Source organism: Silene latifolia, chromosome 10 (assembly GCF_048544455.1).
Source record: "Silene latifolia isolate original U9 population chromosome 10, ASM4854445v1, whole genome shotgun sequence".
Taxonomy (NCBI): Eukaryota; Viridiplantae; Streptophyta; class Magnoliopsida; order Caryophyllales; family Caryophyllaceae; genus Silene; species Silene latifolia.
In genome coordinates this window covers 11873286-12017464 of record NC_133535.1, presented here as the reverse complement: position 1 = coordinate 12017464, position 144179 = coordinate 11873286, and the positions used below count along the sequence as shown (strand labels likewise).

At 41.6% G+C, this 144179-nt stretch overlaps 6 protein-coding genes across 10 annotated transcripts; all 6 read left to right on the top strand.

Annotated features, from left to right (window-relative positions):
• Positions 1–28570: 28570 nt before the first annotated feature.
• On the top strand, positions 28571–31037 carry LOC141605128 (LIM domain-containing protein PLIM2b-like). Of its 2 annotated transcripts, XM_074423787.1 has the most exons (5): positions 28586–28954; positions 29761–29860; positions 29969–29985; positions 30114–30203; positions 30534–31037. In XM_074423787.1, the coding sequence occupies exons 1-5, from the start codon at positions 28820–28822 to the stop codon at positions 30801–30803; spliced, it is 612 nt and encodes a 203-aa protein (XP_074279888.1). In that variant the 5' UTR covers positions 28586–28819; the 3' UTR covers positions 30804–31037. The 2 variants fall into 2 exon arrangements, with proteins under 2 accessions (XP_074279889.1, XP_074279888.1); XM_074423788.1 differs by lacking the exon at positions 29969–29985 and having other exon boundaries at positions 28571–28954; positions 29761–29865.
• A 14708-nt stretch (positions 31038–45745) lies between these two features.
• Positions 45746–49530, top strand: LOC141605127 (uncharacterized). Of its 3 annotated transcripts, none has more exons than XR_012526298.1 (2): positions 45746–46073; positions 48014–48202. XR_012526298.1 is itself a non-coding variant. In XM_074423785.1 (2 exons), exon 2 carries the CDS (start codon positions 48248–48250, stop codon positions 49280–49282), a length of 1035 nt encoding a protein of 344 aa, XP_074279886.1. In that variant the 5' UTR covers positions 45865–46073; positions 48212–48247; the 3' UTR covers positions 49283–49530. The 3 variants fall into 3 exon arrangements, 2 of the variants coding, with proteins under 2 accessions (XP_074279886.1, XP_074279887.1); XM_074423785.1 differs by lacking the exon at positions 48014–48202 and adding an exon at positions 48212–49530 and having other exon boundaries at positions 45865–46073; XM_074423786.1 differs by lacking the exons at positions 45746–46073; positions 48014–48202 and adding exons at positions 46993–47492; positions 48212–49530.
• A 32506-nt stretch (positions 49531–82036) lies between these two features.
• On the top strand, positions 82037–99838 carry LOC141607108 (uncharacterized). Its single transcript, XM_074426465.1, has 11 exons — positions 82037–82262; positions 82998–83219; positions 94806–94907; positions 95004–95081; positions 95314–95511; positions 95619–96066; positions 96195–96324; positions 96655–97122; positions 97250–98453; positions 98559–99347; positions 99453–99838. Exons 1-11 carry the CDS (start codon positions 82037–82039, stop codon positions 99836–99838), a joined length of 4251 nt encoding a protein of 1416 aa, XP_074282566.1.
• Positions 99839–102616: 2778 nt separating this feature from the next.
• On the top strand, positions 102617–110447 carry LOC141607154 (transcription factor MYB17-like). Of its 2 annotated transcripts, none has more exons than XM_074426512.1 (5): positions 102617–102883; positions 103922–104113; positions 104247–104438; positions 109279–109408; positions 109494–110447. In XM_074426512.1, the coding sequence occupies exons 1-5, from the start codon at positions 102751–102753 to the stop codon at positions 110068–110070; spliced, it is 1224 nt and encodes a 407-aa protein (XP_074282613.1). In that variant the 5' UTR covers positions 102617–102750; the 3' UTR covers positions 110071–110447. The 2 variants fall into 2 exon arrangements, with proteins under 2 accessions (XP_074282613.1, XP_074282615.1); XM_074426514.1 differs by lacking the exon at positions 102617–102883 and adding an exon at positions 103414–103746.
• A 6274-nt stretch (positions 110448–116721) lies between these two features.
• LOC141607148 (transcription factor MYB17-like) lies at positions 116722–119428 on the top strand. The gene is made up of 3 exons (XM_074426506.1): positions 116722–116886; positions 117963–118092; positions 118257–119428. The coding sequence occupies exons 1-3, from the start codon at positions 116754–116756 to the stop codon at positions 119230–119232; spliced, it is 1239 nt and encodes a 412-aa protein (XP_074282607.1). The 5' UTR covers positions 116722–116753; the 3' UTR covers positions 119233–119428.
• Positions 119429–123440: 4012 nt separating this feature from the next.
• LOC141607144 (transcription factor MYB17-like) lies at positions 123441–129076 on the top strand. The gene is made up of 4 exons (XM_074426503.1): positions 123441–123694; positions 127413–127604; positions 127825–127954; positions 128039–129076. Exons 1-4 carry the CDS (start codon positions 123568–123570, stop codon positions 128595–128597), a joined length of 1008 nt encoding a protein of 335 aa, XP_074282604.1. The 5' UTR covers positions 123441–123567; the 3' UTR covers positions 128598–129076.
• The last annotated feature ends 15103 nt before the right edge of the window (positions 129077–144179 follow it).

The window sequence follows — 144179 nt, the reverse complement described above, 5'->3', positions numbered from 1 at the left end:
GGCTAGCTTCCTCTCGAGATAATGCCAAGGTTCGGGAAATCCGTGAAAGAGTTCTAGACTTCCTTCTTGAACAAAGTACCCATTTAAAGTAGGGAGATAGGGTCGCATTTGGACTCCTACGTGCTTGCGGTTTTGGACTTGGGCAAGCATTTAGAGAACCTCCTCTTTTGTGGGTTTGTACCCTAGTCCAAGTGGTATCCTCGTTGAGTTGCCTTCCTTGTATGGTGCGAAGGTATTCTTCCGAATAGGGTTCAAAGGCATTCCAGGGAAGTATCCCTGGGATTTGAGTATGTGGTTGACCACCAAGTTAGAGTAGGGATTATAGTATAATGGTGCCAACTCACTTTCTATGACACTTACACTTTGGAAGCCCCCAAGTTCGTATACGGGATCCGCAAGGACTTGATTGTTCGATTGCTTTTCGATTATCGCCTTGATGGGTGACGAAGCGATCGTCACTACTTTGCCGTTTAGTGGGATCTTGATCTTTTTATGAAGGGTAGATGTTACCGCTTTGGAAGCGTGAATCCAAGGCCTTCCCAGAAGTATATTGAATGAAGCTTCAATGTCCACTATTTGGAAGTTAACCTTTCGTTCGATTGGTCTCGTGGCTATGGTTAGGTTGACAAGTCCTACCACCTTTCGTCGTGTACCGTCATATGCACGCACACCTTGATTGGTAGGGGTCCAATCCGACTCTTTCATGCCTAGCTTGTATGCCGTTTTGAGGGGTATGACATTGACCGCGGAGCCATCATCCACCAAGGTCATTGGCACATTCTTCTTTAGACAAATAACAGTGATGTATAGAGAAAGGTTGTGACTGGCGCCGAAAGGTGGCAAATCTTCGTCCGAGAAAGTAATAGGATTACTTAGCTTTGGTGATTCTTGGAAGACCAAGTTGACTACGTCTTCAGGAGTGGAGTTATGCGCTACATTTAGCTTGGCCAAAGCTTGCAGTAAAACTTGGCGATGTGGGAATGAGCTTGCTACAAATTGCCAGACTGAAAGATCAGCCTTTGTCTTCTGTAATTGCTTGAGCAAATGATCAGTGGAGTCATCTTCGTTGTCATTTGGTGTGATGACGTTGGTTGGACCATTTTGAGTAGTGCTTTGATATGGACGACCCGAACGAGTTAGGTGGTCCACATCTTGGTCTTCGCCATTTTGGACTATCTCTTTGACTAGGGAGTTTTCAATGAGATACTCGTCCTCATCATCGTCGGCCCAAACTCCATTGATTGTAGCTAATTCCCTCATTCTCATGATATCATCTTCTAGTCGTATGATTTGATCAACTAGTTTATCAACCACGGTGATTATTTCTTGCATAGTAGCGTTCTGAGAGAAGATTAGTGGCACATGTTCTTCGGGTGTTGCGTTGGGATTGCGTAAAGTTGTTACCACGTTTTCTAATTCCCAAACTTGCCTATCTACACTCCTTGCCCATGTGATGAAGTCGGAAATGGTAGGGGAGATAGTAGAGTAGAACCCTTCATTCTCGATTGCATGAATTTCATTTTCGATTGGAGAAATGAGGTGTGAGCAATCTAAGGTAGATTCATCACTTGTGATCACTAGAACTCCAAGAGGATTCTGAGTGTTGTTGGGTTTACCTCCCAGTGGTATTGGTAGTCGACCATCTTCAATCATGTCTTGAAGCACGTTTTTTCAACTTGTTGCATTTTTCTGTGTCGTGCCCCTTACCCCTATGGTATTCACAGTACGAATTCTCGTCCCAGAACTTGGACTTCCTTTCGGGTTCGGGAGTAGGTCCAATGGGTTGGAGTTTACCTTGCTTCATTAGCCTTTTTAGAGCGTTGGAGTAAGTGTCCCCAAGGTTTGTGAATTTTCTTGGTGGGGTAGTTTTCTTGGATGGCTCGAGAAGGTTAACTCCATCGGTCTTGCTAGTGGGGCCGTATGAACGACTTGTGGAACCTTGGTATCCTCGACCTACCGTTTTGGACAAGAGTCCTTTACGGATGTCATCTTCAATCCTTGTCCCTAGTACGGTCAAGTCCTTGAAAGTTTTGATGTTTTGGTATCTCAAATGATTGGCATAGATGGGTTTGAGATTATCCACAAACTTCTCCACAAGAGTAGCCTCATCCGGGCGTTCAACTAGTTGAGTGCTAGTCTTCCTCCACCTACTTAGGAAGTCGGTGAATCCTTCTTTGTCGTTTTGGGTAAGAACCTCTAGAGTACACATGTTGACTTGGATTTCGGCATTATCCGCATATTGTTTAGAGAACTCGATTGCGGCATCTTCCCAAGTAGCGACCTTTTTGTGGTCTAAAGAGTAGAACCATTGCCTCGGGATGGTATCAAGAGATGAAGGAAAGATCCTTAAGAACATCTCGGGTTTGATGCCATTGATAGACATGTAATCCTTGAAGGCACGGATGTGGTTCAAAGGGTTCTCGTGTCCCTTGAACTTAGGGATATCCGTCATACTAAAGTTAGTTGGAAATTTTGAATTGACGGCCTCATACTTGCGATTATTCTCCCTATAAATGTCATCCCCTTTAAGGTACATCAATTGCTCCTCTAGGTATTGGAGTATTTTCTCAGCTACAGTCATCCCCATGAGAGGATTTTCATCCTTGGATTCGTTGTCAGAGTCACGTAGTACTTCACTTTCATGAGGAGGCAACCTTCCCTCTACGGCATAGATACGGCCCTCGATGAGCTCAAGGCGGTCATAGGTTTGTTCTTGAGTAGCTTGCATTTGGGCTATCGCGGCTAGGATTCGATCATTACCATCTTGAAGTTGGTGGAGATTTGTTTCATCACTTGATCCGGGCATCTTGGAAACTGGATAAGAGATCGGCGGCGAATCAAAACACGATCGACCATTCTAACACACTTGCTAAAAGAAGAAATGTTTTGACTCGTGAAGTGGGTGTGTGCCACTTGTGTTGAGTGAACTTTGAAGAAAGACAAGGTTTTTTTGAAAATGTGTGTCCTAGCCAACTATAGTGTAGTTGTAGGAGTGGACTGGAAGTGAGGTTTTGAAATGGGCTTGTGGCCCGAATTTTGACACGACAAACGGACAGAGTTTTGACCGGATTTTGCGCTAATTAGAAGCCTATTTCGAAATTTTTGTCTGAAAATGGGTTCTGATTTTTTTTTTTTGAAAAATTGTCATGGTTTTGTTTAGAAGTGGTGATCACGTAAGGTGTACACATTTATACAAGCATTATAACGAGATGCTGAGTGCATTTAAAAGGGTTTTGGTTTAAAGGGTGGGTTGCCATACCGAACCATCAAACCCGAAGTCTGTGGAGAGGCTCGTACCAAACAAGAGTAAGGCCGATTCCTAGTCCATTTCCTCAAGTAGTGAAGGCCCTTGATACAAACAAGAGTAAGCATCATGGTATGGATGGCGTCAATCGCTATCCATCCTTAGGCCCAAATAAGAATTAGGACCGTTTAGACGGGACGATTGGTCGAATGGGTTGGGTTGGGCCTAGGAAGGCCGAATAAAACGGTCTAGGAAGACCGAGTTATGAAAACCGACAATTGTCTTGTACAAACTATTCCCTAACCTTGTTCAAGTTTCACCCTTTTGGCTACACGTAAGTGTATTATCCCCAGCGGAGTCGCCAAATTGTGGACAATGGGCCACGGGGGCGCTTGGTGAACAAGCGTTTGCATTTTTGTATGGAGTCGCCACCAATTTTTATGGGAAATTGGAACCGTTCGAATACCTCGTGTCATGTCAAGACACAAAGTAGAGACATGAACACTAAGCAGTCGTTACCCTTAGCATTCTATGTCTAGAATGACTCTCGTGGATGCCAATGAACACGGGTGTTCACAGATATCTGGAGTAAGGGGTGAGGGTACGTATTAGGAAGCTCTTTTGATCGAACACCTAATCCCGCCCGCCTCGATAGCGGCCTCTACTAATGATTAGGGAAGTTTATTCGTACTTGATATATCGTCGGCTATATGCATGCAATGCAACATCCAAGTTTCAATCCTAGCATGTGAAAATTAAGCTAAGTCGGTTGACACGTAATTAGCAAACAATTGGGTCGAAGTAGGATTTAATGTTCAATTACATGTGAAAACATACAATTGATACAAGAAATATGATAAACATAACAAAAGAAAATTACAATAATTACAACGGATTAGGCGATTTATGTCGAAAATACCTTTAAAACGGATAATTTGAGAAAAAGAATAAAGAAATAAATAAACGAACAAGAATTTAGCGTGATATTACGGATAATAATCAATTAATACGTAGTCTAAACAAACTAAGTTAAGGCAAAAACGGAGTTCAGGGACAGAACTCAGCCAGGAGCAGGCGCAGCAGAGCTGCGTCCTTTGGAATAGGCGCAGCAGACGCTGCGTCTGTTCCTTGGCTCAGTTCTGGCTGTGAAGCCGTGATTGCAAGCCGTTAATGTTAATTGGTGATTTTAATGATCAATTGATGATATTTACTCGGATGAAAGTGATTAACATGTTATTTAACATATGAATGGGTCATGAAAACAGTAAAATATGAATGAGACGGATGCAAACGAATTAATTACAAGATGGAATAATGACAGAAGTGAAAAATATATAAATGAGTCAAACAAATTAGGTTAGATATGATGGATTAATGACGAATACACGACGAATACGACAAAAGACAGATGAAAACTATATCAAAGACGAATCCCAGAAACCCAATATTGATGAATTGAATCTCTACAACCCGGAATTGAATTTAATGACGAAAACCCGCAAACATTGGATTATAAGGGATTTAAGTCGGATTTATGATGATTAAAACATATTAATGATGATGATTAATGATATACATATGAGATTATCATGCTATGATGAAGAATTGACACACAAACAAAACAAAAGAAAGGGTTGACGAATAACAGAGGACGAACGAAGAAGAAAGGAAGCAGGAACTGCGGCAGCCTCACGAAGAGGCGCAGCAGGAACTGCGCTCCTTCGAAGAGGCGCAGCAGTTGCTGCGTCCTTTCTCGATGGTTATCTACTGGAAATCCGTAAAAAAGAGGTTTTAAAGCATGGTTTTAGAAATCGGTTTTAATGGTATTTTCGACGTAAACCTTACAATTGATTATACAATAAATAAAAGGAGAGATTACACCCTCAGACTTACATGTTGACGAAACGAGAAGGACTATGATATCGATTAGTGATGCTCGACGCGAATGCAAAGAAAGTGCCCTCGTAAGAGGAAAACGATTAAGTTAATTAAGTTGATTATTGGTGTAGTTGGTCAAATTGGTCGGTCATGCAAACGGGGAGGCTGGTACTCAGAAGGATCCGAGCTTACGTGGTCGAAAGTTCAAGCACGTAGACGCCAAAAAGTAAGAACAAAGTCTAGAATGCAAAGGGAGAAGAGAAGGGCGGACACTCGCATGAGAAATATGAGGAGCGGAGGCTCCTATTTATACTAATCACGTGAAGGAGTTAGGGTTTCGGAGACTCTTTGGAAGTGAATCTCGGAAAGATATGAAAAAGATACGAGAAATACGCAGAAAAGGGCCTGGGAAGAGGCGCGCGAGCCCACTGCGTCTCTTGGAAGAGGCGCAGACACTTTGCGTCTGTTCTCAAGGGGTTTCCTCCTGCAGAAGAAAGATTTCCGTGTTTGAGTTATGGTAGGACGGAAATAATTCGGTTTTCCTTAATATCTTATGTGAATATTACGGGAAATTGTTTACTAAAAGATAAAATTTATGAAATATGGAATAGAAATATCAGGAACATTCCGAACATTCGACTCGGGATTTAACGGTTGACAGAAAATGGAGACGGTTTTAGGCCCGGACTCCGAATGTACTCTAATTACTGTCAAAACGACCGTATCGGCACGTAGATGACAATTAAGAGGTAGACATTAATATTTGAGCAATCACTTGACGATAATCTTACGAATTGTCACAAATCGTTCCGCGTACCAAACATGCGGCCCAATCATCACCGGGTGGTTTGCGAGAGGTGCAGAAATGAGCTATCTACACACATAGCAAGCATAAGTAAGGAAATAGTAAACACAAGATAAGTGTCTCAAGTTTTTATACCCAAGGAACGGTTTCTTGTCACGATAAGGCTCTTTGTATGATGGAATGGACTTGGTGAAGACCAAGTAAGAATAAGGGGACTCATGAGTTTCTTTGGGTGATAAGCTTGATGGCTTTTCAAAACAAATTTGAGGTGGTTCCTCCTTGAAGGGGTAAACCTCTACAAACTCATTTTCCATTCCCTCTTTTGCATATTCCTTGACCCCCACACTTGTAAGTTTCATAATTTTTGAAGGGTCACAAACATCTTCAAGAGCTACTACCTTCTCTTTTTCTATCACAGCCACCTCACAAATCATTGGTCCTTCCTCATTCCTCTCAAACACCTCACTCCTTGATTCTTTAAAGGTCAATTTCGGACAAGAGTTACTACGAACCAAGGAGTTGTTACCAAGATGTGAGGCATCAACTTCGGTACAAGGAATGTGAATAGGGATCTCAATGGTTGGTAAGGCCAAAGAAGGTTTCAAGTCACACATATCATCTCCCTCATCAAATAGACCCTCAAAATAAGAGTTGTCAAAGGTGCAAACAACCTCTTCCTCAACCTTACTTCCCTCATGTTCATCTTTTTCAACAATTTGACCCAATGACTCTTCACAAGACAACTCCTCACCAAGGCCACTAAGGACCGAGGAGTTGTTCTCATCAACATGACTATTACTCGAGGAACCATCATCACTAGTGCACAAGGTGTCGGTAGATAACACAATGGGGGAGTGGCATGGAAGTGTGGTGAAAACATAAGCATCCTTCTCATCATCCCAAAAACAATACTCTTTATAAGAGTAGCTCATATCAAGATTGAGGGGAGGAGGGTTTTCAAACTCAAGATCATTCTCTTTATCATAGGAACCATCATCAAAACACTCATTGTCTAAAGTGTGAATAACCTCTTCATGTTCTACTTCCTCAACTAATTCACTCAACGATCCCTCAATTTGAGGCTCCTCACCATGAATAGCCTCACATGCTACACTATGGAGTGAATTTCTCAACTCCAATTATTTACTCGCAATAGCCAACATAAGGAAAAATTTCCACTTCTCTTCATAGTTATAGACATTGCCAATAAATTCTTGATTAGTCAATTTATCGGTAAGGAACAAGGTTTCTTCATTCAACCCATTATATACCACATTACAAAGCTTTCTCATCTTATAAGGGTATTCACGTAGAGAGTTAAACTCTTTCGTTCTATTAAAAAACTTGTAAAATGGTTCATCATGAGTTTGGCGACAATAACGAGTAGCCATCAAATCAAAGAAGTAAACAAACTAAGGCAAGTAAAGGAGTCCTATATTTACAAAGACTAACTACACTAATTAAAGACCAATAGTTCAAAAACAAGCTTTAGCTATGTTGCCCTTCCCTGGCAACGGCGCCAAAATTTGGTAGGGAGAAAACTAGGTGTCGTAATATACTAGAATTAGCCTATCAAATTAACAATTTATAAGCCAAACTATACTCTAAACTACTCTAAATGATAAAGTAATATAGTGCAAGTAAGGGTCGGTCCCAAGAGAAGGTCTTTTAAGCTAAATACTTGAATTGTAAACTATTGACTACTAATGACAAAGCTATAGACAAACAATGGTTATTCACAATGGCAAACAATAGAGAGACGTGAAAAGGGGGGTTTTTGAGTTGATTGGTGACATGAAACAAAGTAAAATTTGCAATCTTAGTCTAACAAGCAATATAACAAACACTTGGTGAGTAAGATGATTCAATAATTAAGAGAACTTGGTGCAATTCTTCATTTGTAACCAACAATGGTAAAGTTTAACTCTTTAACAACTCTCCTCTTAATTTCTACCCAATACTTTCAAGTCAAGATGATAACATACACAAATTAAACCATCTATGTATATTCTTCAAGTTTAACCAACAATTCATTAAACCATGAGTGCAAGTTAAGCATGAGCATTAAAGATACGCCAAGACAAGAAGCTAGGATCAATTCTCACAAGATTAAACCATACAAATGAGAAAAGACATGAAATTTCCTACTTATTGCATGAATCCTTTAAACCAAATCAACATACAACAAGCTTGCTCCAATTAATTCTAGATAGATTAAACCATTTCTCTAGAATTTGCAATAGTTGGGTAAACAAGATGCAAGAGTGATCAATTCTAACATTCATCTACTCAACATAAGAATTAGGCATAAAGAAAGATCAATAGATAAATAGAAGAGATTAAAAGAGTCTTACAATACCAAAGTTGGAGACTTTGGATGAATTACACCAAGAAGGGAAGGATTTAGCCTTCCATAGTCTTCAAAACCCAAAGAAATAAGGAAAGATTACAACTTGAAATGAAAATAGTCTTCTAAATTATTACAAGATTAAACCCTAAGAATGAGATTAGATGAGATGAAAGGATGGTAGGTGAATGTGAGTAGGAGTCCTCACTTTTAGATCTCAAAATTCTAGATATATATAGGGAGGCACGAGAATCTAGGTTAAGTCCCTTAAGAAAGCCCAAAACACGGAACTAGAATTGCGAAATCCAGAGCAGCGCGTAGAAGCGCAGGCTGCGCACAATTATGCGCAGGCTGCGCACTCAGAGTGACAGCAGCATCTTGCGAAGGCCATATCTCTCTTGTTTCTTGGACAAACGAGGTGTGTGACCTACCGTTGGAAAGCTAAGATCACAAGCTTTGACCTCCAATTGGCCTTGCGTCGATACGAGCTCTAGAACTCGAGATATATCCATTTGAAGTTGACCCTTGTGAAACCGAGTTTTCAATTCTTCATTTTGGCTTTTGTTTGTCTATGCCAAGGCATCAAATCTTCCATTAGCTTACTTTTCTTGACTTTGCACTTATTCTATTGGCTTACCTTTGCGTCTCCTCCTTCACCTTGGTAAGTTATAAGCTAAGGCTCTAAAATTACAACCAAAAGTGCAAACCGGTATATTACAACAAGTCCAACTAAAACACGGTATCAAGCATGTTTATTGTGATAACATTAACCTATTGATTCGTCACAATTTGACACTATCAACAACAAATGACCAAGATGGAGGGAGTTCTTTGTTACAATGACACCTTCTTCAAATTTAAGTTATTCAATGAATATATTAGTTGATGGCATTGATTCTTACCTTGTTATCCACGAGAATGAAGCAAATTTATTTTCTAGTTGTTTATTAATGGTAAAATGAATGCTTGCTTTTGTAAGAGACAAGAGACTTTGAATATTTGCCTATATATTTCAAAGTAAATTAAAATTAACTTCCTTTTAAAATTCTATTTTTTAAAATTACTCTCTTACATAATTTTTTCTCAAAAATTACTCACTTAAAATGCATTTTTATCAAATATTATTGCTTCAAAACTCCAATTTAGGTGTCTTATTACGTATGTTTATGAACTTATTCTGTTTGTGTCTTAGCCAATTTACACTTTGAAAGGTATAACAATGGAGAATAAGACCAAAAACATAGGTAATAAAGCACCTAAATTGGAATTTTGAAGCAATTTTTGATAAAAGTGCATCTTAAGGGAGTAATTTTAGTAAAAAATTATATAAGGGAGTAATTTGTTGACACAAATTCTCATTTGTGACGGACAAAATCCGTCATTTTGAAGAGACGTGAGATAAAGGAGCAAGTGGGGGAGGGGCTGTGAGAGGTCTCTTTGAAGAGACCATCACAAGTAAGACCCTTTAATATGTTAAACATGAAAAAAAAATCTACTACTCCCACCATTCATAAATCATAACCAAACACACCATTTCATTTTTTGACACTATACATAAATGAATGGAATTTTCAAAATTCCGAGGAATATATAAGAGAAATTATTGTAATGTGAACTCTTGTTTAATTCGTCTTTATGAATACAATGAAAATATCAAACTTTTATATTTTTTTATAATGTAAAATTTAAGATATTTACGTTGGCAGACGACGTGTAAAGGAGAAATGGTGTGTCTAGCTGAAATTGAATGGAGGGAGTATTTTCTTAATCTACATACAATATTCTATATTCTAATTCACTTTTTAAACTACCAAATAAGAAGGGAAAAATTCAAAAATGATCGATCCCTAAAGGAGATAAGGCTAGATGCTTTTAATGTAATATAAATTGCTTTATAGTGAATTTTGATGTGTTCAATTTTTTATAAAGTGAGAAGAATGACAGATTCCATGAATTTGGGAGAGAAATTCTCTCGAATGAGGCAAATGCCACACTCTATTTTATAATGAGACCTCTCAATGTTTTAATGGAGTCCTTCATAAGGATCAATAATGGAATATAAGAATCTGGGAAATGGTATTGTGTACTCAAAAGTGGCTACAAAATTAACATGACTACAATTTTGATTAAACTGTTATTTTTTTAACAAAATGAAAAAAAATAACATTTATTTATTGTAAATTATTGTTAATTACAATATCATAAGTACTAAATTACCTTTTATTATTATTAATTTGTTTGATTTGAAATGTAAAAATTAGTAGAGGAAAGTAAAAACACTTAATTTATTCATAGTAATATCATGAACGATACTCAAATTAAATACTACAAGTACTAGTGAGTGTAGCGCCATCTCAAATAGTTGAGATCACTTGTGCCACTTTTATGTTCCAATCTTATGTCCCATCACACTAAGATCTTGACACATCGCACATAAGATAATAGAAATAATCGATAATAATATATATCAAAGTGCTTATGTGTCAATATGAAAAGTGATGGGATACAAGACGTGACACGAAATGTGATAGATAATCTGCACTGCATCGATCTTAAGTTGTATTTCGCATATATTTCTATTTAGAATATGTTAAATAATTGAATGGAAGGGCCAAAACCATGAAAGTGAAGACATATCAACCAAAATTATGAACGCAAATACATGGAAAGATCTTGTTCTCATTGCAATATCCGATGGCCACATCACAAATTTGTTACAAGATGTATAACATCCACCACCGGCCAAATTGACAAATTGGTAAAAAAAAGTAAGGGGTAGTGGTCAAATTGGTAAAAAAAGTTTCATTTTGGACAAATTGGTAAAAAAAAATGGAGGGATGGACAAATACACCAAAAAAGAAATGATTATCCAAATAATTAGCACAAATGATCATTTAAGATGGGTATATCTATATTAAGTTTAATACGGGTCAAGTAGTCGGAATAAAACAAAAACAAAATGCATGAGAAAAATGCAATAAGTTATACTCGGCCCGTTTTAACATTAAGACGAATATAGTTGTTTAAGGGTTCAGATCGAGTCACTTTCGGGTTTACTAGTTTCGGATTGGGTCGGATTATCTCGGGTTAAGGTCCTTTTCGAGCTACCTAATATCAAGTTAATCATGGATTATAACCGGGTTGCAACAATAAATATTCGGGTCGGGTTACGGTGGGTTGAGTTAATTCGGGTTTCGGGGCTTGAGTTCGGGTGTCGGGTCGAGTTCGAGTTGGGTTTATTCGGTACATCTGACAAACGGGTCAGGCCAGCGCAGGTCGAGTTAGTTCGGTTTCACATTTTTTTCGGGTTAATTCGGGTCGAGTCATTTTCGGTTTCGGGTATGTGCGATATATTTTTCGGCCCGTTTTCGGGTCAATGATTAAATAAGAAAAAGTCATTTCAAGTTTTTTTTGGTTAAATTAAAGTTAGATTTTGTCGGCTCATTTTTTGGGTTGGGTGATCGGATCGGATCATTTCGGGTCGGGTCATTTACGTGTCAAGAAAATTCGGGTCATTTTCACGCCGAGTCGAGTCAAACAGGTTATTATCCACGAATAACTTGATAATAGTTGGCCCGATAATGACCTGAACTGAAATAACCGATCTGAAACCAACAAGTCCGAAATTTACTCGACCCTAACTGACTCGGCCCGAACCAATGAACAACTATATCCGTCTTAAGATTAAAACGGGTCGAGTATATCTCACGTGTGCATATAAGACAAATTCGTTGGATTTTTCTCATGCATTTTGCTTTTGTTTTGTTCGGACTATTTGACCCGTATTAAACCTAATATGACATACCCGTCTTAAATGATAATTTGTGCTAATTAATTGGATTACAATTCTTTTTTGGTGTATTTGTCCAATCCTCCATTTTTTTTTTACCAATTTGTCCAAAAAGAAACCTTTTTTACCAATTTGTCCACTACCCCTTACTTTTTTTACCAATTTGTCAATTTGGCCCCACTTTTGGCCAACATCCACCCACATATATATGGAAATGGATCCTCTCCATTTCTTTCTCTCCATTTTCTCTCCATTTCCTCTCTTAAACTCATTTAATAATATTTTTCTCACCAAACCTCATTATCCCTTTATTTTTATCCATAAATTTTGAGCCATTCGATGATGCCAGAATACGATCTAGACCACCGAAAGGAAATGACCTCTCCATTTCTTTTTAGGAAATGGAGAGAAACTCTCCTCCATATATATGAGGAAAGAATGATGACTTGGTTTCCATTAACCAGTCAACTAACTTGAGCCAGAAATTTGAGCATTCAATATAATCACAACAACCCCCCAACTATCCTCCCCTCTTTGTCCCATCTCAAATTAATTGAGCCACTACCTATATCACCTCAAATTTCAAAAAACCCTAAAATCATAAATCATAAATTCCCCCTATAAATACACCCATAAACCCAACCTCTAAAACACATCCAACACATACAACATCCTCAAACACATCCTCAAACTCAACCCTAATGATGAAGTTTGGTTGTGCACTAGTTTTGTGCATGCTTATGGGTGCACAATATGGTGAGGCACTAACCTGTGGTCAAGTCACCGGTAGTGTAAGCCCATGCATTAGCTACTTACAGAATAAAGGTGGCCCATCCCAGGGTTGTTGCAACGGGGTAAGATCCCTCAGCAACCAGGCCAGGACAACACCTGACCGACAAACCGCTTGCAATTGCCTCAAAAAAGTTGCTGCCTCCATTACTGGTATTAACTATGGTCTTGCTTCCGGTCTCCCTGCCAAATGTGGTGTCAGCATTCCTTACACTATTAGCCCTAGTACCGACTGCACCAAGTATATTTCCTTCTCTTTTCGAATTTTTTGGCAAATTGGTGTTTATTAGCAAAATAATTAGGGAGTTGGGGTTGGTTTGAAACTATTTAGATTTATGGTGTCCACGTCATCAGTTTTTATTTTTTTTCCAGTTTTTAGGGTAAGCCGCTAAGTTTCTCAGCGGCTTACAATTTTTTTTTTTTTTAATTTTTTTTTTTTTTTGAAAAAAAAAAAAAAAAGTGAATAGTAAAGCCTCTAAGAATCTTAGCGGCTTTACTATTCATTTTTTTTTTTCAAAAACCGTCACCTTCTAACACTGATGACAGCCTATTCTAGAAATGAATAATCACCAAAGCCGCTAAGAAAGTTAGCGGCTTTCTTATTTCTCTATTTTTCATAAACTTATGACATTTATTATCAAAAAAATGACAAAGAGACAAAGCCGCTAAGAACTTAGCGGCTTTGCCTAAAAATTGGAAAAAAAATGAAACTGATGACGTGGACACCATAACTCTAAATAGTTTCAAACCAACCCCGACTCCCTAATTATTTTGCTAATAAACACCAATTTGCCAAAAAAATTCTCTCTTTTCTCCATTCTTCCCCACTATTTTAACTATAACTATCCAAAACCTAACTAAACACGTCCACTAAACTTTTAAAAAAATCTGTTAATAAAATGAATTATTTATATATAGTAAAGAAGACTATTATACATATACACCGTAAAAGACATGTTTAGATCCTTATTTATTATTGTGGGTCGTTCTTACCGACAAAATTTTCTGAGTAAAAAAATAATAAATCGCACTTTTATTCAAGATTACACCAATAAATAGTCTTACGGGTAAAATTATTGTTATAATGAATTTGAATATAAAAATATAAGAGGTGATAATATTGGTTTATTGTGCAGGATACACTAAGTGATTATACAGCAGGAAGCAAGACAAGAGCATGTAGCTATCTTAGATGATAGCAAGAAAAGTTTTTATGTATTTTGTGTTTCGGATGAAAACTTTGGAGATTAGCTCCTCAGTTTACTAATGAGAATAATAATTTACTGCAATTACTGCAGTTACTAGTTGTTGTTACTACTACTATATGTATGTTCCGTCATACGGAGTAATATATAAATCTATAAACAGGAATAGTCTTGTATTATTCTGTATTCTATTTATATCGATCTCCCCCTTAGTACTGAACATTGTTGTCAGAATCACGATTGGATCCAACGATTTTACGATCCAAAAATGCTTGACCGATCCTGGATCCTACGATTCTATCATAGTTGTAGAATCTTACGATCCTATTAATTTAAAAATTTCTAGAGATGGGATCATAATACGATCCTACGATTTTACGATCCTACGATCCGATTTCATAACAAAAAAATTAGTATATATTTTTATACATGACACCGTAAAATCCAAATTTCGTGAAAGTTGTTCATACAATGATACTAGAATAATTAATTTCCAATATTTTATAAATAAATATTAATAAATAAGTGTTTTGATTTTCAATTATATGTTTTTACCAGTAAAAAAATTATATTTAGTGAGTTTGTAGAATCTTGCGATTCTACAATCCAATTCTACCGATTCAATCCTACCTTCCCCATCGATTCAAAGTAGAATCCCGATCCTGACAACATTGGTACTGAAAGATTGTTGAATACTTCAATGAAAAGGCTTGCTTTTTAAAAATGGCTGCTTTAATTTTATCTATTTGACTAGCTGGGATCTTTTACCAAAATGATCATTCTAGTAAAACTAATTACCGGCCAAAGTAACCATTTTTTAAAACTATTTTCCAAATTAACCAAACTAACTTGGATTCTTACAAAAACTTTAAATCATTAATTTTCTCTCGAGGTTAGCAATATCTGAATCTTGCGGGAACACTATACAAACACAAATTTTGTTGCAAATTCAAGAAATTTGCAATTCTTTTTCATGGAGAAGATATTAGGGTAAGATTATTGGTAGTCTTGAGATAAGACTTTAGTAAGTCTTGAGATAAGACTCACTCAAGACTATCAACAATCTATCATAGTCTTGATAAAGTCTTGACAAAGTCTTAAGTCGAGTCTTGGAAATCCAAGACTCAACTTAAGACTCTATATGAGTCTTGACCCCACTATCAAAAGAAAACATTCAATGAAAGAAAGCCACGTGTTATATTATTTTTGTTCTTTTTTTTCTTAAACCACACATTTTCTCAAATAAGGTGAAAAAGTAGAATCTGAGGTGAGTCTGACTAATAATGTATAAAGTCTGAGGTAAATCTGAGGTGAGTCTGAACAATAAATAAATAATAAAAGTTAGTGAAAAACTGTTGTGACAGAGTTTTAAAGATTTTGGAGAGTCTTACCAATAATCATACCCTTAAAACGTAGGAAAATTTTTTGCAACCTGTAATAACGACTTTGCATGTTGGGATTTATATATTAGTCGAAAGTCAATACCAGAAGGTTCAAACTTTAAAGTACTCAATTGGAATCATAAATTCAGATTATCTCTTATAACTGATTTACGAATGAATGTTAGATATCGAAACAAATCTATAGATAGTCCTTGATTGAAATTCCTACACTATTGAAATTTATCTTATTGGAAAAAAACATCCGTACTCTTCTTTTCACTAATAGGAAATCAAAAACCATGTGTACAGAATTCAATGTGCAACAATCACGATGCTTAGATCACATCCAAAAAAAATACTACTAAAGATGAATTTAAATCAACTATTATGAAAAACATAACATATTTAAATTGGGGAATTTCAATCAACTACTACGATAAATGGAGGATCGTATAAAATTATTAACTTGCAGATTTTAAACAGATTCTCAAACGGATTATACCAAACAATGTGCATTAAAAGTATAGGATAACAACACCTCAAGACAAAGACGATGCATTGTTCATGATCTGAAAGGGAGAAGCATAAAATGTAGTTAGATTTAGGTTGATGAAATAAAATCGAGTCAGAGTAATTGGTATGAGAATTAATAATTATGGAACAATAAGGAATTGAAACATATTAATTCTAAAAAATAACAGGAAATTATTTACCTCTTTGATTCCGTGATCGTAAATATGATTCATCAACCAATAACTTGTGGCTTATTGTGATAAGATTTAATGGATTTCAATTTTGAAGGATTATGGAGGCTGATACGATGAGAAGGATAGAAAAAAGGTATCAGGCAGATCGTGTCAATTAGGGTTATGCACCTATTAAGGAACAAATAATTTTTTTGGGATGTGGTAGGTAGGTGAGGAAGTGGGCGGGAAAAGAAGCATGTCAAAGGTTATTGTTTTATTATTTTATATAGAATATAGATATGCAAACTAGATATGAAAATAAGCCAAGATAAAGAGTAATTGATCAAAGATGGGAAAAACTAGAACCTTTAGATTCACTTGGGTAATAGAGCATGAAACAAGGTTAAAACAAAATATGGGCGATAACTATAGCCAAGGGTTTATGCCCAATTTCTAGGTCACCTTAAGTTCATCAACAAATTTTCATTTGGTTAAGATAAACTCATCACGCACATAACACATTGACTTTCTAATAGCCTAAGCACCAATATTTTTTTTTTTTTGACAGCGGAAGGAGAATAACTTACAATGTTCTACAAGCAACTATGTAAACTACTCGACTAGGTAGCACCAGAAGATCGACTGCTAAATCTAGCACTACTAAGCCATACCTAAGACATACAAGGACATTATTTAAAAATAAAGCTACAACATAAAGATAAACTAGATCCGCTATGAAATGATGGAAATGGGCGGAGGAATGGCCACGAACAACCGATCCAGCTTCACAAGCACACTTGACTTCCAGGATACATCGATGTGAGCAAGTCTTAGAGCGACAATGACAAGGTTTACTTCCACTCTTGCGAAAAGAGCGAAGAAAGACAAAGAGATGAGCGTGACGACGAAGTCTGCCATCGGCGGAGATAGAACTCCTATACCTTAGAAATCGAACCCTTTGGCACATCGACCAACACACCAAGGAAATCAGCATACGAAAAAAGGAGGACAATGGTAGTCCATTAGCCCAAATCCAGTCAAAAGAGGCCAAAAGACGACGTCTTCTGTCAAACCCAATCCTCTTCTTTCTACTAAAGACCTCGACGATGATTACAGGACATGACACCCATAAACAAAGGGAGGTTATTATTGAAACAAACAGGAAAAAACAGCAAGTAAAGTGAACCATTAACTGGAAGCGGAAACCACCACATCCGAACCAACCGGAGCACTTCCAAAACCCCGACTCCACCCAACCCAACCCGCCTCAAAACCAACATAAGAAAAGCTCAGGCAGCCACGATCTCACTCCGGCAACTGAGAGACGGCCACACCAAAAAAACTACATGTGGCACACACGGCCCAGCAAAGATCAAACCATCAGAGAGACCAACAATGGCTGAAAAACAAACGCACCCCCCCCCCCCGGACCATCGGCATGCAAACAACCCTAGTCGAGAGGAAACAAATTCGACACAAAACACCAGAAAAGACACAAAAACAAAACCCGTTTCACTAAACGACACCTCCCAGGACCGCCACACACAAGCAATAAGACTAGACCATAAAAAACAGACAGGCACAAGTGGAAAAGGACAAGGGATCAAAATGGTGGGAGGGATGATGTAATACTCCGTATTTATGAGTCTTGGGGTACTCTATCGAGTAGGCCTTACTCTGTCGAGTAAGGGAGTTTTGCGAAATAAAATAGTTTCTGACCTGTTGGGTACTCGATCGAGTAACTAGGGTACCTCGATCGAGTACCTTAGCTACTCGATCGAGTAGCCTAGGTTTCGGGAAATTTGTTTTGTCGGGTTTTGTTAATAATGCGATTAAAGTATAAAACACTTCCGTCATTGTTTCTAAATCACTTTTCAAAACCTAATAACTGTGAGAAGAGAAAGCAAACTATGTTCATCACCTTAATCGCATTGTTAGCAAATCCCGGAGCTTGAAAGGTCGGATTTCACCTTTCTTTACATCGTTGTGATCCTTGCGTCGAGGGTAAGACCTTTGTACCATTTTTATTATATTTCTCCAAAGTTAGTTAAACCCTAATATTGGGAATTGGGGATTTTGTTGTGTCATGTGCATAGTAGTGATTATGTGTTTGTATAATTAGGAGGAGGATTCGTAGAGGAAGCTTTCTGATATCAGCTGTGAGATCGTCTAATTATTGTGCTTTCCAGGTAGGGTTTCCCTACTCGGTATTACTTACATAATGTGTGGTGATTGTGCTGTAGTTAGTGTAATTGGTTGATTCAGACGGTTGTGGATATTGTGATTGTGATTGTTTGTCTGTGGTTCTCGAGATGCGTTCTCGGCTGAGTGGAGTCACTTGCGGGAGTGGCTTCACGCCCTAGTTTCGCCCTTCGTGGAACCCGCCACGGAAGGGGATGTGCACATTAATGGGACAGGGTTATCGCTCGGTATGATGAGCGGGGCTTAGGTGGGAACGGCTGCGGTCCCCCACTGGCAGGGCTGGTCCAGTGGACAGTCGGTGACGGAGATGGAGTGGATTGCTTGATTGTGTATGATTGCTTGAGCTGCGTTTGTTGCTTTACGGTTGATTATATCACTTGTGTAAATAGTACTGACCCCGGTTTAATGTTTTTAAAACCTGCGGTGATCCATTCGGGGATGGTGAGCAGATATTGAGCATGTATGAGATGAGTACTGGGATAGCTGGGATGGCCACGATATGATGATAGAAGTCTTCCGCTGTAGCTTAGTATTTCCATAACATTTCAGTTAGATCAGTAAACAGTCAGTTTGAGAACATGTATTTGTACTTTTGGTTTTGGTTTCGAGATTGTAACCTTTCACTAAGTAATTCTATTTAAATGTTGTTTCTTCATTGTTTATTTGATTATCATTGCCTCGGGTAACCGAGATGGTAACGTCCTTATACCTGGGTGGTCCTGGTAAGGCACTTGGAGTATGGGGGTGTTACAAAATGGTATCAGAGCGACGATCCTGAAACCTGTAACCAATGAACCCAAAGAATATAGGGAGTCAATTAAAATGAACCCGGGGTAATGGTTGTAGGAGCTAATGCAAAGGCTTGGGAGACGTCCTAAAGTCGCGAACTCGCCCTACAATCTTGAACCGGTCACATGGGGGGGATATCTGTTAAGTCGTATGTGTTGTTTGTTTGCTTGTGTGTGGATGTGATGAGGTGTGCTGTAAATGTTGGATGTTTGAAGTAGAAGTTGAGGATATGAATGAAAGATTGATGAGATATATGTATATATAGAACTGTGTGGGAATGAGAAGTATGTTCAGTGATTACTATGTGGCATTGATAACATGATATAATTGTTTGTTAATCGCATGAGCAGTTGAGTAGCATAGTATGCTTAGCTATGAAATGATATCGTGTTTATAAGTTGTTTTACATGTTAGAATATGTTATAGCATGCGGGTAGCATATTCGAGTTAGCATGGCTCGATCGAGTGGGACTGGCTCGATCGGGTGGGTTTTTGACGATTTTGAGTCCAGAATCGTGTTTTTGGGTACTCGATAGAGTAACTAGGGGTACTCGATCGAGTAGGGGGTCACTCGATCGAGTAGCCTGGCTACTCGATCGAGTATGTTAGAGGTCAGAAGGTCTGTTTGTGTTCTGAAGTCGAGGTACTCGATCGAGTATGTTGGGCACTCGATCGAGTAGCCTCTTACTCGATCGAGTAGATTGGGGCACTCGATCGAGTGTCACCTGGGCAACCTGTTTTCGTGTTTTGAGGTTTAGTGCACGTGTTTATGTCTACCCTTTTCTTATATATAGCTTCAAGATGCCGCCTAAGAGAAACGCTTACTATGCGAGAGCTGAGACCATGAATACGGATGATATTGTTAAGATGTTGGAGCACCAGGATGCTCTTACTGAGGCCTTAAAGAAAGTGAATAAGGATAAGGAGGTTGATCACTCTAAGATCAGCCTTTACATAGCTAGGTTCAACCCAAAGGAGTACAAAGGGACCGGGGAACCAAACCTTCTTGACAACTGGCATCGTGAGATGGAGAATATACTGGACCTGGTTCATTGTCCTGATGAGATGAGAGTAGAGCAAGCTGCGTTCTACCCGAGGGAGGCGGTGGTGAGTGGTGGGATAAGGTGAAGGTGAGTGCCGGAGAGATGTATGCCAACCAAGGCTTACCGCTATACCTTGGGATGAGTTCCGTAGGGCCATGAGGAAAGAGTTTGTGCCGGAGCATGTGAGAAGTAAGCTGAGAGAGGAGTTCGATGGGTTTAAGATGACATCCGACATGTCCGTGGTGAGTACTATAAACAGTTCAATGAGAAGTCTAGGTATCCGAGGATATGGATTTGAGTGAGGAGAACCCGGCACCGAGGTTTGAGAGGGGTTGACCCCTAAGATCATGGATAAGCTACCCGTAGGAGTCCTTGCGATGTTAAGGAAGCTTATGAGAGAGCGGGAGAGCTGAGAGGTTAGTAGAGATGGCTCAGGAGAGGGCAGGCGGTGAGAAAAGAAAGGCTGAGAGTGAGGGTGGTGGCCAATCTAGTCACAAGAAAGGCAACCACAATCAAGCTAAAGGGTTTTCTGCTGGGTCAGGGTTTAGTGTTGGGGCTTCCTTCGGGCGTGGCCGTGTGGGTAGCAGTGGTAGTTGGGGTATGACTTGTTTTGGCTGTGGCGGTGTGGGCCACAAGAGACATGAGTGTACGAGTATGCCTAGAGCTTTTCAGGGAACAGCTCGGGGAAGCTATTCTCAGGGACCTACACAGAGTTATGCGAGCAACAGACCAAGTGGGTCATGGTCTAACCGGAGAAGTCAGAGCTATCACGGTGGAGGTAACCGCAATGGCGGTAATTCTTATCAGAAACCAGCTACGAACAACAACAACAATCAGGGGTCGGGTGCTAAGCCGGCCACATCAGCCAGTACTGTTCAGGGAGGTGGACAGAAGACCAGTGGAAAGCTGTTCATGATGGACAAGAAAGAAGCTGAGGAGGATGCACATGTTATCACCGGTACCTTTCTTGTTAACGATATTCATACCTTTGTTTTGTTTGATTCGGGGGCTTCCCAGTCGTTTGTATCGTCGAGTCATGTTAAAAGGTTGGGTTTGAGAGTATATGAGTCTGTGAGTGAGAAAGTTTTTATACCTTCGGGAGAGTCTGTATCTTGTGGGAGGTTGTTTAGAGATGTGTCTATGATAGTTGGGCAAGTTGATCTACCTGTAGACTTGCTAGAGTTTCTTCTTAACGGTTTTGAGATGATAGTCGGGATGGATTGGCTGGGAAAGTATAAAGCTAAGATAGACTGTCATCAAAAGAAAGTGTCTTTGAGAGGGCCTAAGGGTGTTAGTGTGTCTTATCGTGGGTTTTTAGTCAAACCCAAAGTTAAGTTGATTGCAGCTATCACTTTGAAGTCTTATCTGCGGAAGGGATGCCCTTTGATCTTGTGCCATGTGAGAGATGACCGGATAGAGAGTCCGACAGTTGATGAGATACCAGTGGTAGGAGAGTTTGCCGATGTTTTTTCTGACGAGATTCCGGGGTTGCCACCGAAGAGGGAGATAGATTTCACCGTTGAGTTGAAACCGGGGACGGGGCCAATCTCTAAGGCACCGTACCGGATGGGTCCTAAAGAGATGGAGGAACTCAGGAAGCAGTTAGATTATCTGATAGAGAAGGGATACATTAGACCTAGTGTATCGCCTTGGGGAGCACCGGTTCTTTTCGTGAAGAAGAAGGATGGGAGTTTGAGGTTATGCATAGATTACAGAGAGCTGAACCGAGTAACGGTGAAGAATAAGTATCCTTTGCCAAGGATAGATGACCTATTTGATCAGTTGAGTGGTGCATCAGTCTTTTCTAAGATTGATTTGAGGTCGGGGTACCATCAGGTGAAGATTAGAGAGGTGGACATACCAAAGACAGCTTTCACGTCGCGGTACGGTCACTATGAGTATGTGGTAATGCCGTTTGGGTTATCTAACGCACCGGCAGTGTTTATGGATTTGATGAACAGAATCTTCAGACAGTTTTTGTACAAGTTCGTGGTGGTGTTTATCGATGACATCTTAGTCTACTCTAAAACTAAGGAGGAGCATGAGGAGCATCTGAGGATCGTGTTGCATACTTTGAGAGAGCATGAGTTGTATGCTAAGCTGTCCAAGTGTGAGTTCTGGTTGGAGAAAGTTGCTTTTCTGGGGCATGTGATCTCTAAAGAGGGAGTAGCTGTGGATCCGGCGAAGATTGAGGCAGTGACAAGGTGGGAAGCACCAAAGAATGTCGCTGAGATTAGGAGTTTATTGGGTTTAACTGGATACTACAGACGGTTCGTGAAAGATTTCTCCAAGATAGCTAGACCTATGACAGCGTTGATGAGGAAAAAGAACAGGTTCCGTTGGGATGAGAGTTGTGAGAGAGCGTTCCAGACATTAAAGGAGTGTTTGACCACAGATCCTATCTTAGCATTGCCTGAAGGGATTGAGAACTTTGAGGTTTATACAGATGCCTCAAAGAATGGGTTGGGATGTGTGTTGATGCAGAACGGTAAGGTGATTGCCTATGCTTCTAGGCAATTGAAGCCGTATGAGGAGAACTACCCTACACATGATTTAGAGTTGGGTGCGGTGGTGTTTGCTCTCAAGATTTGGAGACATTACCTTTATGGGGCGACCTTTAAGGTATTTTCTGATCACAAGAGTCTCAAGTACATCTTCACTCAAAATGAGTTGAACATGAGACAGAGGAGGTGGATGGAGCTGATTGGCGATTATGACATGGATATTATCTACCATGAAGGGGGAAAGCCAATGTCGTTGCGAGATGCTTTGAGTAGGAAGAGTGTACACTCCTGTGTACACTCTATCTTTGATGAGGTTGAGAGACGAGGTGGGGAAGTTTGGGATACATATGATTCGAGAGAGGAGATCTTTGTGTTAGATTTGACAAGATGCGCCTGATCTTTATGATGATATTCGAGGTAAACAGGCTTTAGATCCTAAGATGGTTGAGTGGAGAGCTGGAGTAGAGAAAGGGACAGTGTCCCGATTTTCTATTCACACAGATGGTAGTTTGAGGTTTGATGGTAGGTGGTGTGTCCCTAATGATGAGGAGCTGAAAAAGACAATCATGACAGAGGCACATTGTACACCATATTCAGTACATCCAGGCGGAGACAAGCTATACAAGGACTTGAAGAACACGTTTTGGTGGCCTGGGATGAAGAAAGAAACAAATTTGAGTTCGTGGCCCGTTGTTTGACATGCCAGAGAGTTAAAGGGGAACAGCGACGACCACAAGGTAAGATTCAGTCGTTAGAGGTACCTGAGTGGAAGTGGGAATCCATTTCTATGGATTTTATCGTGGGTTTACCAAAGAGTCAACAGGGTAATAACATGATATGGGTGATAGTGGATCGACTGACCAAGTCAGCTCACTTTGTTCCAATGAAAGATACATGGACTAAAGCACAATTGGCTATGGCTTATCGAAAGAATGTGCTAAAGTTACATGGAGTCCCTAAGGACATAGTGTCTGACAGAGATGCGAGGTTTATATCACGATTTTGGAAAGAGTTGCAGGAGTCTTTGGGAACAACTTTGAAGATGAGTACAACTTTTCATCCTGCGACAGACGGTCAGACTGAGAGAACAATCAAAACTCTTGAATATATGTTACGAGCTTGTGTGATGGACTTTGGTGGTAGCTGGGAACAGAGATTGGATTTGATAGAGTTTTCTTACAACAACAGCTATCACACTAGTATTGGCATGGCACCGTTTGAGGCTCTATATGGGAGGAGATGCAGGAGTCCGATTTGTTGGGACGACAGTGCTGAGGCAGTGGTTCTAGGACCAGAGATGGTACATGAGATGGTTGAACAGATTAAGATGATCAGGGAACGGATGAGAGCAGCTCAGGATAGACAAAAGAGTTATGCAGATCTACATCGCCGGGACATAGAGTTTCAGGTTGGGGATAAGGTTCTTCTGAAAGTGTCTCCTATGCGTGGGGTTATGAGATTTGGGAAGAAAGGCAAGTTGAGTCAGAAGTTCATCGGTCCTTATGAGATCTTAGAGCGAGTTGGGGAGGTTGCTTATCGTCTGGCGTTACCTGCTGCGTTAGAGAGAGTGCATAATGTGTTTCATGTATCGCAGCTGCGGAAGTATGTGAGTGACCCATTACATGTGTTAGAGGCAGAGAGCTTAGAGCTAGATGAGTCTTTATCATATCTTGAGGTACCTAAGCAGATTCTTGACCGGAAGGTTAGGAAAACTAGGAGTGGTGAGACAATTTTGCTTAAGATCCTTTGGTCTAACCACGAGACTGAGGAAGCTACATGGGAGGTAGAGGATATCATGAGAGAGCGCTACCCTTTCCTTTTCTATCAGGTATGTTTGGTTACGAGGACGTAACTTTGTTTCTTTTAGGGAGGTAGGAGATGATCGCAAAGAGTTTTTAAGAAGTTTTATACCCTTTTTATGTTGTGTCGGTATGGTTGTTGTCGTTTGAGTCGGGTTGAGTTCGAGTTAGTAACATGTTTTATGTTGAGTTTTGTTTTGGTTGTTGAGTCGGGAGTGCGTAGTGAGAGTCTTTGTCTTGTTGTGGTTTGAACTTCGGGGACGAAGTTCTTTTTAAGGAGGGAAGACTGTAATACTCCGTATTTATGAGTCTTGGGGTAATCTATCGAGTAGGCCTTACTCTGTCGAGTAAGGGAGTTTTGCGAAATAAAATAGTTTTTGACCTGTTGGGTACTCGATCGAGTAACTAGGGTACTCGATCGAGTAAGGGGGGCACTCGATCGAGTACCTTAGCTACTCGATCGAGTAGCCGGTTTACGGGGGCTGTTTTGTCGGGTTTTGTTAATAATGCGATTAAAGTATAAAACACTTCCTTCATTGTTTCTAAATCACTTTTCAAAACCTAATCACTGTGAGAAGAGAAAGAAAACTACGTTCATCACCTTAATCGCATTGTTAGCAAATCCCGGAGCTTGGAAGGTCGGATTTCACCTTTCTTTACATCGTTGTGATCCTTGCGTCGAGGGTAAGACCTTTGTACCATTTTTATTATATTTCTCCAAAGTTAGTTAAACCCTAATATTGGGAATTGGGGATTTTGTTGTGTCATGTGCATAGTAGTGATTATGTGTTTGTATAATTAGGAGGAGGATTCGTAGAGGAAGCTTTCTGATATCAGCTGTGAGATCGTCTAATTATTGTGCTTTCCAGGTAGGGTTTCCCTACTCGGTATTACTTACATAATGTGTGGTGATTGTGCTGTAGTTAGTGTAATTGGTTGATTCAGACGGTTGTGGATATTGTGATTGTGATTGTTTGTCTGTGGTTCTCGAGATGCGTTCTCGGCTGAGTGGAGTCACTTGCGGGAGTGGCTTCACGCCCTAGTTTCGCCCTTCGTGGAACCCGCCACGGAAGGGGATGTGCACATTAATGGGACAGGGTTATCGCTCGGTATGATGAGCGGGGCTTAGGTGGGAACGGCTGCGGTCCCCCACTGGCAGGGCTGGTCCAGTGGACAGTCGGTGACGGAGATGGAGTGGATTGCTTGATTGTGTATGATTGCTTGAGCTGCGTTTGTTGCTTTACGGTTGATTATATCACTTGTGTAAATAGTACTGACCCCGGTTTAATGTTTTTAAAACCTGCGGTGATCCATTCGGGGATGGTGAGCAGATATTGAGCATGTATGAGATGAGTACTGGGATAGCTGGGATGGCCACGATATGATGATAGAAGTCTTCCGCTGTAGCTTAGTATTTCCATAACATTTCAGTTAGATCAGTAAACAGTCAGTTTGAGAACATGTATTTGTACTTTTGGTTTTGGTTTCGAGATTGTAACCTTTCACTAAGTAATTCTATTTAAATGTTGTTTCTTCATTGTTTATTTGATTATCATTGCCTCGGGTAACCGAGATGGTAACGTCCTTATACCTGGGTGGTCCTGGTAAGGCACTTAGAGTATGGGGGTGTTACAGATGAGGGGATCACCAACTGACCTAAAGACACAACCACAAAGAAGACTGTGCAAACAGATGAGCTAAGCTCATTGACAAAGATGGACAAACAAGAGAAACAGACAACCCATCCCAGAGGTGGGGGGAATGGGGGGATCACCTCTGGGAAGGAACCCAGGTGTGACGGTGACAGGACAAAGGGACGGAGGGACGGGACCAACCTACCGGAAAAAACCAGGGGAAGGGGCAAAGAGGTTGCATGCAAGACTTCGACGACAGGACATGAGAGCAGAAGATCAGCCAAGATCAAAACATCGGGGAGGAAGACCGTCGCCCGCCGACCAACCACCGACATAGAGGCAACGGCCGTCAAAGAAGAGGAAAGAGATCGCAGCTATCAGCAACAACACAAAGAGAGAGGCAAGGGCGGTCGCCGGAGTTAGGCCAAGGGAAGGGCCTAACTCCGGCGAAGGGAAGGGAGAGATCAAGGGGGAAGTGTGTAGCCGGGGGAGGCGGCGGCTCAAATAATTAGGTTTTTGTTTTCTTTTTTAGAGAGAGGGTGGATTATTTGGCTCCACAAAAGAGTGCCTAAGCACCAATATAGGTCATCCAATAGTAAAGGGCACCAAGATAAGCCCAAAATGTGAGGAAAAAGTTCAAAATTTCATTCAAACGTTCCTACAAACATTTCATGTGGATGAAAGTGAAGACCAACAAATCACCCAAATTTAAATGTTAATAACCTAAATTAACACCTATTGACAACCCAAGATCCCCTTAAGCCCTAGATAAAACTACTCACAGATTTTCATGGGTGAGAAATCAACAACAAAGTGCAACAATACACAAGCAAACATGGTAAACATGATAAAGATTACTACTTTGAATGAATAACAAACAAGTAAGACAATTAATGTAAACTAATGGAGTAAATGTAAACAAAAGATGAGAATTATACCAACTAAGAGGAAAGCAATAAACTTGGATTGATAAAGGAGATGAATTTCTTCTTGTCTTACAAATACAACCCAAAACTAAATGTAAACTAGTGAAAAGAGAAGAACTTGGATAAATTAGAGAGTAATTAAATTAGAATTAAAGAAAGATTACAAATTTAATTAAAGGAATATTAAGAGAGGAAAATATTTTAGGGTTCTACAATGTGTGAATAATAGACTAATTATCTAATTCAGAGTGTCTAGAATAATGAGAACCTACCCCCTTTTTTATTTGCCCCCCTCATAATAATAATATAATAATAATAATAATAATAATAATAATAATAATAATAATAATAATAATAATAATAATAATAATAATAATAATAATAATAATAATAATAATAATAATAAATAATAATAATAATAATAATAATAATAATAATAATAATAATAATAATAATTTCTAACTAAAAGAAACGACATACAAATGACACGATACACTATCAAAAAAGGGAAAAGCATTATTTTTATAAAACAAAACAAAGAGGAGAGGGGAAAACGACGGATTAAAAGCAGCACAAGAAGACCCTTGCCGGCCCACCGGCCACCGGTGGGGCGACCGGCTAGGAACCTTCTGGAAACAAAGGAGTGAAATTGGTGTTGTGTAGCAGCGAGCCAGTGAGGAGGCAGCCGGTGGACCGTCATGGAAAGACAATTGATTTTGTTGCGTTACGCTAGCCGGCTAGTCAACCGTCGGTGGCCTTACCGGCAGAGAGGTTCCTGGAAATTGATATCAAAATAAATGTAGCTCTGGGCTGGTAGTGGTGTCGGCGGCCAGTTGGGACAACTGGGAAACAAAATAACATTTATTTCGAGCCGGTACCTACATGATTAAACGACAATTAGCAATACCAAAATTTTAACAAAATTACATTTATTTACAATTTTTATAATAAAACTAATAATTAGTAAATAATTAGTCAAATGAGCTATAAGACAATAAAAACGCACAAAATCGAGTTGAAATAAGGTGTAAATAAGGGATAAAATGTCACTAAAATGTTACTCATCAGTACTGAAGAGCCAAAAAATAAAGAAAAGGTGGCGAAATAAAAAAATGGTGTATGACAAAAAAAAAGTCTTAAAATCATTGTGACAAAGCTGCTTAGTGATCACTTAGCGACTTTAAAACGGAAGAAAGAAACGAGCTTATGTTTACTCATTTTTATTTTTTTTTCATCAATTTGTTGTCAAAAAACCTTTTTTTTACCAATCTGACATTCACCATTCGTTTTTTTACCAAGTTATTGCCAAAGTAATTTTATTGTATTCGTTATTGTAATAGTAATTTCTATTCTAGACTAGAATATAAATGTAAAGTTAATTCATTCATTTTGCTATCTAAAAAAAGACGTATTGAAACTAAATCAACAAACAATTGCAATATTGGTTTTTGTATCATATGGAAGAAGTCCTACAACCTTTCATTTTTGTCTCTTCCACAATTAAAGCTTTACCCTTAAATTCTCAGCTCATATATATAAAATGTTCAATACAAAATTGTAACTTTAGATAAACTGTAAACATGAAAAAATGTATCCATTAAATTAGTTTAGATTTAATAAATTAGACTTTTTTCAAGATAATCATCAATATTTTGAGAAAATAAAATAATTGCATCCTTAGTAAAAAAAAATATCTAATATTCTTTGTCAATGTTGGAAAGTAAATGATGATTTATTGATGATATTATTCCCCATATTTTATAATCGAAATAAAGTATAGAAATAGAGTGGCAACAATGTCGTTCACCGGAACTCTTGATAAATGCAAAGCTTGTGACAAAACTGTGTACTTTGTTGATCTTCTTTCAGCTGATGGAATAACTTATCATAAGTCTTGTTTCAGATGTAGCCATTGCAATGGAACTCTTGTGGTATGTTTCCTAATTCCCACGGTTTTCATTTAGTGTGATCTTATTACCTTTTTTTGTTTCATAGTATTTTGAGTGACGGGAAATCTAGACGAGAAAAAAAAAACAATAATATTGTGTAAGCATTAGTTGTTCTTATAAAGGTAAAATTTATTAGATTTAAAGTGATTTGGGATCTAGTAACATAAATTGTTGACTTCGCAAGCCATATATATAAGATGAGAATACATACAAAAGTGGAGGTTGTGTAAAACATCGAAAATAAAATGAAGAACATAAGCAAATAAAAATATATGAAGATTTGATTTATTGGAAGACCAGTTACAAATTGATGTAAAAGTGGTATCAAAAGTAATGAAATATGTACATATAATATAAAAGGCCATACTAATAAAAATGATCACAATCTATAGTAAAAGGGATACGCTTATTATAAAAGCAAGTACAAAATGAAAGAGTCATTTGGAAGGACATCCAATAATAAAAAGGGTACGAACAACACATAAAGGTATACGGAAAAAGTGGTCTCTCAATTATTTAATGAGAGACCGTCTCTCCAAAGTCTTTGTGTTTGTGTAGAAGTCTTTAACATGTTACGAGGATGTACATTACCACATTTCCACAAGACAACAAAATGTTTGGCTAGAGTACATCAAAAGCCACAAATTCAACTATTCTACGCGAAACCATTTGTGATAAATATTTTTAACCGAGTTCCATTTTAATAATTAGATTGTTTTGAGCATTAAAAGTTCATACTTCATTGCGTGTCTTATTTAATTTTAACTTAATTTAACTTGGTATAATAGATGAGCAACTATTCTTCAATGGATGGAGTTTTATACTGCAAAACTCATTTTGAACAACTTTTCAAAGAGTCTGGAGATTTTCGAAAGAACTTTCACTCAGGTAAAGTGATAAAAAGTTGTTCATTACAAACTAATTATGTTTAACCACTTTATTTTTATTATTATGTTATTAACAATTCTCGTTTTTTGTGTTGATGAACAAATATAGACAAGCAAAGTGAATATGTAAGTTTTCGACTCTTTTAAAAGCATATTTATTTTCTCACCAATCACTCTTACAATTATAGTTCAACATCTTTTGTTAGTTTTCTAAAAAAAAAATTAAGACGTTTTTTTATGTGTTTTGTAATCAGAGTAAGGCACCAAACAAACTATCTTCTTTATTTTGTGGAACTCAAGAGAAATGTCCCGCTTGTCACAAGACTGTGTATCCACTTGAAAAGGTTTGTCAGTTTTCACATCGCCACATTGTAACAAATTTAGTTCGATATTTAAAAATAGGGTTTTTCTAACGTGTGTCCTTAGGATACACATTAATAACCTAAATGTGGTAAGATTTGCAAGAGATTCTCATCAAATATTCAAGTATAAACTTATTTTTACCATAATTAGTGAGAATCTCTTGCAAATCTTACCAGGTTATTAATGTGTGCTCTAAGGGCACACGTTAGAAAAACCCTTAAAACAAATCAACTTTTAGTAGAGTAGTTTGTAGATCTATTTTCGATATCTTAACCATTTTATTTTAGCAATCTGATTTCCGTTTTTTTTAGATAACTATGGAAGGAGAATCATACCACAAGTCCTGCTTTAAGTGTGCAGTAGGAGGATGCGCTCTTACACATTCATCGTATGCTGCCCTTAATGGTGTACTCTATTGCAAGCACCATTTTCAGCAACTTTTCATGGAAAAGGGAAATTATAATCATGTTCTTAATGCTGCTAAAAAGAATTCATCAACCACCCCAACTGATGAGGAATCGGCCCCGGAAGAGGCCGAAGAGGACAACAAACCACCTGAAGATGGCGAAGAGGAAGCGTAATAAGTTTCACCATCTTCTGAAACTCATCTCTTGAAGAAAATTTCTTGAACATTGTTCATTCTTTAATGTCAAATATTATTAATTTTATACATGTTGGAGTATGTATTTCAATTAGTGTTAAATATTTATTATTAGGACTTTGGTACCTGTTATAAGAAAGTCAAAATCTAGTTTGTAATTTTTTTTAACATGTTTTGATTGACCGCTACAATGAATTTAAAATTTTACTCTTCACTTTTTGATGCCCTAGACATATAACTGGTGGTTGTGTAATAATAAAAATATATATGACTTTAGTTCGTAATTTGCAATTCCCATTTTTAGTATTTATTTTTGTTAAAAACCTAAAAAATAGACGACATAAATAATATTGTCAAAGGGTGATAATTGTACCCACAACAATTACCGGATCATGGTAATTATTTTTGAACTTTGACTAAGGTCTTAAAGAGTTGTCTTTATGTAAAATCTTGTTCTAAATTGGGAAAATGACCATTTTATGGTAAATAATGTAGGGCATGTTTAGCCTCGCTTTAGAAAAACTGTTTTTACTTTTAGAAATGAGTTTTTTAATAAGCTACTTCTTGATAAAACTGTTGGTATTTGACCTAACATTTTACAAAAAAAATAACTTCTCAACAAGACTTTTTACATAAGCGGATGAAAAATGAAAATTTTTGTTGGAAGTATATCAAGATGGGTCTTGATTTGTAGAGAATGAAAAAATATGAATTAATAAGTTTTAGTTTTATTTTATTTTGACATGTTTACAGCATACAATTTTTCATTTATGCATTAAAAATCTTTAAGATAAAAGTAAAAGTTAGAAGCGCCAATTTGGTACTTCTACTTCTGGCTCTCAAAATTGGCTTTTGAGCTTAAAAGAAGTTGTTTTAACTTCTTCAAAATTGATTGTTTGGCTTAGCTTGTGCGTATTCAGTGAAAAAAAACTTCTAAAAGCCGGGTCAAACAGCACCGTAGTTGTACTTGGCCACATTATCTTTGCTTCAAAGGGGATTCAAGCATATAAAGCAAACATGCAACTGATAGAGTACTTACCCCCCAAGCCTCCGATAAATACCAAGGGTGAGAAGTTTTTTTGGCCACATTGACTTTATTGTCTTATTATCAATGACTTTCTCCAAGATTGCTAAATTATTAACGCATTTGATTATGAAAGTTTCCTTAATTATCACCTCCTTAGTCATACGAAAAGACTATTATACACTTATTACTCATTTGTATACTCAAAAGGGGTCCTTGTGAGGAGCAATTGTATTCCTGGACAGTAACCTGACCAGAAACACACGACCCATTACTCGTCCGAGTAACAGGACTTTGAAAAACGTGATATTACATCGTCTCTTTGATCTTATAGGATATTCTGACGCGGGCTATGCGGGTTGTAGTGTTGATCGAAAGAGTACCTCCGGGATTGCAACATTCTTGCGCGCACATTAGTCGTATTCGATGCCCATATTTTCCCAACAATAATAAGCTCCGTCTTAACCTCTTGCTTCTCCTCCCCACCAACATCCTAATCGAACACCATCCACCATCGCCCTCACTCTCCCCATTATCCCTTATTCCCCTTACTACAACTTTCTCTTTCCATACATAATCCAGAAGATACACAACTAACAACAATCGCAATTCGAACATACAAAAAACAATAACCCTACAAATAAAGAAACCTTAGCACATACAAAAACCCTAACACAAATAAAAATTCGAAACACATGAGCACAACGACACAAAACCTACGTACCAAGATCGTAGAAATCAGCCATGAACAAGGAGGAAGAATCGAAGATTAAACTTTGATAAAACTCCCATAAAAACATTAAAAAGACTATGACTTTGCATTTTTTTTTTTACTTTACCACAATTTCTCATTTAACACAAATATCTGTTTGTAAAGATAAGACAAATATCTATTTTTCAAGCATTTATCTTTTGACTTATTTTAAATATTTAAACTCTTTTGACCTTAACGGATATATCCGAGCACAAAATCTCATTATAGACGGCACATACCCGTCTATAACCACTTTCAAGCTATTTGACCCGTCTTTAGCTATAGACGAATATATCCGTTTATAACAAGACTAGCTGATATCCGAGAGGCTACTAGACTAGCTGACTAGTTGTTAAAAACCTTAAAAAGAATTTGACTTTGCGTTTTTCTTTTTCACTCCACACCCTTGGAACACAAGACAGAAGAGTGAAGACAACGAGTTCCACCTTTCGAACGCCGGCGACTACATTTTGAAAGCCGACTACAAGCTACGCCTTTATTTTCGACCATCAACAATCTCAATAGCAGGTAAGAACCCTAATTTTCGATTTATGTTTTTTGTTTATAATTAATTGGGGGTTGAATTTGATTTTTTTTTTGTTGTAATTAATTGGAAATTGAATTAGAGTTTTGTTATGTAATTATTGGGGATTGAATTAGGTAAAAACCCTAATTTTGAATTTGAAATTGTTCATAGTTGGCATTGGCTTGTGACTAACATTGCTGTTTAGAAGAAGTAGGAGCCGATCTTAGCAACTAAACAAAGCTAATACTCGCGACTTAGTTGAAAAATAGGATGGTTAATTTACTGCTTAACAAGGGAAGAAGGTTAAAGAAGGTAAATTAGAATTGTTATCAAGGATGTATTTTTATGGTTAATTTCGCCAAATTATGTAATTCACCACCCACATCCAGGACCGAGGTTTGGGGGGCCTAGTTAAAAGTGTAGATTATGGCCCCTTTTAAAAAATACAATGTATGATCATTTTCTTTAAAGTACTAGTACTATTACTCGTGAAATTCACGGGACTATCTATGTTTTTACGTTGTTGGTGTTTTGTAAACCCGGATTTGCGATCGCATTGGGCCTTGAGGAAAAAAAAAAGACTCATAAAAAAACTTTTATTAATCAATAGGTATATTGCCATAATATATCGCCAAACATATGTTGTGTTTATGACCACAATTTATTAACGATATTGCTTTTTCACATACGGACTTTACTCTTTCACATACATTTTTTCACTAACTTTCCATATCATGCCATTTTCTTAAATCTGGACAAATTAGGTTTTTTTATACTTTTTTCCCTAAAATTGAATACAATTGTTGTAAAACTTTAACAATAGATTATAATACTTCAGTTTCTTCAAGTAGTGAAGTAATATCTCCGTATTTTGTTTAGCAATTATTAGTAATTTGTTTATCAATTATTTTGTTTTAAAATTAGGGTTTGTCAATTAGTAACTTGGTAATCAATTATTATCAATTAGTATCAATCATTAACTTTCCGTATGACTTGGCTTAACCATTGAAAAAGTCATATTCTGTCAGAAATTGTATCAGAAATGTTAAAGCATGCTTAATGCAAAGAAAAGACGTTTGTGTTATTGTATCACCCTTCTCCAAAACCTGGAACTGATTGACAATCACCTTAAACAACACCAGTTGACCAAACGAACTCAACATTTGATTGATTGAACAAAAGTGTAAATCCTTTATCTGGGTTGCAAAAACTATATAGTATAAAACGAAATGCATACTCTGGAAGATAGATGAAGGGAGACGAGGGAAGGGATGAAAAAAAAAAATTGGGTGAGGGGATGAAATAATAATGAGGGTAAAATTGTAATATTTGTATGTGAAAGAGTAATATCCGTATGTGAAAAAGCAACACCCTTTACTAAACTTTATCACAAATTATTCATATTTTTCTATGAATATTGTTACGTTTATTAGTCTTTTGCCACAATTTTTGTTATTATTGTTGTTTGTCTTCAATATTTTGTCTTTATTTATTATATTTCCTCCATTCCGGTCATTTGTTACCTTTTACTAACTTTAAACCCATGCAAAAATTACACGGATCTACTCATTCATTTTATTTCTAAAATCTAAATAATGAATGAAGATTTTTACAAAAAATGAACAAAGTTCTGACTGAATAATGTTTTATCAAGATTTATTGATAAAAAAAGTATACAATTTGTATACGAAAGTTTTGTCTATATTTATATTATATTCTAAAATTTAGGAAAAAAATATTCACAGATTACTCGTTTATTCTATCTTATCTTCGATACAATCATATAAACATAAAAGCTTAATATCCTCTCTCTTAATAAAATTAACTGTCCGACAATTAATACCAACAAATAATATATAATAATCAATATTTTTACTTTTTGTTAATTATCTCATTTTAAAGTTGATTATTAAATAAAATTAACGCCCCGACAACTAATATCGACAAGTAATATATAATAGTTAATTATCTTCTTTTAAAGTTAATTATCTTAAAAAGAAATTTTTAAAATAAAGTAATAAATGTTTTAATTTTTGTTCAACAATTTTAAATTACACTTGTAATATTTGAGTTCTAAAGTCATATTAATTTTTTTTTTTTAGTTACAATTTACATTTGCAATTAAAGTAAATAATGCATTAGGGTCAATTGGCTAGGTAATTATTACAGTATGATATATTTTCTTGGTAGTTAAATTTGAGTCAATACTTTGTCTTTTTAGGAAGGGACTTTAAAAAACTCAACTTACATATCAAATAAAAGTATTCAGGTGAATAAAACAAAATCAGTAAAAGTGAATCTCCCTAAATAGTTGTATACCCGTGCAACTTGTTAAACCTATTTTGTATTTAGTCAAACTCATTTACGTTTGTAGAACTCATTCAAGTTTAAAATGATTTTGCTCCGTTCACGTTTAAATTTAAAAAATTAACCCTTTTTTTGTTTAATTTCGATTGTTAATTAGTGAAAATTGCACGAATATGCATATTAAACATCATTATTTTAAAAAAATCATAACACTTAACTTTTGTATAAAGTCATATTTAAGAATTTGGAGTTGAAGTATAAATTATATGTGCATTTAGAAAGCAACAAAATTAGGATATAAGAAGCATTTGGTTTAATTGTCCAATGATTTGTCCTCATGAAATCTAAGTTTGAGTTCCTACTTGACATGGTGATTGAGAGGCTAAATAAAAACCGAGAAAATATGAATTACATGAATTGGTTAATTTTAAAAAAAAATTTATAAATTCTAAGGTCAAACATTAAAGCATCTATGATATACCTGTTAAAATTTGACTTAACCCCGGCTAGTGTTTTCCGAGGTTAAGTCCAGCGAATTTTGGTATAAACCAGTCGGGTCGAAGTAACCCGTTAACTTAGTTCCTCTTAGATTCAACCTGTCTTTTTCGATGTTAAGTCCAGCGAATATTAACATGAGACCACGAAGTAACTCTGTGGACATGGGGCCACGGGGGCGCTTGGGAAACAAGTGTTTGCATTTGTGGAGTCGCCACCAATTTATTGTGGAAAATTGGAAACCGTTCGAATACCTCGTGCCATGTCAAGACACAAAGTAGTGACATGAACACCAAGAACTCGTTACCCTTAGCATTCTATGTTTAGAATGACTCTCGTGGATGCCAATGAACACGGATGTTCACAGAGATCTGGAGTAAGGGGTGAGGGTACGTATTAGGAAGCTCTTTTGATCGAACACCTAATCCCGCCCGCCTCGATAGCGGCCTCTACTAATGATTAGGGAAATTGTCTATACTCGATATATTGTCGATTATATGCATGCAATGCAACATCCATAGAATTAATCCTAGCATTTGAAGATTAATACTAAGTCGGTGAAACAATTAATTTAGCATACAATTGGGTCGAATCGGGGTTTAAGTTCAATTACATGTGAAAGCATACAAGCAATAAAAAGGTACAATGATAAATACAATAAAGGAAAATACAATAATTACATTGGATTTGATGATTTATGTCGAAAATACATCTAAAACGGATAATTTGTGAAAGAATATTAAGAAGATAAGATCGAAAGATATGATGTATATTATGTCTTTGTATTTAGGTAAAATAGATATATTAGTTACCTAATGTGTAGGATGATATCTTGGAGAAGTAGGTAATGTATCTTGTAGGAGTAGTATATATAACCATGTACATCGTTGGTTTTAGTTAAGTAGAATAACATTCACATCATATTAAGAAATTTCACATGGTATCGTGAGCACCTTGCGATCCTTTTTTTAAAAAAAAAAAAAATTTTTTTCAGAATTTCGAAAATCACCATGACCGGTGAAATCAGTAACAAAAACAAGGGTATTATCGGTCCAAAGACCATACCCATGACGAGTAGCAGTCGAGGGCGAGGCCGTGGTTCGAACAACCATCAGGCCAATGCTGTTAGTGGTGCGAAAGATGGCGAGTCGACAAGGCAGAACATTCTCTTCACTGATGATGAGATCGAAAAGCTTCGGACTTTATTAAGAGCAAGTCCTGATGGTAATAACAAATTACAAGGTATGAAATTAACTTTACATATTGATTGGCTAATAGACAGTGGGGCGTCACACCATATGACGGGACGGAGAGAATTGTTGCAAAATACTTGGACCGAGGCAAAGCCTTCACTCGTAAGTTTGCCAGATGGGCGGCAGGTAGAGGCAAGCATACATGGCGAAGTTCGACTCGATGCAAAATTTATTTTGAAAGACGTTTTATTTGTGCCGTCCCTTACTTGCGATCTCATTTCTGTCAAACAGTTAATACATGAAAGCAATTGTTTAATAACATTTTATCCTGATTATTGTGTAATGCAGGACCTGACTACGAGGACGGAGATTGGACGAGGTGAGCATCAAAAAGGGGTATATTACTTTCAGTCGAAGAAGGCCGAAGTAGTGGATCATGTGATAGTGTCTAAGGAGAATTGGCTATGGCACAAAAGGCTGGGACATCCATCAAAGAGTATTTTTTCTCGTTTTACTAATTTAGTTGGTTGCAATTTAAGTTGGAATTCAGACAATGCTTGCGATTCTTGTTGTAGAGCGAAACAAACTCGTAGTCCTTTTAGGATCAATAATAAAAGATGTGATGTCCTGTTTGGCCTTATTCATTGTGATATATGGGGAAAGTATCGTATAGCAAGTTTGAGTCGTGCTCATTATTTTTTGACCATAGTTGATGACCACAGTCGGGGAGTATGGGTATACTTAATGAAAGATAAGAGCGAGGCAGGTGAATACTTAAAAAAATTTTGCCAAATGGTCAAGACACAATTTGAGAAAAATGTCAAAATAATTCAAAGTGACAACGGTACGGAATTGTTATCTGGGCCCATGCAACGTTATTAATAAGAAAATGGCATTTTATTTCAGACTAGTAATGTAGACACACCCCAACAAAACGGTAGGGTAGAAAGAAAGCATCGTCATATTCTAGAAAAAGCAAGGGCGTTGCGTTTTGAGGGAGGATTACCTCTGTTTTTTTGGGGAGAATGCATACTTACGGCGGCTTACTTGATAAATCGCACACCCACACCTTTACTGGACGGAAAAACCCCCTATGAAATTTTATATCAAAAGAAGCCTAATTATGATAATGTTAAAGTTTTCGGGTGCTTATGCTATGTTCACAACAAAGATAAGCCACATGATAAATTTGGAGAACGAGGGAAACGATGTATTTTTATAGGGTACCCGCATAGTAAAAAGGGGTGGAAAGTGTACGACTTGAAAGAAAAGCGAGTTTTCGTATCACGTGATGTCAATTTCTTTGAAAATATATATCCATATGCTGTGACAACAAATGAAAAAGACACACAACTTGCGGTCAATGCTGAGGCTCAACATTTCATTGATTATGAAGACTCACCCCAAGACGTGAGGGGGAGTGTTGGGTCAGAGGAAGAAGAAATTATGCAGGCCGAAGGTGGTGAAATTGTTACAGGTCAGAATGGGTCACGAGGAGCTGCTACAGGTGATCCGAATGCCACTGATTCGAACGATTCGAATGGTAATGGCGAGATAGAGATAGGAGTGCAGATGAGTGATGGTTCGAATGAAGAAAATATGGGTCGAGGAGCATGACAGAAATTCGAACCAAGTTGGAAAAAAGACTACTATTGCAAGTCGACGAGAGTAATTACCCACAGTCCAAATGCTCATCATCTCCAATCGAAATCCTCAAGGTCAGGTACGCGTTATCCTTTGTCGGATTATGTTGTTACTAATTGTTTTTCTGACCCCCATAAAGCTTTTTTAGCTAAAATTGATGAGAATACCGAGCCTAATTATTATCATGAAGCGGCAAAGGACAAGAGATGGTGCGAAGCCATGAGGAAGGAGATAGATGCTTTGGAAAGAAATGGGACATGGAAACTAGTGACATTGCCAGAAGGTAAGAAACCCATTGGATGTAAATGGGTGTATAAGGTAAAATACAAAGCAGACGGAACAGTGGAGCGGTACAAAGCACGGCTTGTGGCTCAAGGTTTCACACAAGTGGAAGGGATAGACTTTCATGAAACTTATGCGCCCGTAGCAAAAATGACTAGTGTGAGATGTATGCTAGCCGTTGCAGTTATGAAGGGTTGGATCATTGAGCAGCTGGATGTGAACAACGCCTTCTTACATGGAGATTTAGAAGAAGAAGTTTATATGAAAATTCCACAAGGTTTCGAAAGGAATGCAAAAAATAAGGTATGTAAACTGCTAAAATCGATTTATGGTTTAAAACAAGCATCTCGGAATTGGTTTGCGAAATTGGCCGCTTCAATGAAGAATTATGGTTTTGTACAATCATTGGCCGATTACTCGTTATTTACCTATAATCGGAATGGTGTTTTTATTGGAGTGCTTGTGTATGTGGATGACATGATCGTAGTTAGTAGTGACAATAAGGCATGCGTGAATTTTAAGGCCTTCTTGGATAAGAGTTTTGGTATAAAGGATTTGGGGAAGCTCAAATACTTCCTAGGCATAGAAGTAGCACATGGAACGAATGGGTTATTCTTAAACCAGCGAAAATATGCAAAGAGCGTGATTGAGGAGTCGGGGATGGCAGGAGCCAAGACAGCCTCGACACCAATACAGCCGAGACACAATTTGGCTATGGCTAAGGGATATGTCTTGAAAGATATAATGAAGTATCGTCGTCTGGTGGGTCGGTTAGTATATTTGACAATTACAAGGCCGGACCTAGTCTATGCAGTTCATATATTATCGCAATTCGTGAATGAACCAAAGAAAGAGCACTGGGAAGCCGCATTAAGAGTTGTTCGATACATTAAAAGAAACCCGAGCAAAGGAATTCTATTTAAGAAGGGAGCGGATTTACAAGTTAGAGGATATTGCGATTCCGATTATGCGAGTTGTCCTTTAACCAGGAGATCGTTGAGTGGCTACTTCGTGTCCATAGGAGAGTCACCGGTGTCATGGAGGGCCAAGAAGCAATTGTGATTGCAAAATCCACACCGAAAGTGAATATCGAGCTATGGGAGCAGCGACTAGTGAGTTGATTTGGATAAAAGCTTTCTTGGCATCATTAGGAATATTTCATACGAAGCCCATAAGTTTGTACTGCGATAATCAGGCCGCGATTCACATAGCAAAAAATCCGGTATTTCATGATAGAACGAAGCACATTGAAGTTGATTGTCATTTCGTACGGCAACATCTGGTTTCGAATGACATCAAAACTTTTCACATACGGAGTAAAGAGCAGATAGCGGACTTGTTTACCAAGGCCTTAGGAGGGGAGTCTTTTGATCATCTACAATACAAGCTGGGTCTCGGTTTGCCACGAGCTCCATCTTGAGGGGGAGTGAAAGAATATTAAGAAGATAAGATCGAAAGATATGATGTATATTATGTCTTTGTATTTAGGTAAAATAGATATATTAGTTACCTAATGTGTAGGATGATATCTTGGAGAAGTAGGTAATGTATCTTGTAGGAGTAGTATATATAACCATGTACATCGTTGGTTTTAGTTAAGTAGAATAACATTCACATCATATTAAGAAATTTCACAATTTGAGAAAAGAAATAAATAAACAAATTAACGAACATGAATTAAGGGTGATAATACGAATAGTAGTTAATTAATACGTAAACTAAAACTAGGTCAAGGCAACAACGGAGTTCAGAGGCAGAAATCAACCAGGAACAGGCGCAGCAGAGCTGCGTCCCTTGGAAGAGGCGCAGCAGTCGCTGCGTCTGTTCCTTGGCTCAGTTCTGGCTGTGAAGCCGGAATTGCAAGTCGTTAATATTCTTGGGTGAATTTAATGATTGATTATATGAAAGTGATTTAATACATTAATTACATGCGAATGAGTCATAAAAGCGATAAGACATGGATGAGACGAATGTAAACGAATTAATTACATGAATGAAAGATTGATTAGTGACATGGGTGAACTAAATAGGTTAAATATGACGAATTAATGATGAACTAATGACGAACATGATAATAAACAGATGGAAATATACCAAAGGTCGAATTCCAGAAACTCGATATGAAAGAATCGAATTTCTACAACCCGGATTGATTTTAATGACGAAAACCCGCAAATATTGGATTATTAGGGATTTAAGTCAAATTTAACGATGAATTATATACTAATGAACGATAAATGATATACATGTGAAATTATTGTGATTGTATGTCAAAGAATTAGCAAAAACAAACGAAACAAATAAAACGGACGAATTACAGAGGACGAAGGAAGAAGAAAGGAAGCAGGAACTGCGGCAGCCTCACGAAGAGGCGCAGCAGGCACTGCGCTCCTTCGAAGAGGCGCAGCAGTTGCCGCGTCCTTTCTCGACGGTTATCTTCTGGTAATCCGAAAAAAGGGTTTTAAACGAGGTTTTATAAATCGGTTTTAAGAGATGTTTTCGACATAAACCTTACATTAATGATACAAAAAGTAAATAACAATAAATAAAAGAGAGATTTACACCCTCAGACTTACATGTTTGACGAAACGAGATGAACTAAGTTTACGATTAGTGATGCTCGACTCGAATGTAACGAAAGTACCCTCGTAAGAGGAAAACGATTAAGATTAGTTAAGTTGATTATTGTGGAGTTGGTCAAATTGGTCGGTCATGCAAACGAGGCTGGTACTCAGAAGGATCCGAGCTTACGTGGTCGAATGTTCAAGCACGTAGACGCCAAAAAGTAAGAACGTGGTCTAGAATGCAAAGGGAGAAGAGAAGGGCGGACACTCGCGTGAGAAATATGAGGAGCGAAGGCTCCTATTTATACTAATCACGGAATTAGGGTTTAGGAAAGAAGAGAAAGATCCGGAAACAACCGACTTAGGTTAAACGCGGAAACTTGGACAAAAAGAAAGCCTTAAGGAAGAGGCGCAGCAAGTGCCGCGTCCCTTGGAAGAGGCGCAGCACTTGCTGCGTCCTTTCCTCAGCGGGTTCCTCCTGCGCAAGAAAGCGCGTTTGACAGCCTGTCGTATTTTAGGCATAACTTTCTCTACAAGACTCGGATTAAGGTGATTTCGGTGGCGTTGGAAAGCTAAGAGAAAGATCTAGAACTTTTTGTGAAATAGTCCTGACCCAACAAAGTTGTTATAACCTCGAAAAGTGGGCCTAAAGGTCGGGTTATCATTTTAACTAAATGAAATGCACATTTTGTAATGTAAACTTTTAGTTTAGCCTAATGAAGTGACATGAGACTCAAAATGAGATATAATCTCAACATTTTATGACATCCTAACCTTAGGTAGACAAGCCCATTGCTTTGACTCGGGATTTGACGGTTTAGGAAATGAAGACGGTTTTTGACCCAGACTCCAAATGTACTCTAATTACTGCCAAAACGACCGTAATGACACCTAGATGACGACCATGAGGTAGACACAAGTGTTTGAGCGATCACTTGACGATAAACCTACGAACTGTCACAAATCGTTCCGCGTACCAAAGATACGGCTCAATCATCACCGGGTGGTTTGCGGGAGGTGCAGAAATGAGGTGTCTACAAACTCGTTAATGTAAGTTGTCTTAAATGTAATTATAGAACATATAAGTCACTAATATTAAGAAAATACATTAATATTTATATAAGCTAACTGAAAGAATAATTAATTGTAGTACTTATAAATTACAAATACACTTGAAACTTTAGTTTTATCTAACATTTATAACCTTACTTGTAATTATGGCTTATCCCGTATAACCCGATCTAAGGCGATAGTCTTATGCTCATAGGATACGCATATACATTCTAATAAATTTTGGGTGCAAATAAATACATTCACAAAATCTTCTAGGACACTCCAATTATAAATAATGGACGAAAATACCCCTAATTTTATTATAATAACTGCATTCGAGAGGTTGGAAGTTAAAGGGCAAATCAGTCATATGAAACATAAAGAGAGTGTCCCAAGACATTTTGATAGTGTATTTAGGCCGACTCTAATTTTTTTAATAAAAAAAAGAGTAAGTTTCTTATAAAATGTCTTAAAAAAAGTAATTGTAAAACCATCCACAAACAAAACTAATGCCCTTATCACTCAACCATGTTAAGTAATGAAAGTTTTATGAGGTTAATAATGTAAAGTCATACATAGTTTTTTATTAATGCACGTGTAAAAACGTTTTATAAAAGAATTAATATTTTTTTAAAAAAAATGGGCTCTTTAAGTGAAAATTAATGGGCGTAAGCCGTAAGCAATCAGAGTTCGAGCAAAATGCGCATGACCTAATATACTAGCCCTTTACCAACTAAAATCTACAAAACCTATTTAATTTGACATGCCTAATAAAAAATCTAAAAATACACACAATTACTCTCCGCTTAGCCATTCACTGTCTTAACCTCACACTCTGTAAAACCTTTTATAAAAGAATTAATATTTAAAAAAAATGGGCTCCTTAAGCAAAAATTAATGGGCATAAGCCGTAAGCAATCAGAGTTCGGGGAAATTAAGCCAAAGTGTACGGGCTGGGATACAAGTGCGGGCCTATTTCATCGACCCAAACCTGGCCCGTCCGGGGTTAAAGCGGGCTTTCGAGCCAATTCGGGCTAAATTTTATTTTTTCTCTTGAAATAAGTTTAGAAATCTCCATTATGAAGTTAGATACTGTGTATTTATTGTCAAAATTTTCGTATAGAATTATGTGATTTTTTCGAGTATCGTCAATTAAGTAGTAACCTAATGTACCTTTTATGAACCTACTGATAGAGGTGACTTATACAAGCTAAATGCAGAATTTTAGTAGTGTAATAATACTCCCTCCTATTCTAGATAAGTGTCCCATTGTGAGAATGACATAGGAAATAAGGAAATGAGTTAAATAATGCAAAGGATTGTGGTGGGTGAGGTAATTGGAGAGAGGTAATGTATTGAGGGGTATTATTGTGAGTGAAGTGATTAAAATAAGTATTATTTTGGGTTGAGGTGAGGTATTGTTGTGGGGTTGAAGTGATTAAAATAAATATAAAAGTTTACCAAAAATAGACAATGGGACATTATTGTGAATAGACGAAAATGGATAAGGGGACACTTATGTAGAATATGAGGGAGTATATTTTAGTGTGGTGCTTACTGTATGTTGTTGTAGTGTTGTAATTGATTTGATATTTGTTGTTCTCTATGCTGAAAAACATTGACTTAACATGCCGATAATGATAAAAAATTTATCGGCACTAGTGTGACACAAAATCACTAGCTCATTTTTTATCCTTTAAATAACAGTAAAAGAAAATACTAAGCCTTATCAAACTAATACATGTAAACAAGTGACTACGACTTATTTATAATACAACAATTGATTGGTTAATTATTTTACTAAATGCTTATTAACATTTTTAAATTTTACATATTTGTAAATTTTGCAATGTTCGGCCCGGGCCGGGCCATAATTCGGGCATAACGATGGCCCAAACCCGGCCCTATTATATTGAATCAGGCCATGGGCTTCGAGCCGTTGCCTTTTCGAGCTTAAAATCGAGGCCCAAGCATGGGGGAAAATCGGGCTGGACCGGGTGGGGCTAGCGGGCTTCGGCCATATGATCAGCTCTAAGTAGGGGTGTTAACGAGCCGACCCGAGCCCGAGCTTGGCCTTGCTCGGCTTGTGCTCAAGAACCAAAACTCGAGCTCGAGCTGATCTCGAGCTTGACAAAAATGTGCTCGTTATAAAGCTTGCGAGTTTTAACACGAGCTCGAGCCCAAATCGAGCCTATAAAAAATGTTTATTTTTTTTTTCTTCCGATATTTTCAATAAGAAGGCTCGAAGGTTATATATAAAAACATTTGGCAAATCATCGAGACATTTGATATGTGTGATACAAAGATATAATCATGATAATTTTTTTTATAAAATATGAACATGTTTTTAAAAAATATGAGCAATATCTTAGGTAATCACACAAGTTCGAGCCGCTCACGAGCTTTTCGATTCGAGCTATCCTTTGCTCGGTTTGACTCGTTTAAGCTCTCGAGCCGATCCCGAGCCGAGTCGAGCTCGCACTAGCCGATCTTTGACCGAGCCGATCTCGAGTTGCTCGCGAGCTGTCTCGTCTCATTAACAGCTCTAGCTCTAAGTAACACACATGTTTCTATTTTCTAGATTAGGATACTATTCATTTCCTTCTCTCAACCCCATTTAATAATAATTTCCCTTTTAACTTTCATTTTTTTGCCTTTACTTTTATTAATATTTATGAATAAATTTAGGACCGTTAGATGTTTGGAGAAAACAATCTCAACCAAATGATCAATGTACTAACTAGTAACTTTGGATGGACTCGAATATGGACTCCTATTTAGGGAATGGGTCGGATTGGATCGGGTTTTGCAAGATCCAAACCCGATCCACTTAGTTATTGGATTACAGATCTATATCCATACCCGATCCATATCCAAAATTTTAAAATCCATACCTGATTCATTATACTTTTTTCAAATCCATACCCGCTCCAAATCCATACTCGATCCACCATATAATCCAAAACCCAATTCGAAACTTGATTTGACTACTTACAAAATTAATTTTATATAAGAAAATTGAAATTTCAAGGTTAAAAGCCTAAATTTTCAAAAATATCCTATTGGATCGGGTTCGGGTATGAATGGATAGAGTTTGGATTTGGTTCGGGTTTTCAATAGTGGATATGAATATGGGTTTTTAAGTAGTGGATAGGGGATTGGTTTTTAAAGGGTGGACTGGATCGAATTTTTTCATTCGATTCGATTCGATTCGGGTTCGGTTCGGTTTGGTCTTTGTTTACCAAAATCCCAATTCTTTCCTTAAACCCAAAAGGCCGAAACCCCCCTCTTAACCATAAACTGAGATTATACGGCAGCCGACGACGATAGTGACCGGCGAAAACGACGACCAGCAAGAAGGATAAATCCCTCTTTTTGTATTCCTATTTCGAATCCATCAATTATTTAGTAAGTATAATTTTAATCTTTTTATTGTTTTTAATTTCACATGCTTATTTGAATTGAATTGAATCTCATACGAATTTGCTATGAATTTGCCCTTAAATTAGTACTGTATTAATTTGCTATGCAATTGATATTAATTTGTTCTTAATTTCATGTGTTTCGTCTGATTTTACTGATGATGATTTGTTGAAGAGTGTGCTAGTTAATGAATGAATGCTTTAAACTTTGAGCTTTGCTTATTTGATTTTCAGGGATAATGTACATGTCCTAGTTAATGCAAGTGAAATCAGTGGTGTTTGAATTTTATTTTTGCTTATACCTTTCCAATTACAAAAAAATGCATCAATTACTCTACATAATTGTCCTCTTATTCTTTTGGGGTAAATCCAGTAGAAGAATAAGAAGATTAAATTACCCATTAAGTTCACTGCAGCTAAGTTCCGGTCATGTGGAAGATTAAATTACCCTTTAAAAACATTCTTAATATCGAAAGGTAAACAAATGAATGATACACCAAAATTGTAATAGGTAAACAAATGACCGGGACGGAGGAGTATTTATTTTTATGTTTAATTTATTTTTTGGATTATTTCATGCGAATAATCCATCCTATGGGTGCCCTGCAAATAACACTCCATCCTATTAGTAATTCCAATTAAATCCATCATATCCACCATTCTTCCCATAACAAACTCACTTAAAATTATGACCGGTTACACCAGGTTACATTCTCTTCGACTGACTTCCTTCATATTTGTACATCTCCTCTACATTTCTTCAACATTTCCTTCATATTACCTTCTAAGTAAGTCAATATTTCTTTTATAGAACAATAATTACTCTAATTATCACCTTAGTCTATTGATGATTTGATTCCATTTAACTGATTCGGGTGTCATATGTTCCCCTTTTTTTTGGTCAATTTCCCAGTTGATTTCCAGGTTTCTCACCACCAACCAATGCTCTCCAACACCATTTCTGGCCAATTTCCTTCTTCAACCGCCGCCATTTTCGTCCTCCTTTTTTTCCCCTCGTTTCAATCATCTCACCACCACCATCACCATCCCTTACGTTCATCATCATCGTCACTTAGCAGACCAAACATCATCACTTACCCTCATCATCGTCATAAATCGCCAACCAAACAAATACCACCATCGGAGGTTACATTCATCAAAATCCTGCAATAAACACACAACACAAGTGTACGCAACGCCACCACTATCGCAGTCCCCTTTCTCAGATCTATATTTTAACTCTCTCCCTCACCGTCATCAATCCCGCAACGGAAACTCCATTATTAAAGAAGCCCCTGATAAACAAAGGACTAATTTCATAAAAAATGAAATCGAGTAGAGAAATGGCTGGCGAGAGGTTTGAGATTAAGAGAAAATAGGGGATGAAGCAGGAATGTGGATAAAGGTAAGCACCAGAAAATGAAATGGTGGATACTCCGTGTTTTTAATCTAAAAATAACAAGGTGACCTGTTGTTCAGGTTGCCCGTCTCTTGAGATTGTTATGGGAAGAATGGTGGATAGGATGGATTTAATTAGAATAAATTATAGGATGGGGTGTTATTTGCAGGGCATCCATAGGATGGATTATTCTCATAAAATAATCCTTATTTTTTTATATTTAGTTTTCGGTAATTCATTGAATTTCTGGTATAACTATTTTTGCGTATTCAATCTTAATTTGATCGTTTAGTTATTCTGATACCCTTGCCTCTGATTTTACCCTATAAAGTCTCCATTCTCCTACTTTTCGTATTTCAACAATGATGTTTATTCAATTGGGTATTTGCTGAATTAGGCATTAGTAGTTGATTTAATTGCAATAGATATGTGTTCTGGGGTTTTAGCTTTCTGCATCTTAAATTGTTAATTATTGCCAAATTTAATCTTTAGTGATAGCAATTTATTATTATGTTCTGGGTTTTTAGGTTTCTCACAACTCTTATCCCGCCATTTACAAGGAGCCCCTGAGTTAATAGGGTAATGTCGTCATCGTTGTATGTGTTTCGTGTGCGCTCTTGTTTATTAAAGGGGGGAGCGAGGGGATATGCTTTTCAAAACTTTTGTTTTGTACGAGTGCTCTACGTAGTTTGTTTATTGTGTCAAGTTCTATTCTGTTTTTGTAGGCTTAAACCGAGACTGACAACACAACAAGGCAGAAAATGTTGGCAGCAAAAAGTCTTGGCATCAGTAATCTCTCTGTCTCGAACAAGTCATTAAAGTGCCCAAGCTACGATCCTAGTCGCTGTTCACCTTTCATCAATGCACGTCCGCCTATTAACAAAACATGTGCACCTCGGCTCGTGTCAACTATAACTTCATCCCTTTCAGTCGACAATCTTAGCCCCGCTCAGAGTCGTGTTGATATTCTTTCAGAGTCTCTCCCATACCTGCAAAAGTTCAGAGGGAAAACTATAGTTGTCAAGTACGGTGGAGCTGCCATGAAATCTGAGTCTCTTCAAGCGTCAGTTATTAATGATCTTGTACTTCTTTCTTGTGTGGGTATTCGGCCTGTTTTTGTCCATGGAGGTGGTCCCGAAATCAACTTCTGGCTTGATAAGATTGGCCTTAAACCCAATTTCCTCAACGGCCTTCGGGTCACCGATGCATCCACCATGGAGATAGTCACCATGGTTCTTGTAGGCAAGGTTAACAAACATCTAGTCTCTCTTATAAACAAGGCAGGGGCCACTGCAGTTGGCATGTGTGGCATGGACGGCCGTCTATTCACGGCTCGCCCGTCCCCTAGAGCTGCAGAACTCGGGTTCGTTGGCGAGGTCGCTAATGTGGACCCCTCTATTCTCCGTCCCTTGGTGGAGAATAATAACATCCCCGTCATCGCCTCCGTGGCAGCTGACGACAAGGGGCAATCCTACAACATCAATGCAGACACCGTGGCAGGTGAGCTGGCAGCTGCATTGGGTGCTGAAAAGCTAATATTGTTGACAGATGTTTCTGGAATTTTAGAAGATAAGAATGATACAGGTAGTTTAGTTAAAGAAATCAACATTGCTGGGGTAAAGAAGATGGTAGAAGAGGGAAAAATTGCGGGTGGGATGATTCCGAAGGTGAATTGCTGTATAAGGTCATTGGCTCAGGGAGTCCGAACTGCAAGCATAATCGATGGTAGGCTTCAACACTCACTATTGCTCGAGATCTTGACCGATGAAGGGGCTGGAACCATGATTACTGGTTAGTTGCCACTTGCCATCTTTGTTCGAGTCTATTGTTGGTCAATTTTACTCGGCCCGTTTCGAAGAATGTGAAATGAATGTGTCCCAGACTTCCAGTGTTCGACTCGAGTATTTTACAAATAATCATGTCTTTTTTTTTCCTTCTGGATCTCCTATGATTGGGATATGATGTCTTTGATATGCTGTAAGGTGTCCTCCGTACAACATTTTTCCTCTACTTCATTCTCGCTTATTTTGAGTACTTTTTTAAATGCGTCAACTAGCCTAAAAACCCCTGAAATTTATTAGGTTAGTTCGCCGCAGAACAGAAGTATAGTTTTATCTATTACTGCGTATAGTTTTCAACTCTTCCTGTACTTTTGTTGTGCGGTAAAGAATGGAGAATCAGCTGAAGCCGGGCTATGTAGTGATCCGTGAATCCGTGATGTAGGCTAAAACGACGTCTTACACGAGTCCAGCGGGTGGTTTTACGACTAATGAGCCGATGTGCCTATCACCTAAAATCCACCTGGGTTTCCAACACATCTACACATCTACCCATCTTAATTAGGCTTCCCCAGAATCTTTTATGGCACCAGTTCCTGTGACTACTGGTCCTATGTCATGGGGAGGTCGTGGAATTAAATGGGGCCTGAGCTTGTTAACTGCCAATCTTTCATGACAGGTTAGATTTCCTTCTACTCTTGATATTTGGAAGGATAAGTGGATTCATGGGGCATCCTTAGGCCTATTATCTTCACTCGATGCTGATGCACTGTTGTATAAACCAAATATGGAAGTGTCTATGTTACAAACTGTTCATGGGGAGTGGGATTATGATAAGGTCCTTCAATTGTGTGGCTCCGACATTCTGCCTCTTGTTCTTTCCACTGATTATGAACCTGATTGTTTATTTTGGAATCTCACAACTAATGGTGAGTATTCTATTAAGAGTGGCTATGCCCTTGCTTTTGCTAATTTGTGGAATTCAAAGGCCTCTTTAAAAGATAGGACTCGGATGGAACCGTCTTTCTATGGCGGATTTTCTCACTCATTGCCATGTGGTGAGGAATTTAGGCGTAGGGACTTTCCCTGGGATCACTGCTGTGGGATCACTGCTGTGTCTCCAGTCAGGCTCAAACACCGGTTATGGAGGACTTTAAGCCACTTATTTCGTGATTGTTCCTCTGCTTCTCGAATCGCTCTCCTTTAGGCATCCGCAATTTTGTTGGGAATAATGTATCTATTCAACAATGGATCATCAACCGGATACAATTGCTGATGAAGTCGTCTAATTCTCCGTCTTCTGTTTCTCTTTTCCTTAGCACACTATGGCACATATCCGTCTAGTTATAGACGGATAGTGTCCGTCTATAATGAGACGGACTGCTGAGGAATAGATTGCTTTTTCAGAATGATTCCTTTGACTATCATGCTCTTTTTCAGCTAATAACGATGGATGCCACTAATAATGATCAAGTTGAAATTCAGAAAAGGAAAGACAAGGGTGGTGACTCCAGTTTACATCCGGATGATATGGATGGATCTCTTCTTTTACGCCATCACTTTCCGCATTCCTTGATTGGTCCAGCTATTTGTTCCGATCATGTTCGTATAAAGTGTGATGCCTCGTGGAAGACAAACTTCAAAGCTACTGCGGGCTGGATAAAAACGGAGTAATCTTTCGCAAAGGGTGTAAGACTTTAGCAATGGCTTTGAAATTTGCATGCTCGGAAGCTATTTCTCTTGGTTTCTGCCACATTGACGCTACATCAGACTGTCTAAACAGTTAAACTTGGTCCTTCAAATCAATGGCTATGGATCTGCTAATCAAGACACACTACCTATTCTACGTTGTATTTCTTCAATGGCTTCTTCCTGCCATTGTTTTTCTCTTAGTCACTGTCAAAGGAATCTCACTCGGATTGCTCATGCTTTAGCAAAAGCTATAGCCTAGTGCAGCAATCTTTTCACTAACAAAAAAAAAAAAAAAAATTAGGCTTCCTTTCTACATTTAAGGTAAATCAACTAACTTTTGAATATGCAATTATACTCGTGTAAAGCCGCTTTGTACACGTAATTGTATTACCTGCAAACAAGTTTCACAACAATCGTATGGAATCCTCAATCGGCATTTAACCTTAAGTTTTCTGGTGAAACCATATTTTGCTAACAGTGTTACAAATATATGTAGGACTCGTTCTTTATATCGATAAAAAAAAACACATTGTTTGATGATAGTAGAACGATAATGTGCCAATTTCGCAATCAAAACCAAAAATCTAATGTTAAATTCATTCAATTAGATTACACAACTAAAATATTTAGTTCAGTTCCATCAATAAGACGACAGACAGTTATGGAACTCTACGATTTCTTTAAATCTTGAAGGCCCGATGTGGTCATGGAGGATGAAGAAGTGTCCGGCTTTAGGATAACGAAACAAAGTCGACTGTTAACCCGAAATGTAACAACTTGAATGAAGTCGTTTAATTTCAGGTTGTTCTCATTCAAGAAACTAGTCCAACCACTTGTGATCACGAATTTATACCCACGGCCTTTGTAGTTCCATCGACTGAGCGACATTTTGTGAATGTTGTTTGAGCACGGTCCCATAACCTTAACCACAACCACAGGCTTCCTTTTTCCATTTCCCGGCCTTTGAATTTCAAGCCAGTTAAATTCGGAATCAGTCAGAAAATTGGTCATTATTTTCTTATAAGGGATTGACAACCGATCTTGGCGTCTAAGAATATCAGCCCTTTTAAGCGTCTTCTGAATCACTAACTTCACTTCCGTCATTCCTTGGAATTCCGGGTTATTCTTTACATAGTCGGGAAGTAATTTTGAGGCGTCAAAAGATCGACAACTGTTTTTAATTTCAGTTTTCGCTTTTTGACGCTTCCCGTTAAGAGCATCATTACAAACGTCAACACGGTCTCTCTTTATTCCACAGAAACGCTTCTTGGGTCGAAGACTCAGAAGAAGCTTGGTTTCTGGTTCTTGTTTTTCCTTCCAAAGCATCAAAATCCGTTTCTTAATCGGAAAAACCTTATAATCAATTTCAGTTTTCGGCTTCTCTGAATTAAGCCCTTCTACGAAAGCAACTTCTTCTTCTTCTTCTTCATCTACCGGAGGTAAATTTAGATCCAACATCACCATTTATTAAATTTATTGTAGTAAATAATAGAGAAGAGGTTAAATTAAAGATGTATAATAGTTGAGATTGTATTGTATTTGGAATTATTGTGGACGACGGTGATTAACTGATTTTCTTATATAATGCTATATGAGGTAAATTCCTAATTAAACTCGGAATTGGAAATTGTAAAACTTGGGGATCAAGGATATTTGAATTACAGAGTAGTAATAGTAGAAGTAGAATTATTTGCATTGTTCATCTATTTTCTCCCGCCAACAAGCATTACCGTTATGAATATTTGCCACTCGTTTAATAGGGTTTGTCTAGTGTAGACCGGCCCAACTAACATGACCCGGATAATCGGATCCGATAAAGGTGATTTGAGATTTGAAAGTGACCTGAAAAATGTCTAAACTGAGTATGACTTGAAACCCAAATTGACATGACACGACCTATATTGGACCCGAAACTTGATTGGCCCAATATTAACCTCACCCGGCCCAAAATCACCCGTTTCGTAATTGACTCAAACCAATTTGATTTGAAGTGACCCGAATAACCCGAAATTACAATTGTTGGCGTTAGAAAACTCCTTTTTAATAATACACTAAAGATATGAATAAAAACAAGTATTAATATAGGTATATAAAGTAAATGTGATGAAGTAACTCTCATTTGATATATCACTAAAACTTGAGAGAGACGGTCTCTCACTAAGTTATTGAGAGACCAATTATTCGTACCCTTTTATTTGTATTTCGTACCATTTTTATTGTTGATCGTGATATAGTAGTTTTGTACCTATATACATAATAAATGTACCCATTTTATTATTAATCATGATTTGTACCTATTTTATTACCTTTAGTACCACTTTTTCTTAAAATTGTACAATGGTCTCTCAATAAAGCTTATTAAGAGACCGTCTTTCAGGAGACTTACTCTTGATATATAGTAGTGTAGTCCTAGACTCCATTTCCCATGTAAAGAGTATATAAACGATCACAAATTCTCATTTGTGACGGTTGATATCAGTTATAAATTTTTGACGGGTTAAATAAAATCCAAATCTAACTAGTATAAAAGCTGGGTTCTTTCCTGGATTTCTATTGGCTGCTTAAAATCAGCATTGGTGGGCCCCTACTAAAGTTTTGGGATTTAATTACTCTCTCTCCATATTTGCTAATCTTTTGCTGTTTATTTCCGTCTTGAAAAAATTTGTTTAGTTGTCATTTATTCCGTGTAAATAATTCTGACGAAAAAATTTCAATATCCAAAATCGATTAAAAAGTTGTTTAGCTGTTATTTATTCATATATTTGGTGCTGATCGGTAGAAATCACGTCTCTGCTAATACAAAAACAATAGACTCTAAAATCAAAAAATTAAACAAAATTACATAAAATTAAATAAAATTACATTACTACAAAATAAAATATTACAAATTAAATAAATAAAATCGAAAAATCATAATCGAAAAATCATAAAGTATTAGAGGCAGATATACAAATTACGATCCGCTACATTCATCAAATGTGGACGACCTCAATTTGCTTTGCTTTACATCAAAACGAGAAACAAAAAACATTAATGTAAAAAATAATAAAAAGAAAACAAATAATTTAAACAAAAATGAAAAATTATGAAAGATCTCTCAGATCGGTATCATACCACTCATCATCGAGATTTAATGAAAACTCGGTAACAATAACTAAATGCCGCCATACCACTTTTTGTGGGGTGGCATTTTAGTTAGCTGCCAATAGTAATCATACCTACCTCCAAGCTTCCATCTTTTATAAAATCTCAGAATGTCCCCCATTCGTCATCGATATGAACGTTTATAAAATCTCAGAATGTCCACAACTGCAACACAATAAAAATCGTACTATATTATATTAATACTGTAATTCTGTGAAAATACATACACAATAATGATATTAATAATAAACATTAATTATTAATTAAATTTAAGTAAACTAAGTAATTAAATTAAAATTACAAATTTAATTAAAATTATTCAGAATATTCATATTAATACTATAGTTCATTGAAAAAACATACACAATAATGATATTGATGATTAACAATAATTATTAATGAAATTAAAGTAATTAAAATAAAATTAAAATTACAGATTATGAGTTGAGTAATTAAGTTAAAATTCAGATTATCAAATAATCTTCCACTCTTCCTACCAAATTACCACTACTGCCTCCACAATCCACAATCTACAATCCACAATCTCCCATTACCAATTAACTACCCCACACTACCTAAAACCCAGATTAAACTCCCTCCATATAATCTTTAGAATTTTCCAGCAACTTATTTCAAAACAAACACATTAACAAAATATATTCAACAATGGAACAACCGACACAAAAAACAATTGCTGAAATTCAAGAAGGAGACTTTAATATATACATGAAAGTCAGGGTGATAAGGAAATGGAAAAAACAGGAATGGAACAATCATGGAAAAGGGATTTTTCATAAAGTTGAGTTCCTAATGGTTGATGAAGAAAACAATGTTGTTCAAGGATTAATCACAAAATCATTGATCAAGAAATACGATGGCAGAATTGAAGAAAGAAAGATGTACAAAAAAGGGAGATTTCAAACAGTCCGTAACCACGGATTCCACCTTGCAACAACACACAAGTATCGGATCAGATTTGGTACGCGGACAACCATTGATGAAATAGAGTGTGGGTCAATTCCAAAGCATGGTTTTAAGTTCGTCTCATTTGAAGATATCATTAGTAACAAACTAGAAGGAAGACAACTAATAGGTATTATCATTAACAACTTAATTCTTTAAATGTTGTTCAATCTCATATTGAATGTTTATTGCAATGAATTTAATATTTCATGTACAATTTACTAAATAAATTTTATATTATTATAGATGTCATAGGAGGAGTAGAGGACTACAATGCTGTCTTTGTACACAACAACACCAAAAGAATGGCACTGGATTTGGCAAACCAAGAGTAAGACTTAGTTATTTTTGATGGTCAAAGTTGATTATTATAGATGTCAAAGTTGATTTCAAAAAATTTCACATTACTTATTGTTCCGGGTGTAATTCCAGAGCAGTTATATGTCACCACCCATGCTTGTAGAATGACGTCTTTTGTTAGCTCCTCCTTGCGGTCTCCTGAAACAATGAGCAAACTGAGGGCTCGGCTTTGGGCCGAGCGAACTCACTCCGACGCTCAAGTCAGTAAACTTAGAAAGATAAGTTGTTGTTACTTGGTGAAGTATATATTGTAGAGAGATAAGGAAGATATTACCAGATGAATAGTGATTCTTAGGTTAAATTGTGGATCCTCTACTCAATGAGAATTGAGGAGTATTTATAGACTTTCACCTTTTGTCACGTAGTGGCCAAGTGGCTAGCAGGTGGAAAGACTGATCTACCCTAGGCCGAGGGACCCACGGCAGGCCGACGGGCCCTGTTGGCTCACCGCCGAGGGGTCTTGGATATGAGTTCGCGGATGTGTGCCCCTTTGGCTGGTTGCCCGGCCGGGACCCATCTGACAGGCCGACAGGCCGAGTCGGTTAGGCTGTCTAAGCTGTTGACTTGCTGTGGATATCTTTGACCTTGCTCAATGTGTTGATTTGGTCAGCGGGTGCAGAATATGCCCCATCAATTTGCCCCCAGCGTAGTCTATGCCGTGGTATGGGCTCCGATGTATGCTGAGCGTATATTCTGCGCAAGACAAAATTTTCTGCCCCGGCTTCTTCTACCTCGGCGTGGCTCTGCTTAGGCCGTACCATATCCCTCCTCCACATGGTTGTGTAATGGACATCCGATGTGGAAAAGGCAATGACGCTCGGGCCGAGACCAAGGTGGAGAGTGCGGTTGTTTCGATTGCCCCCCCGGCGGTGCTTTCGGCTTGGTTGATCATGTGGCCGGCGGAGAGACAGATACTTAGGAATTTGTTGAGGAAGATGAACAGGCAGAGAGATATGAAGGGGCGTGTTGAAGACGCTTGGTCACTGTTGCATTGATTGACATTCAACTGTTGCAACGATTGACTTCCGTGGCTGCATGTCTGACACGTGTCTGATTGCTGATTGGCTGACGTTTCATGGGCTGTGCCCTGATTGGTCCTTCTTCATGGGCTTTCCTCTATAAATAGGGTACTTAGTCCCTGAAATTGGCCACCAATTTCATTTTCTCAAAAATTTTCTTCTTTCTAGCCCTTGTGACGAAACCACTCTCTAGCTTTCGGAATCATTACTCCGGCGTGGCATTTTTCTTCAAGGTAAACAAATAAATTCTCTTTTTAACTCGTAAGTTTTGTTGTAACATGTCTTCTGCTAGTGCTGGACCTAGTGAGCCTGCGCCGGGGGGTTCCCCGTCGCGTCTTGATGAGGAGGAGATACTAAACGCCATCCCGATAAGGTTTGGGGGCCCTAGGTCTCCGTCTCCTGAAGTCGATCCAAAAGCTCCGGAGGGTGGGGAGGATGATGATGTTGATGATGGCTGTGAGGAAGGGATTCCTTCTGGTGAGGAGAGGCCGCATATCCTGGACCACGGCGAGGCGTGCGCGACTGGTCCTGACCGTGCCTGGACCAATAAATTCGCCAGTTGTTCCGGTGGAACTCTATTCGAGGGTCATTTCTACTTCGGTGAGGGGTACAAAATTGTTATCCCTGGGAAGGGTCAGGCGGTCTGTTGCCCTCCTCCGGGGCATATCGGCGTATATATCAGGCATCTGGAGTATGGCCTCCGGTTTCCTTTGAATAAATACGTCGCGGCCATCGTCAAAGCTATGAACGTTGCCGTGGCTCAGCTGCATCCGTTGGCTGTTAGGGACGATAGTTGGCTTCGTGTGGCTCTGTCTTTTCAAGGGAGAGGTACCTACGATTAATTTATTCCGCCGCTTCATCATCTTCGGGCATCGACCCCGGTAAGGTGGGGTGGTACAGCGTGCAAATGGAGCAAGGCGTCCTCTCCGTTGATAAGCTTTCTTCTTGTAAGGATTTGGAAGGGGCGGTGGGTGTATGTCAAAGTGCCGGATGACTATCCGTTGCCCGGTCCTTCCAAAGACCAAGTCAACTTACGGTGCGAGAGTAAAAGGGAGCGTGAAAAATGGGTCTCCCAGAGTAAGCACAAGATGGATGCCAGCAGGGTTGCTCTTAGTGCTGACGAGGAGCGGGCGATGCAGCTGTTTGACGCTGAGAAGGGATGGGTGCCCTCGACTCAGATTATTCTTCAGGATGAGCTGCTTTGCCGCGTCGGCCTCATACCGGCCCTCAACCAGGGTGAGTAGGGTCGGTGTGAGGCCCGTCTTTGCCTATTACGCTCCTGTTTTTAGAGCTTTGTTTTACTTCTTTTATGTAACTCTTGTCTGGTTTCTTGCAGACCGGTTTGGCCAGGATCTGTCTGAGGAGACCTTGAAGAGGTTGGGGCTTGATAAGGACGGGAACGTCGTTGAGCAGCACCCTCAGGCTGACACGCGTGACCGTAGGTTGGCTCCCAACGAACTTATGGACAAGCAGCTGAAGGCACTGGACCAGGCGGCGGCTCAAGCACGGGTTCTCGGGGGTGTGCCGAAGAGAACATCAAAAGCAAGGTCCAGGTCGGCGACATTGTCGATCCCAACTCCCTCTTCAACCCCAACGGTCCAGAAGGAGCACGTGGAGGTCATCGATGTCTCCGAGGAGGGGGTGACCGTTGCGAAGGGCCCTCCTCCTCCGAAGAAGAGAAGAGAGCCACTGCCGGCCTCCACCGTCGCCGGGGAAAAGAGAGATTCACCCGGTTCTCCGTCCAAGAGGGCCCGGACTGGTACGGACCTAACCTGTGGTTCAGACTTAGCTGGTTCCTTATGCATTCCTGATGACAGACTCTCTGATGTGTCAATGAATGTTGATATGGATGCGCTGTGTAAATTTTTTGTAGATCCGCCGTCGGCAACCGCCGTTCTTCGAGCGGCAATTGGAAGCGACTGAGAAGGCGGGTGACGGGGAATGTCACCGTTGACTCCGTACTCGAAGGTCCCCCGCCGAGCTTGTGGCGGAGGGTACAAAAATATCCAAGAGGCTGGCGAAGTGGACTCAATCGGCCGGCTCCTACCTTATGGAGCAAGAACAGGCCATGGCCAGCCGGGCCATTGATCCAACGGCTTAAGCTTGATCTCACCGCGCAAGAGGAGAAGCCGGAAGGCTAAGCTTGACCTCCTAGCCGCTGCTCGGAGCGCGCGGAGGAAGCCGAGAAGCGCCCATCGGCCGAGAGGGCTAAAGTTGAGGAAGCTGATGCCACCTCTGCCCGGTTGCTGGAGGAGCGGGACAGGTATAAGGGTGGCTACGATGCCGTTGTTGCCAAAAGGGAAGAATGGAGGGGGATGTATGAGGCTCAGTCGGAGGCACTCGCGGACACTAGGGCTGTTCTTGCCCAAAGGGAGAAAGACATCGAGGTGCTTCAAGATAAGATCCTCCCTGACTTGTGCGCTCAATTCCGGGATCAGGCCGAGGAAGCGACCAGGGAGGCGATCAAGAGGCTCATTCCTGAAGACTCCTTCCCGTGGGAGAAATTTGAGCAGCTTCTGGATGAGATGGCTGATGCCGCGGAAAAGGCGGTTGCGGAAAAAGAGGAGGCGGCGAAGGCGGCTCAGATAGCCGAGGCCAAGGCAGCCTATGATGCAAAGGTGAAGGAGGCCGAAGAGGAGGCTGAAAGGCCGAAGGCATGTGGAGATGGCAAGCTTTCCTCTGGGCAGGCCACCGAAGTTGACGATGCTGCTGCCGATGGTGGGCAGCATCAAGCGTAGGGAGACGGGTGGTCGTCACCAGACTCACCCGGTGTCTCGGATAGCTTTAGCTGTTCGGGGGCCAACTACTGAGCCTTTCCTCCCTGCCATCTTTTGGCGCTTCAAATATCATGTCTGTAATCTTTTGCTTTTCTTTTCCTTGTTTATGTAAGACTTTGGTAGGTTGCGTTTTGGCTTATCCCTATGGGGACGGCCGTCGTCTGCACTCTTCTCGTTTGTAACCTGTTGTCATTAATGAAAGTTTGCTTGTTTTGCCTCTGGCTTGGCCGAGGTCTTTTCTTGTCTTCTTGCGTTATTAATTGAGCGCTTTCATTTTTACCTTCAGCCTAGCCGAGGCAGCTAGAATGCGTATCTCAACTGCGTTTAACGTCTTTTTCTTTGAACATGTTAGCGCGTTGGCCGCTTCCTCTTTCACTCTCGGTCTGACCGAGGCGTCGGATTTGCGCTTCCCAACCGCCGTTGTGAACATGTTAGCGTATCGATCGTTGTGTCCCCTGCCAGGCCTTCGGCGGACCGAGGTGACTAGGGGTTACGATGCGACAGCGTAAGTTGGCGTATCGATCGTTGTGTCCCCTGCCAGGCCTTCGGCGGACCGAGGTGACTAGGGGTTACGACGCGACAGCGTAAGTTGGCGTATCGATCGTTGTGTCCCCGCCAGCCTTCGGCGGACCGAGGCGACTAGGGGTTACGACGCGACAGCGTAAGTTGGCGTATCGATCGTTGTGTCCCCTGCCAGACCTTCGGCGGACCGAGGTGACTAGGGGTTACGACGCGACAACATTCTTGGGGTGACTGCCCGGCTTGGGCCGGGGCGTCTACCTCGATATGACCGCGGCGGGGGGGGGGGGGGGGGGTAAACACTTTGATGGAAAGATTGGGTGATTCTTCATTAGATGTAAACATGCATTGGGGTGCCAACAATTGTTTTGGACACCTCCGCCACTACACAAAGTATTTCCTGAGATTGTCAGTGTTCCAATGGCTCATCAGAGGCATACCCTCCATGTCGGTCAGCCGGTATGTACCCGGCCTCATTTCTTCAACCACTTTGTAGGGACCCTCCCAGTTGGCCGTTAGTTTACCATGAATGTTTCCCTTGTTGGTGGCGGCCGACTTTCTTAGGACCAGATCCCCTACTTTCAAGTCCCTTTTGTGGACTCTTCGGTTGTAAGCTCTTCTCATTCGGTTTTGGTATACCGCCAAGTTGAGGCGTGCTGTATCTCGGCTTTCTTCAACTAGGTCTAGGGAGGTTCTTAAGCCTTCCTCATTTTCAACCGGGTTAAAGGTGGCCGTTCTGAATGTCGGCACCGTTGCTTCAATTGGCGGGGATCGACCTTCGGACCGTAGACTAAGTGAAACGGATGCACCCGTTGCTTCCTTCTCCGTGGTTCGCAGGGACCATAGGACGCCGGGTAGTTCATCGGCCCATCTTCCCTTTAGGTCTTCAACTGTCTTCTTCAAACCATTGAGGATTGTTTTATTGGCTGCCTCCGCCTGTCCGTTGCTCTGTGGGTGACAGACGGAGGTGTGGACAAGGCCCTCGGGAACTGCGTCCGCGGGATCCACACTAGGCATAATCGACTCGAGGTTCTTTCGAATCGAATTAAGACATATTAGAGTCGCCACCAAGTTTTTTGGGAACTTGGAACCGTTCAAGTCAACTTTACACCTTTCATCGAAAAGCATAAAGCCAATCGACTACGAGTGATTAAAGATAAAGACTTGTACCCTATATCACTCGATTTGAATGACTCTCGTAATCCAATGGTATTTAGACGGATCCACAAACCATAGATCTTGAGTAAGGGGTGAGGGTACGTGTTGGGAAGCCCATAAGGACACCCAACCCCGCCCGTCGATAACGGCCTCAAGTCAAGTGTCGGATTTCAAACAAGGTCATAGCTACGTACGATGTATGATATGCAAACGTTGTTTTAACCCTATCATGTGACAACAATTTCTATGTCGTTTTAGATGCAACTAAACTAACTTTGTCAAAGTTGTAATTTAGCATGTGGGTTGATTGATCTAACAACATGTAAAGCAAACAAACAAGGCTTAAGGGGGAATGGGGGAGCCGTTGGGATCTACCTATTACAAACCAGGCATTTCATGCCGACACAACGATAAATAAATTACAACTCGATCTAATTACAATTGCTACATACAACTCAAAACACGACACAAAACACACGGCCATTGGGCCTTGAAAACCGTGCACATGAGGGTGGCCCACGGCTCACATGACCCACGGTCCTTGGGTCACTCCTCGTAATGCGTGCTCGCGCTTAATCTCATCGAATTAGACATAAGGCTACGCACCAAAGCATGCATTAGCATAAACCGGGCCATGTTGCTTTAAACAACATGCGGTTTACTACGCTCCTACAAGCATTGGGGAACAACCGTCTAACCAAACAAAACTAAGGTTTTTTGAAGAGGTTTTGACTCAAAAGAAGTAAAACAAACTCGAAAATTACAACTCGATAAACAAACGATAAATTACAAGCTAACAAACGACAAAGAACAAAAGGTATAAAACAAACGAGACAAGGAAAGACGTGGCCAACCCCACGGCCTAAAGCCACGGCCCCCAGACACGGCTACCCTAATTCCTAGGTCGGGTTCATTAGTTAGAAGGATTTGCAAAGCGATACGGGAGATACATTAGAAAACGATGATAAAAAAAGGTCAGAAAGCTTCGCTTAAGATCGAGTGTTCCACACGGCCCAAAGGGGTTGAATTAGGTCAAGTTTGCAAATTAAGTTAACTCATCGAGTGTTAATAAGAAGGTGCTAATCACGCACTCTTATACTAGCGAGAAATTAGGTGAAAGAGAAAGATGCGTTCAATTATTTACAGAATTGTCGATCGATTTTAAAAGCTATGTCGAAGCACCCTAAAGTGTCTAATTAGATTATTAAATTAATTTAATGTCATCTAAATACGTCATAGGTTAACAATCAGAGGTTAAACTAACATACAACGGGTCCTAGGGTATGTCGAATTGGCCGAAATAACAAAGGGGTCAAAAGCGAAGAGCGAAGTTAGAAACTCGTTTTATTTATGCCCTACCTTGAACACGAGGATATGTAAATGAGACGGGGGTGTACGACCGACTGAAGTAGCGGTTTATTTTCCCATCTCAAGTCAACGCGGGTGTTCATGGTGGTACTTTAACTCATACTCGGCCTAACTAGTTTCATAATTAATTAAAACAAACGATAAACAAAACGAAAACAAACAAAAAACAAACTATAAAAAAAGCATAAAAAAACGAAATAAAAAGAGAAAAGAGAAGGGGATTTGATGCACCCTCAACCTACATGTATCGTTGGCACCGTCTTGGGTCGTAATCGATGGTAGATTTTATCTCGAGAGGCCGTCGTCGACGAAGAACAAAGCAAACACGGGTTTTGGAAAGTTTCTGGACAGCGATTTTAAAACAGTGATATCTCCCTCGTTTCACGACGAAAATTCGATCCGAAAGATGTTTTGGAAACTAGAAAGAGAGGAGAACAAGGATCTTAAAGCAACCCTGGCTCGTTTTGGGTTAATGGGCACGAAAAACGAGCACAAACAGAACTGGACAGACAAGAAGAAACCGCGAAAACAGAGTGTTATTTCACTCTGTTTTTCGAGGGATTTCGTGTACTCTCAAGGGCAATTTGGCTCGTAATTCTTTGTCTAATGTGTATATGGATGTTATGTGGTTCATTAGGAACAAGAAACTCGAGTTTTGATGGAGGTTTGAAGGAGGAACGAATTGTTTTTCGAGGAAGACACACAAACAGTTTCAGTTTGTATGTCGGTTTTGTGGAGGGTTTTTGAGAGGCAATTATGGTTTGTTTCTGAGGTTTAAAGCTTGTGAGTGATGGTAGGATGTGGGGAGAACTTAGAGGAATGAATGTATGGTGAAGGGGTGATATTTATAAGGAGTTAAAGTAGGGTAAAAGAGAGGGAGAGGCAGTCGGGCCTGCTGAACATAGCTGCTGTCCAGCAGCTTTTGGGGGGTTTTCTAGGGTTCGTTTGGGGGTTTTTCTTGGTGATTAAGGTAAGGTAATATGGGTAGGATATTAGGGTATGGGTTAGGGTTAATGGGTACGGGTCTTGGTAGTGTTTGGAGCGGGTTTGGGCTCGCGAATTGAGCTGCAAAACAGGGCATACGGGATGGGGTTGCGGGCTGCTTGTGAGGGGTTTGGGACGAGAATTTGGGCTGCTTGTGAGGGGGTTCGAACATGGGTTGATGGGTATTGGTCTAGGTGGGTTAGTGTACTCGAGATTCGTGCCAATTCGTAAAGGAAACGGGCTCAAAAACCGAGCTAAAATCGAGCTCAAAAACAAGGTTAAAAACGAGTTCTTCGCTTTTAAAAATCGATTTTTCAAATCAATTAATAAATTAAAATAAATGACTTTTCAAATCAAATATACTCATAAAATGATTTTTCAAATCAATTATTTATTTTATTTTCAATAAAATAAACTTAAGAAAATAAATTCAAAATAAAGCTTTAATTTAAATATCATTTAAATTAAATGAATAATGAATTCACTTAAAAAGCACATTAATTTTAAATATCATTTAAAATAACAAAATGAACTTACTAAAAATATTAATTTAAATATCATTTAAATTAACAGAAAGAATTCACTAAAAACATTAATTTAAATATCATTTAAATTAATAAAATACTTCGTCGACCGACAGCGCCCATTCCACCTCGTAAAACGAGCTCCAAATAATGACAGTGACAACTAAATAATACATGTGTCCTATCATCATCGGGTGTTTGTCGGGTTCTCTATAAATTCCAATATCGACGGATACGGGTATCTACAGAGCCCCCACTTTGACTGAGGCTTGGACAAGGCGAAAGTCAAAGTATACCCCAGGTCCCTTTCGACCTGAGGATTCTGCGGGTCGTTTATAGTCCATTAGACTTGCGTATATAAGCTCTACTTGACCATAAGAAGAGATCATACCTGAAACTTCGTCGGGGATTAACTCTTCCTTCTGTTGCGTCGAAATATCATCGTTGGTCATCGACCCATAAATTTCATATATGGTGGATTGAGCCTTATCCTTAGGCGCCTACGTATCCGTTTCTGACGGAATCAAACCCGCGTCGTAGTTCGGCCACTGCTGACACTTGCCCAAAGTTTATCATCTGCTGGCACATGTCCAAAATTCATCATCTGCCGACATTTGCCCAAAATTTATCATCTCTTTGGCGCTTGTCCGAATGGGACGGGACTTTCCGAGGAGGTTGCCGCCACTTTTATCATTTGCTTTCAGCTGTGGAATTCTTCCATTTCATACTCTTGTATTGAATTGAATTCTTGGTGCATGTCATCCATTACATCTTGATAATGGTCTCGAAGCCAACGCCAGAGCCCCTGATTTGTAATGGCTCTAAAGTCGAAGACTTTAGAGCCCCTGATTGAAGCATATCCTGCTATATTTGAAACACAAAAACGTACTAGCAATAATCATCACATAAGCACATCTGGATCATCGATCTTGAAATTGGATCATTTGAAATACTGGGTCATCGACCCGAAAATTGAATTTGAAAATTTTGAATGATTGGGTCATTGACCCGAAAATTGAATATGAAAGTTTTGAATGATTGGGTCATCGACCCGAAAATATGTTGGGCCATCGACCCTTCGAGAATTGAATTTGAAAGTTTTGAATGATTGGGTCATCGACCCGAAAATATGCTGGGCCATCGACCCTTCGAAATTGAATTTGATAACGAATCATAAAAAGTTTTTGAAATTTTGAAATTTGAAAGGTTTTGAAAGGTTGAATCATCGACCCTTGATGGGTGAGCAGGAAATACGACTCAGACATTCTATATGACTCGTAAACAACGTGGGCGTAGCCCGCTACCGTAAAACAAAAAAGGAAAATAAAACCGTAAGTGTGCACGAGTTTTAATTCAAATATTGACTTGTTGGGGGTAGAAATGTAAATTGGCCGTTCCGGCGCCAAAAGATGGCAAATGGGAATCACAAGGTCGTCGAACTTGGGATGGAGATATCGTATGGCATGGGCGTGCTCCCGAGGGCACACGGGAATCAAGATCACTTGGCATTGACAAGGTGGATTAAAATCACAGAGCAACAACGTTGGCTTCGCCCGACACTAAACACAGACTGATCTTATGAAAGCACGTAGACATCACACATCACTCTTGTTGGGAACATTCTGTCACTCTTCTCCTCGCCTCCTTTCTTTTCCGCGAGTTTTCAATATTTCTTGCCACCGCCTTCTTTCTTTTCAGCGGGCTTTTACTATTTTTTCTTCCACGCCTTCTTTCTTTTCAGCGGGTTTTTCATATTTTCTGTTCCCAACAAAACCCACATCTATTTGACTCAGCATCTTTGCCTACACCGTTAGATGAAGCTCATTCCGAGACTTGACACTACTTATCTGAACCTATATCCTTATCCTAGCCTACATCGAGTGCTAAGACCGACTCAAACAAAGGTGGCTTCATTTGGACTTGGTTAAGACCCATAAGAAACCGACAAGATGACAACTTGGTTGATGAGTGGATTGAATCCCTTATTCTGAAGGACTGCCTACGTATTCGCGTGGAGCGAAATCAAATCCGACGTAGTTCGATCATGGTGCATAAACATGGCATTTTGATTGTGTGTACACACTCGAAGGTTTCACCTAAGGTATCATGACGTATCCCATTCTAGCCTGTAAAGTACCGTTAAATCCCATGTCTAGGGTTGGTACAAAAGGTTGTGGTTCTTTGGGATGTGGAGCTTGGCAACAAAAGGCTTGAATAGTGGACCGTCATTCTGAAGGTTCATTTTCTGGTGCTAAGGCCAATGGGTTATGGCTTACATCGTGGTTGGAAAAGGTGTCTCGGGTTTGATGAAACCCGAGTGCAAATGGGTTGGAAAACAATGTGGGTTCAAATCTCCATATCTGGACCCTAAAGGCTGGATGTAACAGCACAAGCGGAATGATTCTCAAAATTCGACTATCCCCTCAGAATCGTCTCAGGAAGGACTTAGAGGGTAAAGAGGTCACTACTTATGCTTTTGGGCTTCGCCCATTGAACCTCAACTATGGGTACTTGACTTGAATTCTGGCTTCCGTAACTTCGACATTCAACCAAAAAAGCATTCCGCAATAACTTCAACATCTTTTTTTCTTTTTTCTTTTTCTTTCATTTTTCTTTTTTTTTTCTTTTTTTTTTCTTTTTTTTTTCATTTTTTTTCATTTTTCCAATTTTTCTCTTTTTCTCATTTTTTCATTCTTTTTCATCTTTTTCTCTCTTTGAAAATGATCTTCTATTCATTCTCTTAGTCATAAATGGATACACCTTGAAAACTGGGCTTCGCCAACTAATTTGGGTAAGAACTAACAATTCCTTGTTAGAACGGGTTGATATCTTCTCTCTTCGAGATGGGATGATTTCGTTGGGGAAAAGGCTTGCCTTCCGTCATCGATAGGGGAAACAAGGAGCTAGTCCGGGTTTGTCATAGAATCATCTAAAAGCTTGTCACAAACATTGGTTCAGATGGAGGTTTTCTACCGCCAGACATGGAATAGGTAAAGGAATCAAACACGGAATCCTATTGTACCTTACATTTTGAAACATGATATATTTCTACCCCAAGGATTCCTTTGAGTGTGTTGTGCATTTGATCATGTTTCCGGAATGATTGAGGATTGAAAACAAGAAATATTGGGAAACGAAACTGCAACCTTTTATTGGAAAGACAAATGCTTAACAGACTCGAAGGAACGATTCCTAGGACACACCCTAGGTCATCGCGGAACAAACGACTCAACTTCAAGAAAAGAAAGTCCTAGACTCGACTCGACTAAGATAAGAAAACAGATCCCGACTCATAATTTTCAAATCTAGTTTTGAGCTTTCTCTTGTTCAGCTGTCAGCTTAGATGCCCGGCTCTTGTCCTTGATCCCTTTGATGGTCGGCCTCCATTCCGAGGTAGTCCTCTGAGGATCTACGCCAGTGATGAAGGTTGGTGAATCAAATTGTCTTTTATTAACTTCGTTAACGAGAGGAGTACATTCTAGAGCAAGACACCCGACTTGAATTTCATTTTTCGGGTTTGGCGAGAATTCAAAGCAATCCACAAATATTTTATGGATAAGATGGGAATAATCGACACTGTCTTCGACAGAAATAAAGTTAGTATGATCGCCAAATGGATTGGTGATGTTATTGGGTTTAATAGTTGGGATTGGGAGCGTTCCGTTCTCAATCATGTCTTGAATTTCGTGCTTTAGTCTAAAGCACCTTTCAGTATCGTGTCCCTTCCCTTGATGCAAGGCACAGTAGGCATTCGGTTTGTACCATTTGCCTTGTTGTTCAGCAGGTGGATCCGGAGTTGGACCGATGGGCTTCAGCTTTCCTTGGGCTATGAGCCTTTGGAGAGCGTATGTATAAGTGCATCCGATATCGGTGAATGCCCTAGGTGTTTGGCGCTGTGACCTCTTCGATTGCCCTTCTAAGAGATTGATGCCTTCATCAATATGGGTCGTTGCTGGGGCCTTGGCCTTAGACGACGAGGCCCCTTGGTATCCTTTCGGCTTTTCAGCCTCTGCCCTTATGACATCATCTTCTACCTTTATCCCGATTCTTATCAATTCTTTGAAAGAGCCAAAATTCTGGTATTTCAGAGCATTGCGGTAAATGGGTCGTAGATTCTTTACGAACTTATCTACCATTTCAACTTCGTCAGGCTTCTTGGCTAACTTCACGCTTTCAGCGCGCCATCTTGCAAGGAATTCAGTAAAGCCTTCTTTGTCTTTCTGTGTCATTACCTCCAAAGTCCTTATGTTCGTTTGAATCTCAACATTGTTAGCATAGTGCTTACAGAACTCCACCGTAATATCTTCGAAAGTGGGGAAGTTCTTAAGCTCAAGATTATAGAACCACGCCTTCGGGTGTTCATCCAGAGATTGGGCAAAGATTTCAGAGAGCATGTCAGCAGGTACTCCCTTTAGTGCTAAGTACTCCTTATAGGCCTTAACATGGTGGACTGGATCTTCGGTGCCCTTGAACTTTGGGATGTCAGTGAGTACCATGTTCGTGGGCAACTTATCCCGAACTGGGGCATAGGCCCTAGCATTCTCATAGTGAATGTTCTTCCCCTGGGAAAGCTTCAAACGGTCTTCGATGAACTTGAACCGTTTTTCCAGATCAGTCAGTGGTGGAGGGGAATCTTCACCCAGCTTAGATTCGATTGCATCCATTCGGGTCATCATGAGGTTCACGGCCTCAGTGAGCTTGTTAACAGCATCTTCCATTGCTTGACGTCGGGTTTTTGGTGGCCTTTCTACAAGAAAACCCCGTACTGAGTCAATATTTAAAGTAAGAGCCCCTGCACACTTAAGGACACGACCCCAACTTGACTCAAACAAAGACTCGACTTGAGATTGACTAACAAAAGGTTCGACTCACGGTTGGATTTAGACCTTGGTTTATTTTAGACTCGACAAAACGACATGACTCAAACTGTCATAGCTCGATCTAAACTGGACTCGGTGTGACTAAACCCATGATTGGACTAACATAGCCCATAGGTTCAAGCGAAACGTCCTAAAGGGCCTAGCTTGGGCGTTTCTGTGGACTATCCTAGACCAAAAGGTCGACTAACATGACTCAAGGCCCAAGAGGTGAGCTTGGGTGACCCAACAAGGTCGTGTTCTAGACTCTTAGAACGAAACACACCTGGCCTAACACGGCCATGACCTGGACACGACTTGACGCATTTCATGCTTGGTTGAGGTTCGAGAGGCATTTTGGGTTGATTTTGAAAGACGAAGGATTGATTTGAAAATGAGATTTGAAATGGGCAGCATGCCGGCTATAAAAGCTCATTTTGGCCGAAATTTCTAGTCCTATTTGGGCAGCATTCCGCGTTTTGAAAATCATGCTAAGTTTGAAAGTAAGTTGTTCAAAAGTTCGGTTTTGAAAAGGACATGGGAAATTTCGAAAAAGACTTGGGAAAACAAATTGCACATTGTCATTCTCATGTTATAAGGATGTATGCTCCTAGACATCTCTAAGTCTCGGCAAGTCTTCTATAAGAAGGTCTATGCCCTCCATCCTTTTGCGGTCTTATAGAGCAAGGTGTCTTAAGGTAAAGTACCTAGAAGATCGTCCCCACCATCAAGAACCACGCGAGGCGAAGTGGAAGCGAGCAATGTGCAGCTTCCTAGCATAGTGGGACGTCGCCCCCCACGCATCACGAAGAAACGCTGGGACGGCCCGGGCAAGTCCTTAAGGGTTTATGCATGAATCGTAGCACTATGAGTAATGTTTTACTTTCCAACACTTTCTTTTCAAGTTTCACCTCGGAGGAAAAGACCCTAGAAACAAAGTGTAACTAGTCCTCTTTTCCCCAGCAGAGTCGCCAAACTGTGGACAAGGCCCTCGGGAACTGCGTCCGCGGGATCCACACTAGGCATAATCGACTCGAGGTTCTTTCGAATCGAATTAAGACATATTAGAGTCGCCACCAAGTTTTTTGGGAACTTGGAACCGTTCAAGTCAACTTTACACCTTTCATCGAAAAGCATAAAGCCAATCGACTACGAGTGATTAAAGATAAAGACTTGTACCCTATATCACTCGATTTGAATGACTCTCGTAATCCAATGGTATTTAGACGGATCCACAAACCATAGATCTTGAGTAAGGGGTGAGGGTACGTGTTGGGAAGCCCATAAGGACACCCAACCCCGCCCGTCGATAACGGCCTCTACTAAGTCAAGTGTCGGATTTCAAACAAGGTCATAGCTACGTACGATGTATGATATGCAAACGTTGTTTTAACCCTATCATGTGACAACAATTTCTATGTCGTTTTAGATGCAACTAAACTAACTTTGTCAAAGTTGTAATTTAGCATGTGGGTTGATTGATCTAACAACATGTAAAGCAAACAAACAAGGCTTAAGGGGGAATGGGGGAGCCGTTGGGATCTACCTATTACAAACCAGGCATTTCATGCCGACACAACGATAAATAAATTACAACTCGATCTAATTACAATTGCTACATACAACTCAAAACACGACACAAAACACACGGCCATTGGGCCTTGGAAACCGTGCACATGAGGGTGGCCCACGGCTCACATGACCCACGGTCCTTGGGCCACTCCTCGTAATGCGTGCTCGCGCTTAATCTCATCGAATTAGACATAAGGCTACGCACCAAAGCATGCATTAGCATAAACCGGGCCATGTTGCTTTAAACAACATGCGGTTTACTACGCTCCTACAAGCATTGGGGAACAACCGTCTAACCAAACAAAACTAAGGTTTTTTGAAGAGGTTTTGACTCAAAAGAAGTAAAACAAACTCGAAAATTACAACTCGATAAACAAACGATAAATTACAAGCTAACAAACGACAAAGAACAAAAGGTATAAAACAAACGAGACAAGGAAAGACGTGGCCAACCCCACGGCCTAAAGCCACGGCCCCCAGACACGGCTACCCTAATTCCTAGGTCGGGTTCATTAGTTAGAAGGATTTGCAAAGCGATACGGGAGATACATTAGAAAACGATGATAAAAAAAGGTCAGAAAGCTTCGCTTAAGATCGAGTGTTCCACACGGCCCAAAGGGGTTGAATTAGGTCAAGTTTGCAAATTAAGTTAACTCATCGAGTGTTAATAAGAAGGTGCTAATCACGCACTCTTATACTAGCGAGAAATTAGGTGAAAGAGAAAGATGCGTTCAATTATTTACTGTAATTGTCGATCGATTTTAAAAGCTATGTCGAAGCACCTAAAGTGTCTAATTAGATTATTAAATTAATTTAATGTCATCTAAATACGTCATAGGTTAACAATCAGAGGTTAAACTAACATACAACGGGTCCTAGGGTATGTCGAATTGGCCGAAATAACAAAGGGGTCAAAAGCGAAGAGCGAAGTTAGAAACTCGTTTTATTTATGCCCTACCTTGAACACGAGGATATGTAAATGAGACGGGGGTGTACGACCGACTGAAGTAGCGGTTTATTTTCCCATCTCAAGTCAACGCGGGTGTTCATGGTGGTACTTTAACTCATACTCGGCCTAACTAGTTTCATAATTAATTAAAACAAACGATAAACAAAACGAAAACAAACAAAAAACAAACTATAAAAAAGCATAAAAAAACGAAATAAAAAGAGAAAAGAGAAGGGGATTTGATGCACCCTCAACCTACATGTATCGTTGGCACCGTCTTGGGTCGTAATCGATGGTAGATTTTATCTCGAGAGGCCGTCGTCGACGAAGAACAAAGCAAACACGGGTTTTGGAAAGTTTCTGGACAGCGATTTTAAAACAGTGATATCTCCCTCGTTTCACGACGAAAATTCGATCCGAAAGATGTTTTGGAAACTAGAAAGAGAGGAGAACAAGGATCTTAAAGCAACCCTGGCTCGTTTTGGGTTAATGGGCACGAAAAACGAGCACAAACAGAACTGGACAGACAAGAAGAAACCGCGAAAACAGAGTGTTATTTCACTCTGTTTTTCGAGGGATTTCGTGTACTCTCAAGGGCAATTTGGCTCGTAATTCTTTGTCTAATGTGTATATGGATGTTATGTGGTTCATTAGGAACAAGAAACTCGAGTTTTGATGGAGGTTTGAAGGAGGAACGAATTGTTTTTCGAGGAAGACACACAAACAGTTTCAGTTTGTATGTCGGTTTTGTGGAGGGTTTTTGAGAGGCAATTAGGGTTTGTTTCTGAGGTTTAAAGCTTGTGAGTGATGGTAGGATGTGGGGAGAACTTAGAGGAATGAATGTATGGTGAAGGGGTGGTATTTATAAGGAGTTAAAGTAGGGTAAAAGAGAGGGAGAGGCAGTCGGGCCTGCTGAACATAGCTGCTGTCCAGCAGCTTTTGGGGGGTTTTCTAGGGTTCGTTTGGGGGTTTTTCTTGGTGATTAAGGTAAGGTAATATGGGTAGGATATTAGGGTATGGGTTAGGGTTAATGGGTACGGGTCTTGGTAGTGTTTGGAGCGGGTTTGGGCTCGCGAATTGAGCTGCAAAACAGGGCATACGGGATGGGGTTGCGGGCTGCTTGTGAGGGGTTTGGGACGAGAATTTGGGCTGCTTGTGAGGGGGTTCGAACATGGGTTGATGGGTATTGGTCTAGGTGGGTTAGTGTACTCGAGATTCGTGCCAATTCGTAAAGGAAACGGGCTCAAAAACCGAGCTAAAATCGAGCTCAAAAACAAGGTTAAAAACGAGTTCTTCGCTTTTAAAAATCGATTTTTCAAATCAATTAATAAATTAAAATAAATGACTTTTCAAATCAAATATACTCATAAAATGATTTTTCAAATCAATTATTTATTTTATTTTCAATAAAATAAACTTAAGAAAATAAATTCAAAATAAAGCTTTAATTTAAATATCATTTAAATTAAATGAATAATGAATTCACTTAAAAAGCACATTAATTTTAAATATCATTTAAAATAACAAAATGAACTTACTAAAAATATTAATTTAAATATCATTTAAATTAACAGAAAGAATTCACTAAAAACATTAATTTAAATATCATTTAAATTAATAAAATACTTCGTCGACGGCGCCCATTCCACCTCGTAAAACGAGCTCCAAATAATGACAGTGACAACTAAATAATACATGTGTCCTATCATCATCGGGTGTTTGTCGGGTTCTCTATAAATTCCAATATCGACGGATACGGGTATCTACAGGAGGAGTATGCAAATTTGATACCGAGTTCTTCCAGCCAGCTCATTATTGTGTCACTCCAAAACTCTCGGCCGTGGTCGAATACCATGACTTGGGGTAGTCCAAAACGAGTTATGACATTTTCCCAGATTACCTTTCTTACGGCTGCCGTCGTCTTTGCAGGTACTGCTACAGCTTCAACCCATTTGGTGAAGTAGTCAACGGCGACAATCAGGAACTTTCTTCCGCCGGATGCCGTTGGAAATGGCCCTAGTAGATCCATCCCCCACTGTGCGAAAGGAAGGGGATTGAGTACCGGCTGCAGGTCTCGGGAAGGCGCATGTATCACCGGAGCATGCATTTGTGCTTGTTGCATTTTTTTGGTCTTGGCTCGGAATCCGCAAGCATGGTGGGCGAAGTAGCCGGCTCGGAGAGCTTTGTGGGCTAGTGTTCTTGCCCCCATGTGATGGCCGCAGATGCCTTCGTGGATCTCTGTCACATTAGCTCCGCGTCGGCCGGACCGACGCACTTTAAGAGTGGCCTCGTCACGGACCTCTTGTACAATTCCCCTTCAAACACCAAGTACCTTCTTTGCGATCCTCTTTATTTTCTCGAGAGACCTGCGGTTCTCCGGTAGTTCACTTGTCAATTTGTATTTCATTATCGGAGTCATCCACGTTGTCTCGGTCTCTATGTTACCCACCATGCCGACGGCTTCAGTAATGCTCTTGGCATTCCTGATGTCCACCAGCACGGTTCGGCTGACATTCTTGATGGTTGAGCTGGCGAGTTTTGAGAGAGCGTCGGCTCGGTTGTTCTCAGACCTGGGAATGCATTGTATCTGAAAAGATTTTAACTTTGAGGTGTCAGCTTTTACCCTTTCCAGGTATCTTACCATTCCGTCGTCTCGAGTCTCGTACTCTCCTCTGATTTGATTAGCCACCAAAAGTGAGTCTGTTTTCAAAATGATGTGCTCCGCCCCTGCGGCCCTAGCTAGCTCGACTCCGGTTATCACCGCCTCGTATTCGGACTCGTTGTTTGAGGCCGAGAAGGTAAATTTCAAGGCGTACTCGAACTCGTCCCCGTTTGGGCTGATGATAAGTATGCGGCTCCGTTGTTCGTCGTGGAGGACCCGTCGGTGTATACCTCCCATACTCCGGGGTTTTGCTCTTCTTGGTATGTGCATTCGGCCGGAAATCGCGCCAAAGTGCTGTCCTTTTATCGAGGGCCTCGGCTTTGTATCGAATGCCGGCGGATAGCTCTCTCGCCCATTTGATGAGCTGCGGATTGCTCAAATTTTTCCAATGCTTTCTCCAACGGCTGGTCGGTTAGGACCGTCACGGGATGTGCGTCGAAGTAGGGTTTCAATTTCCTTGCAGCGACGACGACAAAGAAAGGTCGCTTTTTCAATCGGCGGGTTATTTCTCTCGGCGGGCAACAATGTATGGTCGACAAAGTAGATTGGGTCTTGTTGCTTGTCCTCTTCTCGACGATCACAGACCGACCGTGGCCGAGGTAATCGCTATGTACAGATATAGTGTTTCCCCAAAGATCGGCCTGGACGGGGTTGAGAGAGTCCGAAGATGAGCTTTGATTGTTTGAAAAGCGCGCTCCGCTCCTCCCCCCCCAAGTCTTTATTTCCCTTCAACACCTTGAAGAATGGGGTGCTCTTGTCGGCTGACCGAGAGATGAAACGGGCTAGAGCCGCCATCCTCCCGGTCAACATCATGACCTCTTTTCGATTCTCGGCTCCGACAGTGTCTAGGATCGCCTGGACTTTGTCCGGATTGGCGTCAATTCCCCGGGCGCCGACAAGTACGCCGAGGAACTTACCCGCTCGGACACCGAAGTTGCATTTCATTGGGTTGAGCTTCATCTTGTACTTCCTTAGTGAACAAAATGTCTCGTGCAAATCGGCTAAGTGCTCATTTGTCGGACTTGCTTTTTACAATAGCATCGTCGACGTAAGCCTCAATGTTTCGCCCTTTTGATTTTGGAACACTTTGTCCACCAGTCTTGTGTAAGTTGCACCGGCGTTCTTTAAACCAAACGGCATCATTTTGTACATGTATGTGCCGTTAGCGGTGATGAATGCGCATTTGGGCATGTCTTCCTCGGCCATGAACACCGATGGTACCGAGAAGGCGTCCAGCAGGCTCAAAGATAGTGTAGCTGCCGTCGCGTCGATTAAACTATCTATTCGAGGCAAGGGATAGCAATCTTTGGGGCATGCTTTATTAAGATTGGTAAAATCCACGCACATCCTCCATGCCCCGATGATTTCCTCACCATTACAACATTAGCTAACCACTCAGAATAGGTACAAGGCATGATGAAGCTGCCGCCAAAGAATTTATCTACCTCGGCTTTGATGGCCTCATCCTTCTCTACCGAGGAGTTCCTCATCCTTTGCTTGACAGGGCGAGCGGTGGGGAGTACGTTCAGTTTGTGAACAATTACCTCCCGGCTCACGCCTGGCATCTCGGCCGCTGAGTAGGCGAAGACGTCTTTGTTCTTTCTCAGCAGATCTAGGAGTGCGGCTCTGAATTTTGGCTCCAGGTTAACACCGATAGTTACGGTGCGGCCTGGGTCAATCTCTACCTCTTCGGTCTCCGCTCCTTCGACCATGCCGACGGTGGTATCCATGCGCTCGCCCTGCTGTTGCAAGGACGGGCTCTTCCCCCTTTCTGACTTCTTCGCCACTTCGAAGGATTGCATGTTGCACCCTTTGGCGGACACTTGGACATTGACCACTTCATCCTTTTCGTTCTTTGAAACGAGCTTATGCGCTTCCCCCCGGTCCGAGACATACATCAATGTCAGAGCCCGGATGTACATTACTGCATCGGCCTCGCTCAGGGTGACTCGGCCTATGAGAACGTTGTAGGCGGACGAGCCGTTAATGACCACGAACTCAGACATAACGTTCTTGGCCGCACCTCCCTCGCCGAACCTCACCGGCAGCCTGATTGACCCTAGGGGTACCAGCCGGCCCCTTAAAAGTCGTACAACGGGTTGGTGCGGGGGCTCAAGTCTTCAACCTTCAGACCGAGGTTGAGAAAGCATTCACTGTACATAATGTTTGTGTAGGCGCCTGTGTCGACCAGGCATCTCTTCACCAGGTGGTTGGCTATGTCCAAGTGGACTACGAGTGGGTCGCTGTGAGGGGCGATGACTCCTTCGTAGTCCCTCTTCCTAATAGTTATGTCGGGGACGCTGGAAGCGGGAGTCGCTGTGTTGGGCACAAAGTTGATGGCCTGATACAGCTCGTTCAGGTGCCGTTTGTGCCCATGAGCGGACCCACCGTTCTCGTTGCCCCCGATTACAACATGGATTACTCCTATCCGTTCGAAGACGGACTTCTTATCTGAACCGCCGGCATCAGTCTTTTGGCCTTTGGCGACATACTTGCCAAGGCTCCCCTTCCGGATCAGTTCTTCAATGGCATTTTTCAGATGCCGGCAGTTGTCCGTAAGATGACCGGTGTGGCCGTGGTACTCACAGTACTGGCTCGTGTCACCGTCACTCCTCGGCCTGGGTGGCCTCTCCCACTTCTGACCCTCGTTCTTGCTCAGGGCGAAAACCTCAGCGGCAGACACGGCCGGCGGGGTGTGATCATTGTACCGCTTCTGGCGGTTCGTTCCCGAACTCCACCCGGCGTCCGCCGAGTTCTGTTTCCTGGTGGACCTGTCAGACCGTGACCTATTGTCGTCACGGCGTCTTTCATCCGGGTTGTCCTCCCGGCGGCTTTTTCTTTCTGGGTGCTCGGCCTCGCAGGGGCCTACCCAGGTTTTGTGGTAGTCCTCCACCTTGATGGCTTGATCGGCTATTTTCCTGGCGGAGTCTAATCTCTGGCCGCCGCACTTGATGAGCTCATTCTTTAGGTCTCCTCTCGGGAGGCCTTTCATCGCCGTGAAGGTCGCCGGTTCATTGTTCAGCTCACGAATCTGCTGAACCTTGGCGTCGAACCTCTTCACATAACTTCGGAGAGATTCGCCTCCTTCCTGTCTGATAGTCAGGAGGTCCGAGGTCTCCATGGCCCTCCTCTTGTTGCAGGAATACTGGGCTAGGAACGTATCCTTTAGGTCGGCGTAACAGTATACCGACCCGTCGGGTAGCCCCTTGTACCAACTTTGTGCCATTCCATGCAGCGTCGTTGGGAAGACTCGGCACCAAACCCCATCGGGTTGCTCCCATACTGACATGTGAGACTCGTAAGCCTCGACGTGGTCGGTTGGGTCGCCTTCTCCATTGTATGCTATAGGTGGAAACTTCAACTTAGTCAAGACCGGGTATCTAGGACGAGGCGCCGAGGGGTGCCCGACCACGTGTCGAACGACACGCGGCGATCGGCTCCTCACATCCCTAGTCCGGCTCCTCTCCCCGTGGCGGGAAGGGCCTCTTCTCCGACTCTGGTGAGTCGGGCTTCTTCTCCGACTCTGGTGAGTCGGACTTCTTTCACTCCTCTGGGGGGTGCCTCGTCGCCGCGGCTGGGGACGCCGTCCTCCCGCGAGTGCGGGAAGGACTAAGGTCTACCACTAGCGCTCTGGGCTCCCCCGGCGTCTTGACAGGGCCAGCTTCTTCCAGTGCTCCATTCAAGTCTCTTGGAGTCACATTCTGGGCCCTGGTCACCTGGACGGGTTCCGCCGCTCTTGTCGGTGTGACAGTGTGAGCTGACGTACTACCGATTATGTCCAGGAGTAGCTTTAGCTTTGCTGCATCAACCACATGTCCCATGACGGTGACCAGGTCGGCGGGCAGCGGCATATCTTGTTCCCTTGGCGTCCCGTTCGTCGTATCCGTGATACGGCCGGTGGGGGACTGCCCGATTTCTGAGTTGTGGAATGTGTCGTCTTGGTAGAATTTGTTCTCCACCAACACCTTCTCTGGTTGTTTCGACATCTTCTTAGCTTTTGGGGTGGGTTTTTGTTTTGTTTTTTTTTTGTTTGGGAATGAATGTGACTAGCTTCTAGTATCTTTTCCCCACAGACGGCGCCAATTGTTCCGGGTGTAATTCCAGAGCAGTTATATGTCACCACCCGTGCTTGTAGAATGACGTCTTTTGTTAGCTCCTCCTTGCGGTCTCCTGAAACAATGAGCAAACTGAGGGCTCGGCTTTGGGCCGAGCGAACTCACTCCGACGCTCAAGTCAGTAAACTTAGAAAGATAAGTTGTTGTTACTTGGTGAAGTATATATTGTAGAGAGATAAGGAAGATATTACCAGATGAATAGTGATTCTTAGGTTAAATTGTGGATCCTCTACTCAATGAGAATTGAGGAGTATTTATAGACTTTCACCTTTTGTCACGTAGTGGCCAAGTGGCCAAGTGGCTAGCAGGTGGAAAGACTGATCTACCCTCGGCCGAGGGACCCACGGCAGGCCGACGGGCCCTGTTGGCTCACCGCCGAGGGGTCTTGGATATGAGTTCGCGGATGTGTGCCCCGGCTGGCTGGTTGCCCCGGCCGGGACCCATCTGACAGGCCGACAGGCCGAGTCGGTTAGGCTGTCTAAGCTGTTGACTTGCTGTGGATATCTTTGACCTTGCTCAATGTGTTGATTTGGTCAGCGGGTGCAGAATATGCCCCATCACTTATCAAAACCATCCTTACCAAATTGCAGCGATACTCAATTATCATTTTGAATGTGGGGACCATACACTAAAGACGGTGAACATATAGCAACAAATCTTTGCCACAAGTCGGAGAAACCAGTTATTGTTATGCAATGCGTGGAAAGGATAGTCACAAAAGGTAACATCTACGATTCATGCCCATTTCATTAAAATAAATACCATTTTCCAGATTACTTCAATTTAAATACACACTAAATATTTACTTATTTCTTTCGAATTATAGGAGGACACATACGTCTATCAACTGTAGACGATGTGAGCAAGATTTATGTTAATCCAGAAATACCCGAGGCACATTATATTAGGACAAGGTGGGCATATGGAAAAAAACAGATTTTTTTTTAACATAAAAACCACATAAACGTGTTTACCTCATCTAACACGCCAAATAATGCAGATTATCAGTAAGGCCAGGTAGAAGTAAAGGAATTGTTGAAAGAAAGAACAGGACAATATTGGATGAAAGTTGCAAGACACTACAAGAAATCATGTGTACTGAATTGGTTAGCATTTACATGATTCACGAAAATATATTAATCTTTATAATTAGTTTCTTTAGTTTTTTAATACTTACTCAAATGTACAAAACAGGCTGGCAAATATGTGACAGTAGCATACTTGAATGAAATAGACGACACTTTTGGATGGTACCGTAATATTTGCCAAAAGTGTACAAGTCCAGTTGGGAAGAGACATGGCAAATGGTACTGCTCAGACGAAAATTGTATAGCACATGAAGAGGGCAGCGAAAATAGAGCAACAAGGTAAAATCCCATGTATTTTGATTCTACGGTAGCATTATTTATACATACGTATCTTACAACATAATCATATTTATAAATGCAGATTTAAGGTGAGATTTATAATTAGCGATGATAATGGAGCAAAAGCAAATTTAATCATGTATGATAAACAAATCAAAAAAAAGGTTGCAAAGACTCCTTTGGAATGTTTAGACAAACTACACCAGGTACGACCACTAAATTACATTACACAAATACTTTTTGTTTCATATAATCTTAATTATAGCATCAAAAGTTCTCTTAATATAAAATATACACAGGTAGGAAATGACCGAGGAGTGCCACAAGAACTAACTTCAATGTTACGAAAGAAGTACGTACTCAAGTTAGTAGTTGACAAAAGGTACAATCTGGAATTAAGCTCAAAGTGCTACACGGTTGTGGACTACAGTGATGAGTTGAGACATATAGAAGCATGGACTGAACAATACAAAATGATTCAGGTAATAAAGCAATTTAAATTTTTTATTAAATTTTACCAAATATCAATAATCGTTTAGCTAACAATTTAGCATTTTAAAACCAGGAAATGAGTGCTGCCGAAAGTGAAATACCAGACTCAATGGGCAGTCTTTTGGTAGTGAAATTAAAATTTTTTGCATTTAGTAAATACAATCTACTTAAAAGAGCTTAAAATATTAAAATGATATGTGCAGGAGAAAATTCAATACGAGAATCAAGTCTTAGCGGCCAGCAATGCAGAGGTAAAACATAATTATCCCTTCAAATATTAATCAGAAATAATTAATTATACACACTTTTAAGCGATTGTAAAAAATCTGTGAACCATTACAGGATGATAGTGCTGTCAAGGGAATACATAACGATGAATCTGTGGAAAAGATTTTAACATTAAATATGACACAGGTAAAACAACACTTCTATACTATCTTTAACAGATTTTCCTTAGCAATTACTTAATTTAAAACAATCATTATTTAAAGCATATGTAACAATTGTCTACAGGAAAGCGTCGTCACAAGTGAGACACAATCAGATTATTTGCTGGTATGTAATTCAATCCAAATATAATAATTAAACGCCGATTAATAAAAATTATTACGGTCTATTAGAACTTAAACTTATGCAAACAGAAACAAATGAAGGATGCAGAAAATGAAACTGGAAGTCACACTGAGTCGTTGACACCGTCAAGCAAGAGGATATTATTTGAGACATACAAGGACGGAGATGTGCAAGACGAAGCATCAGCAAAAAAAGGGAAATCAGCTTAGAATTAAATAGCATTAGAAGCATTAAAGTGCATTAAATTTTATTATAGACGTTGTTCCGGGTGTGATTCCAGAGCAAGTATCCTTACCACCCGTGGCTTGTAGAATAATGTCTTTGGTTGAACCCTTCTCGCTCCTATCGCCTCTCTCGGCCTTTCCTGCAACAATGAACGAACTGAGGGCTTGGCTTTGTGCCAAGCGTACTCACTCCGACGCCCAAGTCAGTGAACTTAGAGGTATAAGTTGTATACTAATTGGCTAGGAATGTATTGTAGAGAGATAAGGGAGATATTACCAGATGAATAGTGTATTTTAGGTTAAGTTGTGGGATCCTTTCCTCAATGAAGGTTGAGGAGTATTTATAGGCTTTCACCTTTTGTCGCGTAGTGGCCAAGTGGCCAAGTGGCTTATCAGGTGGAAAGACCGTTCTACCCTCGGCCGATGGACCTACGGCAGGCCGGCAGAGGGTCTTGGATGTGAGTACGCGGATATGTGTCCCGGCTGGCGGGTTGCCATGCCGATACCCTGGCTAGCAGGCCGATGGGCTGCCTCGGCTAGGCAGTCTAAGTCGTTGACTTGCTGTGGATATCTTTGACCTTGCTCAGTGTGTTGACTTGGTCAGCGGTGCAGAATATGCCCCATCAATTTGCCCCCAGCGTAGTCTATGCCGTGGTATGGGCTCCGATGTATGCTGAGCATATATTCTGCACTAAGTAAATTTCGCAAATTTTTCTGTATCGGCGTCTTCTTGTGTATCGGCGTGGCACCTGTTAGGCCGCACCATATACCATATCCCCCCTCCACATGGATGCGTAAAGGGCGTCCGATGTGGAAAAAGAACATGACGCTGGCCGGGACCAGGGCTGAGAGTGCCGGTTGATTTTGATTGCCCCCGGCTGGTACTCCATGGCTTGGTTGATCGGTAGCCGGCGGATACTGGATACCTAGGGATTTGTTCGAGGGAGATGAACAGTCGAAGAGATGTGAATAGGCGTGTTGAAGACGCTTGGTCACTGTTGCATTGATTGACATTCAACTGTTGCGACGATTGACATCCCGCGGTTGCATGCTTGTCACGTGTGTGTTCGCTGATTGGTTGACGCTTCATGGGCTGTGCCCTGATTGGTCCTTCTTCATGGGCTTTTCTCTATAAATAGGGTAGTTATTCCGTGATTTTGGCCTCCATTTTATTTTCGAAAATTTTTCTCTAAAATCTTCATCTCTCCAAACTTTCAAGGGTTTTCTTCTTCTTAATCTTCGGAGGATTTGATCCGGCGAGTGTTTTTCTTGAAGGTAAACAAGCAAACTTTTATTTTTTTCTTGTTAGTAATTTGTTGTGAACCATGTCCTCTGATGCTGGGATTGGTACTTCTGCGCCGGGGTTCCCGTCGCGTCTTGATGAGGAGGAGGAGTCTTTGGAGGCCATCCCGCTAAGGTTTGGGGGCCCTAGGTCTCCTTCCCCCGTAGCTGATATGCCCCTCCTGGAGGAGTTGGAAGATGAGGATGAAGATGAGGAGGCTCCTGGTGATGGTGGGAGGATTATTACTCCGGATCGTGGTGAGGGGGCTCCCGTCGGTGGTGGGAGGAGGCCTATTCCAGACCATGGTGAGGCCTGCACGACTGGCCTTGACCGTACCTGGACAAATAAGTTCGCAAGCAGCTCCGGAGAAACTCTTTTCGGAGATCACTTCTTCCTTGGTGAGGGGTATGAAATTGTCCTCCCCGGGAGGGTCAGCGGTCTCTTTGTCCTCCCCGGTCATATCGGCGTATACATCGGGCATTTGGAGTACGGGCTCCGGTTTCCTTTGAACGAACACGTCGTGGCCATCATCAGAGCTATGAATCTTGCCGTGGCCCAACTGCATCCGTTGGCCATGAGGACGATAATTGGCTTTGTGTGGCTCTGTCTCTTTAAAGGGGAGGTCCCTACGGTCGACTTATTCCGCCGACTTCACAGTCTTCGGCCCTCATTCGCCCGAAGGGTGGGGTGGTACAGCGTGCGAGATGGAGCCGGATATGTCTCCGTAAACAAGCTTACTTCCTGCAAAGACTGGCAAGAGCGATGGGTGTATGTCCGAGTGCCGGAGGATTACCCGTTGCCTCGGTCTTTTCAGGGCCCCGTTCACTTACGGTGTGAGACCCGGGACGAGTACGACAAATACGTCACCCGGGCAAAGCAAGGTTAAGATGGACGCTTCTTTTGTCCCTCTTTCGCGGATGAGAAGCGGGCAATGCGGCTATTTGATCCGAGGAGGGATGGCTGCCCCGACCCAGATTATTCTTCAAGACGAGCGTTGTGCCGCGTCGGCCTCATACCGCCCTCAATCTGGGGTGAGTGGGGTCGGTGTGAGGCCCACCTTTGCTCGTTATGTTCCTTTTTTTCGAGCTTTGTTCTTACTTTTTTTTATTTAACTCTTGTTCGGTTTCTTGCAGATCGGTTTGGTCGGGATCTGTCCGAGAAGGACCTGAAGAGGCTGGGGCTTGATAAGGACGGGAAGGTTCTTATCCGTCATCCTACGGCTGAAACGAAGGATCGCCGACTATCCCCTAACGAACTCATGGACAAACAGACGAGGGCGTTGGATCCGGAGACGGCTCAGGCACGGGTTCTTGGCGGCGTCAAGAGAACAAAGAAGGCAGCGTCCAAGTCGGGAGGTCAGATCAATGGCAACTCCCTCTTCGACCCGGTGGCGAAAAGGTTCATGTGGAGGTGATCAACATTTCGAGGGGAGGTGACCGTTGCTAAAGCCCCTTCTCCGAAGAAGAGGAAAGACCCACCGTCTGCTTCTACCGTGGCCGCGGAGGAGCTGCTCTCACCACCCTCCGACTAAGAGGGTTCGAACGGGTACGGACTTAACTTGTGGTTCGGATTTGGCCGGCTCGTTGGACATTCCCGACGACAAGCTTTCGACGTGTCAACGCAAGGTGACATGGATGCTCTGTGTAAACTTTTTGTAGATCCACCGCCAAGAATCGGCGTTCTCACCGAACGGCAAGTAGGGAAGCGACTGTGAAGGCGATCGAGAAGGTGGCGGTCGAACGTCGTCGTGGACTCCTCTCCCGGGAGGTTACTCCGCCGAGCTCGGGTGGCGGAAGGCGAGAAAATATATAAGAGGTTGGGGAGATGGAGTCGTCTGGCGGCCTCTTACATCGTGGAGCAAGGAAAGGCCACGGCCCAATCTGGGCCGCTGATTGCAAGGCTCAAGCTTGATCTCTCTGCTGCGAAGGGGGAAGCCGGGAAGGCTAAGCTGGATCTTCATGCTGCTGTGAGGCGTGCGGAGGAGGCCGAGAAGCTCGCGAGGGCCGAGAGGGCCAAAGTTGAGAATGCGATGGCGCCACGGCCAAAATGATGGAGGAGCGGGACGGGTATAAAGGCGCCTACGACACCGTGGTTGCCAAGAGGGACGAGTGGGAGGATCGATTCCACAAGCAAAGCAGTGCGGAGGCGCTTAGTGACATGCAGCAGTCCTTGCTCAAAGAGAGAAGGATATTGCGATGCTTCAAGATGATCTCCTCCCTAGAATGTGCGCCCGATTCCGGGACCGGGCCGAGGAGATGGCCAGGGAGGCAATCAGAAGGTCTGTCCCCGAAGGCTCCTTCCCGTGGGAAAAGTATGACCAGTTCATGGATGAGATAGCTGAGGCTGCGGAGAAGGCGGAGGCAGCGAAGGTGGGCGGGACACCGAGGCCAAGGAGTTGCTTGGAGATGGTCAGCCTTCCTCAAAGCCGGCCACCGAGGATGCTGTTGCTACTGATGGAGGGCAACAACAGGCATAGGGAGACGGGCGGTCGTCACCAGACTCACCCGGCGTCTCGGATAGCTTCACTGTTCGGGGCCAATTATTGAGCCTCTCTCTCCCGCCATCCTTTTGGCGCTTCAAATCCCAAGTCTGCAATCTTTTGCTTTTCCTTTTGTTTCTTCGTTTTTTGTAATGCTTTGGTAGGTAGAGTTTAGGCTACCCCCCACGGGGACGGCCGTCGTTTGTACTCTCCTTTCGATCATCCTAATAAAGTTATTTTGTCGGCCTTTGGCTTGGCCGGGGCTTTGATCACAGTTTTCTCGTTTCTTTCGCGTTACTAATTGAGTGCGCTTGCTCTTGCACTTGGCATGACCGAGGCAGTTTGAATGCACGTCAACCGTGTTCAACGTCTTTAGCGTCCAGAATCGCGTAGGCATATTGACCGCTAGATTGGCGTCTCAAGTGCGCTGAGTATACGTTTTTCGTTTAGCGTATCGGCCGTCGTGTTCCCCGTCGCTCTTCGGCTTTGACCGAGGTAATCGGGGTTGCGGCTTCGAGAAGCGCCCAGAATCGTAGGCATATTGACCGCTAGATTGGCGTCTCAATTGCGCTGAGTATACGTCTATCTTTTAGCGTATCGCCGCCGTGTTCCCCGTCGCTCTCGGTTTTGACCAAGGTAATCGGGGTTGCGGCTTCGAGAAGCGTCAGAATCGTGTAGGCATATTGACCGCTAGATTGGCGTCTCAATCGCGCTGAGTATACGTCTATCTTTTAGCGTATCGGCCGTCGTGTTCCCCGTCGCTCTAGGTTTTGACCGAGGTAATCGGGGTTGCGGCTTCGATAGCGTCGTAGCCGTGAATCGTAGGCATATTGACCGCTAGATTGGCGTCTCAATTGCGCTGAGTATACGTTTCTTTTTAGCGTATCGGCCGTCGTGTTCCCCGTCGCTCTCGGCTTTGACCGAGGTAATCGGGGTTGCGGCTTCGATAGCGCCCGAATCGTAGGCATATTGACCGCTAGATTGGCGTCTCAATTGCGCTGAGTATACGTTTCTTTTTAGCGTATCGGCCGTCGTGTTCCCCGTCGCTCTCGGTTTTGACCGAGGTAATCGGGGTTGCGGCTTCGACAGCGTTTCTTTCCTCGTTTGGTGGTAAATTTCGGAGGGGACAGACACTTTGATGGGGAACCTGGGCGTTTCATTCATATGTTATGACTGTGCGCTGGGGTGTCCACAATGGGTTTGGATACCCCCGCCGCTATACAAAGTATTTTCTCAAGTTGTCGGTGTTCCAATGGCTCATCAAGGGCACACCTCCCATGTCTGTCAGCCGGTATGTGCCCGGCCTCATCTCCTCAACCACCTCGTAGGGACCTTCCCGATTGGCCGTCAGTTTGCCATGAATATTTCCTTTGTTGGTGGCAGCCGACTTCCTTAGGACTAGGTCCCCTATTTTTAAGTCCCTTTTGTGGACTCTTCGGTTGTAGGCTCTCTTCATCCGGTTCTGATATACGGCCAAGTTCAGGCGTGCCGTGTCTCGGCTCTCTTCGACCAGATCCAGGGAAGCCCTTAGGCCCTCCTCGTTTTCAACTGGGTCAAAGGTGGTCGTTCAATGTCGCACTGCCGCTTCGATCGGCAGGCGCCGGAGCCGTAGACTAGGTGGAAGGGGGTGTATCCTGTTGCTTCTTTTCTCGTGGTTCGAAGGGACCATAGGACGCCGGGTAGCTCGTCGGCCCACCTTCCCTTAAGGTCTTCGACTGTCTTCTTTAAGCCGTTGAGGATGGTTTTGTTGGCCGCCTCCGCCGCCCGTTACTGCGGATGGCGAGACGGAGGAGTACGCAAACTTGATGCCCAGCTCCTCTAACCGATTCATTATTAGGTCGCTCCAAAATTCTCGACCGTGGTCAAATACCATAACTTGGGGCAATCCGAAGCGGGTTATAACGTTTTCCCAGATTACCTTTCTGACGGCTGCTGTGGTCTTTGCTGGTACTGCTACGGCCTCAACCCATTTGGTGAAGTAGTCAACGGCGACGATTAAGAATTTCCTTCCTCCGGAGGCTGTCGGGAACGGCCCTAGCATGTCCATCCCCCATTGCGCGAAGGGAAGGGGACTAAGCACCTACTGTAGGTCTCGGAGGGAGCGTGTATCACCGGGCGTGCATCCGACGGTTCGTGCACTTCTTGGTCTTCGTTCGGAATCTTGAAGCATGGTGGGCGAAGTAGCCAGCTCGGAGAGCTTTGTGGGCTAGTGTTCTTGCCCCATGTGATGTCCACAGATGCCTTCGTGAATTTCACAAGATTAGTTCTCGCGTCGGCCGGACCGACACACTTCAAGAGCGGTCTTATTACGGATCTCCTATACAGTTCCCCTTCGAATACAGTGTACCTGGCGGCGATCCTTTTATTTTGGCCGAGGGATTGCGGCCCTCCCAGCAATTCACCCGTAAGCTTGTATCTCATTATAGGAGTCATCCACGTTGTCTCGGTCTCTATGTTACCTACCATGCCGACGGTCTCAGTGATACTTTTCGCATTCTCGATATCTACCAAAGACGGTTCGGCCGACATTCTTGATGGTTGAGTGGCCACTTAGAGAGAGCGTCGGCCCGGTTGTTCTCGGATCCGGGAACACACTTGGATTTGGAAGGATTTCAATTTTGCTACGTCGGCTTTTACCCTCTCCAGGTACCTTACCATTCCGTCGTCCCGAGCCTCATACTCCCCTCTGATTTGGTTGGTAACCAATAGCGAGTCGATCTTCAACACGATGTGTTCGCTCCGTGACCCTAGCTAGCTCGACTCGGTTATCACCGCCTCGTATTCGGACTCATTGTTCGAGGCCGAGAAGGTGAATTTCAGGGCATACTCAAACTCGTCCCCGTTTGGGCTGATGATAAGGATGCCGGCTCCTGAGCTATTCGTCGTGGAGGAGCCGTCGGTGTAGACCTCCCATATGCCTGGGTTTGGCTCTTCCTGATATGTGCATTCGGCCAGGAAATCTGCAAGCGCTTGCCCCTTTATCGAAGGCCTTGGTTTGTATTGAATGCCGAAACCGGAGAGTTCCACCGCCCATTTGATGAGCCGCCGGATTGCTCGAATTTTTCTAAAGCTTTCTCCAACGGCTGATCGGTTAGGACCGTCACGGGGTGTGCATCTAAGTAGGGTTTTAACTTCCTTGTGGCGATGACAACGGCGAAGGCTGCTTTCTCAATTAGTGGGTAATTTTTCTCGGCGGGCAACAGTGTATGGCTGACGAAGTAGATTGGGTGTTGCTGCTTGTCTTCTTCCCTGATGATCACAGCGCTGACCGTGGCCGAGGTAACTGCTATGTATAGGTATAGTGTCTCCCCAAAGATCGGCCTGGACAGAGTTGGGAGAGTCGAAGGTGAGCTTTTAGTTGCTTGAAAGCCGTGCTCTGTTCCTCCCCCAGCTGAAGTCTTTATTTCCTTTCAACACTTTGAAAAATGGGGTGCTTTTGTCGGCTGACCGAGAGATGAAACGAGCAAGAGCCGCCATTCTCCTTGGTCAAGCATCATAACCTCTTTCCGATTCCTTGGTTCCGGTAGGTCTAGGATTGCTCGGACCTTGTCTGGATTGGCATCTATGCCCCCGGCACCGACAAGTACGCCTAGGAATTTACCCGCCGGACACCGAAGTTGCATTTCATTGGGTTGAGCTTCATCTTGTATTTCCTTAGTGAACAAAATGTCTCGTGCAAGTCGGCCGGATGCTCGCATTGTCGGATTTGCTTTTTACAATAGCATCGTCGACGTAAGCCTCAATGTTTCGCCCTTTTTGGTTTTGGAACACTTTGTCCACCAACCTCGTGTACGTTGCTCGGCGTTCTTGGACCAAACGGCATCATTTTGTACATGTATGTGCCGTTGGCGGTGATAAATGCGCATTTAGGCATGTCTTCTTCGGCCATGAACACTTGGTGATACCCCGAGAAGGCGTCCAGCAGCTCAAGATGGTGTAGCTGCCGTGGCGTCGATCAAACTATCTATTCGAGGCAAGGGGTAGCAATCTTTGGGGCATGCTTTATTAAGGTTGGTAAAGTCTACACACATTCTCCATGCCCCCGATGACTTTTTCACCATTACAACATTGGCTAACCACTCGGGGTAAGTGCAAGGCATGATAAAACCCGCCGCTAGTAATTTGTCTACTTCGGCTTTGATGGCCTCGTCCTTCTCGGCGGAGGAGTTCCTCATTCTCTCGCTTGATCGGGCGAGCGGTGGTGAGTACGTTCAGCTTGTGAACAATCACCTCCCGGTTCACACCTGGCATCTCGGCCGCCGAGTATGCAAAAACATCTTTATTTTTCCTCAGCAGGTCCAGGAGGTCGGCTCTGAATTTTGGTTCCAGGTTGACACCGATGGTTATGGTGCGGCCTGGGTCAATCTCTACCTCCTCGGTCTCTGCTCCTTCGACCATGCCGATGGTCCGATCGTTTCCGGATCTGGGGGTGTACTGTATCTGGAAGGATTTTAGTTCTGAAGCGACAGCCCTCACCCTCACTAGATGCCTTATCGTCCCGTAGTCCTGGGCTTCGCACTCCCCTTTGATCTGGTTGGCCGCTAGGAGTGAGTCCGTCGTTACCATGATACGCTCTGCTCCGGCGGCTTTAGCTAGTTCAACTCCGGTTATTACCGCCTCGTATTTGGATTCATTGCTTGAGGCCAATGAGGTAAGCTTCAAGGCGTGCTCAAACACGTCTCCGTTTGGGCTGATAATAACGATGTCGGCCTTCGAGCTATCAGCGTAAACCTCCCATAAATCGGGGTCTTCGTTTTCCGAGGTGAGCTTCTGCGCCTCCCCGCCTCGAGACATATATCGTGTCGGGGCCCCGATGGATACCACGGCGTCGATCTCGCTCAAAGTGACCCGGCCTACGAGAACGTTGTGGGCGGACACGCCGTCGATGACTATGAATTCAGACATAACACTCTTGGTCGTATTCCCTCGCCAAACCTCACCGGCAATCTAACCGACCCTGTGGGTACCAGGCCGTCCCGAAAAAGCCGTACAATGGGTCGGTGCGCAGGATTCAGATCTTCGATCCTCGTCCGAGGCCGAGAAAGCATTCTTTGTACATAACGTTTGTGTAGGCGCCCGTGTCAATCGTGCATCGCTTCACCAAGTGGTGGCTATGTCCAGCGGACTGTAAGTGGGTTGCTATGAAAAGCGACGACTCCATCGTAGTCCTTTTGTCCAATGGTCATGTCTGGGATGCTGGGAGCGGGGGTTGCTGTGTTGGGCACAAAGTTGATGGCCGGATGAGGCTCATCCTGGGGCCGTTTGTGCTCATGAGCGGACCCATCGCTTTTGCTTGCCCCCGATGACGACATTGACTACTCCTAACCGCTCGCCGGTGGACTTGCCGGTCGATCCGCCAGTATCCGGTTTTCGGCCTTTGGCAACATATTTGCCGAGGCTCCCCTTTCGGATCAGTTCCTCAATGGCATCCTTCAGGTGTCGGCAATCGTTGGTAAGGTGTCCGGTGTGGCCGTGGTACTTGCAGTACTGGCTCGTGTCACCGTCACTCCTCGGCCTAGGGGGTCTTTCCCATTTCTGGCCCTCGTTCTTGCTTAAAGCGAAAACTTCGGCGGCCGATACAACCAGAGGGGTGTGATTTTCGTACTGTTTTTTGTAGTACGTTCCCGAGCTCCCCCGGGTATCCGCAGGCTTGTCTGACCGCGACCTATCATTCTTACGGCGTCTTTCGTCGGACCGTGACCTGTTGTCGCCACGGCGTCTTCCCCCTGGGTGCTCGGCTTCGCTGGGGCCTACCCAGGCCTTGTGATAGTCCTCTACCTTGATGGCTTGGTCGGCCAACTGCCTGGCGGCGTCCATGCTCAGGCCTCCGCACTTGATGAGCTCATTTTTTAAATCTCCCTTCGGGAGGCCCTTCATCAGCGCGAAGGCCGCCAGCTCGGGATTGATTTCTCGAATCTGCTGGACCTTTTCATCAAACCTCTTCACGTAGTTCCGGAGAGACTCGCCCCCCTCCTGTCTGATAGTCAGGAGGTCAGACGTCTCTACGGCCCTTCTCTTATTGCAGGAGTACTGGGCTAGGAAGGCGCCCTTCAGGTCGGCGTAGTAGTACACCGAGCCATCAGGAAGCCCTTTATACCAGCTCTGAGCCATCCCATGCAAAGTTGTTGGGAAAATTCGGCACCAGACCTCATCGGGCTGCTCCCATACCGACATGTAAGACTCGAAGGCCTCAGCGTGGTCGATCGGATCACCATCCCCTTGTATGACGGGGGTGGCGGCTTGAGCTTATTTGGCACCGGACTTCTAGGACGTAGGCGTTGAGGGGTTGCCTAACCACGTGTCGAACGGCACGCGGCGATCGGCTCCGTGTGTCCCTAACTCGGCTCCTTCCCCGTAGCGGGAGGGGCTCCTTCTTCGACTCGGACTCCTTCTCCAACTCGCCGAGTCGGACTCCTCTCAGCTTCTTCGGGGTGAGCCTCGTTCGTGCGGCGGGACGCTGTCCTCCCACGAGTGCGGGAAGGACTTAGGTCTACCGCGCCCACTTTGGGCTCCCCGGCGACTTGGCCGGGTCAGCTTCTCCTAGTGCTCCGTTCAAATTTCTCGGAGTCACATTTTGGGCCCTGGTCTCCCGGACAGTTTCCGCTGCTCTTGTCGGCGTGACAGTGTGAGCAGGCGTACTACTAATTAGGTCTAGGAGCATTTTCAGCCTGGCTACGTCAACCACATGTCCCATGATGGTGACTGGTTATCGGGCAGCGCGTGTCGGGTATTGATGGCATCCCGAACTCCGGTTGGATTACTCCACCGGTGGAGGGGCGTATGACTCAGAATTGTTGAAAGTATCATCTTGGTAAAATGCAGTTTCGTCGGTTACGACTGCATCTTGTTGTTTAGACATTTTCTTAGCTTTTTGGGTGGGTTTTTTTTTTTGTTTGGGAATGAATGTGACTAGCTTCTAGTGTCTTTCCCCACAGACGGCGCCAATTGTTCCGGGTGTGATTCCAGAGCAAGTATCCTTACCACCCGTGGCTTGTAGAATAATGTCTTTGGTTGAACCCTTCTCGCTCCTATCGCCTCTCTCGGCCTTTCCTGCAACAATGAACGAACTGAGGGCTTGGCTTTGTGCCAAGCGTACTCACTCCGACGCCCAAGTCAGTGAACTTAGAGGTATAAGTTGTATACTAATTGGCTAGGAATGTATTGTAGAGAGATAAGGGAGATATTACCAGATGAATAGTGTATTTTAGGTTAAGTTGTGGGATCCTTTCCTCAATGAAGGTTGAGGAGTATTTATAGGCTTTCACCTTTTGTCGCGTAGTGGCCAAGTGGCCAAGTGGCTTATCAGGTGGAAAGACCGTTCTACCCTCGGCCGATGGACCTACGGCAGGCCGGCAGAGGGTCTTGGATGTGAGTACGCGGATATGTGTCCCGGCTGGCGGGTTGCCATGCCGATACCCTGGCTAGCAGGCCGATGGGCTGCATCGGCTAGGCAGTCTAAGTCGTTGACTTGCTGTGGATATCTTTGACCTTGCTCAGTGTGTTGACTTGGTCAGCGGTGCAGAATATGCCCCATCAGACGTAATTCAGCATTAGTTTGGATATTGTTTTTCAACTTTCAAGTTAGTTTGACGTAATTCGGCAGTAGTTTTGATATTATATATCAATTTTCATGAATGGCTATTTTTTTAACATGGAACTATAGCTGTAATTTCAGTTTTCAAAGAAGGACGACACAAGTATATTTCAGAATTACTTTCCTAATAACTGGTGAGTTAGTTAATATCAAAAAAATAAGACCAAAAACAAACAATCAGAAACAAAGACAAAAAAAGGGCAGTCGTCTTCCAAAATAGATGACAAAAATATTAAGTGACAAAATAAATTGGAGTGTGGAGTTAAAAATGACATTATTCAATTAACAAAAAACTTTTGGAAAATGAAATTTAAATATCTTTAAAATTTTCACCAGCAAAATTTCAATTAAAGGCGCCAAAAGAAGTTATTCACTACCTCTATTAACATGATCCCACTAACAAGAAGCTAAGTTGCTCATGGTCAACAAAGTTATTAACTACCCGATTAACATATCCCCACTAACAGCACTAACAGTGGTTATTTCCACTTATATATATAAAACACAACTTCACAATCATTCACTAATTTCCTAAGCTCCTTAAAGATTTCAGAGAAAAGCTCAAGTAATCCTCATAATTAATAGTACAATAAAAAAGAAATCAGCAAAGAGGGAATAACAAATAAAAGAAGAAGCAAGGATTCGGGAAGACACTGGCATTACATGTGCTATAGTTTAAGCAATGGAAAAAGGAAACAACACAAGCTCAACACAGAAGCGGAAGAACTACAACGGGAAAGAAACAAGTAAGTATTCATAAGAAGTTTTATACTTATCTTTCCATGCCTCGAAAATTATTTCTCAAACATACAAACACGTGTTCACCATCATCCAAACATAACAAAATAAATGTAAAGCAGAACCTGAAAATTCAATAGAACAGAACATTTAGTTTGTCAAAATATTTCAATTAAGAATAATATATACAAATAAAACTTAATAAAAATAGATAAAAAAGATGAAAATTATTGACTTAACTTTGGTGAAAATATCCCAAATAAAACATCAATAGTCCCAATTCTCTTTATGTTGTAGATGAGGCATTCAAATAAAAATGCTTAGTATGGGTGAATCAGAATACAAAATCAGCTATAAAAAAATGAAATTCAACAATTGTTCAATGTAAATAACAGTAATTGAACTTATCTCAATAACTGTAGGCATACTCTGATTGCTTACCAATTGAAACAACCTAACAGAAATCAACACATAATCGTTAGAACAAAAGATTTAAAAATAATTACTCAAATTGGGTCTGTTTTCAAATTATTTAGGATTATGGTTTTCAACATTAAAAGTTTCATATCTGGGTATTAAGTTACATATCTGGGTATTGGGGTCGGACTCGGTTGACTCGGGTTCGGACTCGGTTGACTCGGGTTCGGACTCGGTTGACTCGAACTCGGTTGACTCGGGTTTTGACTCGGGTTCGGACTCGGGTTTGGACTCGGGTTCTGACTCGGGTTTGGACTCGGGTTCTGACTCGGGTTTGGACACGGGTTCTGACTCGGGTTTGGACACGGGTTTGGACACGGGTTAGGACTCGGGTTAGGACACGGGTTGGGACTCGGGTTGGGACACGGGTTGGGACTCGGGTTGAGTATCGAGTTGGGACTCGGGTTGGTGATTTCATGATTTGGGGTTGAATTTCTGGGTTTCAAACCCAGAAATTAATGTACCATATTGAGATGAACCCAGAAATTTTAGATTTTTAACCCAGAAAATTCAATTCACCCAGAAATTGACGATTGTTAACACAGAAAATTCAATTAACCCAGAAATTTTCGATTTTAAACCAAGAAAATTCAACTATTAACCCAGAAATTCAATTATTAACCCAGAAATTAAATTGATAACAATGAACACGACAATTATGTTAATCATTTTCGAATTAATGATGAACATGAAATAACAAAAACATCACATAAATTAAACATGCACAAAATTTTCGAGTGATGTAACAATTTATTTACGTCAGATCTAACAATTTTCGACTGATGCACAAAATTTTCGACTGATTAACAATTTTCGAGTAAACATGTTTAACCCAGAAAATTCAACTATTAACCTAGAAATTCAATTGTTAACAATGAACACGAAAATTATGATAAACATTTTCGAATTAACAATGAACATGAAATTATGATAAACATTTTCGAGTAAACATGCATAAAATGGTCAGATCTAGCAAAGCCTTCAACAAAAATCAAGCAATAATTTGAAAAATATAAAGAAAAATTAAAATTACCATGAAATCAACTTAAACTTGAATGGTTAAACGAATACCGAGTTAAGCGAACCGATAATGGCAGATCTAAACTTTGAATAAGTAATTTAGTGAGAGGGGAGAGTGACGGCGAGAATATGAATAGTTTAGTGAGAGGGGAGAGTGACGGTATGAAGAGTTTAGTGAGAGAGGAGAGTGAGTGACGGCCGAAAGAGTTGTATTTGTGGTAATAAGGGTTGGGACGGAGGGTTATAAGGGTATATAAGGGACGGGTTATTAGGGTTTGTGTTATAGACTTAATTAATAGTTGGGCTGATTGAATTGGGTTGGGCCGAAAAAGTTGTAATGTGGTAATAAGGGTTGGGACGGTGGGCCATTGTCATCTATATTATTGCATTGGGTTGGGCTTTGTTTTATACTTATCAAAAACATGGCTCAATATTTTTCGGATGCCATCGGATATCGGACCCGTACATATATGACATATACTACTATTTTTTTCTTACTTATGTTTTTAATTATTATTCGTAATTTAAATATTAAATAACTTTCATATTGTGTATTAGTTATTAGCATGGAAAAAAATTATTTCACGGCTATAACAAAAATAACTAATCTAATAGCCATTTCGTATATATTAGCTTCGACTAGACGACAAGCAAGACGAGTGACATCAGCTGTATCTGTGCAAATAGATACTCAATATTCTACTCCAACCACGCCACTTAGTTCCACCACCACAGGTATATAAAATGCCGTTTATTATAAATAAAATATTTAACAAATCCAGTATAAGTTTTATTACTCTCTAAACTGGTGTTTATTGCATTATTTCACAGGTATCGATAATCCACCAGATGTAGTCGAACGATTAGTAAGAGACTTATGTTTAACCTTTGGCGAATCATACGACGAATGTAGACCTTCAATACCGTAAAGCCAACTAGTCACCAGGACATGGTAGGTGGTCATTTGCTTTACGCGAAGAATATTCCTTCGGCCAACAAAATTAATCCTCCCAATTCATTAACGATGGTTATTTTGTTTCAAATTATTATTGAATACTATCTTAACAATTTGTATATAACAATCGTTATTGTTATTACATGCTTTTATCCTAACTCCGTTGTTTATAACATGACTACTTAGGTATCGATAGTCCACCAGATGTGGTGGAGCGATTAGTAAGAGATTTATGTTCAGCCTTTGGCGAATCTTATGATGACTTTAGTGGTTTAGTTTCTGAAAACCAAGAAGTATTCACTGAACGTGAAACGAGCTCATTTCGCTCACACGGAGAATGTTCCCGAAGTCAACAAAATCAATCTTCCCAGGGGAACGACGGAGGTCATTTTATTTTTTGCTAATGATCGAAGTATTATAACTTGATTTAAATAGCTATATAAATCAAACTATTTAACTTTTCCATATTGTTGTGACATTTAATGTTTCAGTACTCGAAGGATATTGGGATATTGGTGACCCAGAATACGAGTGCACAAAATGTAGAGCGCAAATGTGGTTTCAAGAAAGGAAAAAGAAAAAAAAGGGTACTCGATGCCCTAAGTTCTCATTGTGTTGCTCTGATGGCAAAGTTAAGCTTCCATGGTTAAAAGAACCGCCTCAACTCCTAAAGTCTCTACTAAGTAGACAACATCCATTTAGTAAGCATTTTATTGAGAATATCCGGGCTTATAACGGGATGTTTTCTTTCACATCTATGGGTGGGAAGATTGATCATTCCATCAATCAAGGTCGAGGTCCCTACACATTCAGGATGGGAGGCCAAAATATTCACCGAATAGGAAGTTTGTTGCCGTCAACCGGAGCAACTCCTAAATTTTGTCAGTTATACATATATGACACAGAAGAAGAAGTTGAAAATCGGAAAAAAGCAATCAGGTATGTCATATACAAGACAAATACGTTAGAATATTAGTTTAACGCATTATTTGTAAAGATCGATGTTTTGGTATTTAGTTACCCAATATAAATAAACACAACTTATTATTAATTACCTATGAATGCAGCCACGATACTCCGGAGCGATATAACGATGAGCTGATTGAATTACTGCAAAAGATGGTCGACTCACATAATCCTGTTGCAAAGACATTTAGGATGGCTAGGGACAGATTGTCTTCCGATGAAAACGTCGACGTGAGTATCAGACTCATCGTAGAAGAGACAGAGATGGGAGAATGTATAATCGTCCAACGGTTTTTGAGGTAGCAAAGATTGATCGAGGGTGATTTAGGTCCAAACATGGATAAACAAGATATTATTGTACAAAAGTCATGCGGAAGTTTACAACGTATATCTGAGTTACACCCATTATTCATGGCCCTCCAGTATCCTTTATTATTTCCGTGCGGGGAAGACGGTTACCGATTGGGAATTTATCACTCTGAAAACTCTCTTCGAAATAGTAATTCTGAAAATCCGCGCGATAAATTAACTCTTAGAGAGTGGTATGCATTTCGTATTCAGGATAGACCACTGTCAGTTGAATTTCCAACTCTGTTACAATCCGGTAAAGCCTATCACCAGTTTTTAGTTGACGGATTTGCATCGGTTGAATCTCATAGACTAAAGTTTATACGCTACAACCAAGATCTTCTTCGCGTGGACAATTACAATAATCTTAGAAGAGCTGTTGAACGAGGGGACGTTGAGCCGTCTTCCGCCGGTAGTCGTCTTATTGTTCCTTCTTCTTTGGTGGGAGGTGGCCCATATATGAGAGTAAACTACCTTGATACTATGACCATTTGTAGGTGGTTCGGTTACCCTGATCTATTTATCACGTTTACGTGCAATCCCAAGTGGCCGGAAATCACCCGGTTTGTTAGAAATAGGGGACTTAATCCCGAGGATCGTCCTGATATTTTGTCTCGCGTATTCAAGATTAAGCTCGAAGAGTTGATGATTGATTTAAAAGAGCGCCATATCTTTGGTAGGGTTAGAGCAGGTGCGTAGTCTTTCATCTGTCAGGTTTAATATTTGGACATATTTTATCTAGCCGTAATATATAATCTAATATGTTTGCGTAATTCTATCACGATTGTATATACTATTGAATTTGAAGCGTGGTCTTCCACATGCTCATATCCTTTTGTTCTTACATCGAGAAGACAAGTTCCCTGAAGCTGAGGATATCGATAAAATAATTTCAGCGGAGATCCCCAATCCGGTTGAGAATCCTGTGTTACATGCCGTCGTTTGCACACACATGATTCACGGACCGTGTGGAACTGCAAAACCACGATCACCGTGTATGGTTGGGTCTACATGCTCAAAACATTTCCCCAAAAAGTGTACCGAAAGAACAACTATCGGCGAAGACGGTTATCCTATTTATAAGAGAAGTAAAACAGGACCAACAATATATAAGGACCGAGTGGCACTTGACAATGGATCTGTCGTGCCATATAACCCGTACTTATTGCTGAAATATCGTGCACATATCAATGTGGAGTGGTGTAACCAATCTAAAGCGATCAAGTATCTTTTCAAGTATATAAATAAGGGATCTGATCGAGTGACAATGCAGTCCTCTTATCGACGCCGCAACGACCAATTTCCTGAACAGGTGGACGAGATTAAACGATACTACGATTGTAGGTACCTTTCAGCATGTGAGGCTGTTTGGAGGATATTCGCGTTTGACATTCACTACAGGACTCCCGCAGTCGAAAGGCTGCAGTTTCACCTTCCTGGAGAACAGAGCGTTGTGTTTGATGATGAAGATCCTATTGACGAGGTCTTAGAGAAATCATCGATGGGAGTGTCAAAGTTTCTATCTTGGATGAAAATTAACAGTAGTGAAGAGGAAGAGTTGCAGATAGCGAAGGACTTATTGTACTGTCAATTCCCAACTAAATTTGTGTGGAATAAAGATCAGCGAGAGTGGACCCTTAGAAAACAGAATTTTAAGATAGGCAGGTTGCAACATGTGCCGCCGACTTGCGGTGAATTATATTTCATGAGAACCATGTTGAACCATGTAAAGGGACCCAAAAGTTACGAGGACATAAGAAGGGTTAACGGCACTCTCTATGACACGTATAGGGAAGCGTGTTATGCATATGGCTTGATCGGTGACGACAAAGAGTACATTGATGCGATAGAGGAAGCAAGCGAATGGGCCTCTGGATTTTATCTTAGAAACCTCTTTGCGACTTTATTGTTATCTGGGACGTTGTCCATGCCAAGTAGAGTCTGGGAGGCAACATGGAGTCTTCTAGCGGATGATATCCTTCACAGGCAACGTAATATTCTTCAAAACCGAGGTACTACTTTAATATATTGCTTTCTATTTAGTTCATCTAATTTACATTCTTTGCACATATAATAGTTATCAATACGTTATGATGACACTGCAAATATCATCATAGGTTTGGAACTAACTGATGAAGAATTGAAAAACTATGCTTTGATCGACATAGAAGCATCACTCCAATTAAATGGGAGTAGTTTAGCAAGATTTGAAGGGATGCCCCTACCCGATACATCGTCAACAACACATCACGCGAACACGATGGTTATGGATGAGTTGTCTTATGACAAAGAATCGCTCCAGGCAGAACATGCGTCTCAACTATCTTCAATGACTGATGAGCAGACGACGGTTTATAATGAAATTATGGAAGCTATTGCATCTAATCAAGGAGGGGTGTTTTTTGTGTATGGCTATGGAGGGACTGGCAAAACATTCATCTGGCGAACTTTATGTGCTGCCCTCAGAAGCAAGGGTGAAATTGTTTTGCCTGTTGCATCTAGCGGAATTGCAGCAACGTTGATACCTGGTGGTAGAACAGCGCACGCGAGACTTGGCATTCCAATCAATCTCACCGAAAACTCCACTTGCCCCAGAATTAAACCTGGTAGTGATTTAGCGGAATTGCTGATCAGAGCGAAGCTAATTATATGGTACGAAGCGCCGATGACTCATAAACATGGTTTCGAGGCTGTTGATAGAAGTTTGAAAGACGTCATGCGTGTTGTAGATCCGCGTAATGCAACACTACCATTTGGCGGGAAAGTGGTAGTTTTTGGTGGCGATTTTCGCCAAACATTACCGGTTGTTTCCAAAGGGAGCAGGGCTGATGTTGTGCATGCTTCTCTTTGTTCGTCGTATTTGTGGAGTTCATGTAAGGTACGTTCAAAACATAGTTTCCAAATTGGTACTAAAACGCTATTCAATTAATTTATATTTTCTTTCAATGTTTTAAGATGTGTATGTCTTAAATTTCAGGTGCTTACATTGACTAAAAATATGCGCTTATAAGCCGGAAGTGAAGACACTAATGTAGATGAGATACGAAAATTCTCGGAGTGGATTCTGAAAATTGGAGATGGGTTGGTCGGGGATCCAAATGATGGTGATGCTGAGGTTGACATAGAGTTCCCCGACGATTTACTTATTCAACACGTGACTAATCCCATTGCCTCCTTAGTAGATATCACTTATCCTGATCTTCAAAATCGGTTATGGGACCCAAATTATCTTCAAGAAAGGGCAATTCTTGCACCCACTCACGAAATAGTTGAAGATGTAAATGATTATGTGTTATCTCTTATCCATGAGGAAGAGAGAATTTACTTAAGCTCGATGAGGTCGGTAGAGATGATAGAACTATGGGCGAGCCCGACCTTTACTCCACAGAATTCTTGAACAAGTATTAAATGTTCGGCCTCCCAAACCATGAATTGAGATTGAAAGTCGGTGCTATGGTTATGCTCCTTAGAAATATTGATCAATCGCGTGGGTTGTGCAATGGTACCAGATTAATAGTGACAGACTTAGGGAGACGCGTAATTAGTTGTACAGTGTTGACTGGTAGTCATAAAGGCGATAGAGTGCACATTGCCCGCATTACACTCATTCCTTCAGATTCCAGTAAATTTCCAGTCCGGTTTAGTAGAAGACAATTTCCCATTGCTGTTTGTTTTGCCATGACAATAAACAAAAGCCGGGCGATCTTTATCTCAAGTGAGCATTTATCTTCCAAGACCGGTCTTCAGTCATGGACAACTTTATGTCGCGATCTCGAGGGTTACAAGCAAACAAGGCCTTAAACTATTAATCTGCGACAGTAACAAGCGTACATCGAATATTACAACCAACGTTGTTTACCAAGAAATTTTTGAGTATTTGTAAAGTTCATATTACTTCTACATTTGTTGGACAATTTGTATCGTATGGTAGGGATTAGCGTAGTAACAATCCTAATAACATATACTTTGAATATTCAATTGTGGCTTTTTTAAATTGTCAAGAGTATGGAAATTTAATCATGCTCATTTATATGCTTACGTTTTCGAATCTAATTTTAGCGATTGTTACTACGTCCCGTGCATTTTTTGCACGGGTTTAACACTAGTGGGAGGATAAAGACAAGTCCTATGTGATTCTCTATGCATTTTACTTTTTGTCTTATCTACCCTTATAAGTGTTATTTGACCCGTCACAAGGTTGTGACGGATATATCCGTCACAAGTGAGACCTATCGATACATGATATACTCCCTCCAATTCACAATAAACTTCCATATTTTTTTTCTTCTATTCACAATAATTTCCATATTTCTTTTTTTTTTATAAGTGTTTTGTATGGTGGTGTACTGTATTTGTGTGGTCCAAATTTAATTATATGCTCGGATAGTGTGTTTCCTTAATTTTTGTGTCAAAATGAAAGAGAAAGTTTATTGTGAATTAGAGGGAGTATATCTTAGTTAGAGGTGGCAATCGGGTCGGTCGGGTCGGTCATATCGGCTCGGGTCAACCTGCCCTTTCGGGTCGAGTCGGGTTCAGGCCGGGCCGGGTCATTTTGGTCAAATGATGTATCTGGTCGGATCATTATCGAGTCCGATTACTTTACCGTTTTACATCAATTTTTGACCATTAAATTTAGTTTTTAACTATTATTTGGTTTAGTTACATACATCATTATTAAGACAAACTTATCAATCTAAACATAAATCACTTTCATTTTGATCAATACTAAGCTTAATAATTGTCGGGTCATCAATTTAATCGTGTCAATATCGAGTCGGTATGGTTCAGTTCGGGTCACTAATTATCAAGACGTGTCAGGTTACGGGTCGTCATCGGTCAAGTCGGTTTGAGTTGCAAAATTCTTGAGTTTTATCGGGTCGGGTGAGACTTGCGAGCTCTATCTCTTACCACTAGATTTATGCAATTTAAGAGTTACATAAGAAGGGAAAGCATATAAGCATTGAATGCAACATCACATCTCTGGATTTCCTGCATAAACAAAGAACAGAGAATGGTCTTCTTTACAATGATTCAGCTTCAAACTCGCTGCTGAACCTGTCATTACAAATGTTTTTTCTCTTTTCCTTCTGTATACTTCCACATTTTCCAAAGATAGACATAATCCACATCCGCTTTCTCCAATCATTCATTGTTTTATACGAAGTACTCTATTTACATTTAATTCACCTCAAGCATTTATGTTTCCTTATCATGTTTTTTTTTTTCTTCACAAATAATTCTTTATTTAAGACGGGTCATATCCGCCTTAAGCTTAAAACGAATCAAATATTACTCATAGAGTCATAGTATAAACGCAGAATGCATTGTAAATAACAAAAAAATTGTCCCATTCATGCAGGTGAGATGATATTAGACCTGTTTTATCCTTAAAACGGATATATGTTAACTTGGACCTATTGTTCTTCTTAGTGTGAGGTATTCATTTTATAGTTGGGTCAAGTATAAGACTATTTAAATAGGTAAGATAAATATTTTATTTAGGATGACGAGGGAACCAAGCTACTCTACGTAAATTTTCGAATATATGTCATAACATGCAAATCCCACACACTACGTCAACCACCCTTTTTAAGGGGTGGCATGCGTACCCAGTCTTGGTGAGCCTTGAAATTGAGATCCTTGAAAATTTTACCCAAATTTTAACTACTAAAGTCAAAATTATTTTTTGTTATTGCGTAGATACCTTTGTCGTGTCTATGCAACTGGAATACTACCCATTCTTAAACTATAAAGTGAATACTTTCGTCATAAACAAAATTAGCTAAAAATTTGGCAGAGACGGTTCCTACTAAGTTATTTGAAAAACCACATTCTCGTACCCCCTTTGTATGTTATTTTTGTAACTATTTAAATTCGTAGCCCAAAATAACTCTTTAATTTCGTAAAATAATTATTCCTCCAATTCGATTATTTGTTTACCTATTCTAATTTGGGTATCTCGCTCATTTATTTTATCCCTTTATAGTCCGTCTCGGTTAATTATTATCCTTTTGTTTTAGCACAAAGATCAAAAAAATAAAAGAAAGCCAATTACTAAATGACAAGACCAAAGAAATAAGACGGAGTCAATTACTTAATGACAAATGAAAAAGACAACAACCATCAAAACAGAGAGAGTACTCGTATTATTTTATTTTTGAGAATACTCGTAGTTTTTATTGACAATTTGCTTCTCCACTCTAGATTTGGTCCACTTATAGTTGTAGTACTTGTGTCTTTCTTCAGAAGTCACTTTATTACAACTTTTTAAGATTTTTTCTTTACTTAGGAAAATTATAGTGAGGAAAAATGGGAAGAACACCTTGCTGTGCTCAACAAGGTTTGAAGAAAGGGCCATGGAGTCATGAAGAAGATCAACTTCTTATAAATTATATTAATCAACACGGTCATCCTAATTGGCGTTTTCTTCCCAAAAATGCTGGTACTTAATTCTCCTTTTACTTTTAATAATTTCCCCTGTTTTCCTCTTGCTGTTCTTGTGTGTTTTCGGGAGTAAACGAAATTGGGTTAGAGATTGCTTGACTCGAAACTTGTCGAGCCTGAAAAATTAAAACTTGGTTTCCGACTACATAGATAAAAAGCCCAACTTTAATTTGGCTTTATTCAATATATCACGTAAATTTAGGGAGACGGTATTACATGAGACCACGTAAATTTAATAATACATTTAACATTATTGTTGTTAAATAAGGGATATATAGATAGATTTGTGTTGTTCTTAAGATGTGAGACCGGCTCATACAAGACTCATAGTCCGGGTTTTGTAAATCAATTATTTTTGGATGGCTTTGTTACTAATTTAAGTAACACAAGATATAGACATATAGTTAACAGATTTGTGTGTAAATTATTGAAATGTCTTGTGTTTTGCTAATTTTAGGTCACAATTTGTTAGTATTTTTTATTTTTTATTTAAAGAAGTATGTCTCCTAACCACAATTGACCCAATGTGTTACAATAAGAGTGAGAATACAAGACCAATCAAGCAATATTTTCCATAGGTGCCATTTTTAGGCAGTTTCGGCAACAACCACTTTGTGTTGTTAGCATACGGTAAGCCTGGTTACATCCAACCCCTCCTTATCCCGCAATTTGCAGGAGCCCATGAAGCATTGGAGTAATGTTGTTTTTGTTGTTGCCATTTTGAGGCAGTATCCTAGTGGCTGTCCTCTTTGGGTGTTAATTTTTGTTATTTGGTCGGGAGAATATTGTGAATTTGACTCGATTAGCAATTCTAGGAAAACTATATTCAGTGTATGAACTAATCCGAAGATATGTGCCAGGGTATGTTATTTCTTACATGAATTAGTTGGATGCGTAAACATTTTGATGAATATTTTGATCATTTAATGAATATGGTAACTCATTTTGTTGAACGCGTGTGAGAGTTTGGAGTTGTGGTTCCCCTCACCAAAATTTTCCGACCAAAATTCAGCTTAATGATATCTACTTCTTGCAGGCCTTCAACGGTGTGGAAGAAGTTGTAGAAATCGATGGACAAACTATCTTGCAGGAGAAATGGGAAGAAGAACTTGTTATGATAAACAAGGTTTGAAGAAAGGGCCATGGAGTTTCGAGGAAGATGAACTTCTTATAAATTATATTAATCAACATAGTCATGGCAATTGGGATTTTCTTGCCAAAAATGCTGGTACTTAATTTCCTCTTGTTTTCCCGGTGTATAAATGAATGAGTACATTTGAAGTTCGAGTTTGAATTAGTTGGTATTATTTTGTTATGACTTTGTGACTACCACTTAGCTTACTGATATTTACTTCTTGCAGGTCTTCAACGGTGTGGAGAGAGTTGTAGAAGTCGATGGACGAACTATCTTGCAGGAGAAATGGGAAGAGCACCTTGTTATGATAAACAAGGTTTCAAGAAAGGAGCATGGAGTTCTGAGGAGGATCAACTTCTTATAAATTATATTAATCAACATGGTCCTAGTAATTGGCATTCTCTTCCCAAAAATTCTGGTAATTATTCGCTTGTTACACTTTTTTTGCCTTGATTTCCTCTTCCTAATTCTAGTCCATCTTGTTAGAGAATAATTGTAGTCAATTATTCTTCCATATCTTTGTTAATATTATGTCAATATTTAGTCAAATATTGTTAGTTAGTTTCCTTATTCTTAGCATTGTATTAGGTAACTAATTCTCTCTAATTAGGTTAACCTAGATAGTATAGCTGCTATATAAACGTTGTACCATCCTCTTTGTAATTCATTCAACTAAATATATTGATTTACAATCTTTACATGGTATCAGGAGAAAGGTCTCTCCGATCCTCAAAATTTTCTTAACTTTTTTTTTCCAACGCCTAATGTCAGGCTCCACAATTCCCAATGAAGCCGAGCCAACCAAACCGCTCGTGCTTCTCAATGTTCATTCCGTCGCTAAATTCGATGGAACCAACTATCGTCAATGGAGTTTCCAACTTGAAACTCTCCTCCAAGGCTACGGTCTATCATCCTTCATTGATGGATCTGCCCCACCTCCCAAACTTCTCACAGAAAAAGACAAACCCTCGGTTCCTAACCCTGCATACAGTACTTGGTATCGGCAAGATAGGCTCCTACTCGGTGCCGTGGCTAGCACCCTCACTGCCTCCGTCAGTCCATTACTCAACCGTGAACACTCTACCCAACAAGCCTGGGATGCTCTTGCCTCTACCTATGCACGAGCATCTCGCGGCCACATCAAACAACTCCGTCACAAACTCAAACACACCACCAAAGGTACCCTTTCCATTACCGATTACATGAACTCCGTCAAAACCATTGCCAATGACCTTGCCCAACTTGGTGAAATTCTCTCTCAGGAAGACATCACTGACCATATTATTGATGGACTTCCCTCTACCTATCAATCGGTCATTGATGCAGTCAATGCCCGAGACACCCCAATCTCCTTCACTGAGTTTCACGAAAAACTCATTCGTCAGGAACTCGTGCTTCAACAAACCGAGGCCACACAATCTGCCTCCTTCACACCCATGGCTCATCCAACCTACACCCGACATTCCGCTGCTCGAACTCAAACCCCATACACCCCACGCACCCCTGCCTCCACACAACCATCCACCACACCCAACCAAAATCCAACCAATCCCTTTCGTGGCAAGTGTCAATGGTGCCATGTTCAAGGTCACACCTTGTCCTATTGCCCAATTTTTAAGGCCCTCTACCCTGATATTCGAGTCCCACCATACGTCCGCACTCCCACTACATCCACTCCACCACCAGCTCAACCCCAAGCCCACCCCACGGCCCTCAACCCGCAACCTGTCCCCTCCCCATGGCTCCTCGACAGTGGTGCATCCCACCATGTCACGGCTGATCTGGCTAATCTCGCCCTTCACTATCCTTATGATGGTACCGATGAGATAGTCATTGGTGACGGTTCCGGTTTGCCTATCTCCAATTCTGGTTCTACTTCTCTACCCTATTCCTCTACTTCTTCTTTTAAATTAAGCAATGTACTTCATGTTCCAACTATGCACAAAAACATAATCTCCGTTTCCCAATTTTGCGCCGATAACAATGTTTGTATTAATTTCAATTCCTCGTCTTTTGTTGTGAAGGACTCTAAATCAGGTGCTACTCTCTTCACTGGACCAGCCAAGGATGGTGTCTACTACTGGCCGTCTCCGTCATCTCCGCAAGCCCACTCCACATCCGTCCAACAAGCCGACCTTCATCATCGTTTTGGTCATCCACACTTGGCTGTATTTAATCAAATTATTTCTAGCTTAAACATAAAAGCTTCTACTTTGAATAATACCAATGATTGTTCTGCTTGCTCAATTTATAAAAGCCACAAGCTTTCATTTACTGCTTCCTCACTCAAAACGCATTTTCCACTTGAAGTTGTATTTAGTGATTTGTGGACTTCACCTCTATACTCGTTTGACAACTATAAATACTACGTAATTTTCGTTGATCATTACACGAAATTTACGTGGTTATTTCCACTAAAGAAAAAATCCGACACACATAAAATATTTCTCAATTTCAAAGCATTCGTCGAAAAACAATTTTCCCGTCCTCTCCTCACTCTGTACTCCGACAATGGCGGTGAATTCGAAAAATTAAAACCCGACCTTGCCACTGCCGGAGTCCAACACCTCACATCACCTCCACATACCCCAGAACATAACGGCTTCGCGGAACGACGGCATCGCCATGTAGTTGACACCGGACTTGCGCTGCTCTCCCACTCCTCCATGCCCATCACGTTTTGGACCCTTGCCTTTCAAACCGCAGTCTACCTCATCAATCGCATGCCTACATCCACTCTTGGCCATCAATCCCCATACTTTCGCCTCTTTCAAACTCCACCCAAATATCACAACCTCCATAATTTCGGCAGCCCGCTATCCCCGGCTCCGACCCTACACTCATCATAAACTCGACCCTCGTTCCATTGCCTGTGTCTTCATAGGCTACTCACCCACTCAGCATGCTTACATGTGCCTTGACCCCACAACCAATCGCATCTATGTGTCTCGCCATGTTCGCTTTGTTGAGAATTCCTACCCCTTTGCCTCACAACCGTCCTCTACTCCTCTTCCTTCCTCATCATCCTGGTGTGAGGTCACAATACCCCTCATCCAGACACCCACACCACAACCAGACCCAACCCCAGCACACCCAAACCCCACCACACCTCCTGATTCCCCACGCACGGACAACCCCATTGATCCCACTACACCTCGCACTCACAATAACATCACCCATGTCTACACCCGTCGACCCCCATCCACCTCTCAGCCTACCATCGAACCCACTCCCTCTACTGCTATACCCACACAACAACCTCCCACCCACACGCACGCTACTCGTGCTTCCCATAACATCTTCAAACCCATTGACAAACTCAACCTCAATGCTCAACTGCAATCCACCGAGCCCCGCACCACCAAACAGGCCCTCTCTGATCCGAAATGGCGATCAGCCATGGACGAACAATTCCACGCCCTTCAAGCTAATCAAACCTGGGAACTAGTGCCCTCCTCCCCTAGCCAAAACGTCGTGGGTTGTAAATGGGTATTCCGTACCAAATACAATCCCGATGGGTCCATTCATAAACACAAAGCTCGCCTCGTCGCCAAAGGCTTCCATCAACGGCCCGGTTTAGACTACAATGAAACCTTCAGTCCTGTCATCAAACCTACCACGGTCCGATTATTGCTTAGCCTTGCCGTTACCAAGAACTGGCCACTGCGCCAACTAGACATCAATGATGCATTTCTCCAAGGTACCCTTACCGATACAGTCTATATGGCACAACCTCCGGGGTTTATTGACTCTAAGAACCCAACGCATGTTTGTCGACTTAAGAAAGCCATTTATGGTCTCAAACAAGCCCCTCGGGCTTGGTACACCGAGCTACGGTCCTACCTTCTGGATACGGGGTTTCACAACTCCATTGCCGACACTTCGCTCTTTATTCTTAATAACTCTCATGATTTATTTGTTCTTGTCTATGTAGACGATATCATTGTTACAGGTGCCTGTCCAACTCGCGTGAACTCGTTCATTCAAGCTCTTGCTAAAAGATTCATGCTCAAGGATCTTGGTACTTTAGCATATTTCCTTGGAGTTGAGGTTCAACCGTGTGCCAAAGGCTTATTTCTAACTCAACACAAGTACACGCTCGATCTCCTTGCTCGTGCAAATATGGCTGATGCGAAACCAAGCAACACACCCATGGATCACTCGGCCAAATTACATCTTCAGGACAGTCCGCTCATTGATAATCCCACTGAATTCCGTGTTCTTGTGGGCAGTCTCCAATACCTGTCCCTTACTCGCCCTGATATTAGCTTTGCGGTTGGTAAACTCTCGCAGTTTATGCATCAACCCACCACCTGTCACTGGGCTGCTTTGAAAAGGCTACTTCGCTATCTTGCTGGGACACCTGCTCACGGCATTCTCATCCGTCGTGACACTCCCCTGACCCTACATGCGTACTCTGACTCTGCCTGGGGAGACCATCCCAATGATCTTACATCCACGGGTGCTTATATTGTCTATCTTGGTCATACTCCTATCTCGTGGAGCTCCAAGAAGCATCGAACCGTGTCTCGCTCCTCCACAGAGGCTGAATATCGCTCCGTTGCTAATGCTATGGCCGAACTTATATGGCTGGGTAATCTTCTCACGGAGCTTCATATAACTCTCCCTTCTACTCCTGTCATTTATCGCGATAATTTGGGTGCAATCAATCTTAGTGCTAATCCTGTTCCACTCACGAATGAAACATGTTGCCCTGGATTATCATTTTATTCGGGAGAGAGTTCAATCAGGTGTTATGCGTGTTGTGCCCGTTGCCAATGACGATCAACTAGCTGATGCACTCACCAAGCCGTTGCCGGACCACGGTTTACTATGCTCATGTCCAAGATCGGCCTTTCGTCCCGACCGTCCGTCTTTATGGGATGTTAGAGAATAATTGTAGTCAATTATTCTTCCATATCTTTGTTAATATTATGTCAATATTTAGTCAAATATTGTTAGTTAGTTTCCTTATTCTTAGCATTGTATTAGGTAACTAATTCTCTCTAATTAGGTTAACCTAGATAGTATAGCTGCTATATAAACGTTGTACCATCCTCTTTGTAATTCATTCAACTAAATATATTGATTTACAATCTTTACACATCTGAGAGCTCAAGTTTGAAATGAGTTCGAGATTTGCCTTGAAAGTTTGAGCTCAGCAACCTCGAAACTTGTTAAAGCCTGAAATATTAGTTGGCGATGCTTTGTGATGACTGGAGACGACAATTCAGCTTAATGACATTTGCTTCTTGCAGGCCTTCAACGGAATGGAAAGAGTTGTAGGCTTCGATGGACAAACTATCTGAGGCCAGGCATCAAACGCGGCCCTTTTACTCCTGAAGAAGAAAATCTTGTGATTCAGTTGCATACAATTCTAGGCAACAGGTTTTGTGATTCCTTGTTTATAAAATGAAAACCAATTTGATCTAAAAATATAGGACCATTCACTAATTTGAATACGGTGATTCAGGTGGGCTGCGATTGCTATTCAACTACCCGGAAGAACAGACAACGAGATCAAGAATTTATGGAACACCCACTTGAAGAAACGGCCGGTAACCATGGGTCTCGATCCTCAACCCCCAGAATCCCCTTCTACGCGCCACAAGGCTCAGTGGGAGAGTGCCAGGCTCGAAGCCGAAGCTCAGCTCTCAAGGGAGTCCCTTATATATAAATATAGCCCATATTGTTCATCATCCTCTTATTCTGATATGTACCTTCGGCTTTGGAACTCTGAAGTAGGGGAAACATTTCGGAAGATTGTACAAAAGGAAAATACTGAAAAAAGTGCATGCCAAAGCCTGGTTTCTGAAACATCATCTTCTACAAAATGTGCTTCTAGTTCTGTTCTAACTCAAAGAGATGAAGACGTTGACGTCAAAGAGGACTCAAAATTCCACATTCAGCTTCTAAATGCAAGATCAAACTCCTCTTGTTCAGATCTGGTAGACGATTCTTCAGTTTCCGAATTGCAGCTACTCTTGGATTTCTCCGAAAGCAATGACATGAGCTTCTTGGAAAATGACATCTGTGATTTCTTCGACTAACCGGTCTTCTGTTTTGAGCAATGATTAAACAACAACTGCTTTTTGCGACATCGCTTTTGGCTCTCAGCTTTTGTTTGGCGTCTTGACCGTGAATTAACCTTAGGTAACTATCATCCATTTTTTGACCTCGTAATCTTCCAATACAGTCATGTATAAATATTTGGTGAGAACTGTAATAGGATGCCTCATACCTCTGATGATCTAGCTAATTTTTGGTGGTTCTGTAGAGTCAGTGATCTACATCAGAAATGTGGAATATCTGTATACTGGTAGAATCTTCAAGTTCTAAGGAACTCCTTAATTACCAAGTAGTTGCGAAAAACATGAATGTTTCTACCAAATTGTTGCAGAAAACTCGGAAATCTTTGTTTTTTGTACATCTCAGAATACCGCCCTCCTGGCTAAGTCACTTTGTGTCGGGTCTTTTTGAAATAACTTGGTGATTTAATATAAGATTTAGAGAAAGGTTATTTTGTATTGAATGAATGAATAGGTACAACGATTGTTCTATTTATACAATGAGACGGAACCCTAAGATATCGAAACTGTACAACTTGAGGAACAAGAAAGAAATAACCTAAGATAACAAACTTGATACAAAAGCTACTAATAAAGATACAAAAGATATTAACAAGAAAATACGCAAGCTGGACGAGGCAAAGGCAAGACCAAGCTTGGACACCAAAGAGAGAAAGTGAGGACGAGCCAGAGGCTTAGTCAAAATATCTGCAAGCTGATCAGTCCCCGAGATATGACGAACATGAAGCTGACCATTTTGAACTTGTTCACACACAAAATGAAATGACAAAGCAAGGTGCTTCATTCGAGAATGGAACACGAGATTGGCAGCATAATGAGTGGCACTCAAATTATCACAATAAATCGACGTCGGAGAGGAGATTGGGACGCCAAGTTCAGTGAGCAAGGAAGTTAACCAGTTGAGTTCAGTAGTGGCTTCGGCAACAGCCCGAAATTCTGCCTCAGTGGAAGAAAGAGCCAGAGCCCGTTGCTTTCGAGATGCCCATGAAATGGGATTGCGGCCAAGGTAGGTGATGAAGCCAGTTGTGGAAACATATTTATCTTTGTCACCACCCCAATCAGCGTCACAATAGGCGTGGAGACGAAGGGGAGTGTGACGAAATAACTGGAGGCCAACATGAATTGTACCCCCAAGATAGCGGAGCAAACGTTTGACAGCCAGCCAGTGACTGTCAGAGGGTTTTTGCATGAACTGTGCGAGTTTGTTGACAGTAAATGCAATGTCAGGACGGGTGATGGACAATGCGAAGGCGCCAATGATGACCCGATATTCAGTGGGGTTCGGATGGGGAGACCCATCAGTCGTGGTGAGACCAGGTGACACCTCCATTGGAGTAGGAGTGGGTTTTGCATCAAGCATGTGATGTTTGGTGAGAAGATCAGCAATGTACTTAGATTGTGTGAGACGCAGGCCATTGGAATTGGGCGTGACCTCGACACCAAGAAAGTACGATAAGGGTCCCAAGTCTTTCAAAGAAAATTTTTGAGAGAGTGTCTTAATAAATGAGTCGGTAAAGGAAGGGTCAGGACCAGTGACGATTATATCATCGACGTAAACTAGTAAATAAATCGGGGTGGGAGAGTTTTTGAATAAAAATAAAGAAGAGTCAGCTATTGAGTTTTCAAAACCATTGGAAAGTAAGAAATTTTTCAAGGTGGTATACCAGGCTCGAGGAGCCTGTTTAAGGCCATAAATGGCTTTAGACAGTTTGCAAACATAAGTGGGTTTAGAGAGATCAATAAACCCAGGGGGTTGCTGCATAAAGACAGACTCAGTTAAGTTGCCTTGAAGGAAGGCGTTGTTAATATCAAGTTGACGGAGTGACCAACCACGACTAAGAGCAAGTGATAAAATTAAACGCACCGTAGTTGGTTTGACAACCGGACTGAAAGTTTCAGAATAATCAAGGCCGGGTCGTTGATGGAAACCTTTGGCAACTAAGCGAGCTTTATACTTGTCAATGGTGTTGTCAGGATTGTACTTGACTCGATATACCCATTTGCAACCGACAATGTTTTGGGCAGAATTGGGAGGTACAAGGGTCCATGTTTGGTTTTTGGTTAGTGCTTGGAATTCGTCAAGCATTGCAGCGCGCCAAAGAGGGTGAATTAATGCTTGTTTAGTCGTTGTGGGAAGGTAAGGAGGAGCAGACAATGTCGCTGTTTTGGCATATTTTGGGTTAGGTTTGCGGATATTGTTTTGCAATCTGGTAGTGACATGGGGTTGGGAAGCAGCAGGAGGAGGAGAGGGTGCACGGTGGGGAGTGCGACGGGTGTAAACATTATGGACAGGATGGCGGGATTGGGTAGCAGGGGTTGTAGGTGGAGGTGTAGGGGCAGGGACAGTAGTGGGAGTGGATGGCGAAGGAGGGGTAGAGGGTCGAGGAGGGGCCTGGTCAGGAGTGGGTGAGGCAGGGGGAGGAGTAGTGGAAGGAGAGGGGATAACATCATGGAACCAGTCAGTAGTTTTAAGGGGTGGGGTTACACAGGGTTCGGTGAGGACAAGAGAGGGATAGGGAAAATCATCTTCCACGAATTTAACATAGCGGGAGGCATACAGGCGGTTGGTGGTCGGGTCAAGACAAAGATAGGCACTCTGAGTTAGAGAGTACCCAACAAAAACGCAGGGCTTGGAGCGAGGTTCGAGTTTGTGTTTAGTATAGGGTCGGAGCCACGGATAGCATTTACATCCGAAGTTTCGCAGTTTGGCATAATTTGGAGGTGTCTGAAATAATTTGAGGTAGGGTGATTGATGGTGTAGGGTAGGGGTGGGCATACGATTAATTAAGTATGTAGCAGTAGCGAAGGCATACGGCCAAAATGTATCAGGTAGCCGTGCTTGAGACAAAAGAGCCAAGCCTGTTTCGACGATATGACGATGGCGGCGTTCCGAGTAACCATTGTGCTCGGGTGTATGTGGAGGTGTCGTGAGATGTGTTATTCCATTATTGGCAAGTGAAAGCGAGAGTTTTATGTACTCACCGCCATTGTCGGAATATACTTGGATAATAGGTAAATTAAAAAATTTATCAACGAGTTTTTGAAAACGATTGAAAACTTGAGTCGTGTCGGACTTGTTTTTGATAGGAAAAAACCAAATGTATTTGGTGAAATGATCAACAAAAATAAGGTAATATTTGAAACGATCATAAGAGAACACAGGAGAAGTCCAGACATCAGTAAATAATAATTGTAAAGGTGCACTACTTTTTATTGATGTTTGCGAAAAGGAAAGTTTATGACTCTTGCTTATATCGCAAGAATTACAATTGGACGGAAAACTAGAAGGAATAGCTAAATTATAAGTAGTGCGTAAATAATCAATAATGGGTTTGGACGGATGTCCTAATCGGTGGTGCCAAAGATGACCGTTGGAGAGGTGAGTTGTGTGTGCTTGTGCGGTGGGAGGGAGCCATTCATACGTGCCACTACTGTTGATGGTTCCCTGAAGAAGAACAAGATCCGTCTTCAAAGCCTTGACAAAAAACGAGGTGGGTGAGAAAACAAAATAAGCATTGTTGTCTTTGCAAAATTGAGAGACGGAAATTATATTACGAGAAATATTAGGAACACATAAAACATTATTAAAAAATAAAGACGTGGAATTGTGAGAAATAGAAAAAGAGCCAGTGTGAGTGATTGGAATACCGGAGCCATCGCCAATAATTATATCGTCATGACCGTCATAAGGAGTGTGAAGAGCGAGAGTTTCGAGGTCATTGGTGAGATGATGTGTGGCCCCTATATCAAGCAGCCACGGTTTTGGAGAGGTGGAGGGTTGTTGGTGAACAGAGTGCACCTGTGGAGGAGCGGGTGGGGACGAGTTGGTGGTGTTGGGTGGAGGAAAGATGACACTAGGGTAGGCTTTTTTGAACTTGTGACACTGAGAGATGACATGCCCAATGATGCGGCAGTACTGACACTTACCCTTGAAGGGATTCGGGGAAGCGGAAGCAGGGGTGGTTGGGGTGTTGGCAGTGGCGGCAGGAGGGGGGGTTGGGTGGTGGATAACGAGGAGCAGCACGGTTATTGTTGTAAGAGCGATAGGCAGCAGCATTTGCAGAGGCAGGAAAGGGAGCAGGGTGGGTAGTTTGTTTGTTGGTAATTTCGAAGTTGAGGAGTTTTTGAGTTTTTTGAGAGGTTTTGAGGTTGCCAGGATTTGAACCCGTGACCTTCGGTCACACTGGCTCTGATACCATATAAGATTTAGAGAAAGGTTATTTTGTATTGAATGAATGAATAGGTACAACAATTGTTCTATTTATACAATGAGACGGAACCCTAAGATATCGAAACTGTACAACTTGAGGAACAAGAAAGAAATAACCTAAGATAACAAACTTGATACAAAAGAGATACTAATAAAGATACAAAAGATATTAACAAGAAAATATCAGAAATACTATTTTCTAATATTTAATACCGTCAAATGAGTCCCCAGGACATTGGCTTTCGTCAGCAATGAACTATTAAGGATCGCATAGTGTAATCCTGCAAGGCCGAATATCAGGGATTCGTTTAGTCAACCGAATATCAAACCGAAATGTTTGTTTTTTTTTTTGTTTTCTCAAATGTTGTAGGTCTTCTCATTTGACTACTCAAATGTCGGAAAAGTTAAAGATTTTGAACATTTTCTTTTTTTTTTTTTACAAAAATCTTCATAACATAAAGTTTTAGCAAACAATCCTCCCGTAACACACAATTTTTTTTACGAAAATCTTTTAACATTACTTGACCGACACAGGAATTGAAACACCACGTGAATTTAAAATTTTACCATCTTATCACGTTCAATTAAACAATCGCTTCTTTTTTTTTATCACCAGTAAAAAAGAAATATTTTATATAAAAGTTTTGTGTACAAATTATTTAATTATGTTATTATAAATATTTAAAAAGAACACAAGTAGTAAATGAGAAAAAACCAACATTTTGGCAACACTAGAAATGTGCCTCTTGTATTGTACTACCTCCTATTTCATACAGTATGTTGTTCCACTTTTTCTAATATATGTAAGTATTATTTTATTGAAAAGAGAATAATATATGAAATAGGAGAGAATATTTGTCTATCAAAGGAGTTTTTATAATAGTAACCTGCTATAACAAGTAAAGCATGTCACAAATTGGCAATAAATATACTCCCTCCTATTCTTAATAACCCTCCCCTTTTATGGAGGGAACGAGAATTAAGGGAGGGGAGTATTATATGGTAAAATATTGTAGTGGGTAGGAGATTGGAGAGAAGAAAGGTATTATGTGATTAAAATAAGTGTTGTTGTGGGATAAGGGGATTAAAATAAGATTAAGTGTGAGTATTGTGGGGTGGAGTGATTAAAATAAGTATAAAAGTTTACCAAATAAGGAAATTGGGAGAGTATTGTGAATAGACGAAAAAGGAAATAGGGAGAGTTATTTAGAATAGGAGGGAGTATTATTTTACTTTTACAATAACAGTAATAAAAAATAATTTTACAATGGCGAAATCAAAAATAAACAACTTTGACAATGTCAGTAACCCGGGGAATGTAATAGGGTCGATTATTTCTTGGAGAAAAGCGTATCTAGCAACTCCAATGGTTTGTAAAAGGGACTTGTTTGCAATATTTGTAAAATAGCAAACAAGTAGCTTACCATTGGATTATGAAAAAATGGGTGTAGCTTTTGAGCATTGTAGCTCTACCAAGCATGTAGCTTGGATTAAAAAAAATAAAAAGGAAAATTTTTTATTGGTGGAAAATTTTAATGTGGGACCCATAAAACTAGTAAGTGTTGTAGCCAACCATTGGAGCGATATGTAGTCGAAAAGCAAATTAGCTTAAAAAACCGTCTTAACAAACTAAGCTACTCTATCTTGTGGTTGTCCATTGGAGATGCTCTTATACGTGATTCTACAAAATATCCAAGTTGTATTATTATTTCAAGTATTGAATTACTGTCTTATTGTAGATTTCGATCATCCTATTGCCTCCAAATATAATAGAAGTGACCACTTTATGTAAACGAGTGTTCACTTTTTAGTTTTTACAACTTTTTAAAAGTGGTCATCTAGGTAGCACGGATACTTCTCCTAATCAGTCGTCTCGTGTCCGACACCGACACTTCTCGAACACACGCTGAAACATGTCGGACACCTATAAAGCCGTGTCTAACATTCTACATTTATTCAGGCATGTGTCCGACGCGTGTCCATGACATTTGGACATCATTTGGGGTGAATGGTGTTCTTTAAACGATATATGAGATGTCGAAAGAGATTGATTAGAAGATGCGTTTGGACAGTAAATGAAAATGAGTGATAATGAAGGCAAGTTTTACTTCACTTATTTAAATTAATATCAAATACTTTTATAAAAATAAAATCGAATGTTTATAATTATAAAAATATATATTTTATTAAATTTAAATAACATGTTCTGTGTTCTAAATTTTATGGGATGTTATGTCACGTGTCCGTTTTGGTGCAACGTTTCGTTATTAACATAAAAGAATCACCTTTTTGACATAATAGTGACTTTTTATATGGTCGCATTATACGAGGGTGCATCATACTAGGGTCCTATACTCCTGTACTATATTTTGCGATTTGACAAAGTATAAAGAACCGTGTCACACTTTTACCTGGAAAATTATAGCGTGGAGAAATGGGAAGAAGACCTTGTTATGATAAACAAGATTTGAAGAAAGGGACATGGAGTTCCGAAGAAGATCAACTTCTTATCAATTATATTAATGAACATGGTCATGGTAATTGGAGTTCTCTTCCCAAAAAAGCTGGTACATAATTGATAATTCTCCTTTTTACACTTAATATCACCTGTTTTCCTCTTGCTTTACTTGTGTGTTTTCGGAGTTTGAAATGGGTTCGAGATTGCTTGGGAAATTTGTGTTGAGCTCGACTCGAAACTTGTCAAGCCTGAAAAATTGAAACTTGGGTTCGCTTCAAAATCAAAAATAAAAAGCCCAACTTGAATTTGGCTTATGCAATACATCACGTCGACTCTAGGATTGTCACAAAAGCTAGTTTGAGACGGTATTACATATGAGACCACGTAAATTTAATACTAGTACAGTAACACTATCCGTAATTAAATAAGGGATATATAGATTTTGTGTTGTTCTTATATATGAGACAGATTTGTGTGAAATGTCTTGTGTTTTACTAATTTTAGATTTTTAAGTCCCAAATCCCAATCAAGCAACATTTTCCACGAGTGCCATTTTTAGGCTGCTTACAACCAATCCCTCCTTATCCCGCAATTTGCAGGAGCCCTTGAAGCATTGGAGTAATATTGTTGTTGTTGTTGCCATTTTGAGGCAGTATCCCAGTGGCTGGTATCTTGTGTGTTAATTTTGTTACTTCGTCGGGTGAATATCATGAAATTGAGTTAATTAGCAATTCCAGGAAAAACTATATTCAGTGTAACATACATGTCGGGGTTTGTTGAAATTAAACGGATATGTTACGTGGGAAGGAGTTTTCTGTTGATATGGCACAGACGATGTAACATACATGTCGTTCTTGTCAAATTAACATAAGTCATTTGTGATGCTGAATTGTGAGTGTGGTAAAAAAATCAGTTACTCCTAACATATTGATCAAAATGAGTAAACAAAGTTATTTCTTACATCAATTTGTTGGATGACTTAACATTTTGATGAATATTTTAATCATTTAATGAATATGGTAAATCATTTTGATGAACGCGTGGGAAAGTTTGGAGTTGTGCTTCTTCTCCGTTTCACTCTGAAATTCTCCATCCAAACGATTTTTGCGTTCTATACTTTTTCTGTTAGAAACAACCTATGTGGATTAGTTGGTGTTACTTTATTGTGATATCTACTTGTTGCAGGACTTCAACGGTGTGGAAAGAGTTGTAGGCTTCGATGGATAAACTATCTGAGGCCAGACATTAAACGCGGCCCTTTTACTCCTCAAGAAGAAAATCATGTCATTCAGTTGCAGGCATTTCTAGGCAACAGGTTTTTATTCCTTCTTTGAAGTTTCCTGCTTTCGACAGTTTTTAATGCGCAGTTCTTTCTTAGATACTGAATCTAAATTAAATTGCAGTTAAATAACAAAGCGCTTGAAACTGACCATGAGTAATGCTATTAGTACACGTTCCCTGAATACTTTGATGATTCAGGTGGGCAGAGATTGCTATTAAACTACCCGGAAGAACAGACAACGAGATCAAGAATTTATGGCACGTCCACTTGAAGAAACGGCTAGTAACCAAGGGTCTCAATCCTCAAACCCATAAACCAACTTCCAAGGCCGCATCCCCTTCTACGCGTCACAAGGCTCGGTGGGAGAGTGCCAGGCTCGAAGCAGAAGCTCGGCTCGTAGCAGAAGGTCGATTCTCAAGAGAGTCCGTTATATATAACCCACATTGTTCATCATCCTCTTATCCTGACGTGTACCTCCGGCTTTGGAACTCTGAAGTGGGGGAATCATTTCGAAAGGTTGCAAAAAAGATAAAAACTGAAAATAGTAGTACATGCCAAATCCCGGTTACTCAAATATCTTCTTCGACTAAATCTACTTTTAGTTCTGGTCTAACTGAAATACCAGGAAGAACAGACAACGAGATCAAGAATGATTGGAACACCCACTTGAAGAAACGGCTAGTAACCCATGAACCAACTTCCAAGGCAGCATCTCGTTCTACGAGTCATAAGGCTCAGTGGGAGAGTGCCAGGCTCGAAGCAGAAGCTCGGTTCTCAAGAGAGTCCCTTGTATATAACCCACATTGTTCACCATCCTCTTATTGTGACGTGTACCTTCGGCTTTGGAACTCTGAAGTAGGGGAATCATTTCGAAAGGTTGTAAGAAAGGAAAATACTGAAAAGAGTACATGCCAAAGCGCGGTTTCTGAATGTGCTTTTAGTTCTGGTCTAACTCAAAGAGATGAAGACATTGAGGTCATAGAGGACTCCAAATCCCACATTGTGTTTCTAAATGCAAGATCAACTTCCTCTTGTTCTGATGTGGTAGACGATGATTTTTTAATGTCCGAATTGCAGCTACTCTTGGATTTCCCCGAAAACAATGACATGAGCTTCTTGGAAAATCCCAGCTATGATTACTTCGACTATCCTTCTGTTTTGAGCAACGATTAAACAACTGCTGCTTTTGGCTACATCGCTTTTGGCTCAGCTTTTGTTTTGCGTCTTGACCGTGAATTAACCTTAGATAACTATTTTTTTGACCTCGTAATCTTCCAATACAGTCATGTATAAATATTGGTAGATACGCATGAATACTTTAATAGGATGCCTCATACCTGTGATGATCTAGCTAATTTTTGGTGGTTCTGTTAACTCAGTCATCTAGATCGGAAATTCGGAATATCTGTATACTGGTAGAATCTTCAAGTTCTAAGGAACTCCTTAAGTACCAAGTAGTTGTGAAAAAACATGAATGTTTCTACCAAATTGTTGCAGAAAACTCGGAAATCTTTGTTTTGTACGTAAGTACACTGCCCTCCTGGCTAAGTAACTTTGTGTTAGGTCTTTTTGAAATAACTTGGTGATTTAATACTGCCAGAATGAGTCTCCCCGGGACATTGGCTTTCGTCAACAGTGAACTATGAAGGATCGCATAGTGTAATCCTGCAAGGCCCTGTGTCGGTCTCTTCCGGCCTTCGATGAGCCTTGAGCTCAGGAAATATTTACTTTAACCCAACTACCCAAACCTTACAAACTTGTTCTTTTTTTACAACAAAGTTTCTGAACTAAACTTAGTCACAAATCAGAGAGGAAGAAATGGAAGTAAGATCCCCCTACATTTCCAATGATCTGACCCAAACTGGCCCAACTCGTACTCGACCCGATTAAACCGTTTGCTAGATCTAGGCTATTAGCCTATTAGTCTATTACTACTACGAAGTAAAAGACCAAGGTAAATATTTCTCATTTGATGGGTAGTAAAACACCTGGCAAACAAGTCAACGGACCAGGTTCGGGTCGGGCCAGTTCCGGTCTTTCATTGATTTTGGGTTAATTCGGGTTGTGACGGGTCATTTCGGGTCAAGCGCGTCGGGTTGTTTCGGTTCAGGTCATTTTCGGGTCAATGAATAATAGAGAAATAGTCATTTCAAGTCTTTTCGGTTCAATCAAAGTTATATTTTGTCGGGTCATTTTCGGATTTGGAGATTTCGGATCGGGTCATTTTCGGGACGGGTCAGTTACGGGCCAGGAAGCTCGGGTTATATTTGGGTCAGGTCGGGCCAATTCAGATTTTCGGGTCACAATCGGATGATGTGGTTCAGGTCACTTCCGATCTCGATCTCGGGTAGTCTTTTCGGATTAGGTCAATTGGATCGTGTTGCTTTTGGCCGGTCTAGCCCTCTAGGTAGTACTACTGTACTAGCAGAGTAACTAGACTAGCAGCAGTGCCTTGGAATTAAGCAATGTAAGTGTTACATAAGAAGGGAAATCATATAAGCATTGAATGAAACATCACACCTTTGTATTTGTCTTTCCTGCATAAACAATGAAATCTCTTCTGTATTATGATTCAGCTTCAATTTCGCTGCTAAACCTGCCATTACAAAATACAATTGTTTCTTTTGTCTCTTTTCCTTCTTTCTTTACTAGAATTACTCCCACATTTTCCAAAGATAGACACAATCCACCTCCACTTTTACCAATCCTTCATTCTTTAATTCTTTTGTACTCTATTTACATTTAATTCACCTCAAGCATTTATGTCACTTTCTCATGTGTTTTTTCTTCACAAATTCTCTTAAAATTCTCATTTAAGAGGGCAAAATTTGTCCGATAGGTCAAATACTATATTACTTGTGTATATAAGATAAGATAAATATATGTGTTAAGAGTATAAAACGAATCAAGGAACTTCAACCATCAGCTTAAGCTTTTGGTTGAGATGGTTTCTTGACATGGTATCAGAGCCAGGTGACCAAAGGTCATGGATTCGAATCCCACCCCCTCCATCCTAAAAAAGTGGATAATCAGAACAGACAAGGGAATCCCGCCTGCACCCACACTTCAAGCCCAAAAAATGGGCCTTCGTGTGAGGGGGAGTGTTAGAGTATAAAACGAATCAAGGAACTTCAACCATCAGCTTAAGCTTTTGGTTGAGATGGTTTCTTGACAATATGCCTTTTCCTATGCTTCATTATATATATAAGTGGTATGTATTTAAAATTTGCTAAATTAACCTGACCCGAACTCAAGACCCGAACTGACTGATCCAGTATAACCGAATCCGAATGTTTATTGTTGCAAACTGATTATTATTCATAAATAACTTTACGCTAACTAACACGGAAATGACCAGAAGCCAAAATGACTCGACCCGAAATGACCCGACTCCATTGACCTGTTTGCTAAGTCTATATGTATTTAACTCGTGTTAAACTTAAAACAGATAGTATCATGGAGGAGGAGACTTACTATTGTGCTTAGGCTAAACCACTAGGATGATATAAGTTAACCTAAATGGTCTCTTATTAAGTTATTGTAGAAGGTTTTTTAGGTCTTTTTTATGTGTATTTTTTACGAGCCTTTTTACAGTTGATTGTGGTTTAGAGGGACTCTTTTATTTTAAGGGTTTTCTTACTTGTACTCATCAACTTTTTCGTTTTTTAAGATGTACGTAACTCTCTTTTTCCACAAAAAAACCTTTTGACCGACAATAACTCCTTGGTAAATGTTCAGAAAATGGTAATTTTTTTCAAACCAATTATCTCCTAAACGCCTTGAATTGTCACCATTTTATAATAAAATGTAACCGTTTAAGATAAAAAGTTATAACTAAAATTGTCACTTTTTAACAATAAAATAGTCATAACTTTTTATAAAGAAATGCTTACATTTTATCGCACAATGGTCACACCGTCTTAACTTAAGATGGACCTTGCAAACGGGTTAATCAGGTCAGCTTCGCTCAGGACAATTCGGGTTTGGATTTGCAAGAATTCGGGTCATTTCAGATTAGGATCGTTTTCAGGTAGGTTGTTATCAAGTTATTTGGGAATAACGGTCAAGTGCGATTAGCATTCGAGTCTAATAGGGTCGGGTCAGATTCGAGTACTCAATTTAAATGCAGATCGAGTTGGAATCCGATTCATTCGAGTCACGTATTTGCGAGGTTTAGATACCACCAATCTAAAATGAAAAACTTAAAACTCATCTATTATTATTTACTAGGGACATTCCCACTTGTATCTCTCTAGTATAGGTTAATCCTACTTGTACTCTTACTTTTCAGGAAAGTTCACTTGTACAGTTGTACCGTCCAATTTCCTAATTATTCTCACTTATATCCTCAACTATAAGTTAATCTCACTTGTACCCGTCCTTTTAAGGAAACCCCACAATCCAACATCCTAATTACATAGGAATCGTGACCATAATACTAAGCACCAACAGTTAAGACGATAAGTGAATTCTCGCTTGTCATTCTGAAGTGGAGAGGAAGTGTGAAGTATCATCAAATAAGATATTAAGGGCTACGTAAACAATATGAAGAAACACAAATTCTTACTTAAGACGGGCACTATCCGTCTTAAATTGTAGACGGATACCATTTTGTGAGACAAAATACCCAAATAGAGGACAGTGGGAGGCACATGGGGGTGCCCCACCTTATCCCCCATATTCGTTTTGTGAGTGTAACTACCCGTCTTAAGATTCGACCCGTCTTAAGCAAGACCTACTCATGAAGAAAAGTACCCTAAAATATTTGTTTTCTCTCTAACAAACATTGCTTTTCACTCGAAATTCATTTTATATGACCCCACTTCATCTTCAACATTCATCTTTTACCCTTCTTTCCCATTTCATTCTAACATTCATCATTTACTATACGGAAGGGGTATACGTGAGACTAAATAGAAAGTTGGAGGGTACAAGTGGACTTTCCTGAAAGATTAGTCTACTCTATACCAGAAGGGTACAAGTGAGAATTTCCCTATCTACAACTACAGATAATTTATTTTAGGATTTTTTTACGTGATGCCCTTGTACTTCTTTGAATTCTATGTGGTACTCTTCAATTTTCAAAATTATATGGGATATCCCTAAACTTAATATCTTAAAATATCCAACCTTCTCTAATTCCCCTCTTTTAATTGTTTAGTTTATACTCCGTACATTTTTGATTGATTTTTCGATAATAATTTGTCACGCCATCAACCTAAACCTGATTATTCAATCGTAAACATATTTTCATTACAAATTTTAACTGAAATTTTTAATAATTTAAATATTTTAGGAACATTTTACTGAATTTAAGGTACCTATATGTTTTCAAAAACATATGAATACCTTGTAGAATTCAAAAATACCATCTAGAAAAACGCAATAATTAACCAAAAAAATGAGATTTTCCTAGAATAAGTGTCTTTCTTTAGAAGTCACTTCATTAAACTCTTTTCAGATTATTTTTACTTGAGTGAAATTGTAAGAAAATTGTAGTGAGAAGAAATGGGAAGAACACCTTGTTATGGTAAACAAGGTTTGAAGAAATGGAGTTCTGAAGAAGATCAACTTCTCAAAAATTATATTAATCAACATGGTTATGGTAATTGGAAGTCTCTTCCCAAAAATGCTGGTACATAATTCTCCTTTTACTCTTAATTTCCCCTGTTTTCCTCTTGCTTCTCTTGTGTGTTTTCGGGGAGTGTAAACGAGTCCATCCCAGACCTCGAGTTTGAAATGGGTTCGAGATTGCTCGACTCGAAACTTGTTGAGCCTGAAAAATTAAAACTTGGTTTCTGACTACAAAGATAAAAAACCCAACTTTAATTTGGCTTTATTTATGCAGCATGTCACGTAGACTGTGGAGTTTGAGACGGTATTACATACGAGACCACGTAATTTTAATAAGAGTAATTCATTAGCACTATTGTTAAATAAGGGATGTATAGATTTGTGTTGTTCTCATATGTGAGACCGACTCATACAAGACTCATACTTCCGGTTTTTGTTAATCTATCATCTTTGGATGGCTTTGTTCTGTGACCTGCAAACCAATTGGTTAACAGATTTGTTTGTAAAATAGTGAATTGTCTTGTGTTTTGCTAATCTTAGGTCACAATTTGGTTATTGTCAATGGTTGAGTGAGGGGGCTAGCAGGAGGGCGGTCGCCCTCGCTGAAGTTTGAAAATTTCAAAAAATTTAGTTAAGATTTTCGAATTTTTTTCGAGGCCCCTTTATAATATTTCCCTTTCGCCCCTTTGAAATTTTTTGCTATATGTCACCACAATTGACCCAATGTGTTACAAATAGAGTGAGAATACAAGGCCAATCAAGCAACATTTTCCACAAGTGCCATTTTTAGGCAGAATCGGAGTATCCGTGTGGCTTGGTTGTAACTTGTGCGTATATGAACTCATCTGTTAAATCATGCAAATGGACCTGGGCCTTACCCGAATGGATGAGAGACGGACCACTTAACAACACAAGGGAGGTTCCATCCTAAAACCAATTGGCAATAGGAGGAGTAGACCCTTGGTTATAAAGTGGTACAATCTCTCTTTCTCCTTCAATGCGGGACACTCACATGTGGGTTAATATGGGATTCTTCACATCATCCAAAGGCGTGTGCCGGGGTATGTTCAAATTTTTAAGATGTAAGCGGATATGGTACTATGGAAGGAGTGTTGTGTCGATATATGGCACAGTCGATGTAACATTGTAACATACATGTCGTTTTGTCAAATTAACTCATTTTGATGGTGATGAATATTGTAACACCCCGGCCCAAACCGGGTCGGGAGCGGTTACTTATGATAGCTCACCAGGCTGTGTACATGGCCCACAGATCAATACGGGTCCTTTACAGCGCATTTTGTCCTCACTCATGCGCATCCCGGAAACCTTCCCAGGAGGTCACCCATCCTAAGACTACTCCCAGTCAAGCACGCTTAACTTTGGAGTTCTTTCGCATGGATGACCATAAAAGAAAGTGCACTTTGTTGATATGAGTAGTACTTTCAATCCCTTTAAGCACTAGTCATTTAAGCCTATCACTGAACCTCTTCAATTACCGTGGGGTGTTACAATCACCCCATCTTTTAAAAAGTTTCGCCCTCGAAACTTGAAAATAGAAATGAAAGGTTATAAAAATAAAGCTGGACTCTTTGAAATTTGTAACCCAAATATCAAAAGGTTACTTATTGTAAAAACTAAAATTCTTTCAAAAGTTTTAGGTAGAATTTTCCAACATAACCCGATTCTCATCAAAGGAACGAAAGTGCTCTCGTTGCGCATTCAAGAACATCACACTCCAAATCAAAGATAAGGTCAAAATACCAAATCATTTGCAGAAATCCAAAATCAAAATACTTTCAAAAATATTTATGAAGAGTTTTCAAAAGTGTAGGTCTCCATCACGAAACGAAATTGCTCTTGTCGTGCACACAAGAGCGCTAACTTCCCAAATGAAAGACAAGTTTAAAACAAAATCCTTTGGCGATAAACGTAGGTCAAGTTATTAGACGCCTGTAATAACGAGTCCTAACATTCTATCAACGTTAAAACCAATTGAAAATCATAATCCGCTCAAATTTGCTTTTATAAAAGCCAAAATACAAATAAAAGCTCCACTTTTAATTTCAAAAAGGAGTTAAGTTCTTGAAAATGTAACTTCAAACTTGCAGAGAAATCATAAATAGATCAAGATTAGTTAGAAATTGAGCAAAATTTAAAAGAAATTCAAGTTTAGTAATTAAAATTGTGATAAAGAAGTTATATTCAAAGAACAAAAGGAGGATTAAAGCAAATTTTCATTTTTCAAATCTTTACAAATAGATAAAGTTTTGTGATAGTAATATAAATTTTTAACAAAGAACCAAAAATGGTAGCTTGGAATATTTAGAAATTGTACGAAATGGAAAAACAACTCAGATATCAAAAATACAAAGCACGCTAAAAGAATTTAAACTTATCCAACAAAGAGCTATGACGAACTTTCTAGGGGTAAGAGTCGAGGTAGGGTCAACAAGGATGTCAAAGATAGAATTTTTCATAAGCCTCTAGACTAGATTTAAAAGGGAAAGCATAACCAAAAGAATAGGAGATGCAGGAACAATAAAGCTTATGGTCAAGAAAAAGGGAAAGGTACAAAGGTGAGTTGAGAGGAAGAATTACAAAAGAATTCCAAGGGTAAAACGGAAAGAATGATATGGTAAAACAAAAAGGAGTTTAGAAGAAGGATGAGTATCATGGATAAAAGTAAGATAAGGTTGATCAAGGATAGAAAACACACCCGAAGCGGTGTCGGGAGGAACGACGGCTCCGACTTGATTCTCGACACGAATGGATCCTCTTGGCCTGGCTTCCGGAACATGAGGAGGAGGAGCAATCTTCTTCTTCTCGGGGCAATCCTTGATGAGATGACCGGGCTTCTTGCAATGGTAACACTTCAAGGGCATATCAAAGCATCCAATCCCGGGGTGATAAGCTTGCCTACACTTGAAACACTTGCGGGTCTCCTCAGGGTTGTCTTCCGACAAGGGAGCTTGTCCACTTGGTACTTGTCCTCTTGGAAAAGGCTTCTTCTTCTTCTTCTTAGCAGATGACGAAGATGAGGGCACAAAGGATCTCTTGCCACTGGAGTTAGGACGATGATTGACTTGGGCATTCGCATCTTGTTGATTCCGGAGGATTTGAGTAAGAGCTTCCATGATAGTATTCTCCACCTTGGTTGGTCGCACCATCTTCTCAAGACACCAAATAAACCAATCAAGTTAGCACCTAACAAATAACATACACAAAGAGACTACCAACTTAGGTCCTTAGTTCTACCCATCTCTCATTCATTATTTAAGGTCAAGTAAGAAATTTAAGTTGGGGTACACGTGTGTGCGTCGGGAGCAACAAAGGCTCTGATACCAACTGTGACACCCCGGCCCAAACCGGGTCGGGAGCGGTTACTTATGATAGCTCACCAGGCTGTGTACATGGCCCACAGATCAACACGAGTCCTTTACAGCGCATTTTGTCCTCACTCATGCGCATCCTGGAAACCTTCCCAGGAGGTCACCCATCCTAAGACTACTCTCAGTCAAGCACGCTTAACTTTGGAGTTCTTTCGCATGGATGACCACAAAAGAAAGTGCACTTTGTTGATATGAGTAGTACTTCAAATCCCTTTAAGCACTAGTCATTTAAGCCTATCACTCGACCTCTTCAATTACCGTGGGGTGTTACAAATATGGTAACTCATTTTGATGAACGCGTGTGAGAGTTTGTGTTTGGATTAGTTGGTGTTATTTTGTTATGACTTTGTGACTACAACTTAGCTTATTGACATCTACGTCTTGCAGGTCTTCAACGGTCTGGACACAGTTGTAGAGATCGATGGACAAACTATCTTGCACGAGAAATGGGAGGAACACCTTGTCGTGATAAACAAGGTTTGAAGAAAGGGCCATGGAGTTCTGAGGAAGATCAACTTCTTATAAATTATATTAATAAACATGGTCATGGTACTTGGAGTTCTCTTCCCAAAAATGCTGGTACTATTAATTCTGTTTTTACGCTTAATTACATTTGTGAGAGTTTGGAGTTGTGTTTCGCTTCTGTTTCACTCGGAAATTTTCCATCCAAATGAAGACCTAACCATTTTTGTGTTATATACTTTCCCTATTAGAAACAACCTCTGTGGGGTTTGGAGTTGGTGATGCTTTGTTATGACTTGAGACCACAATTCAGCTTAATGACATCTATTTCGTGCAGGCCTTCAACAGAATGGAAAGAGTTGTTGGATTCGGTGGACAAATTCTCTGAAGCCAGGCATCAAACGCGGTCCATTTACTCCTGAAGAAGAAAATCTTGTGAAACAGTTGCATACAACTCAAGGCAACAGGTTTTCTATTCCTTGTTCATAAAGTGTTGATGCTGAAGGAAAATGATTCTAAGCAATTCTGAAACAAAAACTAATTTGATTCAGGTGGGCAGCGATTGCCATTCAACTACCCGGAAGAACAGACAACGACATCAAGAATTATTGGTACAACCACTTGAAGAAACGGCCAGTAACCATGGGTCTCGATCCTCCAACCCGTGGACCAAACCCCCCAAGATCCCCTTCTACATACCATATGGCTCAGTCGGAGAGTGCCAGGCTCGAAGCAGAAGCTTGGCTCTCAAAGGAGTCCCTAATATATCACCCACATTGTTCATCATCCTCTTATCATGACGTGTACCTTCGGCTTTGGAACTCTCAAGTAGGGGAATCATTTCGGAAGAGTACATGCCAAGGCCCGGTTTCTGAAACATCATCTTCTACTAAATGTGCTTCTAGTTCTGCTCTAACTCAAAGAGATGAAGACATTGAGGTCATAAAGTACTCAAAATACCACATTCAGGATCTAAACGCGACACCAAACTCCCCTGGTTCCGATGTGGTAGATGATTCTTCAGTGTCCGAATTGCAGCTACTCTTGGATTTCCCCGAAAACAATGACAGGAGCTTCTTGGTAAATCCCAGATATGATTACTTCGACTAACCGGCCTTCTGTTTTGAGCAATGATTAAACAACTGCTTTCTGCTACATCGCTTTTGGCTCACAGCTTTTGTTTGGCGTCTTGACCGTGAATTAACCTTAGGTAACTATTATCGATTTTTTTGACCTCGTAATCTTCCAATACAGTCATGTATAAATATTGGTAGATTCACATGAATACTTTAATAGGATGACCTCATACCTCTGATGATCTAGCTAATTTTTGGTGGTTCTGTAGACTCAATGATCTAGATCGAAAATGTGGAATATCTGTATACTGGTTGAATCTTCAAGTTCTAAGGAACTCCTTAATTACCAAGTATACTGCCTTCCTGGCCAAGTCACTTTGTGTTGGATCTTTTTGAGGTAACTAGGTCTAATACCGTCAGAATGAGTCCCCGGGACATTGGCTTTCGTCAACAGTGAACTATTAAGGATCATCGCATCATGTTATCCTGCAAGGCCGTGTGGCTGTGTCGGTCTCTTCCGGCCTGTCTGCTTTCATTGAGGAAACCGAGCTTTCACAAAGTCTTTGATGAGCCTTGAGCTCAGGAAATTCTTGTTCTTTTGTACAGCAACTACCCAAGCCTTACAACCTTGTTCTTTTGTACAACAAAGTTGTGAACTAAACTTGTTCACAAATTCTTATTTAAGACGGGAATATCCGCTTAAACTTAAGGCGGGGTCAAATAGCAATATAGCATGCCACATACCTAGATAACACAAAAACAAAATGTTTAAATATTAGCAAAAGAGTTACAGTATCTTATTTATAGTGATCTGCTATTTGACCCATTTTAATCTTAAGACAGATATATCCGTTTTAAAAAAGCTTATTGAAACTTAAATTGGCTATTACGACTCACAAAATCTCATTATAGATGGCAACTATCCGTCTATAACTAAAGACAGGCCAAGTAACATAACAAATTACGCATAAGACAAATAACAACTTGCGTAGTGGGGTAAAAAATGTCACCACTTTAAGGATATTGACCCGTCTCATGCTATAGCAAGACTTGCTGATTACGACTCCTAAATTCGCTATGTTCCAATTTTGAAAAAAGATCAAGGTAGTGTACTAGAGTACTAGACTACTAGTACCTTGTAAAGGGTATGTATATCTCTTACCATTAGAATTATGCAATGTAAGTGTTCCGGGTGTAATTCCAGAGCAGATATTCGTTACCACCCGTTGCTTGTAGAATGATGTCCTTGGTTGAATCCTTCTTGTCTTTATCGTTTCTTTCGGCCTCTCCTGCAACAATGAACGAACTGAGGGCTTGGCTTTGTGCCAAGCGTACTCACTCCGACGCTCAAGTCAGTAACTTAGGGGATAAGTTGTTCCTTGGCTAAATGTATATTGTAGAGAGATAAGTAAGATAATACCAGATGAATAGTGTTTCTTAGGTTAAGTTGTGGATCCTTTCCTCAATGAAAGTTGAGGAGTATTTATAGACTTTCACCTTTTGTCACGTAGTGGCCAAGTGGCCAAGTGGCTAGCAGGTGGAAAGACTGATCTACCCCTCGGCCGAGGGACCTATGGCAGGCCGGCGGGCCCTGTTGACTCACCGCCGAGGGGTCTTGGATGTGAGTACGCGGGTATGTGCCCCGGCTGACAAGTTGCCATGCCGAGACCCAGCCGACAGCCGATGGGTCGCATCGGCTAGGGGCCTAAGCCGTTGACTTCTTTGTGGATATCTTTGACCTTGCTCAATATGTTGACTTGGTCAGCGGTGCAGAATATGCCCCATCAATTTGCCCCCAGCGTAGTCTATGCCGTGGTATGGGCTCCGATGTACGTTTGAGCGTATATTCTGCGCAAGTAATTTGTAAAAAATTTTCTCGACGGCTTCTTCTGCGGCGGCTTCTTTTACCTCGGCCTGGTCTTTTCTTAGGCCGTACCATATCCCCCTCCGCATGGATGCGTAAAGGGCATCCGATGTGGAAAAGAAAGTGATATTTGGCCGAGACCGGGGTTGAGAGAGCCGGTTGTTTCTGATTGCCCCCGGCCGGCGCTACTTAGCTTGGTTGATCATGTGGCCGGCGGAGAACAGATGCTTGGGAATTTGTTGAGGAAGGTGATTAGGCGGAGAGGTACGAATGGGCGTGTTGAAGACGCTTGGTCACTGTTGCATTGATTGACGTTCGACTGTTGCAACGATTGACATCCCGTGGTTGCATGTCCGACACGTGTCTGCACGCTGATTGGTTGACGCTTCATGGGCTGTTCTCTGATTGGTCCTTCTTCATGGGCTTTTCCCTATAAATAGGGCAGTTATTCCGTGAAATTGGCCACCAATTTCATTCTCCAAAATTTTCTTCTCTCTAAACTTTCAAAGGCTTCTTTGTCTTCTATTTCTCGAGTTGTTACTCGCGAGTGTTTTTCTTCAAGGTAAACAAACAAATTTCTTCACTTTTTATTTTGTTAAATAATTATTGCTATTATGTCTTCTGCTGACGCCGGGACTAGCACTTCTGCGGCGGGGGGTTCCCCGTCGCGTCTTGATGGGGAGGGGATACTAGACGCCATCCCGATAAGGTTTGGGGGCCCTAGGTCTCCTTCTCCCGTAGTCGATCCACCAATTTTGGAGGAACGGGAGGATGAGGATGACGATCGATGAGGATGAGGGGACTCCTTCGATGGTAGGAGGTTGTCTATCCCGGGTCATGGCGAGCCCCGCACGACCTGGTCTTGACCGTGCTTGGTCCCATAAGTTCGCCGATTGTTCCGTGAAACATTTTTCGGAGGCCATTTCTCCTTCGGTGAGGGGTACAAGATCGTTATCCCTAAGAAGGGTCAGGCGGTCTGTTGCCCTCCACCGGGTCACACCGGCGTGTACATCGGCACTGGAGTATGGGCTGCGGTTTCCTTTGAATAAATACGTCATGGCCATCATCAAAGCTATGAACGTCATTTGTGGCCCAACTACATCCGCCGGCCATGAGGACGATAGTTGGCTTTGTGTGGCTCTGTCTTTTTAGGGGGAGATCCCGACAGTCAACTTATTCCGCCGCCTTCATCATCTACGGCCGTCAATCGCTGGTAAAGTGGGTTGGTATAGCGTGCAGGCGGAGCCAGGCCGTCTCTCGTGTCCAAACTTACTTCTTGCAAAGGCGGCAACGGCGATGGGTGTATGTTCAAGTGCGGAGGCCTACCCCCGCCTCGGTCTTTCCGAGCCCTGTTTACTTGCGGTGTGAGAACCGGGAAGAGTATGAGGAGTGTACCGCCCGGGGTAAAGTTAAAATGGACGCTTCGATGGTCCCTCTCTTGCGAGGATGGGAAGCGGCGTGCGTTGTTTGATCCGAGAAGGGATGGCTGCCCCCGACTCGGATCATTCTTCAGGATGAGTGCTCGCCACGTCGGCCTCATACCGGCCCTCGGCCAGGGGGTGAGTGGGGTCGGTGTGGGGACCATCTTTACTGTTATGCTCTTGTTTGAGCCTTGTTTTACTTTTATGTAACCTTTGTTTGATTTCTTGCAGACCGGTTTGGCCAGGATCATGCTGAGAGGACCTTGCGAGAGGTTAGGGCTTGACCGGGGACGGGAAGGTCGTTAGACGGCATCCTACGGGTGACTTGCGTGATCGTAGACCGTCTCCCAACGAGCTCATGGATAAGGAGTCAAGTCACCGGATCCGGTGGCGGCCCGAGGCAAGGGTTCTCGGGCGTGCCAAAGAGAACAAAGAAAGCGGCGTCCAGGTTGGCGGCGGCGTGCGGGCCGGCTACCTCTTCGACCCCGGTGGTTCAGAGCTGTGGAGGTCATCGAAATCGCGATGGGGCGGTGACCGTTGCTAAGGTCCTTTCTCCTCCGAAGAAGAGAAAAGAGCCTCCGTCTGCTTCCATCGTTGCCGGGGAGAAGACTGACTCAGCCGGCCCTCGAACGAAGAGGGTCCAGACTGGTACGGATCTAACTTGTGGTTCGGATTTAGCTGGTTCGTTGGACATCCCAGGCACGACCGGCTTTACGATGTGTCAATGCATGGTGACATGGATGCTCTGTGTAAATTTTTGTAGATCCTCCTTCGGCGGTGCCGCTCTCACCTGAACGGCAAATAGGAAGCGCACTGAGAAGGCTATTGAGAAGGCGGGTGACAGAAATGTCACCGTTGACTCCTCAGCCCAGCAAATTCCTGCCTCCGAGCTTGTGGCAGAGGGTGTGAAATTGTATAAGAGGCTGGCGAGGTGGACCCAACAAGCCGGCTCCTACATCACGGAGCAGGAGAGAACCATGGCCCAAGCTGCGCCACTGATCGCAAAGCTTAAACTTGACCTCTCGCCGCAAGGGGGAAGCCGGGAAGGCTAAGTGGATCTCTTCGCTGCCAAGAAACGCGTGGAAGAAGGCGAGAAGTTGCTAGCGGCCGAGAGGGCCAAGGTTGAGGAAGCTGATGCCGCCACTGCCAAGATGATGGAGGAGCGGGACAGGTACAAGGATGGTTATGACGCCGTGTTGCCAAGGGGGAAAAGTGGAAGGATCTGTTCCACAACCAGGCGGAGGCGCTCAGGGACGCGCAGGCTGCCCTTGCTCAAAAGGAGAAGGATATTGCAATGCTTCAAGATGATCTTCTCCCTAAAATGTGCGCCCAATTCCGGGACCAGGCCGAGGAGGCGACCAGGGAGGCAATAAGAAGGCTCGTCCCCGAGGGCTCTTTCCCGTGGGATAAATTTGACCAGCTTTTGGGCGAAGGCGGCTCAGATTGCTGAGGCCAAGGCGGCCTATGATGCAAAGGTGAAGGAGGGTGACAGGCTAAAGGCACTTGAAAATGTCGAGCCCTCTTCTGTACCGGCCACCGAGGATGCTGCTGCTGCCGATGGAGGGCGGCAACAGGCATAGGGAGACGGGCGGTCGTCACCAGACTCACCCGGCGTCTCGGATAGCTTTAGCTGTTCGGGGGCCAATTATTGAGCCTTCTCTCCCTGCCATCTTTTGGCGCTTCAAATCCCAAGTCTGTAACCTTTTTTTTTTTTTTTTTGTTTCCTAGCTTTTTGTAAAGCTTTGGTAGGTAGAGTTTAGGCTATCCTTAAGGGGACGGCCGTCGTCTGTACTCTCCTTGCAATCATTTTCAATAAAGTTTTATCTTTTCGGTCCTCGGCTTGGCCGGGACTTTGATCACGAACCTTGACTTATTTTCTTGCGTTATTAATCGAGTGCCTTCGTTTTTACCGTCGGCATGGCCGAGTCAGTTAGAATGCATATCTCAACTGCGTAACGTCTTTATCATTTCCTTTAGCGTATCGGTCATTGTGTCCCCGTCGCTCTCGGCTAAGGCCGAGGTAATCGGGGTTATGGCTCGATAGCAATTCTTCTAGCGTATCGGTCATTGTGTCCCCGTCGCTCTCGGCTAAGGCCGAGGTAATCGGGGTTATGGCTCGATAGCAATTTCTTCTAGCGTATCGGTCATTGTGTCCCCGTCGCTCTCGGCTAAGGCCGAGGTAATCGGGGTTATGGCTCGATAGCAATTCTTCTAGCGTATCGGTCATTGTGTCCCCGTCGCTCTCGGCTAAGGCCGAGGTAATCGGGGTTATGGCTCGATAGCAATTGCTTCTAGCGTATCGGTCATTGTGTCCCCGTCGCTCTCGGCTAAGGCCGAGGTAATCGGGGTTATGGCTCGATAGCAATTCTTCTCTTTGAGTGCCCGCCTGGTGGCAATTTTGTGGAGGGGACAAACACTCTGATGGAAAACTTGGGTGATTCATTTGCTTGTTATGATCGTGCGTTGGGGTGTCCACAAGGGGTTGGACACCTCCGCCGCTATACAAAGTATTTCCTTAAGTTGTCGGTGTTCCAATGGCTCATCAAAGGCACACCTCCCATGTCTGTCAGCCGGTATGTGCCCGGCCTCATCTCTTCAACCACCTTGTAGGGACCCTCCCAGTTGGCCGTCAGTTTACCATGAATATTTCCTTTGTTGGTGGCAGCCGACTTCCTTAGGACTAGGTCTCCCACTTTTAGGTCCCTTTTGTGGACTCTTCGGTTGTAGGCTCTTTTCATCCGGTTTTGATATACTGCCAAGTTGAGGCGTGCTGTATCTCGGCTTTCTTAGACCAGGTCTAAGGAAGCTCTCAGGCCTTCCTCGTTTTCAACTGGGTTAAAGGTAGCCGTTCTGAATGTTGGCACCGTCGCTTCAATTGGTAGGACTGCTTCGGAACCGTAGACTAAGTGGAAGGGGGTGTACCCTGTTGCTTCTTTCTCCGTGGTCCGAAGGGACCACAGGACACCGGGTAGTTCATCGGCCCACCTTCCCTTAAGGTCTTCAACTGTCTTTTTCAAACCGTTGAGGATTGTTTTGTTGGTCGCCTCCGCCCGCCCGTTGCTCTGTGGGTGGCGGGAGACGGAGGAGTACGCAAACTTGATGCCAAGCTCTTCTAACCAGTTCATTATCAGTCGCTCCAAAACTCTCGGCCGTGGTCAAATACCATAACTTGGGGTAATCCAAAGCGAGTTATAACATTTTCCCAGATTACCTTTCGACGGCCGGCTGTGGTCTTCGCCGATCGCTACGCCTTCAACCCATTTGGTGAAGTAATCAACGGCGACGATTAAGAACTTCCTTCCTCCGGAGGCCGTTGGGAACGGCCCTAGCATGTCCATCCCCCACTGTGCGAAAGGAAGGGGACTAAGCACCGGTTGTAGGTCTCTGGAGGGAGCGTGTATCACCGGGGCATGCATCTGACAGTTCGTGCACTTCTTGGTCTTTGTTCTGGAATCTTGAAGCATGGTGGGCCAGAAGTAGCCAGCTCGGAGAGCTTTGTGGGCTAGTGTTCTTGCCCCCATGTGGTGTCCACAGATGCCTTCATGAATCTCTGTCAGTATCAGTTCTGCGTCGGCTGGACCGACACACTTCAAGAGTGGTCTTATTACGGATCTTCTGTACAGTTCCCCTTCGAACACCAAGTACCTGGCGGCGATCCTTTTTATTTTGGCCGAGGGATTGCGGTCCTCCGGCAATTCACCTGTAAGTTTGTATTTCATTATCGGAGTCATCCACGTTGTCTCGGTCTCTATGTTGCCCACCATGCCGACGGTCTCAGTGATGCTCTTCGCATTCCTGATATCTACCGGCACGGTTGGTGACATTCTTGATGGTTGAGCTTGCAAGTTTGGAGAGAGCGTCGGCCCGGTTGTTCTCGGATCTGGGAACGCATTGGATTTGGAAAGATTTCAATTTCGCTATGTCGGCCTTTACCCTCTCTAGGTACCTTATCATTCCGTCGTCCCGAGCCTCAAACTCTCCTCTGATTTGGTTAGTAACCAACGGTGAGTCCTGTCTTCAAGACAATGTGTTCGCTCCGGCAGCCCTAGCTAGCTCGACTCGGTTATCACCGCCTCGTATTCGGATTCGTTGTTCGAGGCCGAGAAGGTGAATTTCAAGGCGTACTCAAACTCGTCCCCGTTTGGGCTGATGATAAGGATGCGGCTCTCCCGAGTTGTTCGTCGTGGAGGAGCCGTCGGTGTAAACCTCCCATATGCCTGGGTTTGGCTCTTCTTGATATGTGCATTCGGCCAGAAAATCTGCAAGTGCTTGCCCCTTTATCGAAGGCCTTGGTTTGTCTTGAATGCCGAAACAGAGAGTTCCACCGCCCATTTGATGAGCTGCCGGATTGTTCGAATTTTTCCAAAGCTTTCTCCAATGGCTGATCGGTTAGGACCGTCACGGGGTGTGCGTCGAAGTAGGGTTTTAACTTCCTCGTGGCAACGACGACGGCGAAGGCTGCTTTTTCAATTAGTGGGTAATTTCTCTCGGCGGGCAATAGTGTATGGCTGACAAAGTAGATTGGGTGTTGCTGTTTGTCTTCTTCCCTGATGATCACGGCGCCGACCGTGGCCGAGGTAATCGCTATGTATAGGTATAGCGTCTCCCCAAAGATCGGCACCGGACGAGTTGGGAGAGTCCGAAGATGAGCTTTCGGTTGCTTGAAAGTCGTGCTCTGTTCCCCCCAGCTGAAGTCTTTATTCCCTTTCAACACTTTGAAGAATGGGGTGCTCTTGTCGGCTGATCGAGAGATGAAACGGGCGAGAGCCGCCATTCTCCCGGTCAGCATCATAACCTCTTTTCGATTCCTTGGTTCCGGCAGGTCTAGGATTGCTTGGATTTTGTCTGGATTTGCATCGATGCCTCCGCACGGCGACAAGTACACCGAGGAATTTACCTGCCCGGACACCGAAGTTGCATTTCATTGGGTTGAGCTTCATTTTGTATTTCCTTAGTGAACAAAATGTTTCGTGTAAATCGGCCAGTGCTCATTTGTCGGACTTGCTTTTCACAATAGCATCGTCGACGTAAGCCTCAATGTTTCGCCCTTTTTGATTTTGGAACACTTTGTCCACCAGTCTTGTATACGTTGCGCCGGCGTTTTTCAAACCAAACGGCATCATTTTGTACATGTATGTGCCGTTAGCGGTGATGAACGCGCATTTAGGCATGTCCTCCTCAGCCATGAATACCTGGTGATACCTCGAGAAGGCGTCTAGCAGGCTCAGCATGGTGTAGCCTGCCGTGGCGTCGATTAAGCTATCTATTCGAGGCAAAGGATAACAATCTTTGGGGCATGCTTTATTAAGATTGGTAAAATCTACACACATTCTCCATGCTCCCGATGATTTCCTTACCATCACAACATTGGCTAGCCACTCAGGATAAGTGCAAGGCATAATAAAACCCGCCGTAAGTAGTTTATCTACCTCGGTTTTGATGGCCTCATCTTTCTCGACTGAGGAGTTCCTCATCCTTTGCTTGACGGGGCGAGCGGTGGGAAGTACGTTTAGCTTGTGAGTAATTACCTCCCGGCTCACGCCCGGCATCTCGGCCGCTGAGTAGGCGAAGACGTCCTTATTTTTCCTTAGCAGGTCCAGGAGTTCGGCCCTGAATTTTGGTTCCAGGTTGACATCGATGGTTACGGTGCGGCCTGGATCAATCTCCACCTCCTCTGTCTCTGCTCCTTCAACCATGCTGATGGTTCGGTCTTTCTCGGACCTGGGAGTGTGCTGTATCTGGAAGGATTTTAATTTTGAAGCGCCGGCTCTCACCCTCTCTAGATACCTTGTCGTCCTATGGTCCCGAGCCTTGTACTCTCCTTTGATCTGGTTGGTCAATAAGAGCGAATCTGTTTTCACCACGACATGCTCCGCCCCGGCGGTTCGGCTAGCTTGACTCCGGTTATCACCGCCTCGTACTCGGATTCGTTGTTTGAGGCCAAGGAGGTAAGCTTCAAGGCGTGCTCAAACACGTCTCCGTTCGGGCTAAAAATAACGATGCTGGCTTTCGAGCTATCCGTCGTGGAAGGGCCTTTAGTGTGTATCTCCCATACGCCGTGGTCCTTCTCGTTCTTCGAGACGAGTTTATGTGCTTCCCCCCGGTCCGAGATGTATATCGGTGTCGGGCCGGATGGATATCACGGCGTCGATTTCGCTCAAAGTGACCCGACCTATGAGAACGTTGTAGGCGGACGTGCCGTCGATGACTACGGTCGGACATAACATTCTTGGTTGCACCTCCCCGCCGAACCTCACCGGCAACTGACCGACCCGGGGGTACAGACCGGCCCCGAGAAAAGCCGTACAACGGGTTGGTGCAGGGGCTCAAATCTTCAACCCTCAGACCGAGGCTGAGAAAGCATTCTCTGTACATAACGTTCGTGTAGGCGCCTGTGTCAATCAGGCACCTCTTCACCAAGTGGTTGGCTATGTCCAGGTGGACTGTAAGTGGGTCGCTGTGAAGAGCGATGACTCCCTCGTAGTCCTCCTGCCCGATGGTCATATCGGGGATGTTGGGAGCGGGGGTGGCTGTGTTGGGCACAAAGTTGATGGCCTGATATGGTTCATCCAGGTGCCGTTTGTGCCCATGAGCGGACCCATCGTTCCCGTTGCCCCTGATGACAACATGGATTACTCCTATCCGTTCAAAGACGGACTTGCTATTTGACCCGCCGGCATCCGGTTTTTGGCCTCCGGCAACATATTTGCCGAGGCTCCCCTTCCGGATCAGTTCTTCAATGGCATTCTTCGATGCGGCGATCGTTGGTTAGGTGTCCGGTGTGGCGTGGTACTCACAAGATCTTGGCTCGTGTCACCGTCACTCCTCGGCCTAGGGGTCTTTCCCACGCCGGCCCTCGTTCTTGCTCAACGCGAAGACCTCGGCGGCCGATACGACTAGGGGGTGTGATCATCGTACCGTTTTTTGTAGTACGTTCCCGAGCTCCCCCCGGCATCCGCCGAGTTCTGTTTCCTGGCAGACTTGTCCGACCGTGACCTATTATTCTCACGGCGTCTTTCATCGGACCGTGACCCGTTGTTGTCACGGCGTCTTTCATCGGACCGTGACCCGTTGTTGTCACAGCGTCTTTCATCCGGGTTGTCCCTGGCGCTCTTCTTTTCGAGTGCTCGGCCTCGGCTGGGGCCTACCCAGGTCTTGTGATAGTCTTCTACCTTGATGGCCTGGTCGGCCATCCTCCTGGCGGCATCCAAGCTCAGGCCTCCGCACTTGATGAGCTCATTTTTTAAGTCTCCCCTTGGGAGGCCCTTCATCAGCGCGAAGGCCGCCAGTTCGGGATTAATTTCTCGAATCTGCTGGACCTTTCCATCGAACCTCTTCACATAGCTTCGTAGAGACTCGCCCCCCTCCTGTTTGATAGTTAGGAGGTCCGATGTCTCCACGGCCCTTCTCTTGTTGCAAGAGTACTGGGCTAGAAAGGCGTCTCTTAGGTTGGCGTAATAGTATACCGAGCCGTCGGGAAGCCCTTTGTACCAACTTTGAGCCATCCCATGCAAAGTTGTTGGGAAAACTCGGCACCAGACCTCATCGGGCTGCTCCCATACCGACATGTAAGACTCGAAAGCCTCAGCGTGGTCGGCTGGATCACTATCTCCTTTGTATGATAGGGGTGGCAACTTGAGCTTAGTTGGCACCTGGACTTCTAGGACGTAGGCATTGAGGGGCTGTCTGACCACGTGTCGAACGACACGCGGCGATCGGCTCCTCGCATTCTTAATCCGGCTCTTCTCCTCGTAGCGGGAAGGACTCCTTCTTCGACTCGGACTTCTTCTCCAACTCTGCTGTGTCGGACTCCTCTGGCTCCTTTGGGGTAAGCCTCGTTCGTGCTGCGGGGACGCTGTCCTCCCATGAGCGCGGGAAGGACTTAGGTCTACCACGCCCACTTTGGGCTCCCCCGGCGACTTGACTGGGTCAGCTTCTCCTAGTGCTCCGTTCAAATTTCTCGGAGTCACATTTTGGGCCCTGGTCTCCTGGACGGTTTCCGCCGCTCTTGTCGGCGTGACAGTGTGAGCAGGCGTATTACTAATTAGGCCCAGGACCATTTTCAGTTTTGCTATGTCAACCACATGTCCCATGATGGTGACCTGGTTGGCTGGCAGCGGCGTGTCCGGTATTATTGGCATCCCGAACTCCGGTTGGATTACTCCGCCGGTGGAGGGCTGCACGACTCAATGCGGTTTCGTCGGTCACGACTGCGTCTTGTTGTTTCGACATCTTCTTAGCTTTTTGGGTGGGTTTTTGTTGTTTTTTTTTGTTTGGGAATGAATGTGACTAGCTTCTAGTAGCGACTTCCCCACAGACGGCGCCAATTGTTCCGGGTGTAATTCCAGAGCAGATATTCGTTACCACCCGTTGCTTGTAGAATGATGTCCTTGGTTGAATCCTTCTTGTCTTTATCGTTCCTCTCGGCCTCTCCTGCAACAATGAACGAACTGAGGGCTTGGCTTTGTGCCAAGCGTACTCACTCCGACGCTCAAGTCAGTAACTTAGGGGATAAGTTGTTCCTTGGCTAAATGTATATTGTAGAGAGATAAGGAAGATAATACCAGATGAATAGTGTTTCTTAGGTTAAGTTGTGGATCCTTTCCTCAATGAAAGTTGAGGAGTATTTATAGACTTTCACCTTTTGTCACGTAGTGGCCAAGTGGCCAAGTGGCTAGCAGGTGGAAAGACTGATCTACCCCTCGGCCGAGGGACCTATGGCAGGCCGGCGGGCCCTGTTGACTCACCGCCGAGGGGTCTTGGATGTGAGTACGCGGGTATGTGCCCCGGCTGGCAAGTTGCCATGCCGAGACCAGCCGACAGTAGCCGATGGGCTGCATCGGCTAGGCTGCCTAAGCCGTTGACTTGCTGTGGATATCTTTGACCTTGCTCAATATGTTGACTTGGTCAGCGGTGCAGAATATGCCCCATCAGTAAGACTTACATAAGAAGGGAAAGCATATAAGCATCGAATGCAACATCACACCTCTGTATTTGTGTTCCTGCATAAACAAAGAACTCTCCTCTTTACCAATTACCATCATTCAGCTTCAAACTCGCTGCTAAACCTGTGCTGCCATTACAAATGTTTTTTCGATTTCAGATGTTCTCATTTAAGACGGGCATATCTTAAAACAACTCAAATATCATATAGTACATAAGACAAAAAAAAAGATAATATATTGAGATTAGCAAAAAGTTTATTCCATCTATACAAGTGGGTGTTATTTAATACAAGTACGTTTTATATTCATAATAAGGAAAACGTACCATCTCTCTTTTCTTTAATTTTTCTATTACAATTACTTCCTATGAACTTATGAATGTGTAATGAATAAGAGGAATGAATTAGAAATATTATTTCATCAAAAAGTGATTTACAATGGTATGATCATAGAGTATATATGGGCTTTCTATAACCGACTTAGTTAGGTATTAGGTGTACAACTACCTCAACTATATTGTAACAAACTTTATAACTAACTCTACCAAGGTTAGTTATTTAACTGACTTTGTACTATAGCCTACTGTCCATAGCCCCCCTTTAAGCTGGACTTTCTGAAAATTGAAGTCCTAGCTTGTGAGAAAAGAACTTGTGCTGGTCTGCCCCTAAAGGTTTTGTCATTATATCAGCCAACTGCAGCTTGGATTGGACATGCTGTGTCTTTAGGAAACCTTCTTGCTGTTTGTCTCGAACAAAGTGGCAATCAATGCTGAGATGCTTTGTTCTTTCATGAAAAACTGGATTTAGAGAAATATGTTGTGCAGCTTTGTTATCACACATTAGAGGAATAGACTTTGGAACTTGTACCCTGAGATCAGCAAGAATCCTATCCAACCAAACTAGTTCAGATGTAGTGTAAGACATAGATCTATATTCTGATTCAGCTGAGCTTTTGCTGACAGTAGGTTGTTTCTTCGTTTTCCATGACACTAATGCATTGCTAAGGAAGACACAATAGCCACTCAGTGACCTGCAACTGAAGGCACATTGCCCCCAATCTGCATCACTGTATGCAGTTAACCTTAAATCAGATGCTGAGCTATAGAATAGGCCAGTGTTGATGGTAGTCTTCAGGTACTTGACTACATGTAATGCTGCTGTCATATGAGGTTGCCTAGGCTGACTAAGAAACTGGCTCAAATGTTGCACAGAGTATGAAATGTCTGGCCTAGACATGTTAAGATAGAGTAATCTCCCTACTAATCGTCTGTACTGATCTGGTTGGTCCAGTAACTCACCATCATCAACAGAGAGTTTTAAACCTCTTTGCATTGGGAAATGAACTGTTGTGCAATTCTCCATTTGCAGATCCTTCAATATGTCCAATATATACTTTCTTTGGTTAATTAATAACCCTGTTTTGTTTCTAGAAATCTCCAAGCCCAAGAAATACCTTATATGACCCAAATCTTTGATGGTAAAAGCTGTATGCAGCCCTTCCTTAACCTTCTGAATTTCTGAGTCTGATGTGCCAGTAAGCAACACATCATCAACATAAATTAGAGCAGCTGTGAAGACCTTATTATGCTCAGTGTATTTAGTAAATAAAGAATAATCATGTCTAGATTGCTCAAACCCCAAACTTTGCAAATACTTAGTTAATTCTTTGTTCCATTGTCTAGAGGCTTGTTTTAGCCCATAGAGGGACCTTTTCAGTTTGCAAAAATGACCAGGGGGCACTGTATATCCTTCAGGTGCTTTCATATAAATTTCTTCATCCAAATAGCCATGGAGAAATGCATTATTGATGTCCAATTGATGCAAATTCCAGTCCATAGCTGCAGCTAGTGCAAGTAGGGTTCTGACTGTGGTGAATTTAGCCACAGGAGAAAAAGTGTGGGTATAGTCTTTATCCTTAACTTGTGTAAACCCCTTTGCAACTAGCCTGGCTTTAAACCTTTCTACAGTGCCATCTGCCTTATATTTGATCTTATACACCCATTTAGAACCAATGGGTTTCTTACCAGGTGGCAACTCAACCACTTCCCATGTCTGGTTGTCCTCTAATGCTGTTATCTCTTTTTGCATTGCTGCCACCCACCTACTATCTGTATTAGCCTCTTTATAGTTGTAGGGCTCATACTCTTCAAAGACTGTAGCTATAGAAGCTACATAGGATTCATCAAAGTCAGACATGTCCCTTAGAATAGAAGCATGTAAGGAAACTGATGATGCATTATGCTGAACAGGTAACTTTTGAGTGCATTTGAAACCCTTTAGTCTTGTAGACAGATGCCTTGTTCTGCTTGCCTTTCGAACCTGAGGTTCTTCTTGAACAACACCAGGTGAGGTTCTTGAATTGCTTGGTATACCAGAAACACCCATACTAGGATTATCAGTGAGATGAGCATCAGTGGTTGAATTATCTTCTAGCACACCAGACATGACAGAAGTACCAGTATGAGGACTACTGGTCTCTACATCAGACTGGACTGGTATAACAACTGTAGAATCAGCTGGATTGACCATGTCCTGAGGATCATGTTGCTGGCTTGATTGTGACTTGAAAGGAAAGATGTCCTCTTTGAATAAAACATCCCTGCTTATAAAAATTCTTCTGGTGTCCAGATCATACAATCTGTAACCCTTTACATTATGGGGGTAGCCTAGGAAAATACATTTCCTAGCCCTATTTATTTCCAAATTTATCTTTGAATGTTGGTGGCATTGTAGCATAAGCAACACATCCAAACACCCTTAACATACTCAAATCAGGCATTCTTTTAAATAACAACTCATATGGAGTACTCATATTAATAACAGGTGAGGGAATCAAATTTATTAAGTGTGTAGCAGTTAACAAGCAATCACCCCAAAATCTGATGGGTAAACCAGCATACAGTCTTAATGCTCTTGCTGTATCCAGCAAGTGTCTATGCTTCCTTTCAACTCGACCATTCTGCTGTGGTCTTCCTAAAACACTAGTTTGATGCACTATACCCTTATCTTTAAATAAATCAGCACAAACATCTTGAATGAACTCAGTTCCATTATCACTTTGAATAATTTTCACAGTATGACCAAATTGAGTATTAACATAACTAAAAAAACTTTTAATCAATCCAGGAACTTGGTCCTTTGTTTGAAATAGAATAGTCCAAGTATTTCTTGAGAAATCATCTAAAAGAGTCAAAAAATATTTAGCTCCAGAAAGTGCAGGAACTTTGTAAGGCCCCCACACATCCATATGTAACAATTCAAATAGAACAGATGCTCTAGCAATGCTTCTAGGAAAAGGAGACTTATGATGTTTAGCAAGAACACAAGTTTCACGAGTAAAAACAAATTTGATTTTATTGATACATTTGATCCATATACATTTTGCAG

Bases quoted from the DNA above. Each gene is read 5' to 3' on its own strand.
- LOC141605128 (XM_074423787.1), top strand. From the start codon at position 28,820: ATGTCGTTCACCGGAACTCTTGATAAATGCAAAGCTTGTGACAAAACT. The intron at 28,955-29,760 runs GTATGTTTCCTA...TTGGTATAATAG, and splicing joins ATTGCAATGGAACTCTTGTG to ATGAGCAACTATTCTTCAAT. The intron at 30,204-30,533 runs GTTTGTCAGTTT...CGTTTTTTTTAG, and splicing joins CTGTGTATCCACTTGAAAAG to ATAACTATGGAAGGAGAATC.
- LOC141605127 (XM_074423785.1), top strand. From the start codon at position 48,248: ATGTTGGCAGCAAAAAGTCTTGGCATCAGTAATCTCTCTGTCTCGAAC.
- LOC141607108 (XM_074426465.1), top strand. From the start codon at position 82,037: ATGCCCCTCCTGGAGGAGTTGGAAGATGAGGATGAAGATGAGGAGGCT. The intron at 94,908-95,003 runs GTATATAAAATG...ATTATTTCACAG, and splicing joins ACTTAGTTCCACCACCACAG to GTATCGATAATCCACCAGAT. The intron at 98,454-98,558 runs GTACTACTTTAA...ATATCATCATAG, and splicing joins TAATATTCTTCAAAACCGAG to GTTTGGAACTAACTGATGAA.
- LOC141607154 (XM_074426512.1), top strand. From the start codon at position 102,751: ATGGGAAGAACACCTTGCTGTGCTCAACAAGGTTTGAAGAAAGGGCCA. The intron at 104,439-109,278 runs GTAATTATTCGC...TGCTTCTTGCAG, and splicing joins TTCTCTTCCCAAAAATTCTG to GCCTTCAACGGAATGGAAAG. The intron at 109,409-109,493 runs GTTTTGTGATTC...ACGGTGATTCAG, and splicing joins CATACAATTCTAGGCAACAG to GTGGGCTGCGATTGCTATTC.
- LOC141607148 (XM_074426506.1), top strand. From the start codon at position 116,754: ATGGGAAGAAGACCTTGTTATGATAAACAAGATTTGAAGAAAGGGACA. The intron at 116,887-117,962 runs GTACATAATTGA...TACTTGTTGCAG, and splicing joins TTCTCTTCCCAAAAAAGCTG to GACTTCAACGGTGTGGAAAG. The intron at 118,093-118,256 runs GTTTTTATTCCT...TTGATGATTCAG, and splicing joins CAGGCATTTCTAGGCAACAG to GTGGGCAGAGATTGCTATTA.
- LOC141607144 (XM_074426503.1), top strand. From the start codon at position 123,568: ATGGGAAGAACACCTTGTTATGGTAAACAAGGTTTGAAGAAATGGAGT. The intron at 123,695-127,412 runs GTACATAATTCT...TACGTCTTGCAG, and splicing joins GTCTCTTCCCAAAAATGCTG to GTCTTCAACGGTCTGGACAC. The intron at 127,955-128,038 runs GTTTTCTATTCC...AATTTGATTCAG, and splicing joins CATACAACTCAAGGCAACAG to GTGGGCAGCGATTGCCATTC.